Source organism: Dendropsophus ebraccatus, chromosome 14 (assembly GCF_027789765.1).
Source record: "Dendropsophus ebraccatus isolate aDenEbr1 chromosome 14, aDenEbr1.pat, whole genome shotgun sequence".
Taxonomy (NCBI): Eukaryota; Metazoa; Chordata; class Amphibia; order Anura; family Hylidae; genus Dendropsophus; species Dendropsophus ebraccatus.
The window spans coordinates 61,853,512-61,997,690 of NC_091467.1; the positions used below are offsets into that span (position 1 = coordinate 61,853,512).

Genomic DNA, 144,179 nt, shown 5'->3' on the forward strand with positions numbered 1-144,179 from the left:
GATCCAGCTGCGGCTAGTGTATCAGGAGAGTCTTCTAGATCTAAAAGACGTAGATCTTCGTCCCCAGAATCTGAACATGAGTCCGACCAGTTATCAGACTCTGTAATTATCTGTGAAGAGGAAGTTATCACAGAAGAACGTCCTAAGAGATATCTCTTTCCCACCGAGCGCACGAGACCATTTATTGAAGCGGTTAGACAGGCCCTCGGTATGGAGGTTGTACAGGAGGACATTAATCCCAAGGACAAATTGTTTGCGGGACTCAGAGCAAGGGAAAAGACTGTGTTTCCCATTCATGAAACCCTTCAATCTTTGGTCCTAGATGAGTGGAAGGAACCGGAGAGAAGATTTGTTATTCCAGGGGAAATCAGGAAAAGACTTCCTTTTAAGGATGAAGATATAGTAAAGTGGGATGAAGCACCAAAGATTGATGCACAATTAGCCAAAGTGTCTAAAAAGATGGTGCTCTCCTTTGAGGACTCTTCACAACTAAAAGATCCCATGGATCGCAAGGCATAAAGTTTACTGAAGAAGTCCTGGGATATAAGCTCCTTCTCCATTAATAATAATATCGCAGCTACAAGCGTGGCCCGCGCTATGCAGGTGTGGTTGGAACAGCTGGATGAAAATATTAAAAGGAATGATAAGGAAGATATCTCAAATTCTATTACACTTCTAAAAGATGCGGCAGCTTTCTTAGCTGATTCTTCCGCTGAATCAGTAAGAGCAGCGGCCAGAGATGGGGCTCTTACTACCGCTGCACGTCGTGCATTATGGTTGAAGGACTGGTCGGGGGATAATATATCTAAATCCAAATTATGTGGCATCCCTTTCGAGGGTAACTTTGTATTTGAAACAGGTCTGGATAAAGTTTGCGAAAAAACTGAAGGCCTTACCGGAAGTTAAGCCTTCAAAAAAGAAAGAACCTTATAAGAGGCCTAGGTACCAGGATCAGACTATAAATAAGGGGAAAACTGGAGGTCGTTGGAGCTATCAAAAAGGGGGAAAAAATAAAAATATTTTTTACCCCGCCAAGGCCTCTCAAGATAAATAATGACCAGGGCCCAGTTGGGGGGAGACTGGCCAGGTATGGAGAGACCTGGAGTCAAGTAACTCAAAATCCTTGGATTTTGGACATTGTTCATCAAGGCTACAAGATAGAATTTTCCCAGCCTCCTCCCAAGAGATTTCTAATCTCCCGCCAATCCTCTCCTCACTTACAATCGGAACTTATAAACAGCGTAAGAAAACTTATTCTTTCAGAAGTAGTAACGCCTGTCCCAGTGACGGAACTGAGGGAAGGACACTACTCCAGCCTGTTTCTGGTGAAGAAACCAAACGGGTCCTACAGACTAATCATAAATTTGAAGCCTTTAAACAAAGGCAGTGACATACAAAAGATTCAAGATGGAATCTATAAAGACCACCACTCCTCTGATATCAAGAGACGCGGTGATGGCTTCGATCGACCTTACAGATGCGTACTACCACATTCCTATTCACGCATCATCTCATCGCTACCTAAGATTTGGACGGTAGGGTTCAACATTTTCAATTCAGAGCCCTTCCATTTGGGATCTCTTCAGCTCCCAGAATTTTTACAAGTGTCATGGGGGAGGTAGCCTCTTATTTACACTTAAAGGGTATAAGCATTGTCTGTTATCTGGACCTTCTAAGAAATCTGGGATGGCTTCTAAACGAGCAAAAATCAGACTTAATCCCAAGCACACAAAAGGTATTTCTGGGGATCCTTTTGGATTCTTCCAAACAGATGTCTTTTCTCCCCACAGATAAGAAGTCTTTTTTAATAGACAAAGTTAATGACTTCAGACAGAAAAGATCCTGTAAAATTAGAGGCCATGTCATTGATGGGATCATTCACAGCCTGCATCCCAGCTGTGCCCTGGTGCCAGGCACATTCCAGAGTCCTACAGAGTCAAATTCTGTCCTCCTGGAATCATTATAAGTCAGGTCTGGATAAACTAATGATTATCTCTCCACAGGTACTCAGGTCCCTCAACTGGTGGCAACACCCAGAAAATCTATCAAAGGGTGTCCACTGGAATCCAGCTCCCAAAATAACGATGACCACGGGATGGGGAGCACAAGTACAGGGACGTCTCCTTCAGGGACTATGGTCTCCAGAGGAAAAACGATGATCATCAAATTACAGGGAATTGTTGGCAGTCCTGATGTCCTTGAAACAGGCAGAAGACAAGTTAAAACATTGTCATATACACATCCTCTCGGACAATGTAACAACAGTCGCACATCTTCGACACCAGGGCAGTGCGAAGAGAAATGCTCTACAGAACATCTCTGCCAAGATATTTCTGTGGGCAGAGGGAAACATTCTTTCCCTCAGTGCCACTCATCTCCGAGGCTCAGAAAACGTCGGGGCAGATTATCTGTGCAGGCACATAGTCCATCCAGGGGAGTGGTGCTTCAAAAACAAGACATTCCTACAGTTGACCAACAGATGGTGTCAACCCCAGATAGATCTTTTTGCCACGGCTCAGAACAGGAAGACGCAAGACGACTTCTCTCTAGATCCCAGAGATGGGGCACTGGGAATAGATGCACTAGCTCATCCTTGGAACTACAATCTGGCGTATGCCTTCCCTCCTATTCCTCTGATACCGAGTCCTACAGAAGATCTTGGGGGATCAGGCGTCAGTAATCTTGATTGTACCTTACTGGCCGAGGAGGTCTTGGTTCGGCCTACTTCAAAACCTCGCAGCAGAACCTCCGATCCAACTACCGCAGGAGCCAGACCTTCTATTTCAGGGCCCTCTTCTCCATCCAGATCCCGGGTCACTGAAGCTGTCAGCATGGATCCTGAGAGGTGCATGCTCAGGAGTAAAGGTCTGTCGGAAGAGGTAATAACTACCATTCAGAAAAGTCGCAAACCTGTTACAAACAAGATCTACTTAAAAATATGGAAGGTGTTTTTATCTTGGTGCCCAACTAAACCATCCTTTCCAGCTGACCCGAATATTACACAAATTCTAGAGTTTCTCCAAGCAGGTCTCCTTAAAGGTCTAAAACCAGCTACTCTAAGGGTCCAGGTTGCGGCTTTGTCAGCCATCTACGATTATCCCATCGCTGAACATGGATGGGTTAAAAGATTCCTTAGAAGCGCTCAGAGACAATCTCCTTCTATAAGAAATCTTCATCCACCCTGGGACCTCAACTCAGTTCTCGAAGGCCTTACCCGAGCACCCTTTGAACCCCTGGAAGAGGCCGATATAGTTCAAATTTTCTCACCGAAATTTCTTCTTTCCATGAGTCCCGAGGCAGCACACAAAGGGGTTATCAGTTTCCTCTTTTCCTACTAGGACAGAAGAAAAAACAAAACACCTGATTGAATAATCAGCAGAGACCAATCCACCACAAGCACCTCCTCTAGAAAACCACTATAAGAAGGAGAGAGAGACCACATAACACTGTGTTTGTATGCAGCAATAAGGTATTTAATGGGAGGGTATATTGTGCTGCCTCGGGACTCATGGAAAGAAGAAATTTCGGTGAGAAAATTTGAACTTTCCATTTCGTCCCATCGGCAGCACACAAAGGGATTTAAACAGCAGTGAACAATATAGGGCGGGAAGACATCACCCAGTCGCCAATTCAAGCACCCTTCTGCCGAAGGTCGCCGCCTGGGAAGCTAGCACATCCACACGGTAGTGTTTCATAAAGGTGCATGGGCTTGACCACGTCGCCGCACGACATATCTCATCCAAGGATACCTGAGCCAACTCCGCCCACGATGTTGAGGTGGATCTTGTAGAATGGGGCCTGAAACCTTCTGGAGGAAGAAGGTCAGCTGAGGAGTAACTTGAAGCTACTGCACTGCGTATCCATCTTGCCAATGAAGCTTTCGTTGCAGGTTTACCCTTATTCGGGCCCTGAAATTGCACAAACAACACATCCGATCTTCTAAAGGCGTTGGTTCTGTCCAGGTATACTAATACTGCACGTTTTACATCCAGCAGATGCCATTTCTGTTGTTCTGAGTCAACTGGATCAGGGAAGAAAGAAGGTAGGTATACTTCTTGATTCACATTTTCTGTTGAAGGAACCTTGGGCAGAAAACCTTTGCGAGTTCTCAGAATGAGGTGATCTTGGGAGAAACGGAGGTAAGGTTCTTTGGCTGAAAAGAATTGAATTTCTCCCACCCTTTTCGCAGTGGTAATCGCCACCAGGAACAAGGTTTTCCATGACAAAAAATTTTCTGCCACTTCCGTCAATGGTTCAAAAGGAGGTTTAGTCATGGAGTCCAGTACTAAGGGAAGATCCCACGAAGGAACTGGTTCCCGAATTTGAGGGCGCAATAATCTAGTGGCCCTGAAAAATCTCCTCACTAGTGAATTGTTAGAGAGGATACCTTGAAGAGAGGCATTAATGGCTGAAAAATGTACTTTTAGTGTATTTGTCTTCAGCCCCTTCTGAAATCCTTCTTGAAGAAACTTCAGCACACTGGAGACGGAGGCCGAAGAAACCTCTTTGACTAAACACCAGGCATGGAATTTTCGAAGTATTCTATTATATACCTTGATGGTCGAAGGTCTCCTAGACGCCATCAATACCTCCACAACTTCGTCCGCTAAACCAAGATTCTTCAGATTGTCCCTTTCAGACTCCAGACCGCAAGCTGGAATTTGCCTGGAGCCGGATGGTACAGGCCGTTCTGCAGGAGAAGATCCGGGCGAAGAGGGATTTCCCAACAGCGACCGCTCGAGAGCTTGCACGCGAGAGGAAACCAGGCCCTTCTTGGCCAAAAGGGGAGGATCGCGATGACGGTAGCCTGATCCTCCAGGACCTTGCTGAGTACTTTCGGAATCAGGGGAAAAGGGGGAAAGATATATATTAGCATCCCCTTCCAGGAGATTGAGAGGCCGTCCAGCCCCTCTGCCTGATCCTTCTTGTAAATTGAGCAGAACCTCTCCACTTGTCTGTTCTGCCTGGTCGCCATGACGTCCATATCTGGGTGTCCCAGAAAAGACGTAATCTGCCTGAAGACTTCTGGATTCAAACTCCATTCTGCTGGATTCACCTGATTTCTGCTCAACCAATCCGCTCTGGAGTTCAGACTGCCTCTGATGTGAACTGCACGTAATTCTTGAAGATGGTCTTCCGCCCAGGTCATCAAGAGGCGACACTCTTCCTCCAAGTGTGGAGACCTCGTCCCTCCCTGCTTGTTGATGTAAAACACTGCAGGGAGGTTGTCGGACTGGATCAAGACCCTGTGATGTAGGACAAGCGGGGAAAAAGACATTAAGGCCAAACGTACTGCCCGTAATTCTCTCCTGTTGGACGAAAACTGAGCCTCTGTTCGAGACCAAGCCTTCTGGACCCAATGATTGCCCAGATGAGCCCCCCAGGCCCAACTGGATGCATCTGTGGTTAGGACCAACTGTGATGACATTAGAAGGGATTTGCCTTCCACCAGCCGCCCTGGATGCAACCACCAAAGTAGGTTCCTCCTGGTTGAGTGAGAAAGAACCATCTTGTTGTCGAGACCCCACGGACGCCTGTTTCATTGAGCAAGAATGTCCTTCTGGAGAGGCCTCATGTGTGCTCTGGACCATGGTACCGCGTCCAAGGATGAGGTCATGAGACCCAGAATTGACATGGCCGCCCTGATCGAGGTTCTCCGCACAGACATCAAGGAGGTGACCTGGGACTTCAACTTTGCTACTCGATCTTCCGACAGACATACTGTCATCCGCGCTGAATCCAGAATGAAACCCAGGAATTGACACGTCTGAGAGGGAACAAGGCAGGATTTTTTGAGGTTTATTATAAACCCATGCTCTTGCAGAAGGTTGATTGTTCTTGACAGATGATGTCTCAGTAGATCTCGTGATGGAGCTTTCAGCATGCAATCGTCGAGATAAGGAATGAAAAAAATGCCCTCGAGTCTTAGGAGGGCTGCTAGGACCACCAGGACTTTGGTAAAAACACGTGGGGCCGAAGATAGGCCGAAGGGAAGGCATGTGAATTGGTAATGCCTTTGATGATGTCCCACTCGAATCGCTATGCGTAGATATTTCCGATGTGCTGGTAAGATCGGGATATGGAGGTACGCATCTTTTAAATCCACGGTGGCCATGAAATCTCCTCCTTGCAGCATGGAAATGACGGACCTTATCGTTTCCATCTTGAACCTTCTCTTTACAATGTAACGGTTCAAAAAGGTAAGATCTACGACGAGCCTCCATAGACCTTCTTTTTTGGGGACCGCAAAAATGCGGGAGTACACCCCTTTTCCGCGTTGATGCCATGGTACTCTTTCCAACGCCCCTTTTTCGATGAAATCCTGAATAAGGGCCATTAGATGAGGTTTCCCTGGATTTATGAAACATGTATCTGGGGGAGTCTGAGCAAGCTCTAGAGAGTAGCCCCTTAGGACCAAAGATCTCACCCAAGAATCGGAAACAGTTCTTTGCCAAACCGATGAAAAACGAGCCAATCTGGCACCCACGGTCGGACTCTTTCCTCTGGCGTCATTGGTTGGAAGACTTGTCTCCGAAAGACTTCCTCTTGAAGTCCGTCGTGGAGTCTTTGGAATTCTTGGGGCGTGACTGCTTGTTGCGTTGCCCAAAATGCCTGTTGCGTAGCGGAGACCTCCTTGATTGTGTCCTGTAGGGGCGAAAACGAGGTTTTTTACGATTTTGGGGAAACGCTACTCCTTTCTTGGAATTCAAGGATTCCAGGATGGATGTTAATTGTGGTCCAAACAGACTGTCTGGTTGGAACGGCAGACTGCAGAAATGGTTCTTCGAGGAGACATCTCCGGACCATTCTTTAAGCCAGAGGGCTCTTCTTGCCACAGTATTGAGGACTAAATTTTTTGAGTTTAGTCTGAGCATATCCAGGGGATAGACTGCCAAAAATTCCACTGCTAACTTGAAATCTGGAATAGATTGAAGAATCTTGTCCCTGGAGGCTCCCTCCTCCAAATCCTGGGATAAACGACTGAGCCAAATTCGTAATGCTCTAGCCACTGGCACTGTGGCTAAAGATGCTTTGCAGGCTGCAGCAGAAGCCGAATAGGCTTTTTTCAGGGCAGCCTCTGCCTTCCTGTCCATTGCGTCTTTCAGAAGGGATGATTCTTCTGACGGGTAATAGGATCTGTGAGACAGCTTGACTACCGGAATATCCACCTTTGGAGGGGATTCCCAAGATGACGAGCATGAGGGCTCGAGACTATACACTGAGTTAAATCTCGAACCTACATAATATTTCTTTTCAGGCTTAGGCCAGTCTGCCTGCATCAGGTTCTGCAAGAGTGGCTGCGAAGGGAGAGAACGATGAGAATTGGCAGGGAAATGATAGAGAGCCCTCCGGGTGGATGTCCCTTGAGCTGCTGTGCCAGACTCCACTGTCTTCTTTACCACTCGGATAAGATGGGGTGCTTGCTCCTTATCAAACAGATAATAGTCCTCTGGAGTCTTGGAGTCTTCATATTCTGACTCTATCTCCCCTTCAGACCTGGAATCTGACCGCACTGACTGCGAAGGGGAAGGTGATACCCGGTCAGCACGTTTGGGCCTCTTAGCCTGAGAAGACTGGAGTCCCTGAAAAGTCTCAGAGAGCTGAGACTTCATCCATGAGAAAAAATCCTTGGCTTCCTCCTGGAATGAAGATTCCGCCCCAGATGCAGAGCAAATACGGCAAACATCACCCCGAAGATCATCAGGGACAGGCTGGCCACAGTGAGTACAGGACCTGTGCCTATCTTTTCTCCTTCTCTTGCTAGTATGACGTTCCATCTGAGTAACAAATAACAACAAGCAACCTAACATCAGTACATAAACCCGGAAGAAATCAGGCTGACAGGTTTACCAGATAGAAATCTTACCGCAACCGCTTCCTGGCAGCGTTACCCGGCAGAGTGCTAGCAGCCAAATGCTCTGAGAGCTGGATATATGCTCCAGATAGCGCGCGCTAACGGAACAGCCTTCCCCCACCTGAACAAAATAATGCTTAGAGGGATATCACAGCAGAGCAACCAGGCCCCCGCCCGGAAATAGGAGGGGCCTACAAGCCGGCCCGGGGCTCGCCCCGGACTTCGGTAACTTACCAGGAAAGAAACCTTGCGGGAGCCAAGGAGGTACCGTCACACCACCGATTATCCCCGCGTCAGGACCTGCCGGAGCCCTTAGCAAGGAGAGGCCAGGTAAACAACGGCCGGGAACTCCGGTAACTCACCAACCCGGAAGTGATTGTAGGCACATCCGCCCGTCTTACGTCCCGGCATGCCGATACTTCCTCCTCAGCGAGGGGAGCCGGCTTTTCCTCCCCGCCGTTGCTGAACATGGTAACCAACATCCCAGCGAGACATGGTGAGTAGTGTTCGGCAATAGAAAAAACGATCCTCAGCGAGGTGTTTTTGCAAACATTCGGGGAGACTAGAGCTTGGTAAGGGATCTGCTTACTCAAGCTAATAGATAGACCCCCACATATTTATGTTAATAGATCCGGGGGGGGGGCGGCTGAGCCAGGAAGAACCTGGTATGCCAGGCCAACATAAAAAAAAAAAAAAAAAAAAAGTCCTAGGAGGACAGAAGAAAAGAAACAGTGTTATGTGGTCTCTCTCTCCTTCTTATAGTGGTTTTCTAGAGGAGGTGCTTGTGGTGGATTGGTCTCTGCTGATTATTCAATCAGGTGTTTTGTTTTTTCTTCTGTCCTAGTAGGAAAAGAGGAAACTGATAACCCCTTTGTGTGCTGCCGATGGGACGAAATGGAATAAGCTACTTTCATACAAGACCGCATTTTTAGTAGCCATAGTGTCTGCTAGACGAGTAAGTGAACTACAGGCTCTTACTTTCCGGGAGCCTTATTTCCTGATACAGGATGATAGGATTACGTTAAGAACAGATCCCAACTTCCTACCGAAGGTAGTATCATCCTTCCATCAGTCCCAGGATATAATCCTTCCGTCATTTTGTTCCTCTCCTAAAAATGACTTAGAACGTAAATTTCATACATTGGATGTAAGACGATCAATCTTACAATACCTAGATGTATGCAGCACTTGGAGGAAAGAACAATCCTTGTTTATTCAGTTTCAAGGGAAAAATAAAGGCAAAAAGGTCTCAAAAAGCGTTTTAGCAAGATGGATCAGAAACGCTATAGAACAGTCCTACATTCTTCAGAATCTCACTTCTCCACTGAAAATAAGAGCCCATTCCACCAGAGCAGTATCCACCACCTGGGCAGAAAGGGCTTCAGCTTCGATTGATCAGATTTGCCGGGCAGCCACTTGGTCCTCTCCGCACACCTTCACGAAGCATTATAGACTGCAGCTTCAAAGGAATGAAGACCTCACCTTCGGGAGAAAGGTTCTTCAGGCTGTGGTCCCACCCTAAGGTAAATGGTTGGCATTCTCCTGTGGTGCCGTCGTGAAGATGAGGAGAGAAAAAGGTATTAGTCTTACCGGTAAGACTGTTTCTCCGAAATCTTCACGACGGCACCAACACCCCACCCTATACTGTGTATAAATTATATATATATAGTACTCACGTGGTGCCAAAGGTTGTTATAATACACTGGTGATTGTGGGAAGGGGCTTTTAACCTCTCGTGTTTGTGCTTTTTCCTGTCCCTAGGGGGTAGAGTTAACTCCTGTGGTGCCGTCGTGAAGATTTCGGAAAAACAGTCTTACCGGTAAGACTAATACCTTTTTTCATATGTTGCTGCCCATAGTGAGACTAACAATTCATTCCATATGTGTTATTATCAATTCAGTTTCCTTTTCCCAGTTCTGAGCTGCTGCTTTCTGCTGATGACACAAAAAACCTGTGTGTAAGCCTTTCTCTCTGTCTCCTCCTCCTCCCTTCAAAGACGGCTGATGTAAACAAGTCTCTGGCAGGCTTTATCTGCAACATTGTAGCTTCTTTGTAATGCTGGGAGGGTTATTCTGAGGTCAAGTTGCTGATAAACTCACTGTGATTAATGCTCCTAGCATTACAACGTTGCGGCTAGGGACTTGTTTACATCAGTCATCTCAGAAGGGAGGGGGGAGGCAGAAAGAAAGGCTCACACACAGCTTTGTGTGTCTTCATCAGAAAGCAGCAGCTTAGAACTGGGGGAAGGAGACTAAATAGATAATAAGTATGGAAAGAATTGTTAGTCTCATCATGGGCAGCAATATTTGAAAAGTTATGTTTGAGTGGAATACCCCTTTAAAGTAAATGGAGCTGAATTGTAATACTGTACACAACCTGAGGACAGGGGTGGTGCTTTTCTTGATTCTGGTGTAACTGTTATTTAAATGTTACTTTGCAGAAATCTATAAGTATCAATAGTAAAGGCGATTTTAAGAGACTCTGTAATAGGCTTTATTAAGCAAGAGAGTTTTTTCTGTACTTATAAAGTTTTTTTCCTACCTCCCCCCTCACTTCAGAAGTAGTAGAATTTCTGTGTCCATTATGCTCTATGGAGGGGGGGAGGAGCCAAGCACAGAGAGGAGAAAAGGCAGCCCTGCACAGCACATCATCCTGCAATCTTATCTCACTAAGTTTCCCGACCAGCACTGAGCAGTCTGACCTGTGAATCCAGCATTTTATGTGCCCAGACACTCTCTAAACTGCAGGGCTGCTTGTCTGCTTACTCACCCCCTCCTCTTTCCATACGTTATAATAGACTCCGCAAACCCGTTTTCTCTGTAATGTAGACAACTTTTCCTGATAATGAACAGATAAGAAGTGAAGAGGGAGAGGGTGGGAAACCACTTTTTGAGTATGGAAAGAGGCTTTTTTTGCCTAAAAAAAAAAAAAACGTAGTTTCTTAAAATAACTTGTACTATTGATTTCTGCAAAAATGTTTTAAGGGTACAAACCCACTTGACGTATTTGCTGCGTGAATCAGTCTTAAAAATAAGCAGGCAAAACGCAGGTTGGCTTTATATGATTGTTCTGCGTTAAAATACGCAATTGCGTATTTTTGAAGCGTGAAGCTTGTTGTTAGCAAAGCATCAGTTGTTAACAACCTGTGCGAAAAACGCATGTAGCTTCATGCTTCAAAAATACGCAATTGCGTATTTTAACACAGAACAATTGTATAAAGCCAACCTGCGTTTTGCCTGCTTATTTTTAAGACTGATTCACGCAGCAAATACGTCAAGTGGGTTTGTACCCTAATACAGTTACACTGAGTAATATAGCCAGAATTTTGCCGCAGAATCCCATCTGCCTCAGTTTCACACAGTGTCTTCATGGGATGGGTTACACAACTCCGCTCAAAGAATTGACGTGTGAACATACCCCTTCTTCCTCCAGACACCTCTCTCCCCCGCTAGTCTCCAGTGTCCTCATCCTCCAACACCTCTCATTTCTCCCTCTAGGCTCCAGTCTCCCCATCCTCCAGAACCCTCTCTCCTCCATCATCTTAAGCTTCCATGTCCTTATCCTCCAGACCCCTCTCCCCCATCTAAGCTCCAGTGTCCTCATTCTCCAGACCCCTCTCTCCTCCCTCTAGGTTCCATTATCCTCATCCTCCAGATCCCTCTAGACTCCAGACCTCTCTCCTTGACCTAGGGGCCTATTCCACGGAGCGATAATCGACCGAATCGGGCCGATTATTGCTCAGTGGAATAAAGAAAACGATCAGCCGATGATGGTGTTATCGGCTGATCGTTTATTTAGGCCCAAACCTAAAATCATCGGTCATCCACCGCACATCACTGCGTGGAATAGTGATGCGCGGCAGGCGACCGACAATTCAAGCAGCATACATAACCTAGCAGGGCTTCTCCTCCGCTCCTTCTTCATCCCGGTCCCACGCCCCACAGCAGCAACAGCAGCTTCGGTGCCGCCTGACTGAGCTGTCAGAGCACTCAGCAAATCACAGGCCGGGACCGCAGCGACCAGTGATTGGCTGTGCGGTCTGACAGCTCAGTCAGGCCGCTCCGGAGTTGATGGTGCGAGCGGGATCGGGATGAAGACGGAGCGGAGGAGAAGCTAGGTAATGTTTGCTGCAAGGACATTAGTAACAACGCCCCTGCAGCCCTCACTAAAAGATCATCTGGCCGTGTAATAGGCCCAGTAAATGTTTACATTATTGATCCGCCCGTGGAATAGGGCCCCTAGGCTCCAGTGTACTCATCCTCCAGACCCCTCTCTCCCCCCCTCTAGGCTCCAGTGTCCTCATTCTCCAGCCCTCTCTCCCCTCACTCTAGGTTCCAGTGTCCTCTTCCAGGCTTTTCTACCTTGCCTCTTATCCTCCTCCCTTATGTCACCTCCAGCCTCCTCTATATTCCTGTATCTTTATCCAGACCCCTGTATCCTCCCCTTAAGCTGCACAGTAATCCCAACACCTCTCTATCCTCCTCCCTCCAGACCTGTCTTGTCTTAACTCCTTGGTTCATCCAGATTAATTGTCCTTCTCCCTGCTCCAGACTTCTGTTCTTCCTCATCTCTTTATTTACCTCTACCTTCCTCCTACCGGATTCCTCTATCCCCTTCCCTCTAGACCTTTCTGTACTGTACCTTGTCAGCTTTACTTTAGACACCCTCTCCATTTTCCTCCTCCTCCTTCTGTTATCTTTTAGACCAGTGCTTCTCAATTCCAGTCCTTAGGCCTCAGTAACAGGTCATGTTTTGAGGATTTCCTTAGTATTTCACAGGTGATATAATTATACTCAGGTATTAGCACAGGTGTCCTTTGTATGGGAAATCCTCAAAACATAACCTCTTGGTGAGGCCTAAGGACTGGAATTGAGAAGCACTGCTTTAGACTACTCTGTCCTCTTCTAGACATTTATATTCCATCAAGTCTTTCCCTATCTGGGGACCATATATTAAATGGTTTCTTAGAACAGGGAGATAGAAAAAGAGCTTGCTCTGTCCTCTCCAGGCATGGACCTGGTATTTCAGTGCTTCCAGGTTCAGTGCGCACACATGCAAAAAAAAATCCCTCAAACCTTAATTACATCCTCCAGCTCCAATCCAATTTCCAACAGATTCTTCTGTGCTCTCCTTGACTTCTCACCCCCCCAAGACTTCTCTTCCCCAGTCTCCAAAACCCTGGCCTAAAGGCGCAATAGAAGAGAACCTATTAACATGGGTTAGTTTTCTTGGCATGCTCTGTGACATATGCAGAGGTTATAATGAGAAAACAACTATAAAAGTAATCTGTACAGAACAGGTGTCAGCATGACATTTATAAGAAAGCGTCAACAGTCCAGGATTATTTTATAATATAGACTAGAAAACAAAAAGAAAATCACCAAAAATTCTTTGAAATATGTTTAACAAAAAAACAAAAACAAACAAACATGATTTGATCCACAGGTAATTTTTTTGATGACACATTCAGACCCCTTTGTTGTCCTTGTCGCACACATTGAACATTTCCTTTTATTTTACCTTCCTAAACTTGTCCCATAGCAGATGTATATAGGAGGTACTCCAATGTACCCGCCCTCCTGACCTCGGCTTAGAATGATTTACCAGACAGGAGGGCAACGAACTTGTATCATTTTACCAAACATACCATGAGAATTCATAAGGCACAAGAGCCGCCCGGTTACAGGTCACAGAGCAGCACACAACTGTCCAGCATAGCCGTTACATGGAGGGGAGTAAAAACAATAATAATAATAAAAGTGTCAGGAGACGTCCTGCTAATAAAGCTCCAGGACCTCGATGGAATAGCGCCCCCCTCTCTGCGACGTCTGCCGTAACTTCTGTAATTCTGATAAAGTTCCTTCTATCTTGTTCAACTCAGAGAAAAATTTCATCTGGAGAGGAATTAAAAAAAAAAAAAAAGATACTTTAGCCAGTCCTGTACAGTACTGTAATTCCTATAGACTACATCTTGCACACGACAATAGTCTGAGTGACCCCTGAACTAAAAAGAGTCACCAGTCTGATGTAGGTAAGTTCTACAACCCTCATATACTTGCCCTGTACTGACCTAATACTGCTCACAGCAGCTTCTATTGTATCACTTCAGCACTTACATAATATGTAATGTCTCTAGAGGTTATATCAGTACTGGAGCGTTATAAGAGGAGAGGCTGATATCACTCACATAGGTTGCAGTGAGAGTTATACTGACCTGGGACTTCACAAATTTCTGCAGGGTGCGGAGCAGAGGTTTTGCTTTCGGCAGCAGAACCAAGACTGTGAAGTTGGCATCAAGGATCAGATTCATCCAGTCTAAGACCTACGGAGTATTACAGAACAGAAGGATCAGTCCCAGCAGCCTGTAATGTAGTTACCAGCCTGGAGCACTCTGAGGACCGACTCTGAATAGAGAATGTCAGACGGCACTCTGGAAAAGGTGGTGGTGTTCGTAAAAGAAGCAAGTCCTGATAGCACAACTCAAAGTAAATCCCGGCAATTACCAGTAGATGCTTTCAAATTTAATAGGAGATTCACATATCCAATAACAAATCCAGGATGCCTTTCGGCAATAGCCTTTATCAGCTACCAGTTGATATTCGTATTGTCAAAACGCGTACTACATTATTTTGGATATGTGAATCTACAATAAAACTTCTGAGCATCTCTTGGTGCGTTTCGGGATTTACTTTGGATTGAGCACTGGCTTTGAACCCACCACATGTATCCCAGCAGGAGCACTACATAAACCAGCAAGGCCTCATCAGTCTGCAGGGAGAACACACTCAGGAACTTTCTTGTGCCATCTTCATCATGTGGACTCCCATCATCATCCTGTGTACATGGTGAGGGTTACCTGTGTGATGGACAGCTGCTCTTCTCCTGGGAGGCCTAGCGTAATATTATCGTTGCATTTCTGGTACAGGTAATGGAGGTAACCGAGGAAGAGCTGAGGAGAAAGGAAGATCTGTTAATACAAAATGATCATGGCACACGTGACAGAACACTGAGCCTGGGCCGAGACACTGACATACGTACCACGACTTGTTCAGAGGACAGGTCCTTCAGGTGAGGCAGGAGAAAGTTTGCGCTATACCGAGAGGTGAGGACTGTATTTCTGATCACATTAGGCATTAAGGAAAGAAGCAGATCATGCGCTGGAAACCATCAGCATGGGAAACTAACAAATCTGAAGATCTCACATAAATTGACTATGGCAGTAACACAACAAGATCAGTCAACAGCATGCTGAAGGCTTTCCTGAGAAACCTTCTGGAAATCAGTAAACCTGTGAGGAATAAAGGGTTAAGATCCCCATCACCCAGCAGAGAAGGATACAGGAGGACGGCACGCCTCAGGGTGACCGGGGGAGCCTGCTTCACCGATTTGGGAATCACCTTGTCCAACATCTGGACGTCACAGCTGTCCTCCTCCCCCACGGGGGAGCTGAAGCCGTTCTGTATGAGAGGAGCAGTGTCCATCGCCTCCTCTGCGCTCTCTTGGATGTATGACGCAGCAGACTTGGTGCTGATGGTCGCTTCATTGAGAATTTCTTCACTGACACTGAAGGATTAAAACACATTGGGGGACATTTATCAAACTAATTCCGCCTGTTTTTAGTCTAATATATCTAGTTTGCGCTCAAAATAAATCTAATATGAATCAAAAGTGCACCAGAATTCTTTTTTAGCTAAATTTATTAACTGCTCAATTTTTTTAAAAGTCGATACGCTACGTCTGCTCCGAACCAGGTGAATTTATTAGACTAATTAAAAGACCATTATTTTTAAGACACATTTACTATGCTATTAGACAATTTACATAAATTTGACTAAACACAGATTGGAAATTATGCCAAAACATCTTTGACAAAATTGTGTTTTTAGATTTGTAAGTAAATATCCCCCATAGTGTGTTTGGGGGGGTCAGATTAGAGTCAGGATTTCTGCTTGCTGTCAGTGAATAGAAACATTTAACACTAAACCTGTACAGACCTAGTAGATCTTACAGCTGAGGAGTGGTTACAATGTATCAGCATTGGTAGTAGGGTCCAGAACAGGAGAGATATGTAGCAGATACAATATAATAAACACTAGGCCATTCACCGACTGTAAACAGGGGTACTGCACACGCTGCACTCACCCGAGAAACATCTTCAAACAGGAGCAGAGCACATCTTCCGGGACGTCAACAAAGTGCTCCAGGCACATCTGCAATGCTTGCACGTCCTGCTTCTCCAGACACAAGGTCACCAACCCGGGACACAAGCTGCAATACACACACTATAGTGACGCAAAAAACATCACTGGTTCTAGTGCCCAATCCCCCACCATCTCCTATATAACACTTCAGAGCAGAGTTCAGAATTCTGACACCTCATATTTTTATACTAATCATGCTTTGTGAAGCACATAGCAGTAGATACAGTGATGACCTCCCAGCAGGGGAATCATGGGATGTATAAGAGATTCTGAAGGCAGCTGTGGACGTGACTGATCAGTATTTGTAGTTCCATGCAGACATGGCAGAGGGCAGCACTGGTACCTGTAGGATAACATCCCAGACTCGATGAGTTTGATGAGGGAGCTCTGTGGGTAGAAGGTGGCATCTTTCTGGCAGCGGCTCACCAGTCCCTGCGTTACGCTGCTGATGGCGACCTGGAAGTGCGGCAGATCTGTCGTCATCCAGACGCGCTGCACCAGGGAGGGCATCTGGCTTTCTGGGGCCGTCTGAAACGCAGAGAGATTAGTAAGATACGCCACTCAGGACAGACCACCTGCACCTGGAGAGAGGGGAGTGCGTCTACCTGGATATCAGACAGGATCTCTGAAGAGGAAGGTGTCTCCCTGATGCCGCTCTCAGACTTCTTTCCTCTAAGCTAGAAAGAAAAAAACCAAAAAACCCACAATGACGCCAAAGAATTGCAACCGCCCCTCCATCTGCTTTATCACCATGCTTCCCCCTTCAGAGTATATTGCCCCATCATCTATCTACAAGTAATCAAAAAAACATGGATGCTTTCTGGCAAAACAGCCCCACCTCTGCCCTATGTGTGGTAGAACAACTTGCCTCCACTTCAATGGAACTGAGCTGCAGTACCGCACACAACCTAAGGACAAGAGTGGAGCCGTTTTACGAAGGAGGACTTTTTTTTTTTTTTAAATTCTGGATTACCCCTTTAACCAATCTACAACGAAAAGTGCTGTAGTTATTTTAACGGAACGGACATTCCTGCGCGTTCAGAATAACTGGTTGCTGTCAATGTACAAAATCCCCCTATGGACTTATACATTGTAGCAAAGCCTCAGCTGTGTGGGGTAGGGTTGGTCAAGGTCTGCATACTTCTCACAGCTCTCATCCACACTAACACATTGGAACAAACCCACAGTTGTACACAGTCACTTTTTGGTAACTGCTTTATGTGCAGTGACAATATGGCTGAGGATATTTGCCTGTAATATAATCCTGTACAGGATGCACACAGGTGCAGAAAAGCATCATGGGACACAGCCTGGTAATATATTTGGAAATATTAATTGCACACTATATGACAATTTTCTTTCATTTTCTCATGCTCCTATTTTATTCCAGTGTGTATATATACAAAAAAGAAATGGCTCTAGAATTAGGCACATGCATTCTTTAGATCACAGATAATCCTTGTATTGTATACCATAACGGACGTTTCAGTCTAGAACGACCTTTCTCAACAGGTATACATTGGTGGTAGAAAAGAAAGAGTGCCATGTGCTTAGATGATGAAGACGCGGCCAGATCACCAAAATTGTCATATGGTGTGCAATTAATATTTCCAAATATTGTACTGACTTTCTAATTGCACCCAACGGTGTGCGTGGATATACTACTACTATGGGACACAGCCTGGTGTCATAAATCTTTATGCACTTACAGATCTCTTGAGTGCAGGCGGTTTGGATTGTTCAGTTTTCCCAGTCAGCACTTCCCAATTCACTATGGGTACGATTTGTGGGGCTGAGAGAAAGAACGAAAGAGGAGCAGACGTTATATACATGGGGAGAAAGAGAGGAGTGCAGAAGTCACATACAGGAGAGAGAGGAGTTAAGATGCCATATACAAGAGAGAAAGAGGGGTGCAGAAGTCATATACAGGAGTCAAGACGCCATATACAAGAGAGAGAGAGGGGTGCAGAAGTCATATACAGGAGTCAAGACGCCATATACAAGAGAGAGAGAGGGGTGCAGAAGTCATATACAGAAGAGAGAGGGGATGGAAGAGAGTAATCAGATCTCAGCAGTAGAGCAGCATCAGTCCTTCAGGATCTGTTCAGTATTTACCTGATCTGTGAGTTTTTTGGCCCTTGCCAAGTGAAGATGCCAGACTGGATGGCTGACAGGTGTAGCGCAGCACCAGCAGCGACTGTGCGTGTGGGATGTACAGCTTACCATCATGACACCAGAGCTGGAAGCAAAGTGTAAAAGATAAGAGAATGGACCATGGTACACATCTCTAACCCCCCCCAACCAGTCCAACCAATATTATGAACCAAGAGTTACTGAAACTAACCAGGGCCTGTATCTGCACTACTAGCCCAGGGAGGGGACAGGGCTGCTGCCTCACCACAAGTCATGTCCTTACCTGTGTCCACGTTTTCTGTGAAAATTCCTTGTTATCCTGTAAGGTCTGGAACGACGTGTTCCATACACACAGGCGATCTGTGAGAGGATAAATGGCAGAGGTCACCAACAATTCTGGAGGCTTAGGACCCTGCGGCCCCGCCGGTAGAAACCATATACCTATAACTGTTACCTTTCTGTCGTGCAGCGCAGGGTGTGAGTGTTGCTATGTAGGAGTTGTGGAGAATAATTAATGCTCCAGTGTCTGCAGGGTCCGGCAGCTGGAGGAGGGGGGACACAAGAAGCTGTGGCCCCTCCTCTTGGTCATGTGACGTAAGGGGGACCTCAGAACGGCGCACGTGTCCACTGGAGTCTGGAAGAAGGAAATGCTGAAGGTAATGCACTGAGTGATGTAACCCCACCACCTCCACAACAGCCCCCCAACTTACACAACATCATCAGAGAAATCATTCTGTTCTTTATGGTTGCTGCAAAATCCAGAATGGTGGAGCCGTCCGCAGCCAGTGGCAGCCTCCACCTCTGACAGGCACTGAACACAGGACGCCACGTGTACACAAACCTATCTGCATCCTACAGAGAGTGACAAGCAATGGATACATAAAGGCGCGACTCACAGCAGACGCAACAATCACCGGATTCGGAAACTGAGTGAAGATTCACATCTTACCTTCTCAGTAACATATATTACTACAGGCTGCTCGTCATCTGTGAAAGCCTGCGACCAGCTAAGAGAGAGAAACAAGTGAGAGTCCATTACTGCACTACAACTCCCAGGCTTCCCTGCCGGCTGTGCCCTCACTACAACTGCCAGGCTTCCCCGACGGCTGTGCCCTCACTATAACTGCCAGGCTTCCCAGCCGGCTGTGCCACCCCTACAACTCCCAGGCTTCCCTGCCGGCTGTGCCCTTTACTACAACTGCCAGGCTTCCCCGACGGCTGTGCCCTTTACTACAACTGCCAGACTTCCCCGACGGCTGTGCCCTCACTACAACTGCCAGGCTTCCCTGTCGGCCTGCACTCCTCAAGTATCACTATAACTCCACATCTAGGTAAGGGACCGTGCCCCCTCCCCCCCAAACCCCCCCCTCCCCCCTCAGCGACCTACGTGATTTTCTCATCTTCCGTTAGAATCGTCTCGATATCTTGTTGCGGCTCGGCCAGCAAAATGTCCAAAAAACGAATGGCTCCTCCGCGAAACAAGACAAGCAGCTCTGTGTCCGGGAGACTGTGGAGCCGATAGGCGTCAGCACAAAGCTGTGGTGCGAGGAAGAAACATACGAGAAATGTGAACAGATCCTAAACAGACTCCACCACGTCCCATGGTATTCTCCCGACATAAGACGTACCGTCGCTTTAAACACTTTATCGAGGCTGAGGTCATTATCCCGCCACACCCTGAGAACCTGAGGAGAGAAGAGACAAGGAACCAGTCAGGATACAGCGCTGGGAGCCACATGACATGGCGGATCGCGATATTTACCTTCTCATCATGTACCACCACGTACTCCCCGCTGCTGTGATTGTAAACTGCCGGGCAGGTGATGTGCTGCCCCTGCTTGACTGCCCAGCTGCCCAGCGGCTTCTGGTCCGACACCTGGACAAAGAGAAGCCATTATTGGTGTGATATCATGAGCCCCTCCAAGAGACAGCCACACCCCCTGACAAAACACCACACCCACAAGACATGTCACCTAGCAACCCTTCCCTATGCCAGACACATAACACCACCACCACCACCACCATCATCAATAACTCCACCACCATCATCATCATCATCATCAATAACTCCACCACCATCATCATCATCATCAATAACTCCACCACCACCATCATCAACACCAGGCACGTTAAACAGGACCCCACCCCCCACCCAAATACCAGGCACATGACATGAGACTCCCCCAAATACCAGCCACATGACACGTAACCCCCCCCCCCCCCAAGTACCAGCCACAGGACCCCCCCAATACCAGGCATGTGACACAGGACCCCCACCCACAATAGCAGGAACGTGACACGGGACGCCCCCAAGTACCTGAATCAGGACACGTAGACCCCCCCCTCAAAAGTACCAGGGACGTGACACAAGACCCCCAAACACTCAACATGGGCTCCCCCCAATAGCAGGCACGTGACACGGACATCTCCTTCCCAAATAACTGGCACATGACGCCGACGCCCCCTCCCCCCTCCTAATACCAGGCCCGTGACACATGACCCCCCCCCCCTTATACTAGGCATTGGGGGGGGGGGCATAGACCGGGCACGTGAACAGACCCCCCCCCCCCCATAACAGGCACGTGACACGACCACCCCAACAAATACTAGGCACATGACCCCTTACGAATAGCCGGCACGTGACACGAGAGCCCTCACCAGTACCAGACACACACACACGGCCCGGGCTCCACACCTTATACAGGGTCACTGTCCTGCCGCCCTCCGTCACCAGCACCGTGTCCCGCTTTCCGGCCTCCTCCACCCCCTGCAGCCCGTCCCGCTGCCGCCTCCGCTCAGCCCCGGATAGCAGCCCGCACAGCGTGAACTCCTCACACAACGCTGCCATGTTGGGAGTGACGTCACCACCAAGCGCACGAGCTGTGCCTGAGAGACAGAGTCATAGAGAGGACAGCGGCCCCTGGCGGTGGGAGGAGGCGGGGCATCCCACCGGTCACACTGAGCGGGACACTCCCTCTGACCAATCAGGATGCAGCTTTCTTTTACCAGATAGAGAGTAAGAGCCGAAATATGATTGGTTGTTATGGGCCCCTTCGTAAACCAAAGACATGATATCTGACTAAACTAGAAGCTAATTGGGTGCTGTAGAACGTTAGGAAGTATCTGGTTGTGTGGTAGTGTTATGTTCAGAGAGCACAAGGTGTGGCAGTATTCTACATAGGGGCAAACATTGTATCAGTGTTTTATTTAAAGAGTACAGCGTGTGGCAATATTCTATATATAGGGGCATGGCATATGGCAGTATAATATTCAGGGTGCAGTGTGTGGCGGTATTATATTTAGGGGCTGTACGTGGCAGTATTATATTTAGGGGCAGCACGTGGCAGTATTATATTTAGGGGCAGTGTGTGGCGGTATTATATTTAGGGGCAGTATGTGGCAGTGTTATATTTAGGGGCAGTACGTGGCAGTATTATATTTAGGGGCAGTATGTGGCAGTATTATATTTAGGGGCAGTGTGTGGCGGTATTATATTTAGGGGCAGTGTGTGGAGGTATTATATTTAGGAGCAGTGTGTGGCAGTATTATATTTAGGGGCAGTACGTGGCAGTATTATATTTAGGGGCAGTATGTGGCAGCATTATATTTAGGAGCAGTCTGTGGAGGTATTATATTTAGGGGCAGTGTGTGGCAGTATTATATTTAGGGGCAGTACGTGGCAGTATTATATTTAGGGGCAGTATGTGGCAGCATTATATTTAGGAGCAGTCTGTGGAGGTATTATATTTAGGGGCAGTGTGTGGCGGTATTATATTTAGGGGCAGTGTGTGGCGGTATTATATTTAGGGGCAGTGTGTGGCAGTATTATATTTAGGGGCAGTGTGTGGCAGTATATTTAGGAGCAGTGTGTGGCAGTATTATATTAAGGGGCAGTATGTGGTAGTATATTTAGGAGCAGTGTGTGGCAGTATTATATTTAGGGGCAATATGTGGTGGTATTATATTTAGGGGCAGTATGTGGCAGTATTATATTTAGGGGCAGTATTATATTTAGGAGCAGTATGGGCCAGTATATTTAGGGGCCGTATGGGGCAGTATTATATTTAGGGGCAGTATGTGGCAGTATTATATTTAGGAGCAGTATGGGGTGGTATTATATTTAGGAGCAGTGTAAGGCAGTATTATATTTAGGGGCAGTGTGTGGCAGTATTATATTTAGGGGCAGTATGTGTCAGTATTATATTTAGGGGCAGTATATATTTAGGGGCAGTAAGTGGCAGTATTATATTTAGGAGCAGTGTGTGGCAGTATTATATTTAGGGGAAGTGTGTGGCGGTATTATATTTAGGGGCAGTTTGTGGCGGTATTATATTTAGGAGCAGTATGTGGCAGTATTATATTTAAGGGCAGTATGTGGCGGCATATATAGGGGCAGGGTGTGGTAATATTATATTTAGGGGCAGTATGTGGTAGTATTATATTTAGGAGCAGTGTGTGGCAATATTATATTTAGGGGCAGTGTGTGGCGGTATTATATTTAGGGGCAGTATGTGGCAGTATTATATTTAGGGGCAGTGTGTGGTGGTATTATATTTAGGGGCAGTATGTGGCAGTATTATATTTAGGGGCAGTGTGTGACGGTATTATATTTAGGGGCAGTATGTGGCAGTATTATATTTAGGGGCAGTATGTGGCAGTATTATATTTAGGGGCAGTGTGTGGCAGTATTATATTTAGGGGCAGTATGTGGCAGTATTATATTTGGGAGCAGTGTGTGGCGGTATATTTAGGTGCAGTATGTGGCAGTATTATATTTAGGGGCAGAGTGTGGCAGTATTATATTTAGGGGCAGTATGTGGTAGTATTATATTTAGGAGCAGTGTGTGGCAATATTTTATTTAGGGGCAGTGTGTGACGGTATTATATTTAGGGGCAGTATGTGGCAGTATTATATTTAGGGGCAGTGTGTGGCGGTATTATATTTAGGGGCAGTATCTGGCAGTATTATATTTAGGGGCAGTGTGTGGCGGTATTATGTTTAGGGGCAGTGTGTGGCGGTATTATATTTAGGGGCAGTATGTGGCAGTATTATATTTAGGGGCAGTGTGTGTCAGTATTATATTTAGGGGCAGTATGTGGTAGTATTATATTTAGGAGCAGTGTGGCAATATTTTATTTAGGGGCAGTGTGTGGCGGTATTATATTTAGGGGCAGTATGTGGCAGTATTATATTTAGGGGCAGTGTGTGGCGGTATTATATTTAGGGGCAGTATGTGGCAGTATTATATTTATGGGCAGTGTGTGGCAGTATTATATTTAGGAGCAGTGTGTGGCAATATTATATTGAGGGGCAGTGTGTGGCTGTATTATATTTAGGGGCAGTATGTGGCAGTATATAGGGGCAGTATGTGGCAATATTACATTTAGGGGCAGTATGTGGCAGTATTATATTTAGGGGCAGTATGTGGTAGTATATTTAGGAGCAGTGTGTGGCAATATTATATTTAGGGGCAGTGTGTGGCAATATTATATTAAGGGGCAGTGTGTGACAGTATTATATTTAGGGGCAGTATTTGGTAGTATTATATTTAGGGGCAGTATGTGGCAGTATTATATTTAGGGGCAGTATTTGGTAGTATTATATTTAGGGGCAGTATGTGGCAATATTACATTTAGGGGCAGTATGTGGCAGTATTATATTTAGGGGCAGTATGTGGTAGTATATTTAGGAGCAGTGTGTGGCAATATTATATTTAGGGGCAGTGTGTGGCAATATTATATTAAGGGGCAGTGTGTGACAGTATTATATTTAGGGGCAGTATTTGGTAGTATTATATTTAGGGGCAGTATGTGGCAGTATTATATTTAGGGGCAGTATGTGGCAGTATTATATTTAGGGGCAGTGTGTGGCGGTATTATATTTAGGGGCAGTGTTTGGCGGTATTATGTTTAGGGGCAGTATGTGGCGGTATTATATTTAGGGGCAGTATGTGGCAGTTTTATATTCAGGGGCATTATGTGGTAGTATTATATTTAGGGGCAGTGTGTGGCGGTATTATATTTAGGGCAGTGTGTGGCGGTATTATGTTTAGGGGCAGTGTGTGGCGGTATTATATTTAGGGGCAGTATGTGGCAGTTTTATATTCAGGGGCAGTATGTGGTAGTATTATATTTAGGGGCAGTGTGTGATGGTATTATATTTAGGGACAGTGTGTGACGGTATTCAGAGATATAGCAAGTCCCCTCTCAGGACCAGAGAGAGAGTTCTAAGGCTGCCTTTACACAGAGAGATTTATCTGACTGATTTTTTTAAGCCAAAGCCAGGAACAGGCTATAAATAGGAAGTGGGCATAAAGGAAATTTCTCTTCCTTTCAAATCCATTCCTGGCTTTGGCTTCAAAAATCTGTCAGATAAATATCTCTGTGTAAAGGCACCATTTGACTTCTGTTGCCTGGAGAAGTTAAACGCCGCCCTAGGACTGCCAGGAAAACATGGATACAGCCAGGGGCGTAGTTAAAGGGGTTGTCGAGCGAAAATCTTTTTCTTTCAAATCGACGGGTGTCAGAAAGTTATATAGATTTGTGATTTACTTCTATTTAAAAATCTCATGTCTACCCGTACTCAGCTGCTGTATGTCCTGCAGGAAGTGGTGTATTCTTTCCATTCTGACACTGTGCTCTATGCTACCACCTCTGTCCATGTCAGGAACTGTCCAGAGCAGGAGAACAAGTCTTGACATGGACAGAGGTGGCAGCAGAGAGCACTGCGTCAGACTTGAGACAATACACCACTTCCTGCGGGACATACAATAGCTGATAAGTACTGGAAGACTTGATATTTTTAAACAGAAGTAATTTACAAATCTGTATAACTTTCTGATACCAGTTACATTTTCTCAGGAGTACCCCTTTAATATTATTGCCAGCATAATAATGAAGTAAAATTAAAGGGGAATTCCACACCTATCCTCCGACCGGTCAAAATCTGGGCTTTCTTACACACCCCTTCCTCAGAATACCCATTCCAATAATGGTTGATTATTTATGGTTCTTACAGGTATGATTATATATGGTTGATATATACTGTATGATATCGGGACCATCATTATTGATAAGTGGTGTTATATTAGGTGCTATTTGTCACTGTGTTTATTTCACTTTTAGTTTTGTTTTGTGGTGTTTTTAGGTTTATCATTGGCACATTTTCCTTATGGGTCTTTTTACATCTTAATTTTTTATGTGATATTTTTTACATACAATTTTTTTTCACATTTGACACGGTTTATTCTTTTGTACATTCTTTTTTTCATAGATATTTTCATACAAATCTTTTTCGTTCACTCTCACTCTCAGCACTTGATCATCACTTTCACATGCACTTTGTAATCATAATTTATAGATTTTTTATCTTTACACACTCATTTCATTTGTCCCATTATCATCAATTGTACACCCATACTCAGTATATATTGGCATACATAACAGCACATGGTACTCATACACAACCAGTAGTACCCTGTTATGTGAGAAAGAATATGACTGGATGGAGCATGAAGATAAAGAGGAAAAAAGAAGGGCAGAAAAAGAAGAGAGAAACAAAGCAGAAAAAGTTGGGAAGAATAGATAAAGAGAGATAACAGAACTAGAGGAAACAAAGTAACATACTGTATACTTACCACTCTCCTGGTGAGGTGGAAAAGCAGGGGAGTAGCTACCATAGGGGCAGGGAAGGCAGTTGCTAGGGGGCCCAGGGATGCACAGGGAAGATAAGAGCCTCTTGTGTCCTTCTGCTTAACCCCTTATGTACTGCAGTGTGTATGTGACCCAGTCTCTAACATAACTCTGAGCATAACTGTGCTCAGCCAAACGCGGCTGAGCAGCTGATGACGCGGCAGAGGGCGGCCAGCACAAGGGACGGTCGGAACGGTTCGGCCGGCCTCCCGAAGATGACATCATTGTCCCAAGATGGCGGACGGGGGTTGACACGAATCAGGTGATGTATTGTATAGTGTCTAGGGGAGGGGAGCCCCATACAGTTTTTTGCCATGAGGCCCCATGAATCCTAGTTACGTCCCTGTGGAAAAGATAACTTTTGTCCACTTTGGCAGAATACCGTGCAGTTTTTACCATATGGGACTACGAATTAGTAACCATGGTCTTATAGAGCGGGACTGAATATTAGGTTGGTGTATAGACTATGACCTTATAGCAGCACCACTAAGCACCATGTAAATCCAGTCGCCTGTCATACTTGTCATGTGACTCTCCAGCTATTTTTGTCAGGTCCTTCTTGTTTATATACATATAGTATATATATATTTTTTTCTGTAATAGTTTTTGTATTTGTTGCATCTTGGGAGGAGGGTGTGGCCTTGTCTGTCTGATCGCCCGTAGAAGATTCCATGTTTCCCCTGAAATAAGACAATGTCTTATATTAATTTTTGCTCCCAAAGATGCGCTTTGTCTTATTCTCAGGGGATGTCTTATTTTACCATGAAGAGGAATTCAACCTTATTGTTGAGAAAGTGAAAATGAACATTTATTATATATTTGTATAGTAATTGTCATCACAAACCAGCATAACCAGACAACCCACCCGCTGTATAGTCATACCATTTACCATGGGTTATCGCCCTTTATTTGCAGCAGTCTACGTATTCTGCATATTTGCCGTATTATTCCTATATACTTCATATATATGTTGTATTGTTGACTTTATATGAGTTGGGCATGCATACAGCACAAGCGGTAGCTCATTTGTTTGTATCCATATATATTTTTGTATCGCATTTAATTGGCATTGTGGTTTCATCTGACTAAACATACAAGTACTGGTAGAATGCTTAATATAGCGTGTGATAGGATTTTTACATTTAGGATATGATTGCACAGCACAAAATGAGTTCTTAAAGGGAACCTGTCACCCCCCCCCCCCCCATGCCGGGGTGAAGGCCGCCCGACCCTTTGTCAGAAGCCCGGCGTGCGCTGCATAGATTAGTCCAACGCCCATAGAGAATGAATAAATTCTCTATGGGCGTCGGACTTATCTCTGCAGCGCGCGCCGGGCTTCCAACAAGAATATCTCCGTCCCGAGACCGGCTCCAGGAGCGGGACTTGGCGAGATGGGGTAAGTATCCGGGGCTCTAGCGGGGGGTCGGGCGGCCTTCACCCCGGCACATTGGCCTAGTTCTTTACAGAGCAGGCCCTTTATTTGTGGCAGTCTACTCATTTTGCATATTCGCCGTATTATTCCTATATATATGTTCTACCACTGACTTTAGGTAAGTTGGGCATATATAAAGCGAAAGTGCATAATATAGTGGAGGACAGTAGCTCATTGGTCTGTATCCATATACAGTGGTGCCTTGGATTATGAGCATAATTCGTTCCGGGACGGCGCTTGTAATCCAAATCCACTCTTAAACCAAAGCACATTTTCCCATAAGAAATAGTAGAAATGCAGACAATTGGTTCCCCACCCCCAAAAATAATGATTTATTATTCAGAATAACATGTAAAACTAATGAAACAAACATTCAGAAACAGCAGAATCTGTGATATTATAAGTTACTGTACAGTAATGGAGAGGATGGGAAACACAAGGGCTGACAGACTGCAGGGAGCAGGAAGGAATGAGCAGGGCAGATGTGGGCACATACATGCAGCGCTCTCTGTCTGGGGAGAGAGGGGTTACAGCTATGAAGAGATTACCTCCACAGTCCTGTCCCCTGATGTAACCCCCAGCCTGAAGTGGATCTGCTATGATTTGGAAGGTGAGGGAGACTTCCTGGGTCAGAGTACAGGGCTGTAGACCCCGCTATGCAGACCATGCCCCTCCCCCACTCGGGCTCCCACCCAGTACAGGGAGCTCTTAAACCAAAGCAATGCTCTTAAACCAAGTCACAATTTTGAAAAACTGTGAGCTCTTAAACCAAAACGCTCTTAAACCAAGGTACCACTGTATATCTTTGTATTGTACTTCGGCCAACTCCGGCCAAAATGTATTTCTGTATTTGTAATTAGATAAGTAAAGTTAGACAGATTACTAATATACACTTATTATGGGAAATGCACATATAGTGCTATTTCCCTCAGTTTAGTAGATTCGGCAGGTCTATACCTGAAGCGTCCAGCAGAGGGCCCAGTATATGTAGAAACTACATGTTTTTCACCAAACTTTTTTCTGTATTTCAAATCAACTGGTCTCAGAGATTTGTAATTGACTTCTATTTAAATATCTCCAGTCTTCCAGAACTTATCAGCTGCTGTATGTTCTGCAGGAAGTGGTGTATATTTTACAGTCTGAAAAAAGTGCTCTCTGCTGCCACCTCTGTCCATGTCAGGAACTGTCCAGAGCAGTAGCAAATCCCCATAGAAAACCTCTCCTGCTCTCCAGACTGGAAAGAATACATCACCTTCTGCGGGACATACAGCAGCTGATAAGTACTGGAAGTTATTTACAAATCTGTATAACTTTCTGATACCAGTTGATTGAAAGGAGTGTTCATACTCACATCTGACATCTCCCTTCTTCAGCACCTGGCTCTGTGCCAGGCTCCTAAGGACAGCCCTGCAGCCTGTTATGTGGCTCAATATGGCTCCTCTGACAGTGTGCATCAAAGCCTGGTAAACTGTATGTAACATGTCCAACCACTTTCCCAGTGCAATGCCCCAATGCACGTGTGAATGGGGCCTTACGAGGCCTGCAGGTAAGGGAGCGCCAGCAAAGTGCAGGGACAGAGAAAAAAAGAGACAGCCGACTTGTAAACCCACAGATTTTCTTCATAGGTATTATCAATTTTCCCTTTCTGCAGCATGAAGCCTTAGGGTATGCCAAAGCTGATAGATGGGGTGACACCTACACTATTCCATAACTGCCATAGAAGTCAATGGGACTCAAAAAAAACTATGTAGAACATCCCACATGGCTGTAATCCCTTCCCCAGAAGACCCGCTGCATGTTCAGCTACACCTGCTTCCATCCTCGGGAGACCCACTGTATGTCCCACTACCCCTACTTCCATCCCCAGGAGACCTGCTACCTGTCCTGCTACTTCTGCTCCCATCCCCAGAAAAGCCGCTGTATGTCCCTTACCCCTACTTCCATGTCCGGGAGACCCACTGTATGTCCCACTACCCCTACTTCCATCCCCAGGAGACCTGCTACCTGTCCTGCTACTTCTGCTCTCATCCCCAGGAAAGCCGCTGTATGTCCCTTACCCCTACTTCCACGTCCGGGAGACCCACTGTATGTCCCACTACCCCTGCTTCCAGGGGCGGTCTTGGCATTTCTGGGGCCCCAAGCGAAGTTATGTCTGGGGCCCCCCCCTTGACACGCGTTCCAAAACAATAGACCGCTGTGTGTTGCCCCAGTAGTATATACCCCTTGTGCGCTACCGCCAGTAATATTTACTCCTTGTGTCCTGCCCCCAGTAGTATATACCCCTTGTTTGCTTCCCCCAGTAGTATATAGACCCCTGTGTGTTCCCCCAGTTATATATAGCCCCCCGTGTGCTCCCCCAGAAGTATATAGACCTCCTGTGTGCTGCCCCAGTTGTATATAGACCCCCTGTGTGCTGCCCCCAGTTGTATATACCCCCTGTGTGCTCCCCCACTGTATATAGGCCCCCTGTGTGCTCCCTCAGGGGTATTAAGCCCCACTGTGTGCTCCCCCACTTGGATATAGACCTCCTGTGTGCTCCCCCACTTGGATATAGACCCCTGTGTATTCCTCCAGTAGTATATAAACCCCCTATGTGGTTCCCCCAGTAGTATATAGACCCCCTGTGTGCCCCACCAGTATTATATAGACCCCTTGTGTGCTGCCCCAGTTGTATACAGACCCCTGTGTGCTCCCCCAGTTATATATAGACCACCTGTGGGCCTCACAAGTAGTATATAGACCCCCTGTATGTTCCCCCAGTAGTATATAGACCCCCTGTGTGCCCCACCGGTAGTATATAGACCACTGTGTGCTCCCCCAGTAGTATATAGCCCCCCCCCCTGTGTGCTCTCCCACTTGGATATAGACCTCCTGTGTGCTCTCCAAGTTGTATATAGACCCCATTCTGCTGCCCCAAGTAGTATATAGACCCCTCTGTAAAGCCCCAGTAGTCTATAGCCCCCCTGTGTGCTCCCCCTGTTATATAGCCCCCCTGTGTGCTCCCCCATTTATATAGACCCCCGATGTGCGCTCCCCCAGTTAAACAGACCCCTGTGTGCTCCCCCTCCCATATAGTATATAACACAATAAAACAAACACTTATACTCACCTGGGTCCGGTTGTCTCCTCTTCTCTTCACTCTTGTGGCCGCAGGAAGGGTTTTCCCTGCGATCACAAGAGGCTGCACTCCCCTTGTCCTGGCGCCGATCCAGTGATGTCACTGGAGCACCGGCACCACAAGGACAAAGCTGCCACTTCTGACCGCAGGGAAAACACTTCCTGCGGCCACAAGAGTGACTGACAGGAAGGGAGCCAATGTCTCCCGCTCTGTCAGTGCTGCTGCATGTAACTATGAGCGTTCATTACGAGTGCTCATAGTTACAGTTCAGATGGCAGCAGCGAGCGAGACAGCGGCCCTGTCCAGCGGTCTTGAGCACAAGAGCGGGGCGTGGGGGCCCCCCTGGACGTTGGGGGCCCCAAGCAATCGCTTGGGGTGCTTGGTGCCAAAGACCGCCACTGCCTGCTTCCACCCCCTGGAGATCTGCTACCTGTCCCGCTACCTGTGCTTCCATCCCTAGGAGCCCCGCTGCCTCTCCCACTACCCTTGCTCCCACCCCAGGAGACCCGCAGTATGTACTGCTACCCTTGCTCCCATCCCTGGGAGACCCGCTGTATGTCCCGCTAGCCCTGCTCCCATTCCTTGAAGTCCTGCTGTATGTTACGCTCCCATCAGTACAGTGGTGCAAACATTTGTTTCAGAGCTCCTGGCATCATGTATCATTATCCGTGTCTGTGATTCTGGTCTGTAGTACATCTGTGCATGGAATGTGTGAATGCCCCCTAAGGCTACGTGTACACTCAGTTATAGGGGACATCCGGGCCAAGGCTACGTGTACACTCAGTTATAGGGGACGCCCAGGCCAAGGCTACGTGTACACTCAATTATAGGGGACGTCTGGGCCAAGGCTACATGTACACTCAATTATAGGGGACGTCTGGGCCAAGGCTATGTGTACACTCAGTTATAGGGGACGTCAGGACCAAGACTACATGTACACTTAGTTATAGGGGACGCCTGGGCCAAGGCTATGTGTACACTCGGTTATAGAGGACGCCCGGGCCAAGGCTACGTGCACACTCAGTTATAGGGGACGCCTGGGCCAAGACTACATGTACACTTAGTTATAGGGGACGTCTGAGCCAAGGCTACGTGTACACTCAGTTGTAGAGGACGCCCGGGCCAAGGCTATGTGTACACTCAGTTATAGAGGACGCCCGGGCCAAGACTACATGTACACTTAGTTATAGGGGACGCCTGGGCCAAGGCTATGTGTACACTCGGTTATAGAGGACGCCCGGGCCAAGGCTACGTGCACACTCAGTTATAGGGGACGCCTGGGCCAAGACTACATGTACACTTAGTTATAGGGGACGTCTGAGCCAAGGCTACGTGTACACTCAGTTGTAGAGGACGCCCGGGCCAAGGCTATGTGTACACTCAGTTATAGAGGACGCCCGGGCCAAGACTACATGTACACTTAGTTATAGGGGACGTCTGAGCCAAGGCTACGTGTACACTCAGTTATAGAGGACGCCTGGGCCAAGGCTACATGTACACTCAGTTATAGGGGATGTCTGGGCCAAGGCTATGTGTACATTCAGTTATAGGGGACGCCTGGGCCAAGGCTAGGTGTACACTCAACTTTAGGGGACGTCTGGCCCAAGGCTACACACATACTCAGTTATAGGGGACGTCTGAACTAAGCTTATGTGTACACTTAATTATAGGGGACATCTGAAATAAGGCTACATGCACACTTGGTCCGGGCTAAGGCTACTTGCACACTCATAAGAGACGTACAGAATGTTCTCATGCACACCTCCATACACAGAAACATGATATTACCGCACTATATGTTGAAGTATGAAGAGAAATGTCACTGCTGTATTTAACTTTGGGGGAGGAGTCAGAGAATATATAGTAGTGTAAAGTAAAATGTGGTGAGTTTCATAGCATGTTAATAAGGGGGAGGAGTCAGGATATATAGTAAAGCTGGTGCTGCATGCAACATGTAAATAAGAGGGAGGAGTCAAAGGATTTATAGTAATAAGAAATATGATGTCATGAGTGGGAGGAGTCAGATTATATATAGTTAAGAGAAATATGGTGTCATATTATGTAAAAGTGGGGAAGGAGACTGGAATAAAAGACACTTGTAAAGTTTCTTGAAAGTTTATTTACAAGACGACATAAGGAGGATGAATAACTCGTCCTAATGAAACAGAACGACAATAAATAGGTAAAAAGTGAAGAAGCGGTAGTGCTGGAATTATCATGCGCTGGGTGTATGGTCTGCAGGCTCCGCCCCTTTCCTTATTACACCTATACGTATAACTTTGTCTGTAATTTGTACAGACTGTGGGACATGGAGACGGCTTGTAAATAAGACGTCCATCTCACAGGTGCCAGCCAATCCACTGACCACCAGGGGCGGAAAATTATAGCACTGGGTAAAACCAAAGCATACTTAAAGGGCAGGTATAGACTCTAATTTTCTATGGCGCCAACACCTCTTAAAATGTAATATAAGCAGCATTCACCGTCACCCAATACCAGCAGCTCAGGAAGTAGGTGTGGCCTGGTGGTTATAGCATGGTGATACTCATGTTAATGGGAGCACTACAAGCGGTTTCCTTAACGCCGGAGGTGGATTTTCGTACATTCACCATTACACTTCCCCGCATCACTTTAATAATGTGGTAAACAATAGCAATATATATAACAAAGGTAAACTAGGGCTGCGCCACAAAACGAACCCCCAAAATACTTTGTGGTCACATGATCCCTATTGGCCAATGGCAGAGATTTCTTAGATAGGGAACTTTTGGCGGGAGTTTTAGTGTGTGCAATGTGTCAGGTCCCCCAGTTCCCTTATAAAGCTACTGGTGACTGAGTACAGTCATCACAGGGTTAATGATTGTCAATTTTACTTAAAAAATACCACATAAATGGTAGAAAACTGCAGCTATCTTGTTTTTTTTTGTGGCACTTTTCCTCAGGAACTTTAGTGGTAGCCAGTTTCCTCTTCTATGTGTCTATAATGTTAAAACGCAGACAAAATGGCAGTCATTGCTACATCACAGCATAAACCTTACGCATACAATACAGACAAAATGGCGAGGTTGTCCATAGCAACCAAGCTTGAGAAGTAAAAGCAGTAATCTGATTGATTTCTAGGAAGGCGGGAGTGCCCAATGAGATTAAAGCTCTTATTCCAGTGCAGTCATCTGATTGGTCACTATGAGGTGTCTCCTGTTTCCTGAGAGACAAATCACATCACTACTTTAACCTGCAATAACTTTATTGACAACATTTTTCTCCAACAACACATAGATAGTCACGATGGCAGTCGTGACTATTTCCAACATGGAGGAGACCGGATTGTGAGGAAACATGGACACAAGTACTGGACATAAAGGAGGAGGAGCCCACAAAAGCCAATCATATCGCAGCCTGCACTGGAGGAATAAGAGCTGGAAGCGGATTGCTTGCTATGGGAAACGGCTCCATTTTACATTTTCCACATAGTTAATATTTTCTGTGATTTCAAGGGGTTTTGTCACCAGCCGAGACCCGTAATATCGGCTATGGTACTAGGAAGAGTTACGCAAATTGACTCTGTAAACAATTCTGATTGGCCATCAATTTACATAATTCACGCTACAAAAATGGTGCCTTGGAGGGATTTGGGGCTGTCTACTGGATGTAAGGCAGCTAAACCTGATATATAGCATAAGGCAGGGTGGAAGCAGGAGATTATATAGCTTCACCAGCATTGCGTACAGCGCTACAGAAGATTGTTTTACCGCTCACTGTTTTGTTACTGGCAACTATTTTGATTTTGAGGGAAGAAATCCAAATCCCCGAATAGGCAGATAAGTAAAGGGGAAGACAATGTGAGACGTTCTGTATTCATAGAAATTTCCTGTGATCCAGTTTCCACTGTAAGGGACCGGAATATGGTCTAGAGTATTGGACACTGGTATAAAAGTCTATAAAACCCACTATGTAACAGATGCCTCAGTTCTGGAGGACTCCAGGACCTTATGTAGTACATGGACGCCCATTCCTCTGAATCACCTGTACTGCCTTCAACGGGAACAATGTCAGGAACCAGATGATTGTCCCCCACGGCTGGATTGAAAGTCCCATTCATCCTGTATCATAAAAAGTTCTGCAATACCTCACATTTTACAGATATTTCCTTGCTGTCAGTGTATGGATACAAGGAGGCTGGTCACACACATATGGCCTCCTTCACACCACCATGATTTGTGGTTCCCATTGCGGACAGTATCAACCTTTTATTACTCTATGAGTCAGTGGTCATGACTATCGACTCCATAAGCCGAGTATTTGACTCAGCCTTTATGGTGTGTGAATGTGGGCCGTCCTCAGATCACATTGCTGTAAATAGGTCGTCCACATATTACGGATCCATGGGTTTAGGGACCGCAAAACCAATATGGCCGTGAGGATAAAAGCCTAAGATAGCAGCGGCCAAACCCTCATTCAGATGACAGTAATGTCTCCCATTTCTACTCACTGACAGAGGACATGAAAATGGTGTGAAACACAAAGAAACTCATATATCCAGCATTGTTTTCCCATCTTTGTCTCCTGTTTTGCGCCTAGTCTGCGCTGAATTGGACGTGGCTTGTGTGACACGCCTGTTTATTCGCAACTTTTTTTGCAGAACGCAGCTCAGTGAAGGAGCTAATGTGACATCATCCAGACTAATCTATTGATAACGCGGACGTTGTTCAAATTTTGATAAATTTGCTGCAAACTACAAAATACTCTAACAAGCAAATGCAAAGCATCTATAAAAACTTTCCTGATAAATGACCCCCTATGTAAGGTGCAGAACTCTCCATTATACAGCAATGATGCTACAGTTACATAGAATGCTAAATCCAGAATGTGGCAAATTCTGAAATTCCAATATTGTAATATATATCTATTTGTTATTATTGGTCCTGAAAAAAAAATTCACAGCCTGCTTTTAAAGGAAAGAAAAACCTTATACAACAACATCTGTCTGCTTGCCATTGGGTCATACATAAAAGACACGCCTTACGGGATCAGCAGGCGCAGAGAATGAACGCCACATCGCTTTTCACAGAACAATACTCCCTGAGCTAGTGTATTGGTGTGGGCCAAGAACATGGCAACTGCAGCCTCACACTCATCCTATGTACACGTGCAAATCTACATGAGGGCACAGGGGCGGAAATCAAGAGGGTAGGCAACATTATCAGATGGCGGGATCAGTTTAGACCCAAAATACAGTCATTCCTACTGTACCTTACCCAACACCGCCTCGGTATTCAGACTGTCCATGCATGACCAGACTCTACCAATCCAATAATCTTTGGAGAATAGGACTGTGTACAGGAAGACCACACACCTATCGGTGACATCAGTGGTGACCACTTTTGTGATGCCTTTTAGTGGTGGCTGAAGACTACCTGCAGATGCTAGTTACCAACTCCCATTCTGGGACACAGTCAGTGGCAGGTAACCCAAGGTGCATCCATAATAAAGTGACCTAACGTTATCAGGACTGAGAAGTAGGATCAACAACTCTTACAAAAGTTTAAAAGAGCCTATAACTGTACAACAATCTAAACATCTCAGGTTCTCCCAGTCTACAGGACACCTACCGACCAAAGAGTGCTGGATGCCCAAACATAGCAAAATAGAGGCAATTCTATCATCTGGAAAAGCCAGAGATGAGCAAACGCTAAAAAAAATCATTGAGGTGTCTAAACGCCTGACAAGTTGGTCTATGGCCACATCTAAAAGGGCTTTACCATAGATACAACCAATATGGCAGAACATCGATATATCTGTGGTGGAAAAACAATCCCCAAATATTGAGGAATTAGTTGCATCTGATTTTTTACCTGGTCCATCTTTTTTTTCAATCTTTCCATTATGTTATTGATTTGAAGGGAGGGCAGATCAGGTGATCGTGGTGAATTAGGTGATTAAGGTAAATCAGCTCCTCCCCACTTTTTTGTTCTTCTGGTCTTTTATTTTTTTTCCTTGCCAAAGACTATCCGCCCGCCAAACCTATTCCAACCGAATCATGTCTAGTCCACAAAATGAAGAACGTTATCAGCGTACGGTGGTCTTCTCAACAACACGTGTAAATACAATGTAACAGAAGTAACACACTAACAATGACATAAAACATCTAATATAGAGATAATATCCAGAAAAAAAACCTAAACATCTGTGGCAAGCCGCCTGACACCAGACTCCCTATTGTTGTCCCTACAGTTTAGACATGTAAGAAGTATAATTCACAACCTGCTCTTGCCGCGCCGCCATCTTATTCTTAAAAAAGAAAAAATTATTATATTTGTGCTAAAAATAATTGATAAGAACGTAATGGTCTTATCCAGAATGAGGAATATGTACAGATGACTCCTTATTAATATCTGCTGTTGTGTGGCTGTCCCGAGCCCGGCACAGTGTTGTCATGCTACATTTGTATGAAGTGTGTGCTTACCCGTTACTCTAGAATACAAGTATAATGTCTAACATGCACCCAAGCAGAGAGCTCCGCCCCGAGGAGCAGCAATTCACTGTTCTATTTCCAGGAATAGAAAAACATTTACATCCGCAATCAAAAAGGTTAAGAAATATTACCACTCGCTCAACTTCAACTTGGCTAGATGTAAACTACGCCGCCAATACGCTCAGCGGAAATCTAGCGGCTCAAAAATTGCAACTTGTCAACAACTGCAAATGGTCGTACTCCCCAGAATTCAATGGAAGCTGAAGCCATTGTGCAGTAGTAGTGCAACACTTCCACTGACTACTGCGGGAAACCAGAAAGTGGTGTTGTGCGAAAGTTGCATGGTGGTGCCAGGAATATGACAGTTGCAAGGGCATCCATAGTGGACAGGAAGCATTTCTCCTTGTGGGGGTTGCTGTCACTACACCGCTTCTCTATTGTAAGAAATTAGGGCAGGCTCGTCGTTGACAACCCCCCCCCCCCATATGGGACAAAGTTGCATTATTTTCACATCCCCATGATTGGTACATTGCCCAATGTCTGGCACTAGATCTTTCTCTATACTATGGACGCCCTTGGTTATGCAGCAAAATCTCATGACAGCATCCCACAAAGCACGGGTAGCTCTGTTCCCATCTTCTCAAAGACATGCAAATGGTTCCTATGCACCGTAAAGTGAACACAGTTCCACATCAGACCCTTAAAGAAGCCGATTTAGGGATGAGCAAAACCTGTCGGCGCTTATAGATTCCCTTTCTAATTCTGGATTAAAGCTTTCCATCTCTCATATCTACAGTTAAAAGCAGCAGTGATTGTAGCCTCAAATCCTTAAAAACTTAGAAGAATACATTATGCAAATGGTCAGACTGAGAAGTTGCAGTCTGTTCGTAGGATAACAAGCAATAGAATATATGAAGGAGGAAGCAGCGTGTTAGGAGCGTCCAGGCCAGAGAAGGTGTGAGGACATGGTTGTGAAACACGTTGGGCTCCTCTCTGGCTGCATCCTTGTCTTTATGAGTTGTAATCGGGGCTCTGACCAGTCACTTGGACTGGTTACTGGTAAACATGCTTTGTGCGTTAAGGGACGGATCTGGCAGCGTTAAAGTTTCTGGGGCTGACTTCTTCCTTGGCCGGTCTTTGGGGACGGTCAGAAACTCTGGAGCCTCGGTGGTCAGAGGGGTGGAAGGTGCGCTGGAGGGTCCACTGCGGGAACAGGAGGGCAGCGCAATGTCAGTGATTGATATGGCGGGTGGGAAGATCCCGATTTTCCTGTTAGTGGCTTCCTGAGTAGTCCGCTCATATTCCCGCACTTCGTCCATTGTCATGTCTATAAAAGACAAGAAAGAATAAGTCAATAACATGAGAATAAGGCTAAACCTGTTCCCAGTGACATCATTATCCAAGATGACATCACACTACATATTAAACACTATGTATAAACTGAGGGAGCTCCTGCTTGTGTGATACGCAGTAGCGGCACCTCAGCACTACATGTCATGTGACGGTATAAGCGATAATGGGCAGCCATTTTATATCTCAGTAGCTTTACCAGCTCCTGCCAGCTCCTTCCAACGCTGCAGATACATGGGACCATGGTGACGAAACCTATGGACATCACCACAACATGAGAACGTGGCTTGGCTTCACAATCAGACCTTGTCTCATGTCTGATAACATATCAGTATATTATATCACACACAATATACAGGCTTGTTGTGGGCAGTAATAGATGAATAGCGGTTCCGGTAGTATACGGTGTGTGGATCTCATGTCTGATCACATGCCATTATATTATATTAGTGATGTCATCCAGGGGGTGTGATTAGCTAGTACAGCTAAGTCATTTTCCATATTACCGACACCTCCAGGAATATAAACCCTATTACACACTTTTGTGTCATTAGACAAACCTTACCTACCAAACCTTCTCCTATGTCACTATCCTTACCTACCAAACCTTCTCCTATGTCACTATCCTTACCTACCAAACCTTCTCCTATGTCACTGACCTTACCTACCAAACCTTCTCCTATGTGACTATCCTTACCTTCCAAACCTCCTCCTATGTCACTAACCTTACCTACCAACCCATCTCCTATATTACTATCCTTACCTACCAAACCTTCTCCTATGTCACTATCCTTACCTACCAAACCTTCTCCTATGTCACTATCCTTACCTACCAAACCTTCTCCTATGTCACTATCCTTACCTTCCAAACCTTCTCCTATGTCACTATCCTTACCTACCAAACCTTCTCCTATGTCACTATCCTTACCTACCAATCCTTCTCCTATGTCACTATCCTTTCCTACCAATCTTTCTCCTATGTCACTATCCTTACCTTCCAAACCTCCTCCTATGTCACTAACCTTACCTACCAACCCATCTCCTATATTACTATCCTTACCTACCAAACCTTCTCCTATGTCACTATCCTTACCTACCAAACCTTCTCCTATGTCACTATCCTTACCTACCAAACCTTCTCCTATGTCACTATCCTTACCTTCCAAACCTTCTCCTATGTCACTATCCTTACCTACCAAACCTTCTCCTATGTCACTATCCTTACCTTCCAAACCTTCTCCTATGTCAATGTCCTTACCTAACAAGCCTTCCCCTATTTCACTAACCTTACCTACCAAATGTTCTCCTATATTACTATTCTTACTTACCAAACCTTCTCCTATGTCACTGACCTTACCTACCAAACCTTCTACTATATCACTTTCCTTACCTACCAACCCTTCTCCTATGTCACTATCCTCACCTACCAAACCTTCTCCTATGTCACTATCCTTACCTACCAAACCTTCTCCTATGTCACTATCCTTACCTACCAAACCTTCTCCTATGTCACTTACTTTACGTACCAAACCTTCTTCTATGTCACTGACCTTACCTAACAAGCCTTCTCCTATGTCACTATCCTTACTTACCAACCCTTCTCCTATGTCACTGACCTTACCTACCAAACCTTCTACCATATCACTATCCTTACCTACCAACCCTTCTCCTATGTCACTATCCTTACCTACCAAACCTTCACCTATGTCACTATCCTCACCTACCAAACCTTCTCCTATGTCACTATCCTTATCTACCAAACCTTCTCCTATGTCACTATCCTCACCTACCAAACCTTCTCCTATGTCACTATCCTTACCTACCAAACCTTCTCCTATGTCACTGTCCTTACCTATCAAACCTTCTCCTATGTCACTATCCTTACCTAACAAACCTTCTCCTATGTCACTGACCTTACCTACCAAACCTTCTTTTATGCCACTGACCTTACCTACCAAACCTTCTCCTATGTCACTGTCCTTACTTACCAAACCTTCTCCTATGTCACTGTCCTTACTTACCAAACCTTCTCCTATGTCACTGACCTTACCTACCAAACCTTCTACTATATCACTATCCTTACCTACCAACCCTTCTCCTATGTCACTATCCTTACCTACCAAACCTTCACCTATGTCACTATCCTCACCTACCAAACCTTCTCCTATGTCACTATCTTTATCTACCAAACCTTCTCCTATGTCACTATCCTCACCTACCAAACCTTCTCCTATGTCACTATCCTTACCTACCAAACCTCCTATGTCACTGTCCTTACCTATCAAACCTTCTCCTATGTCACTATCCTTACCTAACAAACCTTCTCCTATGTCACTGACCTTACCTACCAAACCTTCTTTTATGCCACTGACCTTACCTATCAAACCTTCTCCTATGTCACTATCCTTACTTACCAAACCTTCTCCTATGTCACTGACCTTACCTACCAAACCTTCTACTATATCACTATCCTTACCTACCAAACCTTCTCCTATGTCACTATCCTTACCTACCAAACCTTCTTCTATGTCACTATCCTTACCTAACAAACCTTCTTCTATGTCACTGACCTTACCTACCAAACCTTCTCCTATGTCACTGACCTTACCTAATAAGCCTTCTCCTATGTCACTTACAGACTGGATCGAAAACAGACCCCTGTGGCCACCACTTGTAACAAGGACCCCCATATGTTTTCTTTACCAACCACAAATACATTGAACTATTCAGGGATTAAGCCCAATTTTCAGAAACTTCTTTATCAGCTCTTCTCTACAGGGAACTGTATTAAAGGCTTTGCTGACGTCCAGATAGATGATATCCATGGAGCCACCTTTATTCAACACTTTGTGAAATAATCATAGAAATCAATGAGATTAGTTTTAGATTAGACACGATCAGTCAAACCATGCTGGTTTAGATCCATCAAGTTGTTGATAATTAGGTTAGGTTATCAATTATCTTCTTTTTTAGAAGAGTTTTAATTTACTACTACAGATGTCAGGTAACTGGTCTATAGTCACTGGCCTCTTCTTTGCAGATGTCAGGTTACTGGTCTGTAGTCACCGGCCTCTTCTTTGCAGATGTCAGGTAACTGGTCTGTAGTCACCAGCCTCTTCTTTATTACAGATGTCAGGTAACTGGTCTGTAGTCAACGGCCTCTTCTATGCAGATGTCAGGTAACTGATCTGTAGTCACCGGCCTCTTCTCTATTACAGATGTCAGGTAACTGGTCTGTAGTCACCAGCCTCTTCTCTATTTCAGATGTCAGGTAACTGGTCTGTAGTCACCAGCCTCTTCTCTATTACAGATGTCAGTTAACTGGTCTGAAGACACCAGCCTCTTCTCTATTACAGATGTCAGGTAACTGGTCTGTAGTCACTGGCCTCTTCTCTATTACAGATGTCAGGTAACTTGTCTGTAGTCAACGGCCTCTTCTCTATTACAGATGTCAGGTAACTGGGCTGTAATCACCGGGCTTCATTCTACTACAGATCTCAGATAACTGGCCTTTAGTTGCCGGCCTCCTCCCTACTACTCCTCTTGTGGATGGGCCATATAACACTGGCCATTCTCCAATCATCATGAGCATCTCCTTTTAGGACGGACTGATTATACAGATCTGTCAGGGGGGCAGCAATCATAGATCGTGCATACGAACCTGATGATAGTTCCCGGTAGCTCTCTACCTCCTCTATCCAGTGCTGCTCTTGTGATCCTTTTAAATCCCACTGGTTTTGAGAAATCTGATAAAATATGTAAATTAGCTGCTTTGGAGCACTGGGGGCGTTCCTCTGACCCCCAGTGCACTGTTTGGCCTGCCCGCCGCCTCTAATTTTCATGCCTACTTATGCATATGCAAGAATGCATAAGCAAGCTGGTCTTCCCACATACTGGAATATGCATCAGTAGGCGTGACTAAGGAGGCAGTGGGTGGGCTGAATGGTCCACTTGGGGTCCAAGGAACGCCCCCAAGGATCCAAAGGAGCTAATTCAAGAAACTTTACCAGTTCAAACTTCTCAAAACCTGTGGCACTTGCAGGATTGCAGGAGCAGTGCTCAATAGAGGAACCTGCTAATAGTTTTCCTGTCAGAACTCTGGACCCATCGCCTTATTTACCTCTAAATATCAGCCTCAAAAAACACTGGAGCTGAACCCATACAACTTTAGGCAATGCTATGTCCAAGATATTGTGATTGTGAACACCTCATCCTGCAAACACTGAGCAGAAGTAACTATTCAAATGGTCAGCATCATCTCATGTGTGATCACATGTCATTATATCAGTGATCTCATATAGGGGGCGGGGCTGTGACTACCTCTCACACATGATATACAGCAGTATTAGATAAATAGCTGTTCCTGTAGTATAAGGTCTGTGGATCTCATGTCTGCTCATATTTCCTTATATTATATCAGTGATGTCATACAGTGGACGGGGCTGTGACCACCTCTCGGCAGTGGGAGACTGAATAGGATGATATACCAGCACGTACACTTTCTTTGGCCTCGCTGCCTATCTCCTCTTGTGTTGGAGAGTGCTCGCTGCACACTTTTATGTTGGTTTTGCATTGCATGTTTTTCTCGAATTGTCGGACGTCCTCCATTGTCATATCTGCAAAGAGTCCAAATTGACATTCGGTGTCATCGGATAACGGGGAGGAGGGGAGCAGACATCTGGTGTAGGATAGGCAGATAGAAGGGAGGAGTAAAGCGCAGACGTGGCTAGCTTTATTGAGCGTGTCTCTCATAAAGTTAGTGTGAATCAGCTTGGAAGAGGATTAGGCAGCGGTGATACAGGAGGAGCAGGAAGGAGATCAGCAGCTACGAGGATATAACGGGCGGCTACAGGAGATACAGGGTGACATGGCAGCCAGGGATCTCTTGGAAAAGGATTCAAGAGATCACAATGTAAGGAAGAGAAGATCTGGAGATTTCTACTTACCTGGGAAGAAGGTGAAGAAAAAACAGCAAAAAACAATCAGCAATGTCATACTGAAGACTGCGGCCTAGCATACACTAGGAACCAGTGACATCATCAAGGTGCTACAACTGATTGCTCATGTCTGCTCTGTATGATTGGCCATGCCTGATCTGTGTGCCTAGGCTATATAGATTAATTGGCCATGCCAAATCTGTATGCCTCTAGGATATATGGATTGATAGGAATGTCTGATCATTGTGATAATGAATATGATTTGCAAACTTACTGTCCTGGTGCACAGCTAGCATGTTTAGGACAGTCATACTGGTTATCCTGCATTGGCAAGCATGTTTGGTGTGGACGGAAGATATACATCGCTCTGTATAGAGATGTCCCATTTAGACTAAACAGTCTAAATAGTCTAAACAGAGCAGACATGAATAATCGATCCTGCAAGATTTTCATCCTAACATGGAATACCCTTTGCATGTTATATAAGATATCATCAGACTGAATTAAGGGATGTTTTATAAGGGAATGTGGTTCACTAAAGTGCTCTATGGTTGAGCCTATAAATGAACGAATCAGATTTGTTTTGCTTCGTACGAAGCAAGACTGTTCGGCTCTCATCTCCCTCAGGCAGCCAGCTCCGTGCAGAGGGAAGATACCGCCCGGGGACCACCTGAAAATAGGTCTCCAGGCGGTATCCTCCCTCTGCATGGACTCGGGAGCCTGAGGGAGATGGAGATAAGCGCAGAACAGTCTTGCTTCATACAAAGCAAAACAAATCTGATTCGCCCATCTCTAGTTGACACCCCTGACTGCAGTAATAATACTTAAAGATGAACAGCATTACAACAAGTGGAATATGAAGAGTTAATTATTATCTTCTATAAGTGACTGAACTTAGATTGAGTGGAGCGCCCCCTAAAGTCTGCAACACCCACCACTACAGGACAAATGTCTATATTTACAGGGGATGGTGTTTAGCCCTAAACCTATATAGGAATGTGGCTCCTCTATGGTTTGACTACCTGGGCGCCGCGGTATGTGTCAGCTCCAGAGGATCTGCGGCCCCTCCTGGTATGCAATTCTCAGGCATCTTTGAGTTAAGCCATTCCTCTGTTACTCCTTCTGGAAATGTATAAGTTGACAACTGATGCTACTGTGTCATGGACAGCTGTCTGTTCCTGCCCTAAAAAAATAGACCAGAAAAATTGCAAAACTACTGTTTTTATGCAATCCCGCAAAATAGCTACTAATAAAAAAAAATTGTTTTGTGCACCCTAAAATTCTACAGTTTAAAGTGTCCAACAAAAAACAAGCTCTCCTACACTAGACTGAGGTATAGATGAATGGAAAGACACCTGAAAATATGAACATAGCAACAGTGTCCACTGGTAACCCACCTGTGCTCATAATCCGATGATTTGTGATGTCCAGTAATGCTATATCCATTTGGCTCTTGTGGGCATGCTTTGTGTAAGTAGGGTATTGTGTCCTTATTGGAATACAGTGGGATATGTCATCTATACAGCCGCCCACTAGTATGGACCATAGTATACGCCATATCTGTATCTCCACTTTGGGCCTCTGCCAACCTGACAGGCAGTACTCTCCCCTCTGACCTCTGCCAACCTGACAGGCTATTATGGCATCCTTTAAGTATATAAGTTTGGATAGGCTATGCTAACCACCGTTATATAGAATACTCTTCTATGAGTTTATATGCCATTTTTTGTGTACTGTCGCTTGCCCTTATTTACTACCACCCAACATTTCCAGGAGGAATTACAGAGAAACAGCACAATGCAGACACATAAGAAAAGCATTTCCTTCAAATGGTAAACTATTGGCAATACGTTATGGAGGACAGAGACCACAGTGGCTCCCAAGCCGGACCTAGTCCACCCCCAGTGGCAGGAACTTATGTAAGAAGTTTATTATATTTTAAGTAGTAAATTTTCAGTCAGAATTTAGGATCAAGGGTCCGTCCTAGGCAAACAAAGCTCCTGCCTAGGGACTGACCACACCGATCTCCATGATTATTTGACTAATCCACAAGCTTCACCTACTACTGTTCTCCATAATCTGACCCTCTACAAGCCATACTGAATGCTGGTAACTCACCATACCACTCGTCCACCCACGCAAAGGCTTGTCGGTGTCCAATGAGCAAGATATCCCTCACCACCTGCATAGAAGAGGATGTGTTATTCCATCAGAGAGCTGGACCTGTCACCCATCACATGGAGTTTTACCTCTAGAGCACCCCTACGTACCTTGTGCACAAACTGCTCCACCCGTGTCTGCAGCCCCCAGACCTCAAACTTCACAGCGACCAACTTATAAGAGCACATAATGGGCTGGTGTGACTCCCTCCAGCCTTCCCTGAGAAGCCCCCGTCCCGTCTTCTCTGACTTGAAGGTCGTGGGGTCCTACAAAGAAAACCAGAACCTGATAAACGGATCTGTACAGATCAAGTGTGATGGTTGCTTGTCGGGTTGTCAGCAGTAGATGAATAGCTCTTCCTGTAGTATAAGCTGTGTGGATCTGATGATGGAGGATAATAATGGAGTTCACCTTTAAATAATAATGTATAAATGTTAAGGTGCAGTATTGCCGCCTCGCTGTGTGAGTACAATATAACTTTTGTATAATTATAGCAGACAGTAATCCTGGTGTCACTTGGCGCAGTGATGAGGACAGATAAGTCATTGTGGTGCTGGTGATTGCCGCACAGCAGAGAGAACTCATCTTGTCACCTCAGTCGTCCTCTTATTATTTCTCTTGGCTTTTTCACATTTCCCTTTCTTGTGTGAGCGGGGGTGGGTGGGGGGAGCTGTGGACGGTATAGAAGTTATCGGAGCGTTTCATGTGAATCTCCGAGACGCACAAAGACCGTTACTGATTCTATTCTCTGAGAAATGTGTTTAATCAAGACAGTGGTGCCGCGAGAGAACGGCCGATGTCAATGTGTGTGTGACGTCTACTGCGACCAGACAGAACAGGATGGGTGAATGTTGACTTGGGACAGGATCATGGGGCCAAAGAAAGGATGGTCAGTGAACAGGGACAGGGTCATGGGCCCAAAGAAGGATGGGTGAACTGGGACAGGATCATGGGGCCCAAAGAAGGATGGCAGAACAGGGACATGGTCATGATGGACAAGAAAGGATGGCAGAACAGGGACAGGGTCATGATGGACAAGAAAGTATGGCTGGTGACCAGGGACAGGCTAATGGGGCCCAAGGGCAGATGATTGGTGACTGAGAACCAGGTCATGAGGGTCAAGGAAGGTGACCAGGGACAGTAGATGTGTAGGAGGGTGTAGGCCCATCTCTTCCAAATACAAAGAACTGCTGTAGAGCAAACTACCTGTTAACAATGAGAGAAAGGAGTCGCATCACACAGGACATGGCAGCTTGCTGTGTATGGAGCTGCGTAAGACGGGCAAAGTCCATGTGGCCCCTCGATAGTGTTTACAATGAGGATAAGAACTGGAGCATGAGTAATGGAGGAAGGTGTCTGATGTGATGGGTCACATTCTCCATCACATCATTTACCTGTGGAAAAATTTGCACCAGGATGCGCTATGGGAAGAAGACAAGAAGGTGGGGGCATTGTGATGGTGTGTACAGTTGTTAGGTAGTGTCCAAGTGCCTCAGCCCCCCTCATGGCAGCGGTCTGCAGGATAATGCACCAGGGGCCACACTGCAGACATTGGTCAGGAATAAGGAACACAACAAAGAGATCAGAGCGATGCCTCAGCTTCTAGATTCCCCAGACCTCAATCCCATCGATCATCTGTGAGATCCATGGAGGCTGCAGCTGCCGCCATCTTTTCTTTTTATTCCACCGTACATGACCCCACATTACACAGATCTTCTGCTCCAGCGTCCACCGCTCAGGTGAGATTAGATGACAGGATCAGTCGGCTGAATGCCCTGCAGCATATATCTCCCCCATCCCCTGACGCTGTGTACTGTGGCAGGAGAGTGCGGCAGATGGAGGCACTTTGATGAGCTCAGTCACCGTTTACAATGAACATAATACAATTACCCGTGCAGTGATGCGTGACGATGTTACATAACACGTATGTGCCAGGAACGTGTGTGCTCTTCACACCTGGGGACGTCTCAGTAACTCTTTACCTCCCGTCACAGTCATGGACTCCAATACACTTCCTGCTTTCAGTTATACCGGGATACAAGCCAATATGGCCGCCATGACATCAGTTAGAGAGAGTGATACCAGACTGGGATTGGGTTCTACTTTTGGCATTTGACAGGTGTCACCAGTTACAAGTGAATGAATTCACATGACATCATCATTCGTGGCTGATAACCTTACCACTCTCCTAATATAATTATATATTATCTAGGTCACTTACTTCTGACTCCTTATAGTATCTCTCAGGAACCTCATCGCAAGCGATATCGATGAAGCAGACCTCGCGCTCCAGGTCCTTCAGCTCATTCTGAAATATCTGCAAGAAAAAATAATGCAAAAAACCCCAGTCATGTCCGACCACGTGTTTCATGTAATAATCCTGCCTGTGGTTTCTACAGGCAACTGCGTTCTGGAATTTTCGAGTTTCCGATCCAGAACCCCCCACCATAAGGGCGTTCTACTGTCCAATAATCCAGAACATCTGGCAATGTGAGCAGCTATTACCACTGCTGTACTTCCTGCACTCACCTCTAGATGGCAGCACAGTAATACATTCCCTCTAGCGACCGCCTCTATCACTGTGAATTCGCACCATATCCACAGCAATGGACAAATGGTTAAAAGCTGCAAATATTGCATATTTTCACTTCCCATCAACCTTTTAACTTTTAAAAGTCTCAGCATGGGATGTGAAGTAATAGTGTAGTCACATGAAACAGCACAGTACTGTCATACCGTGCCACCGCTCCCCATCAGGGTGAAAGGAAGTGATAATTTCTCGGGGACAATCTAAAGGGTTAACCACCATCTGCTTGAAATTTACATAACTAAAATTCAAAAGGTCCTGATACTCACGCTGTCGTTACTGCCCTTGTTGTCCTCATACTTTGTCTCTATGTGTATGGAGAACTTCGGAAGGAATGAACACTACGAAAAAAAACAACAACACATTGATCAGGAAACTATCCCAACCCCGCAATATGATGGCGGCCAGTGTGGTGTAATGTGATGGCGACCATTGCAGTGTGTTATACGATGGCAGCCAGTGTGGTGTAATACGATGGCGATCATTGCAGTGTGTTATACGATGGCGGCCAGTGTGGTGTAATACGATGGCGACCATTGCAGTGTGTTATACGATGGCAGCCAGTGTGGAGTAATACGATGGCGACCATTGCAGTGTGTTATACGATGGCGACCAGTGTAATATGATGGCGGTCTGTGTGGTGTAATACAGCTAGTGCGGTGTAATACAATGGTGGCCAGTATAACACAGTGGAGGCTAGTGCAACATAATACGATGGCGGTCAGTGTGGTGTAATACGATGGCGGCCAGTATAATACAGAGGCAGCTAGTGCAATGTAATACGATGGCGACCATTGCAGTGAGTTATACGATGGCGGCCAGTGTGGTGAAATATGATGGCGACCATTGCAGTGTGTTATACAATGGCGGCCAGTGTGGTGTAATACAATGGCGACCATTGCAGTGTGTTATACGATGGCGGCCAGTGTGGTGTAATACGATGGCGACCATTGCAGTGTGTAATACGATGGCGTCCAGTATAATACAGAGGAGGCTAGTGCAATGTAATACAATGACGGTCAGTGTGGTGTAATACGATGGCGACCATTCCAGTGTGTTATACGATATTGGCCAGTGTGGTGTAATACGATGGCGACCATTGCAGTGTGTTATATGATAGCGGCCAGTGTGGTGTAATATGATGACGAGCACTGCAGTGTGTTATATGATAGCGGCCAGTGTGGTGTAATACGATGACGACCATTGAAGTGTGTTATACAATGGCGGCCAGTGTGGTGTAATACGATGACGATCATTGCAGTGTGTTATATGATGGCGGCCAGTGTGGTATAATACGGTAACGGCTAGTGCAATGTAGTAAGATGGCAGTCAATGCAGTGTAATATGATGGCGGTCTGTGTGGTGCAATACGATGGCGGGCAGTGTGGTGTAATACGATGGCGGCCAGTATAATACAGAGGCAGCCAGTGCAATGTAATACGATGACGGTCAGTGTGGAGTAATACGATGACAGTCAATGCTATGTAATATGATGACGGCCAGAGCGTGTAATAGTGGTAGTGTAGTAACCCCAGCAGACTGCAATCCACAGTTATCTGGACACTAAACAAACAAAGAAGGATTTACAGGAAGGTGTGAGAGTCTCTGCCGTATCTGTAATTTTCATAGGTGGTGTATAAGCAGGAGTTACTCCGCCCCCGCAGAGCCAGAAACCAAGGGTTTGTCTTTTTCCCCATATTTAAAGGATTTTATGTGACTTTTGCTTTTAATGTATTGTCAGGACAGTGCATCATATCTGCTTGGTGGGGATCCTATTCCTGGCACTTTCAGAGCTGTCATACTTCTACAAGCAATAAGGCCTGTTTATTTCCTACCAGGCCTAGCTGAGCATACAATAGTGGCAGTAACGGGTATTACAGCTTCTCTGACTGATTTAATCTCCCATCAATCAGATATGGATGGCCTACCCATCAATATATAAGTCCCAGGTTTACCCAGTCACCCAATCACCTTGCTGAATCGGATCACCTGACCAACGAGGATAAAAATCAATTATCTCTCCAGACGGCTGCAGCGCACAACATTATACGGCCATGTGGTAAAATTTAGGGTCATTCACATTAATTATCTGTGCAGTTATTGCTTCCAGATGATTAGACGTGATTAACCCATTGAGGGACGGCTGAGCACACACAGGCAGGAAATATCCTGCATAAGACTGTGTCAGATTTTCATGTAGGGACTGATCTATATATGACAGCTACAGAAGGGGGAGAGGATCTGATTAACCATATCATTAGGGATGGCTTCTCGGGGGCGGTGTGATTACTTTAGCTATAGCGAGTAAAGATGTCTGATTATGATATCACTAGTAAGCATCTCAATAGTAAAGGGGTCTCATTATTATATTGCTAGATTGTCAACTCCTTAGGGGTATCTTTACTTTATGAATAAATTATAAGTGCCTCACGAGGGAGTGTCTTTACTGTATGAATAGAATATCAGATCCTTGGAGGCGGGGTATCTTTACTATATGAATAGATTAATAGCTCCTTAGAAGGGGTATCTTTACCATTTACCTGGGCAGGGTCTCTCTGCTATATCAATAGATCATCAGCTCCTCAGAGGATGAGTCTCTTTGCTATATCAATAGATCATCAGCTCCTCAAAGGAGGGGTCTCTTTGCTATATCAATAGATCATCAGCTCCTCAAAGGAGGGGTCTCTCTGCTATATGATTAGTTATAAGCTCCTCAGAAGCAGGGTTTCTTTACTATATGAATAGATTATAAGATCCTCAATGAGGGGTCTCTAATATATAAATAGAGTGTTAGCACCCTAGAGGAGGGGAATTTTTACTATATTAATAACTGTTCAGCTCCTCAGAGAAGGGGGGCTCTTTAATATACAAATAGATTATCAGTTCCTCAGAGAAGGGGTCTCATTATATGATTAGACTGTCAGCTCCTCAGAGGAGGGGGTCTCATTATTAGATGAATAGATTATCAGCTCCTCAGAGGAGGGGTCACATTATTAGATGGATAGATTATCAGCTCCTCAGAGGAGGAGTCTCATTATTAGATTAATAGATTATCAGCTCCTCAGAGGAGGGGTCTCATTATTAGATGAATAGATTATGAGCTCCTCAGAGCAGTGGTGTAATTATATGACTAGACTGTCAGCTCCTCAGAGGAGGGGTCTTATTATATGACTAGACTGTCAGCTCCTCAGAGGAGGGGTCTCATTATATGACTAGAATGTCAGCTCCTCAGAGGAGGGGTCTCATTATATGACTAGAATGTCAGCTCCTCAGAGGAGGGGTCTCATTATTAGATGAATAGGTTATCAGTTCCTCAGAGGAGGGGTCTCATTATAAGATGAATAGATTATCAGATCCTCAGAGGAGGAGTCTCATTATATGACTAGACTGTCAGCTCCTCAGAAGAGGGGTCTTATTAATATGCAAATAGATTATCAGCTCCTGAGAGGAAGGGTGTCATTATATGACTGGACTGTCAGGTCCTTCGAAAAGGGATCTTGTTACTATATGACTAGACGGTCACAGTTAGTGAAGTACAGATGCCATTTAGTCATATGTCAATTATATCTTTTATATAATAGAGATTTTTGTTCTCTAGATCAGCCCTTGCAGCCGCGTGCTCTGACTTACATTCAGCCATTATTCTGCCCCCCCTTCCCAACACTAAAGCCGCCAACGCTGTAAGAATTATATGAAATAAGTTTTCTCACTTCACGTTTCAGAAGCTGAAGGGTCACAAAAAAAAATTATTTTTAGGTCCTGGGAAGACGTCATGGCACAAGATATAAAAAGTATGATTTTTTTCCCCCTGTTGCTAGGCAACATCTTCAGATTTCTTTCTGATGGTTCCCTCGTTGGCCGATGTTTCACAGAGCGCCTCCACCTAAAATCACAGCTTGGACCCTCCTGAATCCTAAGTAGTCCTGCGGTATCCTCTGCCATACAATGTAATCCTATTCAACTTATCTCGATCTGGGAAAGCTGGGTAACAACCAATATGGCCGCCACCCAGTTGCCCTTTAACTGCAGCGACACCGGTAAAAGCAACATAAAGCCACTCCTGCCCTTCTGAGTTTGTCTTGGTGGAGTTCCCCTTCAAGCAGACAGAATATTGCGGCCATATTGTCTGTAAGGTCACTGTTTACTCTATGATGTCACCACATCCCTCACCGCACACACATCTTTACTCACTGTGTATTCTGTCACCAGCGGCCAATCACAGGGGAGAGAAACGGAGAGAAAGAAAATACAGATCAGTATCTGAGCATTACTGGGCTTCGACATAACATCTTAAACATGGCTGCACCAAGGCCCCCAACATGACATCACAAACATGGCTGCACCGTCTTACCCCTATGCACAACGGGAACTCAACGGATTAGCAAAGTGTGTATCTAAACTTATCATGTGTGATAGTGACTGCTGGGCTAGGTATCTAAGTCTATCACGTGTGATACTGACAGCTGAGGTAGGTATCTAACTATATCATGTGTGATTCAGACAGCTGCAGTAGGCATCTAACCATATCATGTGTGATACTGACTGCTGAGCTAGGTATCTAAGCCTATCATATGTAATGCTAACTGCTGACCTGGTTATCTAATCCTATCATGTGTGATACTGTCTGTTGAGCTGTGTATGTAAGCTTATGATGCAATGCTGTCTGCTGAACTATGTATCTAAGCCCACCATTTGCGATACTTTGGGCTGATAACACCTACCTGTGATTGTATATGGGTAGTAGTTCCAGGCTTTCTCTGTTACGTAGAAGATTTTCGGAACCACAGCTCGAGCCCAGCTGGGGAGCTTACTGCAAGAGAATGAGAGGGAAGTAGTACTAGGCACGGTCCATACAGAAGTGTTACTGTGCACTCTCCATACAGGAGAAGTGCTACTGTGCACTGTCCATACAGGAGAAGTGCTACTGTGCACTGTCCATACAGGAGAAGTGCTACTGTGCACTGTCCATACAGGAGAAGTGCTACTGTGCACTGTCCATACAGGAGAAGTGCTACTGTGCACTGTCCATACAGGAGAACTGCTACTGTGCACTGTCCATACAGGAGAACTGCTACTGTGCACTGTCCATACAGGAGAACTGCTACTGTGCACTGTCCATACAGGAGAACTGCTACTGTGCACTGTCCATACAGGAGGAGTGCTACTGTGCACTGTCCATACAGGAGAAGTGCTGCTGTGTGCTGTCCATACAGGAGAAGTGCTACTGTGCGCTGTCCATACAGGAACAGTGCTACCGTGCACTGTCCATACAGGAGGAGTGCTACTGTGCACTGTCCAAACAGGGGAAGTGCTACTGTGCACTGTCCATACAGAAGTGCTACCGTGCACTGTCCATACAGGAGGAGTGCTACCGTGCACTGTCCATACAGGAGAAGTGCTACTGTGCAGTATCCATACAGGAGGAGTGTTATCGTGCACTGTCCATACTGGAGGAGTGCTACCGTGCACTGTCCATACAGGAGGAGTGTTATCGTGCACTGTCCATACTGGAGGAGTGCTACTGTGCACTATCCATACAGGAGAAATGCTACTATGCACCATTCATACAGGCGGAGTGCTACCGTACACTGTCCATACAGGAGGAGTGCTACTGTGTACCATCCATACAGCAGGAGCGCTACTGTGCTTCATCCATACAAAAGGAGTGACGAGTTGGGGTAAAGGGGACCCTCAGCAAGAAGCCATAAGTAGTGCCTCTGCGACCACGACCCGGTGGTTATTAGGGGTTAAGACAGAATGTGAGGGGCCAGCATAGTGATAGGGAGAGAGAGGTCAGAGGTGAGGTTTCTTTAACCCCTTAAGGATGGGGCCCATTTTCGTTTTTGTGTTTTCGGTTTTTTCCTCCTTGTGTTTAAAAGGCCATAGCAGTTGCATTTTTCCACCAAGAAACCCACATGAGCCCTTATTTTTTGCGTCACTAATTGTACTTTGCAATGACAGGCTGAATTTTTGCATTAAGTACACTACGAAACCAGAAAAAAATTCAAAGTGTGGTGAAATTGAAAAAAAAACAAACGCATTTCTTTTATTTGGGGGAACTGTGTTTTTACGCCATTCGCCCTGGGGTAAAACTGACTTGTTATATATGTTCCTCAAGTCGTTACGATTAAAACGATATATAACGAGGGGGCGTGGCCTGGCTATGGAGGGGTGAAGACACGTTCTCTGTAGGCTCCGCTGACAGGGCGCCAAACAGCCTCCATTTACACCCCTAATCGGCACCTAGACACCCTCAAATGGTGGGTGGCCGACGCAAGACAAGAGCCAGCACCAGTTCTGCCCGTTCCCGGCCCGCCCGCGGCAGTCTAGAGCGGTATTTCCCCGCCGCGAACCGCGGCCTAGCAGATAGGCCTGGAGCCTCCACACTCCCCGGCTCTCGCGTGACTAGAGCGTCCGCTGCCGCCGCGCGTACCTGCCCGGATAGACGCTCCTTCAGCCCGGAAGACGGTCAGCTACCGGCAACGGAGGAGGTACGTGCTCCGGTCCCGGAGCCCCCCGCACTTGTGACACCGGGTCCTCACTGCCCCATCCGAGTGGGACCTGCTGCGGCTCCCTGCCAGCTCTCTGACGCTGCCCCCGCTGACTCTCTCTCTACACGGCCACCGCTGACTTCCCGGCCGTCTGTCTCCCTTGGGGCTGAGACGCTGGAGCGGGAGATCACGGATACCCGGTCTGTGGAGGCTGAGGAAGCCTGCCTGCCGCAGACACAATATTATCTGGGCTGCAATATGTCCTCCCTCTCTCCTGCTGCACCACCATTCTCCTCCACTAGGGGCAGCGCAAAGGACAGTGCTGGCTCTGCTACACCAATTAACCCCGGGAGCTCTGTTTTCACCAGTGATCCCCTGTGTGCTGCCTCATCTGGCAACTCTATGAACACTGCTGCCTCCATTAACCCTGCGTGTGCTACCTCACTCAGCACTAATGTGAACACTGTGCCTCCCATTAACCCTGTGACCTCCACTGCACCACTTAACCCCGTGCCTGCCAGCATGGAATGGGACTGGAAAGAATACATGAAGTTGCTCCCTACACGCTCGGATATGGAAAAGTTTGTGGAGCGCTTGGAAACTTCCTACAAGCAGGAATTGAATTCTCTTAAATCTGAGGTCCATACGTTGGAGGCGAAAATTTCTGATGTCGCAGCTGACCACAACTCCTTGGTCTCCACTGTAGATAATGTTCAGGCTACGCTTGCTACTCAGGAGAGCCAGATCCGGCACCTCTACAGACTCCATGATGATGCTGAAAATCGGAGTCGCCGGAATAACATCCGTATCCGAGGGTTACCGGAAGCAACTAGAGCAAACGATCTCATCCCATCCCTCCAAGATTTATTCGCTTCCATCCTCAAACGTCCACCAGGCGCGGAGTTTGAAATTGACAGAGCTCATCGTACATTGGGCCCGGTCTCTCATGATGTAAATAGGCCTCGTGACGTGATCTGTAGGCTCCATCATTACAGAATAAAAGATGAGCTCATGAAAGCGGTGCGCAACATGGACTTTGTTGACTTCGATGGGGCCCAATTGATTTTTCTTCAGGATCTGTCCAGAGCTACGCTGTCCCAACGACGTTCTCTCAAGCCTCTACTGGAGCTGCTCCGTGAGCGTGATATACCATACTCCTGGGGCTTTCCATTCCAACTGGTGGTTCGCAGACATGGCAAGCGGGTTGAGCTTCACACTCCAGAGGATTTACCGGCTTTTCTGGCGGCATTGGATCTCCCTCATATAACTTTGCCGGATTGGGATCCGCTGCTGCCACTTCCTACTGGTAGACCTGTTCGCCCATCTGGAGCTGCTGCCCCGGATGATTGAGGACGCTATGCGGAGCCGGCATCGGCATGCCTCACGTAGCCTTCCATGCCGAGGATGTATCTTTTTCTTTCTTTTTTGTTGTTGGCTAACATATGTTGCTATTTTATCTTGCTGATTTGTTTATGTTCAGTGTAGTTAATATGTACTTACTCTAGATATTATGTTCACAACATCGAGTGCTCTCCAAGCGGGGAGGGGAATCGCGGCCTTACCTGACCGCCTACCAAGAGTGGTTCTGTTATGCTTATGTTTTTCTTTTTTTTTTTCTCTTTGCCTGCATTTCTGAAAGGTGTATAGTTTCTTAGAGTTTTTCATTTTTGGTGCCCTGTCGCGGACTCGCAGACCTTCCTCTGTTAGTCCGTCTCTCAGTAGTTTAAGACGCTTTTGGCGTTCTTGTACCCATTTGGGTTTTCTCCCGGTAGTGTAGCTACTACCTGGATACGGAGGTTTTCCTCTTCTAGGAACCTTCTATTTCCGACTGCAGGTTCAGTCCTCTGCTCTGTGTCTTTGATTTTCCTTTTATTTCTTTCTCTCTATTTTTCTTTTTCTTATTCTACTTTCTTTTTTTCCTTTTCTCCCCTCTTTGGGTCTTCTCCTGAGGTGGGGGGATGGCTGGGATGGACATTAAGCTGGCATCTCTCAATGTCAGAGGACTGAATGTCCCGCAGAAGCGGGCTCAAATTATCTACTCTATGCATAGACAAAAAGTGCATATCTTACTATTGCAGGAAACGCATTTTAAGACCTCACAGACTCCGCGCTTGCGTCTCAATTACTACAATGTCTGGTCCCACAGCACTAATCCTACTGCCAAATCCAAAGGTGTCTCCATTGCTTTGCATAAGTCTCTGCCACATAAATTGCTAGATACTCTGGTTTGTCCTCAGGGACGTTATGTTTTCCTCAAAATCGAGATACAAAACCGGGTGTACACTGTTGGAAATATATACCTTCCCAACTCCAATCAGGGTAGTACGTTGCGTGCTATACTTAGGACTGCCTCCACCTTTATTGACGGTTTGTTGATTCTGGGTGGGGACTTTAACCTAGTTATGGATCCTTCCCTGGATACCTCCTCTGGCAGGACCGCTGTGCCGCGCTCTGAGTGTGCGTTGGCGCGGTCGACCCTTAGTCTACATAAACTGGTTGATGTTTGGAGAGTCCTTCATCCTCAGGATAGGGATTTTACCCATTATTCTGATGCACATCGCACATATGGGAGGCTGGACATGTTCTTTGTGGCGCAGTTTGCGTTGACTCTGAGCCCTGCGGCCAGCATAGGCACTGCCCTGTGGTCGGATCATTCTCCTATCTTTTTGTCCTTACAACTGCCGGGGTTGGTACCCAGGGAATGGTCGTGGAGGCTGAATGAGGCGCTTCTTCGGGATGTGGCATGCAAAGCGGCTGTGTCGCAGACAATACAGGACTTCGTGCGAGATCATGCTTCTGATGACACCCCCCTGCCTTTACAATGGGAGGCTCTTAAATGTGTTGTTAGGGGGACTCTGATTCAGCATGGGGCTCGGCTTAAGAGAGAGAGAGGCGCAAAAATTGTAGCGTTGCTGGGTCGGGTTGAGGCACTTTCCACAGCCCATAAACGGAATGCCACTGATGAGAACTGGACCGCACTGACCCTGGCTAGGGAACAACTAAAAGATACTCTTGCTCAGTCCTCCTCCTCTCAGCAGGAACGGTACCGTAGCTTTCTCTATGAACATGCCAATAAGAGCGGCAGAGCTTTGGCCCGCTTGATTCATCCGAGAACGCAAGTTACGCACATCCCTAGTCTCCTTGATCACCAGGGCAAGGCAGTACATAATCCCAAAGAAATCACAGCTCTTTTTCGCTCCTATTTCTCCTCTCTCTATAATACTAAGGGCCGTTTCTCGGAGCTGCCAGTGGAGGAACTGGAGACTAGGGTATCCGCGTATCTGCTAGACACGGCATTACCTACCGTCCCTGCGGAGTCGGCTGAGGAACTGGAAGCTCCCCTCACGGAGGATGAGTTTCGGGCAGCCATTACTAACACTAAAGGGGGTAAGAGTCCGGGGCCTGATGGCTTTACGGCCGGGTTTTTCAAAACATTTAAGGAATTGTTAGTCCCGTTTATGACTGAGTGCTTTAATGACGTTTCTGCTTCCTGTCCCTTCCCTCGCCAGTCCTTGGAGGCGCATGTGGTGGTCCTGCCCAAACCTGGTAGGGATCCTAAATACTGCAAAAACTACCGCCCTATTTCCCTCATTAACTGTGATCTCAAACTCTACGCTAAGGTACTGGCAACTCGCCTGAGTCTCCTTATCCCCCAAATCATCCATGTCGACCAGGTTGGTTTCGTACCGGGCAGGGAGGCGAGGGACAATACCCTTCGGACGCTTTCGCTGCTGTCGTGGGCTGGCCGTTCGGGATCCCCTCTGTGCTTACTCTCAGTTGACGCTGAAAAGGCTTTCGATAGAGTGCATTGGGGATTCCTGCGGTCGGTTCTGGCAGGGGTGGGACTTGGACCGCAATTTGTAGATAAGATCATGGCGTTGTACTCCTGCCCGTCGGCTCGTGTTCGGGCCAATGGCATACTCTCTAGCTCATTTACGATTCACAATGGTACACGCCAGGGTTGTCCCTTGTCTCCCACGCTTTATATTCTCACAATGGAACACCTGGCTGTGGCCCTACGGCGAAATCCTACAATCCAGGGGGCAGTATTTGGACAGGACCACCACAAATTGGCACTCTATGCGGACGACCTGCTTCTATATATATCCTCTCCTATCACTTCCCTTCCCTCCATTCTCCAGGAATTTCAGCGGTTTGGTGACCTTAGTAATTTTAAGGTCAACCTGTCTAAAACTGAGGGTCTCAACGTCTCAATCCCACAAGAGATATTTGGTGTGGTCAGGGCCTCCTTTCCTTTTCAGTGGCATGCGGACTCTATTGTGTATCTTGGTGTTAGAGTCCCCTCCGCTCTTAGCTCTCTCTTTGCCTTGAATTACACTCCCCTGCTGAATAAGGTCTTGTCGGAAATGACCTCCTACTTCTTAAAACCAGCTTCCTGGTTTGGGCGGATGGCTATTGTAAAAATGGATGTCCTTCCAAAACTGCTGTACATCTTCCAGACTGTACCCATTGTCGTGCCGGTGGCCTTTTTCAGGACCCTGCGCCGTGCCATCTCCAAATTTATCTGGGGCAAGAGCAGGCCACGGATCAAATACTCCACTCTCACGCAGTCTAGATCCCTGGGTGGCATGGGTCTCCCTGATTTACGCTCTTATCATGAGGCAGCGGTTCTGCGTGGGGTCCTGGACTGGGTACACGGCAGAGGTCTGAAGAGATGGGTGGACCTGATGTTTTCCCTGTGCCCGGTTGACCCCTCTGTCCTTCCCTGGATACTTCCTGAAGACCGTCAGGTTTTCTCCGGTCTCCCTTTTCTGATGTCTCATACACTTTGTGTCTGGGATAGATGGGTCGCTAAGTGGGGGTTATCTGTTACCCCTGGACCGCTCTCCCCTATTCTCCAGAATCCGAAATTCCAGCCCGGATGGCAGACACACACGTTCCTGTTATGGGACCGATCTGTCAGTCCTAGAATACGTGACTGCATGACGGGCAGGACAGTTTCTTCTTTGGCTTCTCTCCAAGCCCAGTCTGCGAGAGGTCGGCTGTCCTGGCTGGAACATAATCAGTTGGTCTCCTTCATTCAGACCCTCTTCCCACGGGACACTTACAACCCGGCACTCACTGACTTCGATAACCTAGTGGTCTCCACATCTGCCATTCCGCATTGCATCTCAGTTATTTACCAGATCTTGATCGGTACCGCTAACCCTGACAGAGCTTCTTTCTTTGATAAATGGGAAGCCGACCTCAACACCTCTTTTGATTCACAGTCTGTCCAGAAGATTTGCGAACTAACCCACGGCGTTTCCATGGCTGCTAAAGCTAAGGAAAAGAACTACAAAATTATCTCGAGGTGGTATTACTGCCCGGTCACCTTGCATAGAATGTTCCCTGAGGCTTCGGATCGCTGCTGGCGGTGCCTAACGGAGGCTGGTGATATGTTGCACATTTGGTGGGCTTGCCCGGGGATCCGTGACTTCTGGGACAAAGTCTTGGGAATCTACAATGCGTACTCTGGACAGACTGTTGTCAACTCTCCTCAACTGACTTTATTATCTAAACTACCGGGTTCGCTCTCTAAGTCCAAAAAGGGACTCCTGCGACACTTTCTGACTGCTGCTCGCATGGTTATCCCCCGGCACTGGAAGACTCCCCTTGTACCTACCCTGGCAGAATGGATGAGTGAGCTTAGAGACCTTGGCAGAATGGAAGAGTTAGTGGCTGAGGCCCATGACCGATCTGACAAATTTGAGAAAATATGGTTTCCTTGGCGCTTGTTCATGGATTCAGAGGAGTTTCTTGTTCTTACCCGCTAAATCCTGACACCCGGAGACTCTGTGGTTCTGGGATTGGCGAATCTCACTGACCGTAGTGGTCATCCTCCTCCCCCTGCCATCCCCCTCCCTTCCTCTGCTCTTCTTTGCATCTTTGTTTTCCCTTTGTCTTTCTTTTCCCTTCCCTTTTTCTTTTTTCCTACATGCCTATTCATCAATGTTACTTTTTGCTGACTGTTGGTTCTGTTTGGTGCCATGTGCACCTCTAGCAGCATTATGCTATAATTGATAGCTGCTTCTATTTGTATTCTTTTACAATATTAGAAAACCTGACACCATGCGACTTGCAGGTCGCAGTTTATTGCGTGTGATTTAATGTGTATCTGTTCTTTTGCATGGTTGCCAATAAAATCAGATTATACATAAAACGATATATAACATGTATAACTTTTATTGTATCTGATGGCCTATAAAAAATTCAAACCATTGTTAACAAATATACGTTCCTTAAAATCGCTCCATTCCCAGGCTTATATCGCTTTTATCCTTTGGTCTATGGGGCTGTGTCAGGTGTCATTTTTTGCGCCATGATGTGATCTTTCTATCGGTACCTTGATTGCGCATATACAACTTTTTGATCGCTATTTATTACATTTTTTCTGGATTTGATGCGACCAAAAATGCGCAATTTTGCACTTTGGTTTTTTTTGCGCTGACGCCGTTTACCGTACGAGATCAGGAATGTGATTAATTAATAGTTCAGGCGATTACGCACGCGGCGATAGCAAACATGTTTGTTTATTTATTTATTTGTTTACTTTTATTTAAAACCTGGGAAAAGGGGGGTGATTCAGACTTTTATTGGGGGAGGGGGCTTTTTACTATAAACAAAACTTTTTTTTTTTTTACACTTATACTAGAAGCCCCCCTGGGGGACTTCTAGTATATATACTTTGATCTCTCATTGAGATCTCTGCAGCATAGATATGCTGCAGAGATCAATGAGATAGGCACTCGTTTACTTCCGGCTGCTGCAGCCGGAAGTAAACGAGTGCCGAGCCGGGGACGGCGCCATCTTGGATGAGTCCCCGGCCGGCATCAGTAACGGAGATCGCTCCTCCGGGACAACGTCCCGGAGGAGCGATCTCCCCCACTAGACACCAGGGAAAGGTTGCCTCCGGTAATCGGAGGCAGCTGCCTCCGATTAGCTAATTAGCGGGCACGGCGATCAGACCGTGCCCGCTAATAGCGGCGGTTCCGGGCTACACGCGGCACCCGGGACCGCGGCGCTTCAAAGCGGGGCCGCCGCGCGGCCCCGCTTTGAAGTGCTAATGAGGACATATGACGTATCGGTACGTCATATGTCCTTAAGAGGTTAAGTAAAATGACTGCTGAGGGAGAGATAGGCAAAAAAGGGGTCAGTGGAGCCTCAGTTGCGAGCCTCTAAACATGGGAATATCCTGGAGAGATATCTGGCTTTTCCTGTTTTGAGACTCGCAACTGAGGCTCCCTTTTTTTGCATATTTAAATTTATAGGGGGCAGTATATCAATGGAGACTATTGAGTTAGTACTTCATTGGACTTTTTTCACTGATCTCCCTGAGCTCAATGATTCTGTTTTGTTGGCCTACTTTTCATTGCCCCCATTAGCCAGAATTCTACTCCACACTGACGAGGGGCAAATAACCTGAAACAGCTGTCGGTGGATGGATGCCTGGCTTTGGTAATCCCTTGTTATGTTGCAATACTCGCCACAGAGTTAGACTTTGACACAAAAGGGGCCACCCTGGTATTTCCCTATTTATGTTCCAATACTCACAACCGAGTGGGACTGAAGGGGCTACATATCAGGGTGGTTTGGTGATCTCCTCAATGGAAGGCACCCCTTGGCAACAGGTTTTCTTTCCCTGGAGTACTATACAGAAGGAGGAGGAGAAGCCATAAGTAGTGTAGCAGTAACCTCTGTCCTCAATGTGGTGTTTTCTGTCTGGGAGAAGATTGAGGGATTTTCTTCAGTGTGCTTCGGCTGAAGCAGGCTGTGTGTGTGTGTGTGTGTGCGCGCGTGCTATGGATGCAGCAGGATGGTGAGTATTTAGTTAGAAACAGAGAAAATTGTCAGCAAAAAAAGACCACCTGCTTCATCTAGCCTAGTTGTGAGTTGTTCAGGACATAAAGGCTGGAGACTGGCTGCATCCACTGCACACACACTGCTTTATATTTTTCCCTATTTTTCCTTATCAGAAGTCGCCCCAGGACATTAGGGAGAAGCTGCTGAGCCAGATATACTTTACACCAGTGTGATAAATAACTCCCATGGTGGCCATATATGAAGAAGTCGGAGTCGGAAGTCCCTGATAAAAGATCTCAATGTACCCACCGATCAGGGTACTTAAGTCACAGAGTCCTCAGAGTGTACTGTCCACCCTCTATACTCATCTTCTCTAGGAGACCATGGCTGACAACCCTCTGCCAAAGTGAGACAAGTGGGCACAATCTCTATCAGCACTTGATAATAAGAATTAGGAGGAGATTATGGAATCACATTTACATGTCTCCCCGGCCACTAATAATAAATTGATCCAGTTGCATATTATCCACCAATCCTACATGACTCCGCTGAGATTATTTCGCATGCACCACAATGTCTGCGATGACGAAAAACGGACACTGATTTCGTTCATTGAATGTGGTCCTGCCCGCTAGTTTACTCCTTTTGGAAGGAGGTCACCGACTTTTTAACGTCCCTACTGGGAATTCCAGTCCGGTTGAGTTTGGAGATATGCCTGCTTGTAGAGGAACACTGGCAGCCACACACACGTATATTCTTAAGGGAAACACTATTCTTGGCATGCAAAACTATAGTTTAGAAATAGATGGCTGATGATCTACCCACACTGGTGATGTGGAAACGGTTGGTCAATGCTGCTGCACCTTTTGAATAGGTGATATATCAAAATAGAGGTTGCCCCCAAAAAATCTCTAAAATTTTGAATATCTGGAATGTTTCTCACCATGCCCTATAAAGGAATTGTTACAAGACGGATACTGAGGCCCCTGGGATGAGTTGATGCATTATTTGTAACTGTGTACCAACCTTTTTAGCTTTATTTGTTTTCTCTATTTGACTGATAACTGTTATTTATGCAACTTAAAGTGTCACTGTTGTCATAACTTTCAAAATCTAAACCAACAGTAGATGTGATATACAGCAAAACTGCAATTTACATTCTTTTTTTTTTTTTTAGTTATCATGAAAAAACCTGCACTTCCTGTTTTTGACATTAAAAAAAAAAAAAAAACATGAAACAGTCAGAAAACAGGAAGTCCAGTGTTTCCCAGGCCATCTGAGAGCTCACAGAGAGAAGCAGTCATGTGATTGATGGACACATTGAGCTGTGACTCTCTGTACTGACCAGAATTCCTGTGTTTAGTCTGTCTTTTTCAACGAGCACAAGTCAGAAAATTTGCCTTCAGGAGACTGGACCTGGATTTCTGGTAAGTTCAGCTTTGTTTTACTGCATAACAACAAAAACAATAATGAATGTAAATTGCAAACTTGCTTTATTTCACATCTACTGTTGATTTAGATTTAGAAAGTTATAACGAAGAAGAAGAGTCCATGAAATGTAATGAAAATAGGTCCACATTCTGCTAACTCAGAAGACAGTTTTTTAATGTGTACCTGATTAAAAAACTGTCTTCTGAGTTAGCAGAATGTGGACCTATTTTCATTACATTTCATGGACTCTTCTTCGCAAGTGTTTGTTTTCTTGCAACAGTTGTCCATAAAGCAAGTTAAAAAAGAATGTTGTTTGTGTTTATTTGGGTTTGCATTTGGATTGGAGTTGAGTTATTCTGGGAGTGGAATTAGCAGGTTCCCCCATATGAGAGCAGAGCACTGTCCATACACTGGACGAGGGACCAGCAGCCTCAGAGCAGTTCCCTAAAGAAATTCTACTCACGGCAAGCAAAATTATGGCCTCCAACGATGATAGTGGTGGTGGTGTTAAAGTGTGGGCAGGTGTGCCTGGTAGTGGTGTTACAGTGTAAAGGGCTGGTTTGTATTGTGGGGTTACTGTGTATGGGGCAGGTGTGTCTAGTGGTGGTGGTGTTACAGAGTACAGGGCAGGTGAGTCTAGTGGTGGTGGTGTTACAGTGTACAGAGCAGGTGTGTCTAGTGGTGGTGGTGTTGTTACAGAGTACAGGGCAGGTGTGTCTAGTGGTGGTGGTGTTACAGTGTACAGGGCAGGTGTGTCTAGTGGTGGTGGTGTTACAATGTACAGGGCAGGTGTGTCTAGTGGTGGTGGTGTTACAGTGTACAGGGCAGGTGTGTCTAGTGGTGATGGTGTTACAGTGTACAGGGCAGGTGTGTCTAGTGGTGGTGGTGTTACAGTGTACAGGGCAGGTGTGTCTAGTGGTGGTGGTGTTACAGTGTACAGGGCAGGTGTGTCTAGTGGTGGTGGTGTTACAGTGTACAGGGCAGGTGTGTCTAGTGGTGATGGTGTTACAGTGTACAGGGCAGGTGTGTCTAGTGGTGGTGGTGTTACAGTGTACAGGGCAGGTGTGTCTAGTAGTGGTGGTGTTACAGTGTACAGGGCTGGTTTGTATTGTGGGGGTGGTGTTACAATGTACGGAGCAGGTGTGTCTAGTGGTGGTGTTAAGGCCCTATTACACCAAACGATTTCTGACAGATTATCTTATAGATTTTTTAAGCCAAAGCCAGGAATGGATTTGTAAAGAGGAGAAATCTCAGTCTTATCTTTACGACCTGTTTTCTGTTTGTAGCTCCGTAGTCAGATAATCTGTCAGACATCTTTTGATGTAATAGGGCCCTTACAGCATACAGGGCAGGTGTGTCTACTGGTGGTGTTACAGTGTACAGGGCAGGTGTGTCTACTGGTGGTGTTACAGTGTACAGGGCAGGTGTGTCTAGAGGTGATGGTGTTACAGTGTACAGGGCAGGTGTGTCTAGTGGTGGTGGTGTTACAGTGTACAGGGCAGGTGTGTCTAGTGGTGGTGGTGTTACAGTGTACAGGGCAGGTGTGTCTAGTGGTGGTGGTGTTACAGTGTATAGGGCAGGTGTGTCTAGTGGTGGTGTTACAATGTACAGAGCAGGTGTGTCTAGTGGTGGTGGTGTTACAGTGTACAGGGCAGGTGTGTCTAGTGGTGATGGTGTTACAGTGTACAGGGCAGGTGTGTCTAGTGGTGGTGGTGTTACAGTGTACAGGGCAGGTGTGTCTAGTGGTGGTGGTGTTACAGTGTGCAGGGCAGGTGTGTCTAGAGGTGATGGTGTTACAGTGTACAGGGCAGGTGTGTCTAGTGGTGGTGGTGTTACAGTGTACAGGGCAGGTGTGTCTAGTGGTGGTGGTGTTACAGTGTACAGGGCAGGTGTGTCTAGTGGTGATGGTGTTACAGTGTACAGGGCAGGTGTGTCTAGTGGTGGTGGTGTTACAGTGTACAGGGCAGGTGTGTCTAGTGGTGGTGGTGTTACAGTGTACAGGGCAGGTGTGTCTAGTGGTGGTGGTGTTACAGTGTACAGGGCAGGTGTGTCTAGTGGTGGTGGTGTTACAGTGTACAGGGCTGGTTTGTATTGTGGGGGTGGTGTTACAATGTACGGAGCAGGTGTGTCTAGTGGTGATGTTAAGGCCCTATTACACCAAACGATTTCTGACAGATTATCTTATAGATTTTTTAAGCCAAAGCCAGGAATGGATTTGTAAAAAGGAGAAATCTCAGTCTTATCTTTACGACCTGTTTTCTGTTTGTAGCTCCGTAGTCAGATAATCTGTCAGACATCTTTTGATGTAATAGGGCCCTTACAGCATACAAAGCAGGTGTGTCTCGTGGTGGTGTTACAGTGTACAGGGCAGGTGTGTCTAGTGGTGGTGGTTTTACAGTGTAAAGGGCAGGTGTGTCTAGTGGTGGTAGTGTACCCTGTACCCCAGAACCTTAATGACCTGAGGGCCACCCCTCAAAACTCAAAAACTGGCTACTTTTCCATAAAGCCCAGCTCAATGGAGTGTTCGGCTTATAGTGGAGGTATGGACAGAATCTAGAGTCTCTGCTTTATGGAGTGTGAAGGTGATTGTGGTCGTATGGACACATCCCCCAGTCTCTGCTTTATGGAGTGTATAGGTTATTGTGGTTGTATGGACAGATACTCCAGTCTCTGCTTTATGAAGTGTATTGGTTATTGTGGTCATATGGAGAGATACTCCAGTCTGTGCTTTATGAAGTGTGAAGGTTATTGTGGTTGTATGGACATATCCCCCAGTCTCTGCTTTATGGAGTGTATAGGTTATTGTGGTTGTATGGACATATCCCCCAGTCTCTGCTTTATGGAGTGTATAGGTTATTGTGGTTGTATGGACATATCCCCCAGTCTCTGCTTTATGGAGTGTATAGGTTATTGTGGTTGTATGGACAGATACTCCAGTCTCTACTTTATGAAGTGTGAAGGTTATTGTGGTCATATGGACATATCCCCCAGTCTCTGCTTTATGAAGTGTATTGGTTATTGTGGTTGTATGAAGAAATACTCCAGTCTGTGCTTTATGAAGTGTACAGGTTATTGTGGAGGTATGGACATATCCCCCAGTCTCTGCTTTATGAAGTGTACAGGTTATTGTGGAGGTATGGACAGATCCCCCAGTCTCTGCTTATGGATTGTATAGGTTATTGCAGTTGTATGGACAGATCCCCCAGTCTCTGCTTATGGATTGTATAGGTTATTGCAGTTGTATGGACATATCCACCATTCTCTGCTTATGGATTGTATAGGTTATTGTGGTTGCATGGACAGATACTCCAGTCTCTGCTTGGGAACTCTGCAGCTCCTTTAGGGTTACTTTTGGTCTCTGTGCAGCCTCTCTCCAATTAATGCCCTCCTCAACCAATCTGAGAGTTTTGGTGGGTGCCCCCTCTTGGCAGATTTGTTGTGGTACCATGTTTTTTCCACATGATAATAAAAGATCAGACTGTGCTCTGGGGGATCATCAGAGATTTGGATTTTTTTTTATAACGCAACCTTGATTTGTACTTCTCAACAACTTTGTCCCTGACTTGTTTGGAGATCTCCTTGATCTTCATGTGTGGTTTAGTTTGTAGTGTCTATTGCTTAGTGGTGTTGCAGCCTCTAGGGCCTTGCAGGAAAGGTATATAGTATATACTAACAGACCATGCAACACCTAGATTGCACACAGGAGGATTTCTTTTCACGTGTGCACACCATGATATACTATCTCTGGAGCCGGGACTTTATACCTTTTTGCATAAATCTTACCCGCAAGACAAATATCCCAAACTTTGGGATATTTGTATATACTGTGTGTGTGTGTTTGTATGTATGTATACATATATGTATAGTAGGGTAACATCCCTTGCTGGATATTGATGTTTGTTGGGGTTCTTACAAGGAGCGGGGTACAGACTCTTATGACACATGAGTTATCTGTATACTCTTCTCCATACAGAGGGGTTTATACAACATTTGCAGGAAGTTTGAGGATGGTGGCAGATGGAGATGCAGCTGGTTCTCTGTATCTCAGATGTAAACACGCGGCTCCGCAGTTAGCTGTGCTGTAATATTTCGCTGTGCTCGGTCACAAAGAGTTGGATGCAGATTTAATGTGAGGCGACATATGTGCAGCGGTCGCAGTCTAGAGATCATAGAAGCCCCCCATACCCCACCATTCTAGAAGATGTAATGATTCCAGAACCTTGGACTCAGCGATTCTACTTCTTAGAAGAAAACGTAGAGGGACAAGTGCGACCCCCAGGGAATGGTTCTGAGTATCCTTATATCCATCATCTCCCTGGACCTGTCATGTGCGACACCCCTGAGGGTCACCCCCATACCCCCGTTAATAGCACAGCTCTGCTGTATCAGCACCACGGTGTCCACAATGCCAAGCTGCAGCTAATTACAGAGGGGGTGGAATGCTCTGCAGATGCTTACAGAGGGAGTGCAATGCCCTGCAGCACTCACATCTCCCCCAGCTGCTAAAGCAAAGGTCACCCTGAACCATGAGGGTCTGGTACAGTGTATACAGGCTGGACAGTCCTCTGGGGACCCCAGAACATATTACTTGTACTGAACAACCAAGGGTAATCTAGGACAAACAGCTGAGACAGCTCTCTCTAGGACTCTCACAGCTGAGAGTTTGTTGCACTGTAACAGTATAAACAAACCTCTGGGGCCTAAACTCAGTCTCCAGTATTGAGGGTTTGTTACAGTGTATCAGGCTCATTATTAGAGGTGGATTCAATTATACAGGACTGTTATAATATAACAGATATGACTGTGTCCAGTCACATCACAAGAACGTTTCACTTTTATTGAAACCTGATGCTGAACATGTCTGGTGTTGTCATTGTTGCAGGCTATTGCTCTCTGTTATCATTGCTGCATGCTATTGCTCTCTGTTGTCACACACTCTGGGCTCTGTACATGTCCGGTGTTGTCATTGTTGCAGGCTATTGCTCTCTGTTATCATTGCTGCATGCTTTTGCTCTCTGTTGTCACACACTCTGGGCTCTGTACATGTTCGGTGTTGTCATTGTTGCAGGCTATTGCTCTCTGTTATCATTGCTGCATACTTTTGCTCTCTGTTGTCACACACTCTGGGCTCTGTACATGTCCGGTGTTGTCATTGTTGCAGGCTATTGCTCTCTGTTATCATTGCTGCATGCTATTGCTCTCTGTTGTCACACACTCTGGGCTCTGTACATGTCCGGTGCTGTCATTGTTGCAGGCTATTGCTCTCTGTTATCATTGCTGCATGCTATTGCTCTCTGTTGTCACACACTCTGGGCTCTGTACATGTCCGGTGCTGTCATTTTTGCATACTATTGCTCTCTGTTGTCACACACTCTGTACATGTCTGGTGCTGTCACTGCTGCTTGCTGTTGCTCTCTATCATTGCTGAAGGCTATTGCTCTCTGTTATCACACACTCTAGACTCTGTACCTGTTCAGATACACTCTCTTCTCGGTGAGCTGGCCGGGGCCGTGCACCGGGTCCTCGTAGGGCTCGTTCTGCACGACTTCCACACCTTCTCCGCGGTCGCTCTGCTCGTGGCTGTGCTTGCTGATCATGTAGAGTTGTCCGATTCTGTACTGTAAGAGGGGAGAAAAGGATTCAGACATTGAGGGAGGAGGAGCAGGGTCTCCCTAATACCCCAACATACCACCATTACTGGATTTAGGGGTGTGGGGCCACCTACAGATTATTCTTACATCTCCCAACAGTTGTAGTGAACTTGATATAGAGGGGGACAGGCAATGCTCAGGGGGCTGTGGTGCCCACTGTAATGTCAAATAAGGGAAACTTCTTATACCGTTCTATGTCCCTGTTAATTGTTACTCCCACATCACTCCCATCAACAACCACAGCCCTTACCATTACACGGCTGTATTCCACATCATGGGGCATTTAATGGTGCGTTTACACAGAAAGATTATCTGACAGATTATCTGCCAAAGATTTGAAGCCAAAGCCAGGAACGGACTATAAACAAATATCAGGTCAATAGGAAAGCCTGAGATTTCTCCTCTTTTCAAATCCACTCCTGGATTTGGCTTTAAATCTTTGGCAGATAATCTGTCAGATAATCTTTCTGTGTAAACGCACCATAAGCTCTGTCCTGGGACCACCCCCAAGGAGTGATCCAAACTCCTTCCCTGCTGGCACTAAAGTAGCTTACAAGCAGATCCTATGGTGCCTGGGTGGTCCAGTCATCAGGCACTACATTGAATGGGCAAGAATATTGGATAAAAGTCAATGGCCGCCTCCCCTAAGTATTAGCCCTGGCACCGAACATGTCTGTCCAGTATCTCATTAAAAGGGGGTCAAATTAGATGGAAAGTAGAGCAGTCATCAGTCAGATGCTTCTAAAGCTTCATGAATACACTTGTTCTGGAAGAAAGCGCCATCCCCTGTTATTCTGGTGGAAGGGGAAGGGTGACTGGGGTAATTGGGCACACACCATCCAGACCTCTCAGGCCTCATGGAGCTCTGCTTCTATGATGATGAATAGCGCAGAGCGAGCATGGCTGACTCGTGACTCCATTCATCACACAAACCTGGGCCCTGAGGCATCTGCTCTGCCTCATGTGCTTATACACAGAAGACTCATTTTACTATAGTTATTATAGGTGAAGTCGACTCTATCAGAGGACTCAGTATAATGTCTATAAACCTCTACTGTCCAGACACAAAAACACATGCAGACCAAAGGGGCAGATGACATGGGCTCCAGAGAACGCAGCATACACCAACCATTCTGCTCCTCCATATCTCTATAGCACACCCTTTAGAAGAGAGGATCTTTAAGCCCCTATTCCACGGCCCGACTCTGAGGAGCAAACGAGCACTGTCAGAGCTCGTTTGCTCCTCGTTCCCCGCTCGCTGCCGCCGCTATTACACGCGGCTGCAGCGAGCGGGTGAGTCCGGGGAGGGCTGAGGGTGATTGTCCGTGCAGCCCATAGGATATAGCGGTGGTCTGTTGCCGCCGCTCCTACTCCACGGAGCGGCGGCAGCAAATCGTTGCTATATAAGTTGTTTGTCTTTCAACATGTTGAAAAATAAAAGACTAAACGACTTCAATGATCAGCCGACATGAACGATGTCAGCTGATCGTTGCCTCCTATTCCATGGGATGATAATTATCAGCGGTAACGGACCTCTTTATCTCTATAGCACACCCTCAGAAGAAAGGATCCTGCTCCCAAATATCTTTATAGCACACCCTCAGAAGAGGAGATCCTGCCCCCTATATCTCTAAAGCACACCCTCAGAAGAGAGGATCCTGCTCCCCTATATCTCTATCGCACACCCTCAGAAGAGAGGATTCTGCTCCCTATATCTCGATAACACACTCTCAAAAGGGAGGATCCTGCTCTCTACATCCCTATACACACCCTTACAAGAGAGGATCCTGCTCCCCTATATCTCTATAGCATACCCTCAGAAAAGAGGATACTGCTCCCCTATATCTCTATAGCACACCCTCAGAAGAGAGGATACTGCTCCCCTATATCTCTATAGCATACCCTCAGAAGAGGAGATCCTGCTCCCTATATCTCTATCGCACACCCTCAGAAGAGAGGATCCTGCTATATATCTATGGCACACCCTCAGAAGAGAGGATTCTGCTCCCCTATATCTCTATAGCACACCATCAGAAGAGGAGATCCCGCTCCCCTATATCTCTATAGCATACCCTCAGAAGAGGAGATCCTGCTCCCTATATCTCTATCGCACACCCTCAGAAGAGAGGATCCTGCTATATATCTATGGCACACCCTCAGAAGAGAGGATTCTGCTCCCCTATATCTCTATAGCACACCATCAGAAGAGGAGATCCCGCTCCCCTATATCTCTATAGCACACCCTCAGAAGAGGAGATCCTGCTCCCCTATATCTCTATAGCACACCCTCAGAAGAGAGGATCCTGCTCCTCTATATCTCTGAAGCACACGCTCAGAAGAGAGGATCCTGCTCCCCTATATCTCTATAGCACACCCTCAGAAGAGAGGATCCTGCTCCCCTATATCTCTAAAGCACATGCTCAGAAGAGAGGATACTGCTCCCCTATATCTCTATAGCACACCCTTTAGAAGAGAGGATCCTGATCCCTATATCTCTATAGCATACCCTCAGAAGAGGAGATCCTGCTCCCCTATATCTCTATAGCACACCATCAGAAGAGAGGATCCTGATCCCTATATCTCTATCGCACACCCTCAGAAGAGAGGATACTGCTCCCCTATATCTCTATAGCATACCCTCAGAAGAGAGGATCCTGCTCCCCTATATCTCTATCGCACACCCTCAGAAGAGAGGATCCTGCCCCCTATATCTCTATAGCACACGCTCAGAAGAGAGGATCCTGCTCCCCTATATCTCTATTGCACACCCTCAGAAGAGAGGATACTGCCCCCCTATATCTCTATAGCATACCCTCAGAAGAGAGGATACTGCTCCCCTATATCTCTATAGCATACCCTCAGAAGAGAGGATCCTGCTCCCCTATATCTCTATAGCATACCCTCAGAAGAGGGGATACTGCTCCCCTATATCTCTATAGCATACCCTCAGAAGAGAGGATTCTGCTCCCCTATATCTCTATAGCACACGCTCAGAAGAGAGGATCCTGCTCCCCTATATCTCTATCGCACACCCTCAGAAGAGAGGATACTGCTCCCCTATATCTCTATAGCACACGCTCAGAATAGAGGATCCTGTTCCCCTATATCTCTATAGCATACCCTCAGAAGAGAGGATTCTGCTCCCCTATATCTCTATAGCATACCCTCAGAAGAGAGAGGATACTGCTCCCCTATATCTCTATAGATGGTCTTGTATTGTGGAGGAGACGGCACTTCTGTGGTGGTGGTGCTCGTGGCGGGATGGCGTCCCAGACGTAGTGAATAAGTAGATCCCGGCACTCACCTAGTGAAGTTATGCTAGTTTTATTATGTGCAAAACATCATCAAGTACAGGAGGACGCATTTTGGCATATAGCCTTCATCAGGCGATGAAGGCTATATGCCGAAATGCGTCCTCCTGTATTCACTATATCTCTATAGCACACTATATCTCTATAGCACACTCTCAGAAGCAGTACTTATTATATTTGATTACTCATTATTATAGAGTATTCGTGAGAAATGTTACAGGATAGGTTTGGTGTCTCCGTCTAATGTTACTGCACAGTAACGTCTGAGTGGTAATGGCAGCCATACTGGTTTTCACTCAGCTTTCCCAGGAACAGATGAAAATCTACTAGACTTGCCGTGCAGAGATATTTTCAGCATTTAAAGAGTTAACCCATCAGAATGCTTATCGGACAGCACTTAATAAAAGCGTGTAACACCGTGCTGTCCACCCCTGGAATTGCGGCCATATCTCAGGTGTGACACGCGGCAGTCACATATCGATCTTTTTGCCTCCTGTGATCTGGAAATCTATAAGAATGCAGATGGCGGGCTGACAGGATAAGAATGATGGGAAGCCCTGTCCTGAGTCAGCTGAAAATGGCGCTATGAATCAGGACGGCAGAGGACGGTGGGGGGTGGGGTGACATATTACCACCTCCATATACAGGAGGGCTTCCATTATAGGGACATACAGATACATTACCTACAGATGCTGCAATCCTCTGATGACCTTGTGTCGCTAGGCAACGGGTCGACAATCAGTAGTACAGAGTATCTTCTATATAAGACCGGCTTTCAAACTCAACCACAGTATATACACAACATAAGCACGATGGACAAAGCCAGGAGTTACTGAGGTCCCATAAACGTGAATGGCAAATCGCCTTCCTGCGGAATGTCACATTTACCATGTAGTTCTATGGCGGAGAACCTTGAGGCATCCTGACTGCAAGGAAACACTCCCTACACCAGAGGATGGCCTTAATCCCTACACAAAGGAGGATGGCCTCACTCCCTACACCAGAGGATGGCCTCACTCCCTACACCAGAGGATGGCCTCACTCCCTACACCAGAGGATGGCCTCACTCCCTACACCAGAGGATGGCCTCACTCCCTATACACAGGAGGATGGCCTCACTCTCTACACCGGAAGATGGCCATATCACTCCACCAGAGGATGGCCTCACTCCCTACACACAGGAGGATGGCCTCACTCTCTACACCGGAAGATGACCATATCTCTACACCAGAGGATGGCCTCACTCTCTACACCAGAGGATGGCCTTACTCCCTACACACAGGAGGATGGCCTCACTCTCTACACCAGAAGATGGTCATATCTCTACACCAGAGGATGGCCTCACTCGCTACACCAGAGGATGGCCTTACTCCCTACACACAGGAGGATGGCCTCACTCTCTACACCAGAGGATGGCCTTACTCCCTACACACAGGAGGATGGCCTCACTCTCTACACCAGAGGATGGCCTCAATCCCTACACCAGAGGATGGCCTCATTCTCTACACCAGAGGATGGCCTCATTCTCTACACCAGAGGATGGCCTCATTCTCTACACCAGAGGATGGCCTCACTCCCTACACCAGAGGATGGCCTCATTCTCTAAACCAAAGGATGGCCTCATTCTCTACACCAGAGGATGGCCTCATTCTCTACACCAGAGGATGGCCTCATTCTCTACACCAGAGGATGGCCTCACTCCCTACACCAGAGGATGGCCTCACTCCCTACACCAGAGGATGGCCTCACTTCCTACACCAGAGGATGGCCTCATTCTCTACACCAGAGGATGGCCTCACTCCCTACACCAGAGGATGGCCTCACTCCCTACACCAGAGGATGGCCTCACTTCCTACACCAGAGGATGGCCTCACTCCTTACACCAGAGGATGGCCTCATTCTCTACACCAGAGGATGGCCTCATTCTCTACACTGAAGGATGGCCTTGCTCCCTACACCAGAGGATGGCCTCAATCCCTACACCGGAGGATGGCTTCACTCCGTACACCGGAGGATGGCCTAAACTGGAGGATGGCCTCGCTCCCTACACCAGAGGACAACAGTCTAATCTCTATACACCAGAGGACAGTTTTGCTTCCTACAACCAAGGACGGCCTTGTTTCCTGCCCTGAAGATGGCCTCACTCTCTAGAACTGAGGACAACCTTGTTCCCTACCCTGAGGACGGATTCACTTTCTAGAACTGAGGACGACCTTGTTCCATACATTGGAAGACAGCCTTGCTCCCTAGAACTGAGGATGGCCTCGTTCCATACACTGGAGAACACCTTGTTCTCTACATGAGAGGACGGCCTGTCTTCTTACACTGGAGAACAGCCACGCTACATACACCAGAGAACAGCCCACACTCCATACACCAGAGCACTGATTTGCTCCCTACAACCAAGAACAGCCTCACATCCTACAACTAGACAGCCTTGCCCTGTACCACTTAGGGCGGCCTCGCTCACTACACTGGAAGATGGCCTCGCTCCACACATCGAAAAATTTTGGCTCGGTCCCTACACCAGAAGAGGGCCTCACTCCCTACTGCGGGGTGGGGGGGAGGCAGCCATGCTCTCTACACTGGAGGATGGCATTACTCCCTACAATGGAGGACAGCCTCGCTCTCTACACCCGTGATAGATATTACTCCCTACACAGCAGGACAGCTATGTTCCCTACACTAAAGCACATCTTTGCTCCCTACATCGGTGGACGGTGTTGCTCTTATGTAAGTTATGTACTTATGTAAAACAATAATGAGGGAATTGACCCTAAAATGAAAGCTCAGCATCTCGCAGGGAAAGTCCTGTCTGAGGAACTGGGTGAAGGTGGTCAAATGAGCTATTACATCACAATAGTGACGGAAAGTGACACTGTGCTGAGACACACGAAGATGTCAGAGACGCCGTATCACACATGATATACAGGCTGGTTGTCAGCAGTAATGGATGAATAGCTGTGCCTGTACTATAAGGTTTGTGGATCTCATGTCTGATCACATGTCATTATATCAGTGATGTCATACAGGGGGCGGGGCTGTGACTACCTCTCACACATGACATACAGACTGGTTGTCAGCAGAATTAGATAAATAGCCCTCTCTATATATATAGTTTTCAGAGTCCAGAGCAAATGTTTCAAATTTCCACTTCCACTGACTTTAGAACCTCACTGTGATATCTATTGCACAACGACAGGAATCACATGACCGCCCCCATATCATGTGACGAAGCGAGCTGAAAACTTGTGCAGATGTTATCTGCAAGAATCTTTCCATGTCAGCTGGAGCCTAAACTTTTCCGAGTTCGCATGTCAGTGTGTGTACAGCGCCCACAGCCCAGAGACCTAACCATCCAAACACTAAACAGAACTGTAAGAAAGGTCAAAGTACCCAGAGAACCCAGACAGCACGACTGCTCAACACAACCTCATGTGTGCAGTACAGAAGTATTGTTAATTCTTATATACGGAGCTGTATTACAGTAGTTATATTCTTGTATATAGGAGCAGTATTATAGTAGTTATATTCTTGTATATAGGAGCAGTACAGAAGTATTGTCAATTCTTATATAGGGAGCTGTATTACAGTAGTTATATTCTTGTATATAGGAGCAGTATTATAGTAGTTATAGTCTTGTATATACTGTAGGAGGCAGTATTATAGTAGTTATATTCTTGTATATAGGAGCAGTATTACAGTAGTTATATTCTTGTATATAGGAGCAGTATTATAGTAGTTATATTCTTGTATATATAAGAAGAATTATAGTAGTTATATTATTGTATATATAAGAAGAATTATAGTAGTTATATTCTTGTATATAGGAGTAGTATTATAGTAGTTATAGTCTTGTATATAGGAGCAGTATTATAGTAGTTATATTCTTGTATGTAGGAGCAGTATTATAGTAGTTATATTCTTGTATATAGGAGCTGTATTATAGTAGTTATATTCTTGTATATAGGGGCAGTATTCTAGTAGTTATATTCCTGTATATAGGAGCAGTATTGTAGTAGTTATATTCTTGTATATAGGGAGCAGTATTATAGTAGTTATATTCTTGTATATAGGGGCAGTATTATAGTAGTTATATTCCTGTATATAGGGGCAGTATTATAGTAGTTATATTCTTGTATATAGGAGCAGTATTATAGTAGTTATATTCTTGTATATAGGAGCAGTATTATAGTAGTTATATTCATGTATATAGGAGTATTATTATAGTAGTTATATTCTTGTATATAGGAGCAGTATTATAGTAGTTATCCAACAAAGGAGGCAAAGAAGCTTGCACTCACCAGAAAACCGCTGCGGTATATGTCCGTTTATTTCGTCTTGATAGACGGGAGTGGGGAGGGGAAGTGAAAGCATTTGCACCCCTATGCTGCACACCGTTAGCCTAATATCCTCACCGTACAAGTCCTAGCTCGTGGGTACACAAGACACGATATTAGACTTTGGTGCAAACTCAGATCTTCTCCTCCAGTTGGATTATAGTAGTTATATTCTTGTATATAGGAGCAGTATTATAGTAGTTATATTCTTGTATATAGGGGGCAGTATTATAGTAGTTATATTCTTGTATATAGGAGCAGTATTATAGTAGTTATATTCTTGTACATAGGAGCAGTATTATAGTAGTTATATTCTTGTACATAGGAGCAGTATTACAGTAGTTATATTCTTGTATATAGGAGCAGTAGTATAGCAGTTATATTCTTGTATATAGGAAGAGTATTAGGTTATGTTCACAGTACGTAAAATAACGGCCATTGTTTTCACCGGCCGGACTTTTTTTATTTTATTTAATTTTGATTCCTAGCATGATTATAAACGGGATGAAACAGGTCATTTACTTTAAATACTGCGCCCAGCCCGAGAAACCACAATTTTTTACATCAAAATCAAGTTTAATTCGGCAGATATAAGCTTTACGTTCGCGGCCGCATTGAAATCCACGGACGTTGTTGCAGTATTACCAGCCGGAAATAATTGACATGTTCATTTTTCACGGGGCCATATAGACAACGGCCGTTATCTGATACGTAGTGTGAATTCAACGGCCGTAGTTACATTGCATTGCAGTCATTATAGCGAACCTCAAAACAACGGCCGTAGTTTTGCGGCGCGGACAACGGCTGTTAGTTTACGTAGTGTGAACATAGCGTCATAGTAGTTATATTCTTGTATATAGGGGGCAGTATTACCGTAGTTATATTCTTGTATATAGGAGCAGTATTATAGTAGTTATATTCTTGTATATAGGAGCAGTATTATAGTAGTTATATTCCTGTATATAGGAGCAGTATTATAGTAGTTATATTCTTGTATATAGGGAGCAGTATTATAGTAGTTATATTCTTGTATATAGGAGCAGTATTATAGTAGTTATATTCTTGTATATAGGGGGCAGTATTACCGTAGTTATATTCTGGCATATAGGAGCAGTATTATAGTAGTAATATTCTTGTAGACAGGAGGCAGTATTATAGTAGTTATTGAGTTTATTCCATTCGCTGCACTGCGTGGTGCGGTTCCATGCAGCGGCCATTTTTGCGATGGTGTTCTTTGGGTGTCCTTTGGGGGGGGGGCCCAGGGGGGCTATGTCTAGCAGTATTGGGGCTGCTGGGTTACTCCGCCCTCTGGCACTGTTGCTGTTGCGATGGTGGTCGCTGCATTGGGCTGCGCCTTTTTTAAGTTTGTGACTCATGCGAATCAGGAACCTTGAAGTGGTGTGTGGACTTATGCCTTTGATCACATTGTAACTAGCTCCTGATGTTAATAGAATATAGTGCTGAGAAGCAGACGCATCAGTGATAAGTATATGGATGTGCAGTCATGTCTATTTTTCTCTTCAGGGAATTATAGTAGTTATATACTTGTGAGCAGCAGCATAGTAACTATATTCTTGTACATAGGCGTCAGTATTAAATTCTGGTACATAGGGGGTAGTATTATAGAAAGTCTATTATAATAGGGGGGACCGAATTCTTATTGGGGACGGCAGAGAAAAAGATTAATATTATGTTGTAATTTATTGTCACAGTGTGTTTTCCACGTTTCGTAGTAACCAGCGGGTTTCCTGTCAGTGTTTCCTGTCAGTTTTACTCAGAGGTTCACATTCTTGAAATCCATGATGAAGTTAGATGTCTGGAGATTACTGCTAGGAGTTTAGGAATGACAGGAATTTAGAAAACGTCCCATTTATGCCCTAAAAATACTAAGTTTTCCATAGTCTGTATCTCACAGGGACAGGGAGGGATGGCGTTCCACTAGCTAAGCCTTCAGTGATCCAGGTGGAAACAAAAGCTGCTCCATCTGTTGTCAGGGAGTGGAGGCAGTGAGGAAGCTCTGCAGTGATTAGTGCTGGGATATATGAGGCGGTGATTGTTACCATGTGGCGTTAAGTCATTAACACATCGCCAGTGCAGGGATGAGCCAATGGGACAACTGGCGGGATACACACAGCAAGATGTATTAAAAGGCTGGAGCCAGATGGAGACTCCTGAAACGCCTTGAAACATTGAGCCCAGATGAATGAATGTGTTACAGAATCTTATGGTGTGATGGTTGCTATACATAAAATTCAGGCATAAAGAGAAATGATGTAACTCATGCGACCAAAGTCTTGTCAAGTGAATTGTACCACCTAAGCTGTGGTTTTAGACATAACCTGTTTTAGTGACTCTGGGTGGGAAGTTAGAGGGCTTATTCAGCGTTGGAAAATAATGGCCACTTTCTTCTAGAGACAGCATGACTCTTGTTTACAGTTTGAGTGGGGTTTTGCAAGTCAGTTCCATTGAAGTGAATGGAGCTTAAAGTGACTGTACCACCAGGCCCAGGCTGAAGCACTGGAGGCGGGCCGACCCACCCTTAGTGGGAGGAAACCACCGCCCTTCTATGATAGGGTTCCATTGATTCTAATGGAGTCATGTCATGGAGGGGCTGGGGTTTCTTCCCACTAAGGTTGGGTCGGCCCGCCTCCAGTGCTTCAGCCTGGGCTTGGTGGTACAGTCACTTTAAATACAAACCACAACTGAACTGGAGAGAGTTTTTTCTAAAGCTGGATAACCCCTTTAAGTCTACAATAAAAAGATTTAGGAGGCAATCAGGTTCAAGATCTGAGGGGTCTCAATGACCGGGTCCACGACTAAACCAAAGAGGGTCACATGGAAGTATAGAGGTTCTAGCAAGACCTAAGGGGGGCCTTAAAGAGTAAATCCAGAACCAAATCCAAGAAGGTCATATAAGAGCAAAGATCTCTACTAAGACCCGAGGAGGTGTGGGTTTAGGGCCAAACCAAAGAAGTTAACATAGTAGTACAGAGGTTCTACCAAGACTACAGGGGTCTCAATTAGCAGGTCCCGGACCAAACCCAAGGTTAAATAGTAGCAAATAGGTTCTACCAAGACCTCAGGTGGTCTCAATGAGCAGACTCAGGATCAAACCAAAGAGGGGAAACTTATGAGCAAATAGTCTGAACCAATACCAGAAGAGGGCCCAATGAGTGGGTCCAGGACCTAATCCAAAAAGGCCACATAAGCATAAAGGTGTTACCATCAAAAATTAGGTCAGCATCCGCCGAGAGAAAATCCCATATTGTTGTGCACAAATAGCACAAGGGTGGGGGTGAGAGCGCGATGGTGGGGGGTTGCGCAGTTTTGACTGGTCCAAAGCCAAGCCCAAAAAGGCAGCATAAGCATAAAGAGGTACCAGCATAATGAAGACCAGAAGGCATGTCAATGAGCGTGTCTCAACACAAGAGGTTTATATGATAAAAGATATTGTACCTAGACCTAAGGGTGTGTTGACAAGTGTGTCCAGAACAGAACACAAGAAGGCCAAGTAAGAATAAAGAGGTCCTAGCAAGACCAGAGAGGGTCTCTAAGTAAGTCTAGAACCAAACCCAAGAAGGTCAAATAGGAGTAAAGGGATTCTTCCAAGATCAGAGTGGAGGGGACTCAATGAGTGGCTCCAGAAGTATACATAAGGAGGCCACATAGAAGTAAAGGGGTTTTGCCAAACTAGAGGTGTTACCAGTATTTAGGACCATAATGAACCCAACAAAGCCACCTATGAGATGTAAAAAAAAAGTCTGGTTTAGTAGGTCCCAGCTGAACTCCTTATAGTTACATTAGGATGTAGTCCTTATGGGCTTCTCTTCTCTCCTCTATGTGCTCTGGGTCACCAGTGAATAGCTGACATCCTCAGGTGGCCCTCTCATTCCTGTTGTCACAACCCCCTAGAGGACACATGAGTAGGAAAAGTCCACAAGAGAAATAACAAAAGGTGTGAAGACAATGTTGAAATCTTCTTGCACCATCAGTATCAGGAAAGCAGTCATGTGGCATGTTTCCAGTCTACTTGCATGGAAGTTGGCATTGTAGAGCATCTTCCATCTCATCATCTGACCACCCGATAAGTGTCTGTATTACATAACAGAAGTGGTGCTTATAGACCTTTATATTCTCATCTGCCTGCAGCTTTACCCTGTAAATAATATGTCAGTCTATGCAAATCTTTTCATGAAAGGGCCACTATGATCGATGTGGTCACTTGATAGAGACCCCCGTGTGTACTTGTTCCTCACTCTCAACCTCTTCCAGTATGAGATGTAACATAGTCAAGCAGCTCTTCAGCATTTTCACAAATGCCTAAGAATAATGAGTTTCCTTGCAGTGCGCTGGTAGACGTGGCTGTGTCCTATGGATGAGCAGAGGAGGAGAGCTGACAGCGCAGATGTATACAGGGTACTGTAGACGTGACACTGGTCTCCCCTCCACTGGCCTCCCCTCAGCCTCATTTTCCTATTTACATCTGTGCAAGAGACAAGAAATCCCATAAGGCGACATCCCCTACTGTGGGGGAATTTCTGCGCAGTATTCAGCTTGTCTCCCTCTGTGGGTGTTGGCGGATGTGATTTAGGGTCAGTTCGGGGTAAGGCTGCCTGTGTGAGTGAGGCATCTGCTGACCTTCAGAGGAAAGCCTCCTGACATTTATATACATGGTAACAGAGGTGGCAGCCCATCGGCACAAGAACAGTCACGCTGCTTATTAGCGAGAAACCCATCTGCAAGACCATGTGTTTCTTCTTCACACAGTGGAAGTTACTGTCATCATTACACATCATATGTCTTTTCTCCTTACCCTTCATATTACACGAGACTCCTCTGCACCCTTCATATTACCTGAGATTCCTCTGCACTCTTCATATTACCTGAGACTCCTACGAATCTTTCATAATATCCGAGAATCTTCTGAACCTTTTATATTACCTGAGACTCTTCTGAACTCTTCATATTACCTGAGACTTCTCTGAACCCTTCAAATGACCCAAGACTCCTCCTTCCCTTCATATTACCCAAGACTCTTCTCCTCCTCTTTATATTACCCAAGGCTCCTCCCAACCCTTCATATTACCTGAGACTCTTCTCATCCCCTTCATATTACCCGAGGCTCCTCCTCATGCTTCATATTATTAACTTAAACTCTCCTCCTTACCCTTCATATTAACCAATACCCTCAGCACCCTTCATATTACCTTAGACTCTCCTTCGCACCCTCCATATCATCCGAGATTCCTCACTCTTCATGTTATTTACCAAGACTCTCCTTCATATTAAACAAGACTCTCTTCGCACCCTTCATATTAACCAAGACTCTCCTCCCCACCCTTCATATTAACCGAGACTCTCCTCCCCACCCTTTATATTAACCAAGACTCTCCTCCTCACCCTTCATATTAACCGAGACTCTCCTCCCCACCCTTTATATTAACCAAGACTCTCCTCCTCACCCTTCATATTAACCAAGACTCTTCTCCCCACTTGGGATGGTCCGAAACTGCCGAGGTTCAGGTTCGTATGAACCCGAACGCTCGGCGTCAGATTCACGCTGTCTGCCCGCTCCGTGTAGTGGGTGGATACAGCGGGAGGACCGCCTGGAAAACTGGGATACAGCCTATGGCTATGGCTGTATCCCAGTTTTCCAGGCGGTCCTCAGGCTGTATCCACCCTCTCCACGGAGAGGGCAGACAGCGGGAATCATTGCCGGGAGTTCGGGTTCGTATGAACCCGAACCGAACTCGGTTCGGACCAACCCTACTCCCCACCCTTTATATTAACCAAGACTCTCCTCCGCACCCTTCATAATAATCAAGACTCTCCTCCGCACCCTTCATAATAACCAAGACTCTCCTCCGCACCCTTCATTATTACCTGAGACTCCTCCTTACCCTTCATATTATTAATTAGACTCTTTTCCTTACCCTTTATATTAAATGAGACTCTCCTCCTTAGGGTGTGTTTACACAGAAATTTTTGGAAGCCAAAGCCAGGAATGGATTTGAAAAGAGGATAGATCCCAGTCTTTCCTTTATGACCTGATCCCTGTTTATAGTCTGTTCCTGGTTTTGGCTTCAAAGATCTGGCAGATAAATCTGTCTGTGTAAACGCACCATTACCTTTTTATAAGATAATCCTTTAATAGTCCCACCACGGGGAAATTCAGTGTGTTACAGCAGCATAGGTATTACACATACTAAAAGGTAAAGTAAAGGCATTACGATTAAGGTAGACAAAGAGAAGAAAAGGTAAAAAAGATACAAACCCCCCCCCCCCCAAAAAAAATTAGACTATTTAAGTTCTTTTTATGGAGTGATCTCTGCATGGGCCGGTGTTGGTTGTACAGCCTAACCGCTGCAGGAAGGAAGGACTTCCGATATCGCTCCTTCGTGCACTTTGGGTGAATTAAATGGTCACTGATAGTACTGCCTAGTGCTATCACCCAAAACTCTCCTCCGCACCCTTCATATTGCCATAGTCTCTCCTCCATTGATCCTTCTTATTGACTCTTTTTCTCGTCTGGTTTTTTTTTCCAAATTTCTCTTCCCCCACCATTCATACTGAACTTGGCCAACAGTCGCCGGGAGAGTGAGACCCCACACAGGTTCTTTTCATCTAAAAGGAAAGTGTGATAGAGCCAACCAGTGGGCTGTCACCACCTCAGACATTTTTGATATCATATAAGTTATGTTTGGCTATATGTGTATTATAGTCCACACCTTCCCATCCATAATTATTATTTCTAAGAATAAAAAATAAATAAATTCCCATAATTCCACCATCTACTGTACTTTCTGTTTATTTTTGGAAAAATCAAGACTTTTTAATGCTGAGGGAAATGAGGATGGTAATTATCAGCCTCCAAACTGCTTATCTACACCCAAGAAGTATGGCTCGGGCCACCGCCGTCTACACATGGCTCACAGATGGCAAAGATGCCTTTATATAACTGCATCAAAAGGAAGGGAGGGGAGCGTTCCCACTTCAAAGGCAGCCGCAGCCCCCGCTGCTTCATCGTCTCATCAGTCGCTGTCTCATCTATGGAAGATAAACACAGGTGGCTACTGGGTTCAGACCAAAATATCCCTCCTATTATCTACTAATCACAACAAGAGAACCAGGGTAGGGGTAGGGGGGGTCACTATGTGCAGGTGTCTCTGTATACAGCCAACATGCTAGAGCAAGAGGAGTTCTACTCTGCGCTGCCTATGTGCACCAAATAAGAGGAATGCTACTGTGCACTGTCCATATACACCGGATAAGAGAAGTGCTACTGTGCATTATCCATATATAAAAAATAAGAGAAGTGGTACTGTGCACTGTACGTGTACACGGAATATGAGATGTGGTACTGTGCATCGTATATATATATATATATATATATATATACAGTATATATATATATATATATATATATATATATATATATATATAAAGAATAAGAGAAGTGGTACTGTGCATCGTCTATATATCGGGGCTGTGGAGTCGGTAAGCCGCAGCTCCGACTCCAACTCCGACTCCTGAATTTTATCAGGACCGACTCCGACTCCTGCTCCTTCATAAATGGCCGGTCATATACCAGGGGAGTTATTTATCACACTGGCTCAGCAGCTTCTCCCTAATGTCCTACATGATCCTGGCGCGACTTCTGAGGGAATAAGGAAACATATAAAGCAGTTTCTCCTGTGTGTGCAGTGGATGCAGCCAGTCTCCAGCCTCCATGTCCTGAACAACTCAGAACTAGACTAGATGGAGCAGGTGATCTTTTCCTGCTGACAGTCTTCTATGTTTCTAACTAAATATTCACCATACCATACAGAAACACTGCTAACAATGCCAGATACCTGTAATATAGAGGTCAGCCATAGTGATATAGAGGGGGTCACACATAGTGATATAGAGAGGGGTCACACATAGCAATATAGAAGGTCACTGTGGGGGCACGCAATAGCATGCAAGCGCACACACACACAGCCTGCTGCAGCCATAGCATACACCCGCACCCACACAGCCTGCTGCAGCTATAGCGCACACACACAGCCTGCTGCAGCCATAGCACACACACAGCCTGCTGCAGCCATAGCATACACCCACACCCACACAGCCTGCTGCAGCTATAGTGCACACACACACACAGCTTGCTGCAGCCATAGCACACATACAGTCTACTGCAGCCATAGCACACACACCCTGCTGTAGTCATAGCACACACACGGTCTACTGCAGCCATAGCGCACACACACACACACAGCTGCAGCCATTGAACACTGAAGAAAAACACACAATCCTCTTCCAGAGAGAAAACACCACACTGAGGACAGAGGTTACTGCTATACTACTTATGTCTTCTCCTCCTCCTCCTCTATATTACACAGGATATCTTCATACCGACAACTTTTCCATGACCACCCTTATGTAATAGGGCCAGTGTCCTTTTACTGATATATTCCCGACCACCCTTATGTAATAGGGCCAGTGTCCTATTAGAATGTTGCTTATAATATATATTCATGAGCAAAACTTGTAAAATCCATATCAAAATTCAATTCTACATTTTTTAAAGATTTTTTTAAAGCTGGAGTCGGACTCGGTACATTTTTTTTCCGACTCAGACTCCAGCCAAAGCTAGCTCCGACTCAAACTCCGAATCCGACTCCAGCCAAAACTAGCTCCGACTCAGACTCCACGACTCCGACTTCACAGCCCTGGTCTATAAATAAAGAATAAGAGAAATGGTACTGTGCGCATACACAGAATAAGAGAAGTGGTACTGTGCACTGTGTGTATATATATATATATATATATATATATATATATATACAGAAAGAGAAATGGTACTGTGCGCATACACAGAATAAGAGAAGTGGTACTGTGCACTGTATATATATATATATATATATATATATATATATATATATACAGAAAGAGAAATGGTACTGTGCATCGTCACTGTTCCCTCCTCTGTACAGCTTGTATCCCTCCCAGACTGTCACCGGCTGTTGGGTAACAGAGTTGGTTGTTGGTTGGGCCCCAGACTGAGGGCCGCTGGTTTGGGCTCTGAGTGACGCACACGTTACAGGGCGTTCAGAGCACTTAGCTGAGATCCTCTGATAGATCTGACGTCAGCTACCAGGCCCGAGAATACACATCTATAAATGGATGAAAAGTTTTGCAGCTTTTCTACAGAGTTTAAGGGGATTCCTCTACAACAAATGTCGCTAATGTTTGTGCCAGCTGCATTAGGTGTAAGTTATTACTAAAATCTACCCAAGGTGGTAGCTGTACCTGCTCTGCCACACTGTAACAAACCCTCAGGAAAGGAGAGAGATATGTGCTGCACATGTTTAGATGGCACTGGATTCTTAGGACTGGATACAGATGTAACAAACCCTCTGCTGTGAGAAGCATTCGGGCCCATTCACACTACGGAAAACTGGCGGAAATTAAGAGCGGAAGCCCTGCCTGCGGACTCCGCTCGGAATCCTGCATGCTATCTGTTTCAGTGGGATGCCCACACACCTCTGCTATCCTCGCCTCTCCACTCAAAGAATTGACATGTCAATTCTTTGAGCGGAGGTGCACAATGGGGTTACAAAGGGTACAATGGGAATAGGGGACAGGAGTATAGGGTGGTAAGGGCTCTCTGTGAGCGCTCTGTGAAGTAGTTTAGACAAATAAGAAAAAGCTGTCAGAAGCCCTACCACAAAAGGTGGTAGGGGTACCCTGGAGAAGTGAAGGTACTAGAATTGTGTGAGGGGGCACAATTAGGAGAAGGGCATGGGGGGGCAGAGGCACGTGGCAAGGCCAGAAGGTCTAAGGTGCCAGAAGCTCTGTAAGGGGAGCCAGAACATGAACGACAAAAGGCAGGGTATGAGGGGGGTGCTCTGTTGGTATCGGTGGCTTAGAAGGTGAGATGGGCTCTGTTAGTGGAAGGAAGCATGAAACATGGTAAAGGTATTGTGGGGGAAAGTGGAAACAAGAAAACCGGGCTGGGGTCGGGGAGGTTTGGGAAGGGAAAAGTAGAAAGGAGGGGCAAGAGGTTTGTTAGGTCAAGGGGGAAAAAAAGATGGCAGGCACCAGATACTAAAATACTAGCTGTCCAGTCGTTCAGGGGCCCACCATTATGGGTGGTTAGCCTGAGCCTTGTTTTCCGTCACAATCTTCAAAATGTTAAAGCACTAGAAAACTACATTGCGTTATAAAGGGCATGACACTTTATGCTGGGGTACAAGATCTAATAGAGATGTAATGGTGGGGTATCTGAATCCACTTAAAACCCACCCCGAAGTACTGTTCTCAGTAAAATATGTGCCCCCCCTCTCCATGTGGTGTTTCCACCACAGACCTGCAGTTACTAAGCCATCAGCTCATTTGGAGACACAATGGTTACTAAATATTTCAAGAGGGGATTATGAGGATCCTGGGTCATTTCTGTATAATCAGTTTCTTTGAAACGCGTTGGTTACAATGTTATCAATGTATTACCAGCCACTCGGGGTGAGGCCCTTATTGATAGACGTCCTGTCTGTTGGGGGTGATTGTCCTGCTTTCCTCTCTGAGGGTCGACGGCTGACACAGTTCACCGGCTGTCAGGACGATCATCCCCTCTAATATTCCTGATCCTCCATATCCAGAACTGAGCACATAATCTGCTATTAAGGAGCTTTATGGCGAAGGCCTCGGTATAATGTCCATATGTCACGAAGAGATGAAATAACTGGATCTTCACAAGACCCATAATAACAAATAACATCAGTCCTGTAAATCTTGTAAAGTTGCGGAACTTTTCGTTTTTGTTGTACTAAAAGGGTAAATTCGTCAAGTTTTTCTGAATTTGTAAATGAAGAATAAATATTTAAAGTAAGCACTCTACAAGAGAGGATATCACCAGAGGTGAGCAGCCATGACACTCATGAGAGCATACCACAAAAGATGAGCCACCATGGAGCCCAAGAGAGCATACCACCAGATATGTTTCACCATGAAACACAAGAGAGCATACACCAAAGATGAGTTGTCATGCAACACATGTAAGTATACTAGCAGAGAACCATTATACACAAATACAACAGCTGAGACCAGCTGCTATAAAATATAACAGAGCACACCACCAGAGATGAGCCATGGAACCCAAGAGAGCATACCACCAGATATATTTCACCATGAAACCCAAGAAAGCATACCACTAGATATGTTTCTTCCTGGAATACAAGAAAGCATGCCACCTGAGGTGAGCAGCCATGAAACGTAAAAAAGAATATCACCAGAGATAAGCCGCTATGAAGAGAGCATATCATCAAAGATGAGTTGTCATGGGACAAAGTAAGTATATTAGCAGACACCAAACTCAAAATACACAAATATGACAGCTAAGATCAACCACCATAAACCATAAACAGAGTACACCACCGGAGATAAACCACCATGAAATGCAAAGGAACAAGGAAGAAGAGATAAGTCGCCATAAAATATAAGCTCGATTCTACACGATGAATCATAAGAGTGCATGCTACAAGGGATAACCGGCATGAAATGCAAGAGAGCATAGGTGGAGGTGAAACAATGAAAAACACAAGAGATCACAATCAGCAGAGTTAGGCCGCCAAAAATACAAGAGAGCTAGAGGATATAGGCCGCCATGACAAAAAAAAACAAGGGAGCGAATCAGAAGAGATGAGCTGCAATGAAATACAAGCAAGATGCCACCAAAGTTGTTCTGCCCGAAATCACTATGAAACCCAAGTATGAAACAAGTAAGTACGCCAAAAGAGATGAAACACAAGCTAGCACTTTGTTACAGATGATCCACTGTGAAACACAAGACACAGTGGTACTAGAAATGAGTGGTCATAATACTCAAGTAAAATGCTGAGCCACCATGATATTATATAAAAACATACCAGAGATGAGCTGCCACAAAAAGGAAGAAAGCACTGTACCAGAGATGAGCAACCATGGAACACAAGAGAGCATACCACCATGGATGTGATGTCATATAAAGCAAGCAAGCACTGTACAAGAGATGAGCTGCCATGGAACACAAGAGGGCATACCATCAGAGATGAGATGCCTTGTAATACAACTGAGCACTCTACTGAAGATGAGCAGCCATGGAACAGAAGTGAGCATACCACCAAAGATGAACTGCAATTTAAAGAAAGCAAGCACTGTCCCAGAGATGAGCAACCATGGAACACAAGAGAGAGAGAGATAAGCTGCTATGCAAAGCAAGCGAGCACTGTAGCAGAGATGAGCTGCCATAAAACAGATAAGCCTATAGCACCAAACATGAGCTGCCATGTAATAGAATTGAGCACTCTACTGGAGATGAGCAGCCATGGAACACAAGAGAGCATACTACCAGCTAGGTAAAGCAGGCAAATGACTCCACAAAAGAGTCAGCATGGGACACAACAGAGAGTGCTAGAGAAGATGAGCGACCATGAAACACAAGGATGCTAAATAACCCATATAAAATACAAAGAAGCACGCAAGAAGAAAGGATATACTATGAAACACAAAAGCGCACACTAGAGAAGGTAGGTCGACATGTAATATGAGAGCGAGCTAGAACAGATGAAACACAGTGAAACAAGAGAGTGTGTGCTACCACAGATAAGCTGGCGTAAAACACAACTAAAAGAGGTACTAGAACTGAGCTCCATTAAAAGCAAGCAAGCGTACCCAGAGAGATAAGCCTCACAAAACACAAGAGAGGAGATGAGCACCCAAAAACATGATAGATGAGCCACCATGAAGCACAACAGCACGCTGGATGAGATGAGCAACCATGAAGCACAACAGCACGCTAGATGAGATGAGCCACCATGAAACACAACAGCACGCTGGAAGAGATGAGCCACCATGAAACACAGCAGCACGCTGGATGAGATGAGCCACCATGAAACACAGCAGCACGCTGGAAGAGATGAGCCACCATGTATGACAGCAGCACGCTGGATGAGATGAGCCACCATGAAACACAACAGCACGCTGGAAGAGATGAGCCACCATGAAGCACAGCAGCACGCTGGATGAGATGAGCCACCATGAAGCACAATAGCAATCTAGATGAGATGAGCCACCATGTATGACAGCAGCACGCTGGATGAGATGAGCCACCATGAAGCACAATAGCACTCTGGATGAGATGAGCCACCATGTATGACAGCAGCACGCTGGTTGAGATGAGCCACCATGAAGCACAATAGCACTCTGGATGAGATGAGCTGCCAAAAAGCACAGAAGCACACTAGATCAGCCACCCTGTATAACAGCAGCAGTCTAAAGGAAATGAGCTGCCATGAAGCACAGCAGCAGGCTAGATGAGGTGAGCCGCCATGTATCACAGCAGCGCGCTAGATAAGTGGGCCATCATGAAACACAACAGCACACTAGGTGAGCCGCCATGTACCACAATAGCCAGCGATGTATTACAGCAACACGCTAGATGAAATAGGGCGCCATGAAGCACAATAGCACGCTACATGAGGAGAGCCGCCATGTATTACAGCACAGGGCTAGATAAGATGAGCCTCAAAGTATCGCAGCAGCAGCACGCTAGGTGAGATGGGCCGCCATGAAGCACAGCAGCACACTAGATGAGTCACCATGTACCACAGCATCGTGCTAGATAGATAACCCACCATGAAGCACAATAGCACACTAGATGAGCCGCCATGAAGCTCAGCAGGGTGCTAGAAGAGTACAAGTGCCAGAGATACAAATGCGACCTTGTGACTTAGGACCACTTTAATACAAGCCTCCTGGTACATGGAGGTATCATGGCCCCTTTAAAGGCTGACTGTGATTAATGAGGTGACTGGATGAAGATTATGGACTGAGTCACCAGGATGAGAGGATGAGTCAGCTCCAGCCCTAATCCCAAAACCAACAAAATGAAATATTGCGTCAGTCCATGTAACGGGATGATTATACCAGGCGTAATCACACACAGCGTAATAATAAGAGCCCATCATACCGAAAGCGTAATCACACAAGGTGTAACACTAAGAGCACAAATAGACAAAAATTATCCAGGAAAAACTTGTAGAAAATAGGAAAGGTTTTGTATTGTGAGGGTCAGAAGCATTGTGTAGCGAGCGCTGGGTTTATGGTGAAGCTGGAATGTGGCTGCTTGTGAGTTCTCAATGTTCTGGCTGCCGTCAAACTTCAGGAAGAAGAGAAAGTTCTGGAACATCTGTTCACGATTCTCCAGAATTCATCAAAGCAATTTACTAAATCAGCTAATTTAGGTAAATGAAGGCTTGTTCTCTCCGGCGCTGTTAGACACATTTACCGCTGTTCACAGGCAGCAAAGTGATATGATCTTTGTGGGGCAGGTAAAGGTGTGAGGAGCAGAGGTTTGGATGTTATGGGGCAAGTACAGGTGTGAGAAGCAGGGATCAAGTCATTGTGGGGCAGGTACACAAGTACAGGTGTGCAGAGCGGGGGCTGGACCTTATTGGCCAGGTACAGATGTGAGGAGTGAGGGCCCGTTCATCACAAGGCAGGTACAGGTGTGAGGAGTGAGGGTCCGTTCATCACAAGGCAGGTACAGGTGTGAAAAGTGGGGTCCGGTCATTGAGGGGCAGGTACAGGTGTGAGGAACTGGTGCCCAGTCATCTTTGGGCAAGTACAGGTATGAGAAGTGGGGTATCTGATGTGGGGCAGGTACAAGTCTGAGGAGCGTGGCTGCGGCTGCAGTTTGAGGAGCAGGATAAAGTCATTGTGTGGCCAGTATAGGTGTGAGGAGCAAGGGGTCTAGATGTTATGAGGCAGGTACAGGTGTTAAAAGTGGGGTCCGGTTGTTGTGGGACAGGAACAGGTGTGAAAAGTGGGGTTTGGTCATCGTAGGGCCGTTACAGGTGTGAGGGGTGGGATATGGTCATTGTGTGAGAGGGAACAGGTGTGAGGAGCAAGGGTCTGGTCATTGGGGGGCAGATACAGGTGTGAGGAGTGGGGGTCCAGATGTTATGGGGCAGGTACAGGTGTTAGAAGCGGGGGTATGGTCAACCTGGGTCAGGTACAGGTGTGAGGAGTTGGGTTCCGTTCATTGTGGGGCAGGTACAGGTGTGAGGGGCGGGGTATCCTGTGGGGGGCATCAGATGATTACATCATATGGTACAGGCCTGCAAGACCCATATACTCAATACATAAGATGAGGCCTAGCACACACCTACCCCTGCATCACCCCCAATCAAACATGAGGCAATGCAGAAGGGACTAATTTTGTGCAAAATTTGAATTTTCTGAATTTAGCTAGCGATTGCCTTACCAATGCTCTTGCAATGTCACTAATTCTAATCCTCGTCAAGGGGACGAGAGTCCGGAAAATCCCGCCCCTGAGGAACCTATAGAGATAAGGTGTAATGCCTCAGGCTGAAGAGCGTCCTTTTCTGTGGCCATGTGATCTGCATTTGAGGTGAAAAAGCTTGAGGGAGCTAAGGTGCAATATTATGCAATATGCTAAAATACAAAGATATACACTAAATGATAAACCTGAATGACAGAAAAATAAACAATACAAAGTTTAAATAAAATAAATACAGAAAAGTCTAAATTTCTTAAAAGACCTATGAAATAAGAAGTTATATCTAAAACAGTAGCTTATACATAATAATTAAATAATTATAATTAATAATAATAAATAATTATTAAGGAACTATAAAAATGGCTTAATAATAATAATAATAATAATAATAATAATAATAATAATAATAAAGTTTAAAAAATTAATAATGAAGCAGATTATAAATACATAAGTTCTGAAAATGATAAGAAAATATAAGAACTATTCATTAAAGAATTATGAAAAAAAAAATTAAATAAAAGATCAATATATGAGAAATGTAAAGAAAAAAAAATATTTGAAAAGTAAAAAATATTAAAATGAAATAAAAAAAAGTATATCCTCTCCGAAAGAACAGAAAAATTACAATAGAAACTAAAATAATCCATAAAATAAGTTTGTCTTCCGGGCCTAATAACAGGGAAGGTAAATAAATAATTAAATAATATATTAAAAAGAAATTACAAAAATGTTTATTGAAAAAATATAAGAAATACATTTTTAAAAAGCAACTAAAGTGGATTTAAATAAATCTCTTCTAGCCTGCAGTATTACGTTTTATTACGGTATTCTGGGTTGCTGCCATTCCAGGTTGGAATAATGACCCCATTTTCACTGTCAATTTAAAGCCTGCCGTCGATGTCAGGGAATCAGGGGGAGGTGACAGTTATAATGAAATCCAAGAGATTATAGCAGCAATATGGCCGCCTCGATGAGTGCCAGGGTTAATGGCTTCTCTCCGCTTCAGTGGGATCAGATGACGGAGCGAGGTCAGTGGCAGAATCAGGAGCCCCCCTGAACTCCCCATCATCCGCAGTCCCATCAGGGGCAAAGAGTTTTATAACATTGCAGAATTGTATAATTAGAAGATTCTTTCATCCACTGTGTGTCAGGAGTATGAGGCACCAAGGTACAAGATACTGAAGTATAAGAGAGGTACTAAAATACAAGATACTGAGATATGTGACACTGAGGTGCAAGATACTGAAGTATAAGCGAGGTACTAAAATACAAGATACTAAGATACGAGACACTGAGGTACAAGATACTGAAGTATAAGGAAATGACGTACATGATACTAAGGTATAGTACTGAGGAATGAGACTCAGAGGTATAAGACACTAAGGTATGAGGCAATGAGGTACATGATACTGAGATATTAGACACAGGTATGAGGCACTGAGGTGCAAAATACTGAGGTACGAGGCACTGAGCTACAAAATACTGAGATACAAGTCACAGTTACAAGGTAATGAGGTACAAAATACTGAGGTATGAAGTACTGAGGTACAAGACACTGAGGTACAAGATACTGAGATACATGACACAGGTACGAGGTACAAGATACTGAAGTATGAGTGAGGTACTAACATACATGATACTGAGGTACAAGATACTTTGGTGTGAGGCATTGAGCTACATGATACTGAGGTGCAAGGCACTGAGGTACAAGATACAGAGGTATGAGGCACTAAGGTACAAGATACTGAGGTATGAGTCACTGAGGTACAAGATACTGAGGTATGAGGTACAAGATACTGAGGTATGAGGCACTGAGGTACAAGATACTGAGGTTCAAGATAATGAGGTATGAGGCACGGAGGTACAAGATACTGAGGTATGAGGCACTGAGGTACAAGATACTGAGGTATGAGGCAGTGAGGTACAAGATACTGAGGTATGAGGCACTGAGGTACAAGATACGGAGGTAAGAGGTAAATGACATTAAGGTACATGATACTGGTGTACAAGACACTTGGTGCCTCATACTATTGTTAGAGACTGTAGGACCGTGGTGGCAAACCTATGGCATGTGCACCATTGATCTCTTACTAGGGCTATGTTCACACTACGGAATACGCCTGGAGACTAAGGTACTAGGGTACAAGATACTGAGGTATGAGTCACTGAGGTACAAGATACTGAGGTATGAGGTACAAGATACTGAGGTATGAGGCACTGAGGTACAAGATACTGAGGTATGAGGTACAAGATACTGAGGTATGAGGCACTGAGGTACAAGATACTGAGGTATGAGGTACAAGATACTGAGGTATGAGGCACTGAGGTACATGATATTGAGGTTCAAGATAATGAGGTATGAGGCACTGAGGCAGTGAGGTACAAGATACTGAGGTATGAGGCACTGAGGTACAAGATACTGAGGTATGAGGCACTGAGGTACAAGATACTGAGGTATGAGGCACTGAGGTACAAGATACTGAGGTATGAGGCACTGAGGTACAAGATACGGAGGTAAGAGGTAAATGACATTGAGGTACATGATACTGGTGTACAAGACACTTGGTGCCTCATACTATTGTTAAAGACTGTAGGACTGTGGTGGCAAACCTATGGCATGTGCACCATTGATCTCTTACTAGGGCTATGTTCACACTACAGAATACGCCTGGAGACTTCAAGCGAATTCCGCCATGCAACCTCCGCTTGAAGTCCTGCCTGTCCCAAAGACTTATGTAATAATATTCACCAGCGAATTCCATCGTCCGCCCAAAGAATTGACATGTCAATTCTTTGAGCGGATGGAAGAATTCACCAGCGAATGTGTAGGTTTATGTGTTTTCCACCACATACCTAAGGAAGGAGGCTGCCTAGCATCCTGGGGCCGTGCAGCACACAGTGGTGCACAGAGCACATAGCTGCCTGGACCTCTCTCATAATGACAGGAGTGCCTGCTCTGTACAGTGTTAAGGTTAGATTGCCATGTTGGCACTTTGCGATAAATCAGTGGTTTTTTGGTTGCAGTTGCAGTTGCAGTTTGGGCACTCGGTCGCTAAAATGTACCAATCACTGGTATAGAAAGTCACACGGCAGGGGGCTGTATTTGCGGCCTATATTTACTCCACTGATGTTTCCGTCTTTTCGTTCTTCACACTTTCAGTGAATTGTTAAAATCCAAGAAAGTAAAATCTCGCAAGCAGTAAATTGTCGCCTACGGCATGTGAGAGTGTTGCCACACGAGAGCATCACCTTTTCCATGTGAAATGAGGGGGAAGAGCCTTAGGGCCCTATTCCACCGGACGATTATCGTTCGCATAATCGTTAACGATTAACGATCTCAAATGACCGCTATTGCGAAAGACCTGAAAACGTTCACTAATTTCCATGGAACGATAATCTTTACTTATGATCGTATTTGCGATCGTTTTTTCTTCGCTATTTCTTTGCTATTGCGTTCATATCTACTGCGAACAAAGTCTTATTCAATGCGAACGATTTGCGAACGAGCAACGATAAAAATAGGTCCAGGTCTTATAAAGCGATCAACGATTTCTCGTTCGGTGGTTAATCGTTAACTGCATTTCAACCGAACGATTATCGTTTAGATTCGAACGATTTAACGATAATCTGAACGATAATCGTCCGGTGGAATAGGGCCCTTAGTGTAGACTAGTGTATACAGAAAGATGACGGCTGAGGCTGTATGTATATGTGGGGAGTAGTCAGAGTGGGTTAAACAGAGGCCGGCATATGCTGTACCCAGAGATCTGCTGTGGCATCGGCCCAACACTCACCAGATTGAGCGGCATCAGTGCCCCATGTGTTCTGAGGGGAGAGCCAGGACCGCCAATGTGTGCAAATCCCTGCAGCACCTGCCCCATCCCCTCACTGTCTATATGAATGACATTACCTCCAGAGCATCTGCCAGCATCCCCCGCTGGTTCAGTGTCTGCACACCAGGTTTTGCATAGTAATGTCAGCTGGGGAATAGTGAGTGCAGCTCTGGAGTATAAACACTTAGTAACACTTCTCTGTTCTTTTCCTGGTGATGGGGTCTCCTGGACGGCAGTGAATGGATTATATTGGCTGGGGGTGCGGGGGATGTTGCGGGGAGCTCTCTGTCCTGGAACACTCCATCCTCTCACACAATGGTCCTGCCCTGAACCTCGGCCAAGGTCGCCCTGTGCTGTGAGATCTACAGAAAGACAATGAGGGTCCCAGGGGACTCAGGTGCCTGGAGGCTTCCCCCAGAATCCTAATGTGTCTCTAATAACACTGATCACTCTTAAAGGGCAGGTTCCTAATATCATTGTATCGTGACAAGTTCTAATGGACTCTGGATACGGCTCCTGTGCTGATAGCTTGTTACAGTGTATCAGTGTGAAGTCCAGACTATTCATATAGAAGTGTATAGACTGGATACAACGCTGACAACTCCTAAGCTGTGAGACATTTCGAGCCCAAACACATTCTCAGCCTCAGTGTTTTACTTTCTCAATACGTCAAGGTCTCCGCTTGCTGTAAATGAGTGGAAACCTCGGTTGTGGAGCTGATATTTGGTACAGCTGGGGTTTTGTTAGTTACATCCAGTCTACACAATCCTCAGGAGTCCAGACTGACACACTGTAACAAACCCTCAAAGCAGGAGGGAGAACTGTGCTGCATTTTAGGCTGACACATTGTAACGAACCCTCACCATAACTGTTGTATAATCGGCAAATTCCAAAATTTCCGTCGTTCCAACCCTGAGACGTCAACGGTGGGAATTCCTCCGGATTGTATGGAAAGAACATAGCGACACTTCTGGCCCGGAACCTGAGAGGCCACAGGGGGGGGCACCTGTTAAAGTGTCATTCCAGTAATGGGGGTCTCTGGTTTCATTGGGTGGCCCGGGGACCCACCCAGGGCATATGACCAACATCGCCATGGTGACCTGCAAACAATGGCAGGGGACGGGTGTGTGTAAACTTATTAATAGCCCCTGTGGGGGATGGAAATAGCGGCTGTAATCTGCAGGTATTTTCTACTACTGTATAGCGTTACCTTACTTAAGGGCGCCACCTGACCCCTGAACTCACTGCTGCCACCCAGCTTTCCCAGAGTCCTGAGCTGGAGATAAGACTGCTCCTCTGACATTCAGGATCCCGGGAAAGGTGGGTGTACCACTGAATAAGTAATCCGGGAAAGCTGGGTGACAACCTAGGAATGCTGGGAAAATTGGGTGACAACCATGTAAAACGGAAACCTATATGAGATGAGCTATTTGGTATAATAGAAAAGTTGGGTGACAATCTCTATAAGGGGTTATCCAGTGAATAAAACAACTTTTATTTCAAATAAAGTGGTGCCAGAGATTTGTATTTTACTTCTGTTTAAAAACTCCAGTCTTCCAGTACTTATCAGCTGCTGTATGACCTGCAGAAAGTGGTGTATTCTTTCCAGACCGGAGAGCAGGAAAGGTTTACTATGGGGATTTGCTACTGCTCTAGACAGTTCCTGACATGGACAGAGGTGGCAGCAGAGAGCACTGTGTCAGACTGCAAAGAATACACCACTTCCTGCAGGACATACAGCAGCTGATAATATATTTTTTTTTTAATTGAGATTTTTAAATAGAAGCAAATTACAAATCTCTGGCACTTCCTGACACCAGTTGATCTGAAAGTTGTTTTTCTTTTGCTTTTGAGTTCTCCTTTAACACAATAAAGCCCCTATTACACGGGGCGACTGTGAGGAGCAAACAAGCGCTGTCAGCGCTCGTTTGCTCCTCGTTCCCCGCTCGCTACAGGCGCTATTACCGTGGGTTAGTGCAGGGGAGGCCGCGCAGAGGTGCGGGCGGGCTGCCCAGGTGATCGCTAGATCGTCCGGGCAGCCCATAGCAGATAGCAGCGGTCTGCTGCCGCCGTTCCTATTCCACGGAGTGACGGCAGCAGATCGCTGCTATCACAGTCATTTGTCTTTCAACATGTTGAAAGACAAACGACAGCAACGATCAGCTGACATCGTTCATGTCGGCTGATCATTGCCTTCTATTACACGGCCGAAAACAGCCGATAATTGTTGCGTGTAATAGGGCCTTAAGGCAGGGGTGAGGGATCGACCAGGCTGATATGCTATTTGGGAATCTGGGAAGGCTGGGTGGTCATTGTTACAGCAGAATTCCTAAGAATTCCTAAGAATTCCAAGACATGGCATTCAGGAATCTGGGAAAGTGTGGTGACAATCAATATGAGCATTATTACAGCAGGACAGGGGTGAGATCTGTGCTGCTGGTGCATTATCTGTGCAGACTGATACATTGTAACAAACCCTCAGCTGTGTGAGCAGGACTAGGTCGGCCCCTGTTTGCTGTCAGTGAATGGGAACATGGTAATGATTGATGCAGTTATATCTGTCCGCAGTCCGGGATCACATCAGGTCGATAGAACTATAAATACAAGTCCCCCTCTGTGACCTGGCTGGCAGCGAGGGCGGAAATGCGTGGGCACAGGAATGAGAGCGTGAACCTTCTGTGCCCAGACAGATGTGGGGCGGCGGGGTCACCACCTATTCCTGGAAACCATATACCAGGTGGCACAAGATGCCAGGAGCCGTGTAATACACAGATCTCACCCCATAACCAGGGCCACTGAGATTACTGATTCTTGTTCTGTTCCTCTCATTTACCCCCTGCCATCCCTGTTTACCCACTCCCCCCTCCTGATCTCTTCCTCATTGCCCCCTGTACCCTCTGCCATCCCTGTGTACCCACTCCCCCTCCTGATCTCTTCCTCATTGCCCCCTGTACCCTCTCTGCCATTCCTGTGTACCCACTCCTCCCTCCTGATCTCTTCCTCATTGCCCCCTGTACCCTCTCTGCCATTCCTGTGTACCCACTCCTCCCTCCTGATCTCTTCCTCATTGCCCACTGTACCCTCTCTGCCATTCCTGTGTACCCACTCCTCCCTGCCCCCTCCTGATCCCTTCCTCATTGCCCCCTGTACCCTCTCTGCCATTCCTGTGTACCCACTCCTCCCTCCTGATCTCTTCCTCATTGCCCCCTGTACCCTCTCTGCCATTCCTGTGTACCCACTCCTCCCTCCTGATCTCTTCCTCATTTCCCCCTGTACCCTCTCTGCCATTCCTGTGTACCCACTCCTCCCTCCTGATCTCTTCCTCATTGCCCCCTGTACCCTCTCTGCCATTCCTGTGTACCCACTCCCCCCTCCTGATCTCTTCCTCATTGCCCCCTGTACCCTCTCTGCCATTCCTGTGTACCCACTCCCCCCTCCTGATCTCTTCCTCATTGCCCCCTGTACCCTCTCTGCCATTCCTGTGTACCCACTCCCCCCTCCTGATCTCTTCCTCATTGCCCCCTGTACCCTCTCTGCCATTCCTGTGTACCCACTCCTCCCTGCCCCCTCCTGATCCCTTCCTCATTGCCCCCTGTACCCTCTCTGCCATTCCTGTGTACCCATTCCTCCCTGGCCCCTCCTGATCTCTTCCTCATTGCCCCCTGTACCTTCTCTGCCATTCCTGTGTACCCACTCCTCCCTGCCCCCTCCTGATCTCTTCCTCATTGCCCCCTGTACCCTCTCTGCCATTCCTGTGTACCCACTCTTCCCTGCCCCCTCCTGATCTCTTACTTATTGCCCCATGTACCCGCTCTCTCATCCCTTTGTACCCACTCCTCCCTGCCCCCTCCTGATCTCTTCCCCATTGTTACTCCTCCTTCCTGCCTCCTCTTCATATCTGCCCCCTCCCCGATCTTTTTCCCACTGCCACCTTGTTCCCTCATTTCCCTTTATACTTGTTGCCTCCCATTGCCCCCTCCCTTCCTGATATATTCCCGTTTCTCCATCTTCACCCATGTAACCCCCTGTTCCCTCCCTCTATTTGCCCCCTGTCCCCCCCCCCTCTATTTGCCCCCTGTTCCCTCCCTCTATTTGCCCCCATAGCCTTTCTCTCTCTTTCATAACCTTAATTCAGGCCATTTGCTAATCTCAGTTGATCTTAAAAAGACAGATGTTTCTTAAGAAGATAAAACACTTACGGGAGATGCAGCGCCCCCTCCTCCACCATGATCCTTCTCTCCTCTATCATCATTCTCCTTCCCCCTCCATGATTCCCCTTTTCATCCTCCTCCTCTCCTCTATCATCCTTCTCCTCTCCTCTATCATCAGCCTCCCTCCTCCTCCATGATCCCCCTCCTCATCATCCTCCTCTTCTGCATAATCCCTCTATCCCCTTCTTCTCCATCTATCATCCTCCACCTCCATCACCCCTTCTTCCCTCCCCATCATTCTTACCATCCCCTCCTTCATCATTCCCCTCCTCCTTCATTGTCCTCCATCTTTTGCCAGGCCCCTATGCGGTACATAGGCTCCTACCACTGTACTACACTGCAAGTTGGTTGGTCCCAGTCATGTATGAATACGTCTGCTCCAACTGTGTCCTACTATTCTCTTCATGACCCAGGAAGTTCAGGAGAAAGTGGAAGAGTACAGTCTCTGGCATGGACATCCATCACCCTGGTCAAAGGAAGTGTTACACTGACATTTACAAGTCATCGGAAGGGTTATTTCTGGTGGGAGCACAGGGCGGCGGTTTCCTCTTTCTCATACACTGGTTAGTGCCGTCCTGCAACTTTGTATTGTGAAACTACTGTATTTTGATCATTCAGCATGACGACAACGTATTAGTACCAAGAAAAATACAGAGGAAACTCATCCCGATCTGAGGAGAAGGGGCCACAGGCATCTTCCAAGGAGGCACCCAACTCTACACAATATTACTTCTCCTGTCCTATAGACTTTGAACACTACCACTTATCTTACATGTATATAAAAGCGCAGTAAAACTTCTTATCCTATATGTATAGACACTGCACAGTACTGCTTTTTATACATATAGCACAGTAGCACCTCTATAGTGGATGTATGCATATGGCACAGTAGCACTTCTATAGTGGATGTATGCATATGGCACAGTAGCACTTCTATAGTGGATGTATGCATATGGCACAGTACCACTTCTATGGTAGATGTATGCACATAGCACAGTACTACTTCTGTAGTCAGATATCTGCAGACTCTCTGCACCATTAGTTGACTTGTTCAGTTATGGGGCCTTGGGGCGTAGATCCGTCTCTGGCTGTCAGATGAGGTTAGTCAGGGAGGCGGGGAGGATGGCAGCGGTGGTGGGCGCAGGTTGTCAGTCGGCTCCTGCAGAGCCCGGGGGCTCTGGTCACAGCATTGAGGACAGGTCGCCAGACACAGTGACAATAGGCAAGAAGACTGTGGGGGAGGGGAAAGTGCAGTCCATAATGAGAACTCCCATCACATTAACCATCAACTGCTGAGCAGGCGACATGGCGAATAGGATACAAACATATAGTCATGGCCAAAAGTTTTGAGAATGATACAAATATTAATTTTTACAAAGTCTACGGCTTCAGTTTTTAAAAATGGCAATTTATATATACTCCAGAATGTTATAAACAGTGATCAGCTTAACAGCAATTACTTGCAAAGTCAATATTTGCCTAGAAAATGAACTTTATCCCCCCAAAACACATTTCGGGTGCCTTCACACCTACCGACTCGCAGCGTTAATAACGCTGCGAGTCGGCTAGGTCCTGGCAGATCACTGTCAGTACATACACGCAGAGGTCTGAACGACCGCTGCGTGTATGTAAATCTGCCGGCCGCTTAACCCCTTCTGATGCCGGCCGGCCGCCTCCCGCTCAGCTCTGTATACATTATCTCCTCGCTCCACGGGGTCCCGGCATCCTGCTCTCCCGCCCGGCCAATCAGTGGCTGTGGCAGGGCAACACACTGATTGGCTGGGCGGGAGAGCAGGACGCCGGGACCCCGAGGAGCGAGGAGGTATGTATACAAAGCGGAGCGGGAGGCGGCCGGCCGGCATCAGAAGGGGTTAAACGGCCGGCAGATTGACATACACGCAGCGGTCGTTCAGACCGCTGCGTGTATGTAGTGACAGTGATCTGCCAGGACCTAGCCGACTCGCAGCGTTATTAACGCTGCAAGTCGGTAGGTGTGAAGGCACCCTTCAACATCATTGCAGCCCTGCCTTAAAAGGACCAGCTTACATCGTTTCAGTGATTTCTCCATTAACACAGGTGTGGGTGTTGATGAGGACAGGGCTGGAGATCAATCTGTCATGATTAAGAATGACCCACTGGACACTTTAACCCCTTAAAGACAGAGCCAATTTAAATTTTTGCGTTTTCGTTTTTTCCTCCTTGTGCTTAAAAGGTCATAGCAGTTGCATTTTTCCACCTAGAGACCCACATGAGCCCTTATTTTTTGCATCACTAATTGTACTTTGCAATGACAGGCTGAATTTTTGCATAAAGTACACTGCGAAACCAGAAAAAAATTCAAAGTGTGGTGAAATTGAAAAAAAAACACGCATTTTGTTTATTTGGGGGAAATGTGTTTTTACGCCATTCGCCCTGGGGTAAAACTGACTTTTTATATATGTGCCTCAAGTCGTTACGATTACAACGATATGTAACATGTATAACCTTTCTTGTATCTGATGGCCGGTAAAAAATTCAAACCATTGTCAACAAATATATGTCACTTAAAATCGCTCCATTCCCAGGCTTATAGCGCTTTTATCCTTTGGTCTATGGGGCTGTGTGAGGTGTCATTTTTTGCGCCATGATGTGTTCTTTCTATCGGTACCTTGATTGCGCATATATGACTTTTTGATCGCTTTTTATTACAATTTTTCTGGATTTGATGCGACCAAAAATGCACAATTTAGCACTTTGGGATTTTTTTGCGCTGACGCAGTTTACTGTGCGAGATCAGGAATGTGATTAATTAATAGTTCGGGCGATTACGCACGCGGCGATAGCAAACATGTTTGTTTATTTATTTACTTTTATTTATAACCTGGGAAAAGGGGGGTGATTCTGACTTTTATTAGGGGAGGGGGCTTTTTATTAATAATGACACTTTTTTTTAAACTTTTACACTTATACTAGGAGCCCCCCTGGGGGACTTCTAGTATAATTGCACTGATCTCTCATAGAGATCTCTGCAGCATAGATATGCTGCAGAGATCCATGAGATAGGCACTCGTTTACTTCCGGCTGCTGCAGCCGGAAGTAAACGAGTGCCGAGCCGGGGACAGCGCCATCTTGGAGAGGTCCCCGGCCGGCTTCAGAAACGGCGATCGCTCCTCCGGGATAACATCCCGGAGGAGCGATCTCCTCCACTAGACTCCAGGGATAAGCTGAATCCGGTAATCGGATGCAGCTGTCATGTTTGACAGCTGCATCTGATTACTGTATTAGCGGGCACAGCGATCGGACCGTGCCCGCTAATACCTGCGGTCCCGGGCTACAAGCGGCGCACAGCGATCGGACCGTGCCCGCTAATACCTGCAGTCCCGGGCTTCAAGCGACCGCCACGGTCTGAACTCCCTTACCGGCAATAGGGCGTAAATATACACCCTTTGTCGTTAAGGGGTTAAAAGGAGGCTGGTGCTTGGCATTATTGTTTCTCTTCTGTTAACCATGGTTATCTCTAAATTAACACGTGCAGTCATCATTGCACTGCACAAAAATGGCCTAACAGGGAAGAGTATCGTAGCTAGAAAGATTGCACAACAATCTATCGCATCATCAAGAACTTCAAGGAGAGAGGTTCCATTGTTGCCAAAAAGGCTCCAGGGCGCCTAAGAAAGACCAGCAAGCGCCAGGACCATCTCTTAAAAGTGTTCCAGCTGCGGGATCCGGCTACCAGCAGTGCAGAGCTTGCTCAGGAATGGCAGCAGGCAGGTGTGAGTGCATCCACACTGTGCACTGTAAGGCTGGGTTCACACTACGTATATTTCAGTCAGTATATTTCAGTCAGTATTGCAACCAAAACCAGGAGTGGATTAGAAACACAGAAAGGATCTGTTCACACAATGGTGAAATTGAGTGGATGGCCGCCATATAACAGTAAATAACGCCCATTATTTCAATATAACAGCCATTGTTCTAAAATAACAGCAAATATTTGCCATTAAATGGCGGCCATCCACTCAATTTCAACATTGTGTGAACAGAGCCTTTCTGTGTTTTTAATCCACTCCTGGTTTTGGTTGCAATACTGACTGAAATATACTGACTGAAATATACGTAGTGTGAACGCAGCCTGAGAATGCGGAGACTCTTGGAGCAAGGCCTGGTCTCAAGGAGGGCAGCAAAGAAGCCACTTCTCTCCAGAAAAAACATCAGGGACAGACTGATATTCTGCAAAAGGTACAGGGAGTGGACTGCTGAGGACTGGGGTAAAGTCATTTTCTCTGATGAATCCCCTTTCCGATTGTTTGGGACATCTGGAAAACAGCTTATTCGGAGAAGACGAGGTAAGCGCTACCACCAGTCTTGTCTCATGCCAGCTGTAAAGCATCCTGAAATCATTCATGTCTGGGGTTGCTTATCAGCCTAGGGAATCGGCTCTCTCAGAGTCTTGCCTAAAAACACAGCCATGAATAAAGAATTGTACCAGAATGTCCTCCAAGAGCAACTTCTCCCAACGTCCAAGAGCAGTTTGGCCATCAACAATGCCTTTTCCAGCATGATGGAGCACCTTGCCATAAAGCAAAGGTGATAACTAAATGGCTCAGGGAACAAAACATAGAGATTTTGGGTCCATGGCCTGAAAACTCCCCAGATCTTAATCCCATTGAGAACTTGTGGTCAATCATCAAGAGACGGGTGGACAAACAAAAACCAACAAATTCTGACAAAATGCAAGCATTGATTGTGCAAGAATGGACTTCTATCAGTCAGGATTTGGTCCAGAAGTTAATTGAGAGCAGCCAGGGAGAATTGCAGAGGTCCTGAAGAAGAAGGGTCAACACTGCAAATATTGACTTGCTGCAGTAACTCATTCTAACTGTCAGTATAAGCTTTTGTTACTCATAATATAATTGCAATTATATTTCTGTATGTGATAAAAACATCTAACAAACACACATAATAAAGGGCAGCAGATCATGTGAAAATATAATATTTGTGTCATTCTCAAAACTTTTGGCTATGACTGTACAGACACGCTAAGACATTGACTGGCGCAAATAATAGAGAGGTCTGATACCAACAAATATGTCATCCAATTATATCATGTATAAAACAGTATATGGCCCTTTAAATGGTTACTGACCCTCATCCTGCAGAAAGTTACCTTTCCAAACCCTCATCCTGCAAAATGTTACCAGTACTGACCCTGATCCAGTGGGAAGTTACCACTCCTGATCCTGCAGGGAATTACTGACCCTTATCCTGCAGCAAGTTACTGCTCCTGACCCTGCAGGAAGTTACCACTCCTGACCCTGATCCAGTGGGAAGTTACTGCTCCTCATTCTGATGCTGCAGGAAATTGTTGTCCTGACCATGATCCTGCAGGAAGGTACCACTCCTGGCCACGATCCTGCAGGAAGTTACTGCTCCTGACCACGATCCTGCAGGAAGTTACTGCTCCTGACCACGATCCTGCAGGAAGTTACTGCTCCTGACCACGATCCTGCAGGAAGTTACTGCTCCTGACCACGATCCTGCAGGAAGTTACTGTTCCTAACCATGATCCTGCAGGAAGTTACTCCTCCTGACTATGATCCTGCAGGAAGTTACTGCTCTTGACCCTAATCCTGCAGGAAGTTACTGCTCCTGACCCTAATCCTGCAGGAAGTTACTGCTCCTGACCCTTATTCTGCAGGAAGTTACTGCTCCCGACCCTGTTTCTGCAGGAAGTTTCTGCTCCTGATCATGATCCTGCAGGAAGATACTGCTTCTAACTTTGATGCTATATAAGGTTACTGCTCCCGAACCTGATCCTGCCAGAAGTTACTACGTCTGAACCTCATCCTGCACAACATTATTCCTCCTGAAAATACAGCACCTGATCCTGATGCTGCAGGAGGATTAGGCTTTGTTCACACTGTGTAGTTTTGAACCGGCTACTGCCTGGATTTGTTGGTTATATGAACATATTTAAATTTTAGCAATTCAAAGCCAAAGTGGTATTGTGCAACTACTAAAGGAAAAGAGGTGTTATAGTACTCTGCTCATTAATCCAGGAGAATAGCAGTAGGAAGGACTGTGTCTACAGCCATGCACACATAAAAACAGCGGTAAGTCTGTACCTACAAAAAACAGAAGGTGGTACTATGCATTCGCCCAAGGGCAAGAGCAAGGCATCAGTCTGTACAGGGGAAGATCAGTAAGTAGTACTGTGTATCTTGCCATACATTCACAACAGCACTAAGTAGTACTGTGCATTTGCCCCTACAGAATAGTAGTAAGTGGTACTGTGCATCCTTCCATACACACAAGACATAACCAGTACATAGTATTGAATCACTCCTGAAATGTTCTTTATACAGAGCAGCAGAGATTCCTTATATAAAGGGTTAATAACGTTATGATTTCTGCTCTGGAGGAGGCGGCTTCACTACCGCTGCCTGGATGATTTTGTGAATGGTTTCTTCCATTAATATCTTCTGCCTAAGATTCCAGAATTGCTGAGTGGTGTCTGAATGAGCCAGCGGCCCCTGAGCTGTTCACATTCAGTGGCTGCACCTCATGTAGACCCCAAACACTATGCCCCCCCCCCCCCCAAGTCATCATACAAAGCAATAAGGTTATCTAAAGGCCAATAAGCCATAAATCCCCAGATGTGTTGAGACGCAATGTAATACAGGGCACCAGCAGTCAGCCAACAACATTCAGCACACTTAAAGGGGACTTCCCCCTGTCTGAGGTGGCTGATAACAGCCCCCCAATCTATGTTAAGATTCCAGCAGATTTGGTTACAATGTCTCAGGTTCAGAGTCTATGCTCTTGGTCCTGTAGCTGCTGCTGTGACTGTCCAGGGTACAGTGTGAGCAAGAAGAGCGCCATCCAGTGGCCACCCCGACAATAACAATGAAGCAATCAGCCAGGAAGTATTAATACAGCATGAAGATAAGAATGGATGTCAGATATAATGTACCAATCAGATGTAACGGCCATATACAGGGTAACAATCAGATACCCCCATGTCCCCCTTTCCTTATTGCTCCCTTGTATCTTAAAGAGTTAAACGTGCCACAATGGAGTTTTCATAGCAGACCAAGGGTTACCATGTCACTGACAGAAGGGGCTGAGAGGGTTAATCCCCCACTGACCTAGTGCTGAAAAAGTGACCCTGCTGATGCCCCAGCTCTGATGCCCTCATATCCCCCAAGCCCCTATATGATGCCCCCAGCCCCCCTCTGATGTCTTCTGTGTTGCCCCAGCTCCCCTTTGATGCCATCATATTGCCCCAGCCCTCCTCTGATGCCATCATATTGCCCCAGCCCTCCTCTGATGCCATCATATTGCCCCAGCTCCCCTCTTATGCCATCATATTGCCCCAGCTCCCCTTTGATGCCATCATATTGCCCCAGCCCTCCTCTGATGCCATCATATTGCCCCAGCTCCCCTCTTATGCCATCATATTGCCCCAGCTCCCCTTTGATGCCATCATATTGCCCCAGCTCCCCTCGTATGCCATCACATTGCCCCAGCTCCCCTCTTATGCCATCACATTGCCCCAGCCCTCCTCTGATGCCATCATATTGCCCCAGCTCCCCTCTGATGCCATCATATTGCCCCAGCCCTCCTCTGATGCCATCATATTGCCCCATCTCCCCTTTGATGCCATCATATTGCCCCAGCCCTCCTCTGATGCCATCATATTGCCCCAGCTCCCCTCTTATGCCATCATATTGCCCCAGCTCCCCTCGTATGCCATCACATTGCCCCAGCCCTCCTCTGATGCCATCATATTGCCCCAGCTCCCCTCTGATGCCATCATATTGCCCCAGCTCCCCTCTTATGCCATCATATTGCCCCAGCCCCCCTCTTATGCCATCATATTGCCCCAGCTCTCCTCTGATGCCTCCTCTGTTGCCCCAGCTCCCCTCTTATGCCATCATATTGCCCCAGCTCCCCTCTAAAGCCTCCTATGAGCTAAAAGCATCAGATTATCCATAAAGGCCACCAGAAGCCCCAGCACTGAAGGGGTTACTGCAGAGGATTGCAGACAGTATGGAGGGGGTTACTACAGAGGAATGAATACCCCACCCCCACCCCAGCAGCCAGGAAGGGGTTAACAGTCATAGGAATCCAGACACCGGCAATGAAGGGGTTAGGACAGAGAGACCCCCTCCTCCTTCTTACAGCAATAGGGTTACAGACAATCCCACCCCCCTTATTAACCCCTGGTGGCACCTACCTCCTCCACAGTCAGCGGCATGCAGATCCTGTACTCCTTCAGCAGCATGGTGAGACGGTGAGACGGGGGGCGGGGGGCTGACAGGAGACCCTCACACTGGAAGCATCACTGATCTGCAGCCATGGATCTCAGTCCCTGCAGCACCCCCGATCTCAGCTCCAGTCCCTGCAGCACCCCCGATCTCAGCTCCTGTCCCTGCAGCACCCCGATCTCAGCTCCTGTCCCTGCAGCACCCCGATCTCAGCTCCTGTCCCTGCAGCACCCCGATCTCAGCTCCTGTCCCTGCAGCACCCCGATCTCAGCTCCTGTCCCTGCAGCACCCCCGATCTCAGCTCCTGTCCCTGCAGCACCCCGATCTCAGCTCCTGTCCCTGCAGCACCCCGATCTCAGCTCCTGTCCCTGCAGCACCCCGATCTCAGCTCCTGTTTCTGCAGCACCCCCGATCTCAGCTCCCTGCCCCGCAGCACCCCCGATCTCAGCTCCTATCCCTGCAGCACCCCCGATCTCAGCTCCTATCCCTGCAGCACCCCCGATCTCAGCTCCTATCCCTGCAGCACCCCCGATCTCAACTCCTGTCCCTGCAGCACCCCGATCTCAGCTCCTGTCCCTGCAGCACCCCGATCTCAGCTCCAGTCCCTGCAGCACCCCCGATCTCAGCTCCAGTCCCTGCAGCACCCCCGATCTCAGCTCCTGTCCCTGCAGCACCCCCGATCTCAGCTCCAGTCCCTGCAGCACCCCCGATCTCAGCTCCAGTCCCTGCAGCACCCCCGATCTCAGCTCCCTGCCCCGCAGTCCGGCTCTGTGGCCCCAGCAGTAGCAGCAGATGATGCAGCCTCCTCAGTTCCTACATGAGTCTGGTAGTGACATCAGCAGAGGAAGGATGCACAGTGCCGGCCAATGGGAGATGCTGCGCGCTCACACTGCACGGGGAGGGGGGAGGCATCTGCTGCTGCTGCTGCCCGGGGTCAGCTGCGGGGACCCCCACCCCTATGTTACACTGTACCCTACCTGCACCTCCATATTACACCGCACCCCCATGTACAGTCCTCTATATTACACTGCACCCCATGTACACTCCTCTATATTATACTGCACCCCATGTACACTCCTCTATATTATACTGCACCCCCATGTACACTCCTCTATATTATACTGCACCCCATGTACACTCCTCTATATTATACTGCACCCCATGTACACTCCTCTATATTATACTGCACCCCATGTACACTCTTCTATATTACACTGCACCCCATGTACACTCCTCTATATTACACTGCACCCCATGTACACTCTTCTATATTATACTGCACCCCATGTACACTCCTCTATATTACACTGCACCCCATGTACACTCTTCTATATTATACTGCACCCCATGTACTCTCCTCTATATTACACTGCACCCCATGTACACTCTTCTATATTATACTGCACCCCATGTACACTCCTCTATATTACACTGCACCCCATGTACACTCTTCTATATTATACTGCACCCCATGTACACTCCTCTATATTACACTGCACCCCATGTACACTCTTCTATATTATACTGCACCCCATGTACACTCCTCTATATTACACTGCACCCCATGTACACTCTTCTATATTATACTGCACCCCATGTACACTCCTCTATATTACACTGCACCCCCATGTACACTCCTCTATATTACACTGCACCCCATGTACTCTCCTCTATATTACACTGCACCCCATGTACACTCCTCTATATTATACTGCACCCCATGTACACTCCTCTATATTACACTGCACCCCATGTACACTCCTCTATATTACACTGCACCCCATGTACACTCCTCTATATTATACTGCACCCCATGTACACTCCTCTATATTACACTGCACCCCATGTACACTCCTCTATATTACACTGCACCCCATGTACACTCCTCTATATTATACTGCACCCCATGTACACTCCTCTATATTACACTGCACCCCATGTACACTCCTCTATATTACACTGCACCCCCATGTACTCTCCTCTATATTACACTGCACCCCATGTACACTCCTCTATATTATACTGCACCCCAGGTACACTCCTCTATATTACACTGCACCCCATGTACACTCTTCTATATTACACTGCACCCCATGTACACTCCTCTATATTACACTGCACCCCATGTACACTCCTCTATATTACACTGCACCCCATGTACACTTCTCTATATTACACTGCACCCCATGTACACTCCTCTATATTACACTGCACCCCATGTACACTCTTCTATATTACACTGCACCCCATGTACACTCCTCTATATTACACTGCACCCCATGTACACTCTTCTATATTACACTGCACCCCATGTACACTCCTCTATATTACACTGCACCCCATGTACACTCTTCTATATTACACTGCACCCCATTTACACTCCTCTATATTACACTGCACCCCATGTACTCTCCTCTATATTACACTGCACCCCATGTACTCTCCTCTATATTACACTGCACCCCATGTACACTCCTCTATATTACACTGCACCCCATGTACACTCCTCTGTATTACACTGCACCCCATGTACACTCTTCTATATTATACTGCACCCCATGTACACTCCTCTATATTACACTGCACCCCATGTACACTCTTCTATATTACACTGCACCCCATGTACACTCCTCTATATTACACTGCACCCCATGTACACTCCTCTATATTACACTGCACCCCATGTACACTCCTCTATATTACACTGAACCCTTGTACACTCCTCTATATTACACTGCACCCCATGTACACTCCTCTATATTACACTGCACCCCCATGTACACTCCTCTATATTACACTGCACCCCCATGTACTCTCCTCTATATTACACTGCACCCCCATGTACACTTCTCTATATTACACTGCACCCCATGTACACTCCTCTATATTATACTGCACCCCAGGTACACTCCTCTATATTATACTGCACCCCATGTACACTCCTCTATATTACACTGCACCCCATGTACTCTCCTCTATATTACACCGCCACTCTATGTACACGCCTCTATATTACACTGCACCCCATGTACACTCCTCTATATTACACTGCACCCCATGTACACGCCTCTATATTACACTGCACCCCATGTACACTCCTCTATATTACACTGCACCCCATGTACACTCCTCTATATTACACTGCACCCCATGTACACTCCTCTATATTACACTGCACCCTATGTACTCTCCTCTATATTACACTGCACCCCCATGTACACTCCTCTATATTACACTGCACCCCCATGTACTCTCCTCTATATTACACTGCACCCCCATGTACACTCCTCTATATTACACTGCACCCCATGTACACTCCTCTATATTACACTGCACCCCATGTACACTCCTCTATATTACACTGCACCCCCATGTACACTCCTCTATATTACACTGCACCCCATGTACACTCCTCTATATTACACTGCAGCCCATGTACACTCCTCTATATTACACTGCACCCCATATACACTCCTCTATATTACACTGCACCCCATGTACACTCCTCTATATTACACTGCACCCCATGTACACTCCTCTATATTACACTGCAGCCCATGTACACTCCTCTATATTACACTGCAGCCCATGTACACTCCTCTATATTACACTGCACCCCATATACACTCCTCTATATTACACTGCACCCCATGTACACTCCTCTATATTACACTGCACCCCATGTACACTCCTCTGTATTACACTGCACCCCATGTACACTCCTCTATATTACACTGCACCCCATGTACACTCCTCTATATTACACTGCACCCCATGTACTCTCCTCTATATTACACTGCACCCCATGTACTCTCCTCTATATTACACTGCACCCCCATGTACACTCCTCTATATTACACTGCACCCCATGTACACTCCTCTATATTACACTGCACCCCATGTACACTCCTCTATATTACACTGCACCCCATGTACACTCCTCTATATTACACTGCACCCCATGTACACTCCTCTGTATTACACTGCACCCCATGTACACTCCTCTATATTACACTGCACCCCATGTACACTCCTCTATATTACACTGCACCCCATGTACACTCCTCTATATTACACTGCACCCCATGTACACTCCTCTATATTACACTGCAGCCCATGTAACTGGAGAGATAAAAAAAACACCAGGGGCGCACATAGTGTGTTACTGCAAATTGGACATTTGAATAGAAATGGCGGCTTTGGAGCCCCTCACCTGGGGTGGTCGTGCTATGAACCCGACACCGCCGATCGCATTATCAAATAATGAGCCTCTTGCAGCCAGTCCGCGGGCCGGGAGATCCTGGTGGAGAATCAAAGGAAGGTTATGCCAGCTGGAGGTACAACCGTGCAGGAAGATCCAGGACTTTTAGTGGCGCTGACGGCGAGATGCGAATCTGATGAAGAGGCTGTGTCTTGAAACACGTAATTCCTGCAATAAAACTTTAATTTTACATCAAGTTCTACTACTCCCATCATTGAAGGAGTGATGTCCATCTTATGCCGTCAGTGCCACTAAAAGTGCCGGATCTTCCTGCACGGTTGTACCTCCAGCTGGCATAACCTTCCTTTGACTGCACCCCATGTACACTCCTTTACATCACTCTTCTATCACATACAATGTATCACTCCAATCATCTCTGACCCCAGGAGCTCACTGATTGATTGATTACTTAGTTCCACCATTGGGTCCCATATGTCACCAGTCGCCCCACACTGTACATGACCCGCCAGACCCCAGTTTGATTATCTCTTTTTCCCTCTGTGACGCGGCTCCATTGATTATAATAGAGCCACGTCACAGAGCGGTGGGGGTTTCAACACACTGGGGGCCGGTGGGCCCCGCCCCCAGTGCTTCATGCCTGTCCGGTGCTCAGTAATAGACTGGTACCGTGCGCTGGAACCGGCAACAGTCTATTCAAGTGATACATTTGCTTTAAATTTGTTCTGTTCACTGTTTACTGCTATCCAATCACTAGTTCAAGTACCTCACACACAACCCACAAACTACACTTCCTTCCTCTCTTTACTCTAACACTTACTCCATAAATAGGAGGTTAGACCTGGTCAAGCCAATAAAAGGTTAGTTAGTTCCTGGTGGGAGGTCTTTTGTCTAGTGCAGCTTTTCCCAACCGGGGTGCCGCGGCACACTGGTGTGTCGGGAGAACCCGCCAGGGATGCCGCGGGATCCCGGTGGGAAATGTGCGCTGTCATTTTAAGCATCCCGAGAAGCTGCGGCCACGCAGCTTCTCGGGATGCACAGATCACTTTGATGTTCCGCCCGCACAGTGAGTGGGCGGAACATTAAAGTGAGCATACTGTAGGAGCAGGACCTGTCAGCGTCCTCCTCCTACATTAACTCCCATAGGCTGCCGGCACTTCATACCAGCAGCCTATGGGACGCCGCGACGTGACCTCTCCGGCAGGCGTGATCATGTGACGTCAACATGCCTGCCGGAGGTCCAGTCCCTGCAGCTTACAAGATGGAGCCAGAAGAGGAGGAGGAGAGCTTCTGCCTGCAGCCACAGCGCGGATTAGGTGAGTAGGATGTTTTGTTTTTTTTAGGAGCAGAGCAGTGGGCATTATTAGTTCATGGGGGGCACCTCTGGGGGCATTATTAGTATATGGGGGCACCTCTGGGGGCATTATTAGTATATGGGGCACCTCTGGGGGCATTATTAGTATATGGGGGCACCTCTGGGGGCATTATTAGTATATGGGGGCACCTCTGGGGGCATTATTAGCTCATGGGGGCACCTCTGGGGGCATTATTAGTTCATGGAGGCACCTCTGGGGGCTTTAGTAGTTCATGGGGGCACCTCTGGGGGCATTATTAGTTCATGGGGGCACCTCAGGGGGTATTATTAGCTCATGGGGCACCTCTGGGGGCATTATTAGCTCATGGGGGCCCCTCTGGGGGCATTATTAGTATATTGGGGCACCTCTGGGGGCATTATCAGTATATTGGGGCACCTCTGGGGGCATTATTAGCTCATGGGACACCTCTGGGGGCATTATTAGTTCATAAGGGCACCTCTGAGGGCATTATTAGTTCATGGGGGCATTATTAGTTCATGGGGGAACCTCTGGGGGCATTATTAGTTCATGGGGGCACCTCTGGGGGCATTATTAGTATATGGGGGCACCTCTGGGGGCATTATTAGCTCATGGGGGCACCTCTGTGGGTATTATTAGCTCATGGGGCACCTCTGGGGGCATTATTAGCTGATGGGGCACCTCTGGGGGCATTATTAGTATATTGGGGCACCTCTGGGGGCATTATTAGTATATTGGGGCACCTCTGGGGGCATTATTAGCTCATGGGGCACCTCTGAGGGCATTATTAGTTCATGGGGGCATTATTAGTTCATGGGGAAACCTCTGGGGGCATTATTAGTTCATGGGGGCACCTCGGAGGGCATTATTAGTTCATGGGGGAACCTCTGGGGGCATTATTAGTTCATGGGGGCACCTCTGGGGGTATTATTAGTTCATGGGGGCACCTCTGAGGGCATTATTAGTTCATGGGGGAACCTCTGGGGGCCTTATTAGTTCATGGGAAGCACCTCTGGGCGCATTATTAGTTCATGGGGGCACCTCAGGGGGCATTATTAGCTCATAGGGGCACAGCAGGGGATCCTACATACAGGGGGCATCCCACATTCCTACTCGCTTTACTGCACATAACACCAAACAGCGCAGTTACTTTGGGAGCCTACAGGAGGGAGAAAGGAAAGGAAGTTGCTAGAAATGTGCGGAGCCTAAATTGTTTGTCTCGCAGGTTCTGAGGGGATGAAACATATCTGGAAGAAATCATCATGAAGGACTGGACTGGATGGAGAGGAAAAGGAAAAGTGATGCCTCAGATCAAAGAAGACGTCACCCGTTTTCTTATTTTGTAGAACATTATTTAGTAGGGGTACCCCGAGGAAAAAAAAATTTCCAAGGGGTGCCCCAAGGTGGAAAAGGTTGGGAAGCACTGGTCTAGTGTATGGTGAAGAAAGTAAGACACAGACAGAGATATAGGTCTTTCAGAAGACTTATAAGTCCAGATGCACGGCTAAGCCCAAAGGTGGGGTAACTGTCACCTGAGTCAACCTTATACCTTGAATCCTTCTAACAAGTGAGGGCAGTCTGTAAAGTCAAGGGATTGATCCTTAGTAGGACAAAGGGCCTAAGCTGAAGTATCCTACTGGTAACTGCTCAACTTCCTTGGGTAATCTTGAGTGTTTAGCCTCGCCTAAATGTTCAAGCCTGGGACTCGTTCTAGTGAACCTGAAAGTCTCTGGGCTGGTTTAGCAAAAGGCGGTCTTCTACCTAGTTATCTCTAACTGTGAGTATGGTCCAACAATATGTCAGCGGCACCACCTCCAGATGATATGTCCTGAGTGCCAGCAGGAACGTACTTGACCAGGGTACAAAAATAGCTATTTCAACAAATTTCCCGCAGCACACTTTGTAGTGGAGATTTCAGTGGAGTTTATTTCATCTCAAACTAGAGAAAACATGAGTGCAGCACAGCAAAAAATTAAACAGGTACGATGCGACGTTTTGGTGACCTCCGTCACCCTTTTCAAGCTTGAAAAGGGTGACGGAGGTCACCGAAACGTCGCATCGTACCTGTTTAATTTTTTGCTGTGCTGCACTCATGTTTTCTCTAGTTTGAGATGAAATAAACTCCACTGAAATTTCCACTACAAAGTGTGCTGCGGGAAATTTGTTGAAATAACTGTGAGTATGAGGATTCTCTCTACAGTAACACTCCACACTATCCCAACAGAGTACACTTCTACCTAGGCAAGGTCCCCAAGACAGTCCCTATAACTCTCAAGAGTCAAGTACACTTCTTCTACCTTCTCTCTACAAGTCACTACCTCAAACACCACTGTTACCTGTATCTGCATCTAGTGAGCTGTTTGCCCCTGTTACCTGTATTGCACTGAAGTCTTTAAGTAAAAGTCACAGGCAGAGATGCGTGCGGCCGCGAGTGGAGGCGAGCTGCGGAATCTGCGGCGGGTGAACCGCCCGGGTTCCGTTGTGTGCACATTATCTTCTAATCTACAGTGTTACTACCTCTTCTCTGTGAGCTGTAATGGCAACCATATTGTTCACCCAGATTTTCCAGGGGCAGATAAGATATTGGTCATGTGACGTGTCAGGTGACACTCGTTGGTTTCCATTACCTTGTGTTACACATGTACATTATGGGCATAAATATAGCGCTATGTCCGCACTAATGCCGTCACTGTGTATACAGTGATGACTGATGGTGAATGGTGACAGTGTTGGCTCCATGGTTCCTCCTGATACTCCTCCTGTCACCAGGACATATAATCAACACTCTCCACAAGAGGACCAGCTAGTGTTGCCCATAGCAACCATTCACCAATCCCACCTCAGCTTTCATTTTATCTCCGCCATCACATGTGTATGATATTTCACTGATCAGGTGACCTCTGCCATCACATGTGTATGATATTTCACTGATCAGGTGACCTCCTCCACATCTGTATAATAATAGACTGATCAGGTGACCTCCTCCACCACATCTGTATAATAATAGAATGATCAGGTGACCTCCGCCATCACATCTGTATAATAATAGACAGATCAGGTGACCTCTGCCATCACATCTGTATAATAATAGAATGATCAGGTGACCTCCGCCATCACATCTGTATAATAATAGACAGATCAGGTGACCTCTGCCATCACATCTGTATAATAATAGAATGATCAGGTGACCTCCGCCATCACATCTGTATAGTGATAGACTGATCAGGTGACCTCCTCCACCACATCTGTATAATAATAGACTGATCAGGTGACCTCCTCCACCACATCTGTATAATAATAGAATGATCAGGTGACCTCCGCCATCACATCTGTATAATAATAGACAGATCAGGTGACCTCTGCCATCACATCTGTATAATAATAGACTGATCAGGTGACCTCTGCAATCACATCTGTATAATAATAGACAGATCAGGTGACCTCTGCCATCACATCTGTATAATAATAGACTAATCAGGTGACCTCCTCCACCACATTTGTATAATAATAGACTGATCAGGTGACCTCCGCCATCACATCTGTATAATAATAGGCTGATCAGGTGACCTCCTCCACCACATCTGTATAATAGACTGATCAGGTGACCTCTGCCATCACATCTGTATAATAATAGGCTGATCAGGTGACCTCCGCCATCACATCTGTATAGTGATAGACTGATCAGGTGACCTCTGCAATCACATCTGTATAATAATAGACTGATCATATGACCTCCTCCACCACATCTGTATAATAATAGACTGATCAGGTGACCTCCGCCATCACATCTGTATAATAACAAAGTTATCACTGATCAGGTGACCTCCGCCATCACGTCTGTATAATAATAGACTGATTACAGATCAGGTGACCTCCGCCATCACATCTGTACAATAACAAAGTTATCACTGATCAGATAACCTCTACCATTATATGTATATAATATTAGACTGATCACGGATCAGTTGACTTCTGCCATCACATCTGTATAATAATTCACTGATCAGTTCACCTCCTTGACCACATCTGTATAATAACAGACTGATCACTAATCAGGTAACCTCCATGATAACATCTGTATAATAATAGACTGATCACTGATCTGGTGACCTCCACCATTACATCTGTATACTAATAGACTGATCACTGATCATATGACCTCCCCATTACATATGTATGATAATAGACTGATCACTGATCATATGACCTCCCCATCCCATATGTATGATAATAGGCTGATCACTTATCATATGACCTCCCCATCCCATATGTATGATAATAGGCTGATCACTTATCATATGACCTCCCCATCCCATATGTATGATAATAGGCTGATCACTTATCATATGACCTCCCCATCCCATATGTATGATAATAGGCTGATCACTTATCATATGACCTCCCCATCCCATATGTATGATAATAGGCTGATTACTTATCATATGACCTCCCCATCCCATATGTATGATAATAGGCTGACCACTGATAATGTGACCTCCACCATCACATCTGTAGTATATTATATTAATATTTGAGTAATAGTAGAATGATCACTGATACCTGTCAGAGTGACAGACCTGTGAGCAAGACTCCGGGAGTGGTGGTGATCAGTCAGGAAGAATTAATATGTGACACACTGCCCCCACAGGACACATACAGGTACAGCACACAGCACATGAGACTGTGGTATACAACACTGCAATCACCGTACTGTCATGTAATAAGTGTACAGTGGTAACTTGGTTTAAGAGTAACTTGGTTTAAGAGCATTGCTTTGGTTCAAGAGCTCCCTGTACTGGGTGGGAGCGCGAGTGGAGGAGGGGCATGGTCTGCATAGCGGGGTCTACAGCCCTGTACTATGACCCAGGAAGTCTCCCTCACCTTCCAAATCACAGCAGATCCACTTCAGGATGGGGCTTGCATCAGGGGACAGAACTGTGGGGGTAATCTCTTCATAGCTGTAACCCCTCTCTCCCCGGACAGAGAGTGCTGCATGTATGTGCCCACATCTGTTCTGCTCATTCCTTCATACTCCCTGCAGTCTCTGTCCGCCCTTGTGTTTCCCATCCTCTCCATTACTGTACAGTAACTTATAATATCACAGATTCTGCTGTTTCTGAATGTTTGTTTCATTTGTTTCACATGTTATTCAAAATAATAAATCATTATTTTTGGGGTGTGGAACCAATTGTCTGCATATCAGAGATTCCTTATGGGAAATTTGCTTTGGTTTAAGAGTAGATTTAGATTACAAGCACAGTCCCGGAACAAATTATGCTCGTAATCCAAGGAACCACTGTATTATTATTATCAATAATATCCAGGGCGGGAGCTAGCTGTCCACACAGTACATGAATAACAGCCGAACATGTTGATATCTAAACGTGTGGCGGGCTTTACACATGTGCTGGAAAGCGGAAGACAGATAGGGCAACGTACTGATAGAAGAGTCTGGAAGGGGGTTAGAGATGTCTGGAGCTAACAGAAGAGTCTGGAGGGGAATAGAGGACTCTGTGACGATAGAGGAGTTCTGAGGTAACAGAAGAGTCTGGAGGGGAACACTGGAGTCTGAGACGATAGAGGAGTTCCAAGATAACAGAAGAGTCTGTAGAGGGATAGAGGACTCTGGGACAATAGAGGAGTTCTGAGGTAACATAGGAGTCTGGAGGGGGATACAGGAGTGTGGAGAAGAGAATTTGTTTGGAGGGGGAAAAGATGTCTAGAGTGGAGAAAGGAGTCTGCAGGGGGATAATGGAGTCTCGAGGTAACATGAGTCTAGAGGGGTACAAAGGAGTCTGGAGAGAACAGAAAAGGCAGGAGACGGAGGACAGAGTAATCTGGAGGAAACAAGAGAGTCAGGATGAGGAGGATAAAAACAGAGAATTCTGGAGGAGACAAAGGTGTCTTGAGGGGAGAGAAGACTCTGGAGAAGGCAACAGACGATTGTGGGGGATAGAAGTGTCTGGTGGAGGGGAGGACAGAAGTGCCTGAAAGGGTGAGAGGATTCTGGAGGAGGGGACAAAGGAGTCTTGAGTAAACAGAGGAGTAAGGGTACTATTTCACGGAGCGAGGATGGCCCGATCAACGATGTAAACGAGCGACGATCTGCTAGATCGCCGCTCATTTACTGGGCCTATTCCACGGCCCGATGATCGTTGAGCGAGGGCTGCAGGGACATCGTTACCGATGTCCTTGCAGCATACATTACCTGTCAGGTCTTCTGCTCCGCTCCGTCTTCCTCCCCGGGTCCCGCGCACTCTAGCTGAATGGCCTGTCAGCTGTACTCCAGGCGTTACAGTTCTCTCTATTTCACCGAGCGATAATCGGCCGAATCGGGCCGAATTGGGCCGATTCGGCCAATTATTGTTACTGTGGAATAGGGCCCTAAGGGTCCTATTACACAGAGTGATTTTTAACGATTAACGACTAACTATAAACGATCGCAAGCGAGTGTTTATTGTTAACCTGAAAACGTTCACCATATTACACAGAATGATGGTCGTTAGATACGATCGATATTACGATCGTTATTGTGATCAAAAGGAATAAACTATGGGCAATGTGCTATTACACTGAACGATTAGTGAAAAAATGTGGAACTTGAGCGAACGAACGTGGAATTACAGCGCACGATTAGCTAAATCAACGATCAACGACATACAAACGATTTTTCGATTGTTGCCTGCAATTACACAGAACGATTATCGTTTAAATTCGAATGATATAACGATTTTTCGCATGATAATCGTCCTGTGTAATAGGGCCCTTAGAAGGAGGACAAAGGAGTCTGGAGACAACAAAGAATTCTGGAGGAGAGGGAAAAAGGTGTCTGGAGGGAAGAGAAGATTCTGGAGGAGGCAACAGAGGAGTCTGGGGGGATAGAATAATATGTATATAACAGAAGTGTCTGGAGCCGGATAGTGGGGTCAGGGGGTAACATGAGCAGAGATTTGGAGGTGCAAATGTATTTTAAAAAAAAGTTTAATGGTGCGTTCACACCTACAGGATCTGCAGCAGATTTTCTGCAGCAGATTTCATTTAAATAACTGAACACAGCATCAAATCTGCTGCAGATCTGCTGCAGATCCTGTAGGTGTGAACGCACCCTTAAGGGAACCAATCTGCACGATTGTGCTGATATGTTCCCTCCAGCACCATATAGAGCTACTGTGCAGCTCATGGCAAATGCCGGCCGCAGTCAGACTTGTCATTGCTCTCTCCCTATCGGTGCGCAGTGCGGGGATGATTGACAGGGAGAGAGGCCACTAATGTAGCCTGTCAATCATCCCCGCACTGTGCGCTGATAAGGAGAGACGGTGACTAGTCACAGGCGACTTCCCACCCAGATGACTAGTTGACTCTCCTCTCCCTGCCCTCCCAGAATAGTTCTTATTCTGCTTATTTAGGCTATGTCCATGTAGTGTGGACATACCGTAAAGCTACTGCTGCAGCCGATGTCGTGAGCTACACGGTACCTCTATACGGTGCTGGAGGGAACCATATCGGCACAATCGTACTGATTGATCTCCTTTAATAGATTGTGCATTGCCGTAACTGTACCGACTGCAGAGCAAAGGTTACCATGTTGGCTAAACCACAAAGTAAACTGTGTAAAACCAAACCCCTCAAACTTCCTTCCTTTTTTTAATTTTTTTTTTTAATTTCAACCAAGAAATGGTTGCCGGCCACGTGCTAACAATGCATCCCACAAGAAACAAACCTCCTCATGAAAACACTAAAATAAAAAAAAATTACTTGTCACAAACTGTAACTTACATTGTTTCTTTGTCACTTTGTACAAGTTGTAATAAAGCTTAAACAAAAGAAAACAACAGCGTGGAGGAGGCCTGTGCACGTTGCGTCGTGACGTCACCGGGCTGTCCTGGATTCCGCCTGTTTGCAGTGATTCTCTATTGTCATCGGGGTCCTGAGCGTTGTAGGTGTCCGCAGCGGTGCCTGCCCCATTCTCCCCGGTGCTGTCAGGCTGCGGATCGCTCTGTGCTCCGGAGTTACCATGTCTGAGGATACGGAGCGCTCGGATGGCCGCATCGTGAAGATGGAGGTGGACTACAGCGCCACGGTGGACCAGCGGCTGCCGGAGTGCGAAAAGCTGGCTGCGGTGAGAGCCGGGGCTGAGTCACGCCGACCGGGGAGGCGGATGTGCGGTGTAGTGCGGGGCCCTTATATATGTGTGTGTGGTGTCAGGAGGCCAGAGCTGTGATGAGCTTAGAAGGAAACCAGGGAGAGAGGTGAGGGGCCCCCAGACTTACCAGATGTGAGGTAATGTAGGACGGGGCCCCAGCCTCTCAGGAGGGGCGAACACTGGATGTAATGAATGAATAGTTACATTCACTGACAGCAAGCAGAGGTCAGAATGGGGAGAATGTGAGCTGTCCTCCCCCCGCACAGTGTGATCGCTGCCGTTACCCCCGGTCACTGTCCTCCCCCCGCACAGTGTGATCATCACCGTTACCCCCGGTCACTGTCCTCCCCCCATACAGTGTGATCATAACCGTTACCCCCGGTCACTGTCCTCCCCCTGCACAGTGTGATCATCACCGTTACCCCCGGTCACTGCCCTCCCCCCGTACAGTGTGATCGCTGCCGTTACCCCCGGTCACTGCCCTCCCCCCGCACAGTGTGATCGCTGCCGTTACCCCCGGTCACTGTCCTCCCCCGCACAGTGTGATCATCACCGTTACCCCCGGTCACTGCCCTCCCCCCGTACAGTGTGATCGCTGCCGTTACCCCCGGTCACTGCCCTCCCCCCGCACAGTGTGATCGCTGCCGTTACCCCCGGTCACTGCCCTCCCCCTGCACAGTGTGATCATCACCGTTACCCCCGGTCACTGCCCTCCCCCCGTACAGTGTGATCATCACCGTTACCCCCGGTCACTGTCCTCCCCCCCGTACAGTGTGATCATCACCGTTACCCCCGGTCAGTGCCCTGTCCCCGCACAGTGTGATCATCACCGTTACCCCCGGTCACTGTCCTCCCCCTGCACAGTGTGATCATCACCGTTACCCCCCGTCAGTGCCCTCCCCCCGCACAGTGTGATCATCACCGTTACCCCCGGTCACTGCCCTCCCCCCGTACAGTGTGATCGCTGCCGTTACCCCCGGTCACTGCCCTCCCCCCGCACAGTGTGATCGCTGCCGTTACCCCCGGTCACTGCCCTCCCCCTGCACAGTGTGATCATCACCGTTACCCCCGGTCACTGCCCTCCCCCCGCACAGTGTGATCGCTGCCGTTACCCCCGGTCACTGTCCTCCCCCCGGACAGTGTGATCATCACCGTTACCCCCGGTCACTGTCCTCCCCCCCGCACAGTGTGATCATCACCGTTACCCCCGGTCACTGCCCTCCCCCCGCACAGTGTGATCGCTGCCGTTACCCCCGGTCACTGCCCTCCCCCCGCACAGTGTGATCGCTGCCGTTACCCCCGGTCACTGTCCTCCCCCCGCACAGTGTGATCGCTGCCGTTACCCCCGGTCACTGTCCTCCCCCCGCACAGTGTGATCGCTGCCGTTACCCCCGGTCACTGTCCTCCCCCCGCACAGTGTGATCGCTGCCGTTACCCCCGGTCACTGTCCTCCCCCCCGCACAGTGTGATCATCACCGTTACCCCCGGTCACTGTCCTCCCCCCCCCCCCCCCCCCCCCCCCCCCCCCCCGCACAGTGTGATCATCACCGTTACCCCCGGTCACTGCTTTCCCCACGCACAGTGTGATTGCTGCCGTTACCCCCGGTCACTGTCCTCCCCCCGCACAGTGTGATCATCACTGTTACCCCCGGTCACTGTCCTCCCCTTGCACAGTGTGATCATCACCGTTACCCCCGGTCACTGTCCTCCCCCCGCACAGTGTGATCATCGCCGTTACCCCTGGTCACTGTCCTCCCCCCGCACAGTGTGATCGCTGCCGTTACCCCCGGTCACTGTCCTCCCCCCGTACAGTGTGATCATCACCGTTACCCCCGGTCACTGCCCTCCCCCCGCACAGTGTGATTGCTGCAGTTACCCCCGGTCACTGTCCTCCCCCCGCATAGTGTGATCACCACCGTTACCCCCTGATCGCTGCCGTTACCCCCGGTCACTGTCCTCCCCCTGCGCAGTGTAATCGCTGCCATTACCCCCGGTCACTGTCCTTCCACCGCACAGTGTGATCATCACTATTACCCCCGGTCACTGTCCTCCCCCTGCACAGTGTGATCATCACTATTACCCCCGGTCACTGTCCTCCCCCTGCACAGTGTGATCATCACTATTACCCCCGGTCACTGTCCTCCCCCCGCACAGTGTGATCGCTGCCGTTACCCCCGGTCACTGTCCTCCCCCCGTACAGTGTGATCATCACCGTTACCCCCGGTCACTGTCCTCCCCCCGTACAGTGTGATCATCACCGTTACCCCCGGTCACTGTCCTCCCCCCGTACAGTGTGATCATCACCGTTACCCCTGGTCACTGTCCTCCCCCTGCACAGTGTGATCATCACCGTTACCCCCGGTCACTGCCCTCCCCCCCTTACAGTGTGATCATCACCGTTACCCCCGGTCACTGCCCTCCCCCCGCACAGTGTGATCATCACCGTTACCCCTGGTCACTGTCCTCCCCCTGCACAGTGTGATCGCTGCCGTTACCCCCGGTCACTGCCCTCCCCCCGCACAGTGTGATCATCACCATTACCCCCTGATCGCTGCCGTTACCCCCGGTCACTGTCCTCCCCCTGCACAGTGTGATCGCTGCCGTTCCCCCCCGGTCACTGCCCTCCCCCCGCACAGTGTGATCGCTGCAGTTACCCCCGGTCACTGTCCTCCCCCCGCACAGTGTGATCACCACCGTTACCCCCTGATCGCTGCCGTTACCCCCGGTCACTGTCCTCCCCCTGCGCAGTGTAATCGCTGCCATTACCCCCGGTCACTGTCCTTCCACCACACAGTGTGATCATCACTATTACCCCCGGGCACTGTCCTCCCCCTGCACAGTGTGATCATCACTATTACCCCCGGTCACTGTCCTTCCACCGCACAGTGTGATCATCACTATTACCCCCGGTCACTGTCCTCCCCCTGCACAGTGTGATCATCACTATTACCCCCGGTCACTGTCCTCCTTACCCCCCTTCCCCGCACAGTGTAGTCGCTGTCGTAACCTACAGTCACTGCCCTCCCCCCGCACAGTGTGATCGCTGCCGTTACCCCCGATCACTGTCCTACCCCCGCACAGTGTGATCGCTGCCGTTACCCCTGGTCACTGTCCTCCCCCCGCACAGTGTGATCGCTGCCGTTACCCCCTGGTCACTGTCCTCCCCCTTACAGTATGATTGCTGCCGTACTTCTGGTCACATTCCTCCCCCCACACCGTGTGATTGACGCCGTTACCCCCGGTCACATTCCTCCCCCTGCACCATGTTATCACCCATCTCCTCATCCTCCTCTCTGATGTTTTTTTGCAGTTTTATTGATATAATTTACTTTTTTTCAGGAGGGAAAACTGCAGGAAGTGATCGAGACGTTGCTGTCCCTGGAGAAACAGACCCGAACGGTGCGTCTGTGGAGGGCCCCATATACTACCTGGGGGAGGGGCCTGATATACCGCCTGAGGGATTGCGATATACTACTTGAGTGGAAGGGGCCTGATTTATTATTAGTGGCCGCCCATGGGATACTGATAGACATCTGGCTCCACAATGCTACAATGTAGCCATGGATCTGGGGTTCACCTATGCTACTCGTATGCTGGTCCTTTTAGTCTACCATCAGGTGCTCAGTATCGTTGCTGTGTCCTACAGGCATCTGACATGGTGTCCACATCTCGGATCCTGGTGGCGGTGGTGAAGATGTGCTACGAGGCCAAGGAGTGGGACCTGCTAAACGAGAACATCATGCTGCTGTCCAAGAGGCGGAGTCAGCTCAAACAGGTGACTGGGGACCAGATTTAAAGTTTTGTGTCATGTGACCAGTCCCAGCTTATTCCGGGGTCGTTCTCTCTGGTTGCTGGGGTCACCGTACATAGCAATGACCTCTCTCTCGTCGCAGGCGGTGGCTAAGATGGTGCAGCAGTGCTGTAAATACGTGGAGGAGATCACCGACCTACCCATCAAGCTGCGGCTGATCGACACGCTGCGGACCGTGACCGAGGGCAAGGTGAGGCAGCGGGCTAACATATAGCCCCTTTCATGCTTTATCCTGCAGCTCTGCTCTAATACGTAGGTTGATTTACATGGGATTGTATCTTTTTGTTGTCAGATCTATGTGGAGATAGAGAGGGCTCGTCTGACTAAGACGCTGGCTGCCATCAAGGAGCAGAGCGATGATGTGACAGAAGCAGCTTCCATCCTGCAGGAACTTCAGGTATGGCCAGACCCCAGGACTAAAGGGACCCTCCACCTGTGGGGTGATCTCAGGGTGACTGGATGATTGTCCCCATGACTATAGCGCCCCCTCTCTTTAATCTGCCGTGTGCCGTTTAGGTGGAGACTTACGGATCGATGGAGAAGAAGGAGAAGGTGGAGTTCATCCTGGAGCAGATGCGGCTGTGCCTGGCAGTGAAGGATTATATCCGAACCCAGATCATCAGCAAGAAGATCAACACCAAGTTCTTCCAGGATGAGAATACAGAGGTAAAGATGTCGTGAAGGAGCCACCTCTAAATACTGGCCTGTACACCGTAGTCCTCCCCTCTATATGCTATACACTAGAGCCCTCCCTCTATACACTATACAATGTCTGCATACAGCTTGCTGACTTTTTCCAGTAACCATTCAGGCTGTAATGTGGAGTGGATTTCCTGTGTATCTGGGGGGATTGGATTTGGCGCTCCTGTTTCTGGACCCCCGCTTGCCCATGATTGCGGAGGTGCAATGTTAACCCTTTCTTCACTTTCTTCCTGCAGCAGCTGAAGCTAAAATACTACAACCTGATGATCCAGGTGGACCAGCACGAGGGCTCCTACCTGTCCATATGTAAGCACTACCGAGCCATCTACGATACCCCCTGCATCCAGGCCGAGAGCGAGAAGTGGCAGCAGGTGAGTCCTGAGCTCCAACCCCTCAGGAACCCCCCCCCCCCCCCCCCCCCCCCTCCTATGGCAGCCTCCTCTTGATCATGGCGACTTCTCCCCTCAGGCTCTGAAGAGCGTCGTTCTCTATGTTATCCTGTCCCCGTATGACAACGAGCAGTCCGACCTGGTGCACAGGATCAGCTCGGACAAGAAGCTGGAGGACATCCCCAAGTACAAGTAAGGGAGGGACCTGAAGACCCATGTAACACCACAGATAAAACAGGGATAAATCTGAGCACATATAATGTAGTAGATGTGACCTGTAGTCCTATGTAACACACAGGGATCTCCTGAAGCTCTTCACCACAATGGAGCTGATGCGGTGGAGCGCCCTGGTGGAGGAGTATGGGAAGGAGCTGCGGGAAGGCTCCTTGGACAGCGTAGCCACCGACGTCTTCAGCTACACAGAACAGGGGGAGAAGCACTGGAAGGACCTGAAGAACAGAGTGGTAGAGCATGTACGTACTGCAGATATGGGTTCAGAGTTGGGGGGAGGCTCCTGTTAGTGGTCAGTGGGGGTCATTTAGTGTCTCTCATGTATTTACAGAATATAAGGATCATGGCGAAATATTACACGCGGATCACAATGAAGAGAATGGCACAGCTCCTGGATCTCTCTGTTGATGTAAGTAATCTGTACTTGATATGTTCTGTATAGTCATCCCGTCCCCTGCCATGCTGGATCCTGATTGGCTGTATCCTCAGAGGAAGCAGGGATCCCCCCCCCATTCTTCCCCCAATATAGCGTCAGATCTCTGCCTATCCTCTGCAGAATATCCCTCTTTCTGCTGTCTGTACGTGTTATAGTCCAGCGCCCCTGCAGTCTGTATGTGTTAAAAACCTGGCACCCTGGAGCCTCCTAGTCTCTGCCGCTCTACCTCACTTCCTTCTCTCTTTTCCCAAGAATCAAAGGAACTCCTCTCTTCTTTTGTCATCAATAAAGCCATTACCCTGTATGTGTTATAGGCCTGCGCCTCCTAGTCTGTAGTGCCCCATGCAGTCTGTCTGTATGTGTTATAGGCCTGTGTCCCTTGCTCCCTAGCACCTCTGATGTCTGTATATGTTATAGGCCTGTATCCCTTGGTCTCTGGCAGTCCCTGCAGTCTGTACGTGTTGTGCTCCTACTCCCCTGCTTTCTGGCTCCCCCTGCAGTCTGTAGGTGCTATGCGTCTACTCCCCTGACGTCTGTACATGTCATAGGTCTGCACCCCATGCTGCTTATCCTGACTTCCTTCTCTCTCTTCCTAGGAGTCGGAGGAATTCCTCTCCACTTTAGTCGTCAATAAAACCATCTACGCCAAGGTGGACCGCCTGGCCGGAATTATCAACTTCCAGAGGCCCAAGGACCCCAATGACCTCCTGAACGACTGGTCGCAGAAGCTGAACTCTCTGATGGCGCTGGTGAACAAGACAACGCACCTGATCGCCAAGGAGGAGATGATCCACAACCTGCAGTGAGGGAGCACTGCGCTGTATTATAGGATTTTTTTCTTTTTTTATGTATTGGGTTTTGCTTTTTGTTTTGTTTAAACTTAATAATAAAATCCCGGTGGACGATGACAAGGCTCACTTCCTGACTCTGCGCCGGTGACTTCATGTCACATGACCTGCGACAACCCTTTCCCCACAATGTAGGGGTTCTATCTGTATATCGTGATGTGTTGTCACATGATGTTATTACCTGACCTATAGGATGTAACATCACTGGTTATAATAGTGCAGGGCGGGGGGTAGTGGTGGTGATCAGGAACTTGAACCTTGCCCAGATTGCATACCAGGACCTTAGGCTTCTTGTGTTTCCTGTGGAGTACCCCTTTAACAGCTTTTCTTTTCCCCTCACAGCCAAAGGAGGCTACTTTGGGCATGATTTATCCTGCAGCTTAATGACCCCCTCCCCCCCACAACAGGACCTGAACCCCTCTCTTTGGGCAGTAGAGGTGTTAGTTTGCCCACATTACATCACTGTGTACATTCTGTGCCGCCTGTTGCCCTGTACACTGCATGTGGTGCTGACTGGCTACTGTTAATACCATCAGACATAGAGGGCAGTAGAGATTAGCAGCAGACCAGAGGGTCTTCCTTAGGGCCCTATTCCACCGTACGATTATCGTTTACATTATCGTTAAATCATTCGAATCTAAACGATAATCATTTGGTTGAAATGCAGTTAACGATTAACGACCGAACGAGAAATCGTTGATCGCTTTATAAGACCTGGACCTATTTTTATCTTTGCTTGTTCGCAAATCGTTCGCATTGAATAAGACATCGTTCGCAATAGATACGAACGCAATAGCGAAGAAAAAACGATCGCAATTACGATCATAAGTAACGATTATCGTTCCATGGAAATGAGTGAACGTCTTCAGATCTTTCGCAATAGCGGTCGTTTGAGATCGTTAATCGTTAACGATTATGCAAACGATAATCGTCCGGTGGAATAGGGCCCTTAGTCTTTCTATCTATCCCTCAGTCTGTGTGTCTTTCTTTCTATACCTGTCTTTTCCTCCCTCTCTTTTTCTCTCTCTGTCTTTGTCTTTTTCTCCATATACCTCAGTCTCTTTTCTTTCTCCTCTGTCTGTCTCTTCCTCTCTCTCGCTCAATCTGTGTCTCTCTTTCTGTACCTCAGTCTGTCTTTTCCTCCCTCTCTATTCCTTGGTCTGTCTCTTACCTCCTCCCACCTTTCCTGATTGGGACTGTATTGACAGCCACATGGATGTATCAGTACAGTCCCACAAAGATTTCGTTACTTTTTGTTCTCCTGGCATCATATTGATACATGATGTCGGGAGGTGTATTCCACTGCACAGCTTCATGTTCCATAGGGTCTGTGTATCAAGGAGCGTGCGAATGACTTCGAGTTCTCTCTCCTATTTTAGATGTACAGGTTAGAGTCCATTAAACCAGATATTCAATATGAGATTATATAGGCCATTAGACTGGGTATTCTAGGTGTATAGATTACGGAGTCCATTCTACTGGTTAGTCTAGATGTTTGGAGTACTGAGATTATTAGACTGATTATTCTAGATTTGTGGATTATTACATCTAGCGAGTCTAGATATTCTACCTGTGTGGATTACAGGGATCATAAAACTGGCAATTCTAGATAAATTACAGAGGCCATGTGGTAGGCTGCCTAATCTAGATGTATGGATTATGGAGGCCATTAGGCTACATACATAGACAAATCTCCACAGCGGGACTGGCATTAGGAGTGGGACTGCCAGGATGGGGTAAGTATGGGGGGGGGGGCTGTATCCAGGGGTAGAGTGGGTTCTAGGGGCTGGCTACTATATGAGACTACAGGGGAGGGCTGGCAACTATATGAGACTACTGGGGAGGGCTGGCTACTATATGAGACTACAGAGGAGTGCTGGCAACTATATGAGACTACAGAGGAGTGCTGGCAACTATATGAGACTACAGAGGAGTGCTGGCAACTATATGAGACTACTGGGGAGGGCTGGCTACTATATGAGACTACTGGGGAGGGCTGGCTACTATATGAGACTACTGGGGAGGGATGGCTACTATATCAGACTACAGGGGAGGGCTGGCTACTATATGAGACTACTGGGGAGTGCTGGCTACTATAGCAGACTACAGCGGAGTGCTGGCTACTATATGAGACTACTGGGGAGGGCTGGCTACTATATGAGACTGCTGGGGAGAGACGGCTACCATATGAGACTACAGGGGAGGGCTGGCTACTATATGAGACTACTGGGGAGGGCTGGCTATTATATGAGACTACTGGGGAGGGCTGGCTACTATATGAGACTACAGGGGAGGGCTGGCAACTATATGAGACTACTGGGGAGGGCTGGCTACTATATGAGACTACAGCGGAGTGCTGGCAACTATATGAGACTACTGGGGAGGGCTGGCTATTATTTGAGACTGCTGGGGAGAGACGGCTACCATATGAGACTACAGGGGAGGGCTGGCTACTATATGAGACTACTGGGGAGGGCTGGCTACTATATGAGACTACAGCGGAGTGCTGGCAACTATATGAGACTACTGGGGAGGGCTGGCTATTATTTGAGACTGCTGGGGAGAGACGGCTACCATATGAGACTACAGGGGAGGGCTGGCTACTATATGAGACTACTGGGGAGGGCTGGCTACTATATCAGACTACAGGGGAGGGCTGGCTACTATATGAGACTACTGGGGAGAGACGGCTACTATATGAGACCACTGGGGAGAGCTGGCTACTATGTAAGAGACTCGGGGAAGGCTGGCTACTATATGAGACTACATGGGAGAGACGGCTACTATATGAGACTACTGGGGAGGGCTGGCTACTATATGAGACTACTGGGGAGAGACGGCTACTATATGAGACCACTGGGGAGAGCTGGCTACTATGTAAGAGACTCGGGGAAGGCTGGCTACTATATGAGACTACATGGGAGAGACGGCTACTATATGAGACTACTGGGGAGAGCTGGCTACTATATGAGACTACAGGGGAGAGTTGGCTACTATATGAGACTACAGGGGAGGGATGCCTACTATAGGAGACTATGGGGAGGGCTGGCTACCATATGAGACTACAGGGGAGGGCTGGCTACTATTTGAGACTATGGGGGAGGGCTGGGTACTATATGAGACTATGGGAGAGGGCTGGCTACTATATGAGACTACGGGGGAGGGCTGGCTACTATATGAGACTACTGTGGAGAGCCGCTACCCTATGAGACTACAAGGGAGAGCTGGCTACTATATAAGACTATTGAGGAGGGCTGGGTACTATATGAGACTACAGGTGAGGGCTGGCTACTACATGGGGCAATATTGGGGGGTTGACTATTACATGGGGCACAATTATGGGATTACCTTCTGCTTGGGGGAAATAATGGGTGTGTGCAGTTGGGGGTCTTGTAAATAGATGGGTAGGGGACATTATAAAAGTGCTGTAATTTATCATGTCCTTTATCATAGTGCACAGCGCTGGGAGAGACACACCACTGCTCTTTAATAATTATCAAGGTTGGTTTGTTGTTTTTTTAATTTTGGCCCACTGTGTATTTGAGTTTGACAACCCTGTTCTAGATGTATGGATTATGGAGACCATTAGATTGACTATTCTAGATGTATAGAGAAGAGATCTTTTTAGGGACACTATTCTAAAAGGATGGATTACAGAGATCATTAGACTGTCTATTCTAGAGGTATGGATTACAGAGGCCAATAGATCAGCTATTCTAGATATATGGATTGCAAGGATCATTAGACCTGCTATTGTAGATGTATGGATTACAGAGGCAATTAGACCTGCTATTCTAGATGTATGTATTATGTATGGATTACATAGGTCATTAGACTGGATATTCTAGATGTACAGATTATGAAGGCCCTTACACTGGATATTCTAGATGCATAGATTACGGAGGCCATACAACTGGTTATTCTAAATGTATGGATTACAGAGGCCATTGGACCAGCTATTTTAGATGTATGGATTATGGAGACCATTAGATTGACTATTCTAGATGTACAGATTAGAGATCTTTTTAGAAACACTATTCTAAAAGGGTGGATATTCTAGATCTATGGATTATGGAGGCCATTACACTGGATATTCTAGATGCATGGATTACGGAGGCCATACAACTGGTTATTCTAGATGTACAGATTAAGGAGGCAATGAGACTGACCATTCTAGATGTATGGATTATTGAGGGCATTGGGCCAGTTATACTAGATGTATGGATTCCAGAGGCAATTAGATGGAGACCATTACACTGGCTTTTCTAGATGTATGGATTATGGAGGCCATTAGACCAACTATTCTAGATGTATGGATTATAGAGGCCATTAGATTGGCTGTTTTAGATATATGGATTACGTAGGCAATTAGACCAGCTGTTCTAGATGTATGGATTACAGAGACCATTACACAGTTTGTTTGGTTTTTTTTTTTCTAGATGTTTGGAGGCTGTTAGACTAGCCATTCTAGATGTATGTATTATGGGGGCCATTAGAACAACTATTCTAGATTAATGGATGACAAAACATTAGACTAGGTATTGTAGATGTATGCCTTGCTCTTCTAGATATTTAAATTACAGAGGCCATTAGCCTGGCAATTCTAAATGTATGGAATACAGACACCATTAGAAAGATTTTTCTAGATCATGGATGTCAAACCCAAATACACAGTGGGCCAAAATTTAAAAACTGGATAAAGTTGTCGGCCAACCTTAAAATCCTGGAAGTGTCAGAGCAGCGCGTAGCCCTTCAAGTAATGTCCCACTTAGTAGCCAGCTCCCGCAATAGTGCCCCATATAGTAGTCAGCCCCCCCAATAGTGACCCATATAGTAGTCAGCCCTCCTATTAGTGCTCCATATAATAGTCATTCCTTGTAATAGTGTCTCACATAGTATCCAGTCCTCCTAATAGTATCCCGCATAGTATCCAGCCCTACTAGTTGTGCACCACATAGCAGCCAGCCCTCACAATTGTATCTCACATAGTAGCCAACCCTAATAGTGCACCACATAGTAGCCAGCTCCCACAATAGTATCCCCTATAGTTGTTATTCAGTGCCCCCACCGGGAGACTGGGCTGGACTTACCTATCCTGGCTCCGCACTGCAACTTCCCCAGCTGCAGGAGGCGCCTGGCAGAGGATATGTTTGATGATGTCACCACGCTGCCTGTGCTGAGATGCCAATTACTCCTAGGATGTAGGCTTGAAACTGCCTGTGGCCTAGAAGATTATGAGTGATCCGAGTGGCCATCGGGACCGTTGAGTTGGGGGGGCCAACTCTAGAAAATCAACTGATTTTCTCAGCAGGCAAAAATAATGGCACTGCGGGTCAGAGTTTGACATGCCTGTCCCAGATGTATGGATTATGGAGGGAATTTAAGACAGTATTCCTGAGGTATGGATTACGGACCAGCTATTCTAGGTGTATGGATTACAAGGATCATTACACCTCCTGTTCTAGATGTTTAAATAACAGAGACTATTAGACCTGTTATTCTAGATGTATTGAATATGGAGACCATTAGACTCGTTCTTCTAAATGTATGGATTAGAGAACATTAGACCCGCTATTCTAGATGTATGAAATATGGAGACTATTAGGCGCTGTGATTGGATGCTATAGGCTACAAAAACTGTGATTGTTTTAGACAGTTTTTTTTTTTTTATTTCCCCCATTCGCCTCAACTATCAAAACTGTCTAAATAAAAAAAACACTCTTGTTGCCCATAACAACCTCTCATTCTCATTCTCTTCTTCTCTGTTGGTCTTTTCTATCCACAATTTTTCTTTAGGTCTCTTTCTCCCTCAGTCCATTCCTCTTTTTCAATCTCTTTATCTCTCTCAGTCTCTTCCTCCCTCAGTCTCCTTCTTTCTCTGTCAGACTATTCCTCTTTTTCTCAGTCTCCTTCTCTCCCTCAATCTCTTCCTCTATCTCAGTCTTTTTCTCTCTGTTGGACTCTTTCTGTATCTGTTGGTCTCATGCTCCCTCAGTCTCTTCCTCTCTCAGTCTCTTCCTTCCCTCAGTCGGTCTCTTCTTCTCTCTGCTTGTCTTCTTTCCTCCTTGTCTTTCTTAGGGCACTATTACACCAAACGATTACACTGGACTATATTTGAAAAAATAAAAATTTCTGCTGACCTAAATATTTTTGCTGATTTTACCCGAACGAAAGGTGCCGATTCCATATTTGAAGGCAAAAAATATGTGCCAAATTTTTTCACAAATGAGAAATGTTTGATTAACCGAGCCAATTTAAATTTTTGTGCTTTCATTGTGTCCTCCTTGTGTTTAAAAGGCCATAGCACTTGCATTTTTCTACACACAGACCCACATGAGCCCTTTTTTTTGCAACATCAATTATACTTTGCAATGACCAGACCTAATTTTTCCATAAAATATGCTGCAAAACCAGAAAAAAAAATTATTTGTGCAGTGAAATAAAAAAAAAAATTGCAATTCTTTTTAGAGGGGTTTTGTCCTTACGCTGTTTGCCCTATGGTATAACTGACATGTTATCTATGTTCCTCAAGTCAGTACGATTACAATAATATGCAACTTGTATAACTTTTAATTTATTTGATGGATTTTGAAAAATGTAAACTTTCTAAAAACACTAAAAGTTCTTCAAATTGCTCTATTCTGATCCCTACTGCGCTTTTTTTTTTTGGTCTATGGTGTAAATTTTTGCGCCATGATCTGTTCTTTCTATCAGTACCTTGCCTGCATATATGTAGCTTTTTGATCACTTTTTATTACAATTTTTCTGGATTTGATGTGACCAAAAATGCGCAATTTTGCACTTTGGCAGGTGTTTGCGCTTACACTGTTCATGTAAGATTAAGAATGTGAAAATGTAACCGTTCGGGCGTTTACACGCATTGTGATACTAAATATATTTGTTTATTTTTCTTTTTATAAAATTGGAAAAGAGGGGTGATTTAAACTTTTGCTAGGGCATGGGATTTTTTATTAATAACAAAATTAGTGCTGTGTTACACGGAGCGATTTTTAACGATTAACGATCGCGAACGAGATGGTTTATTGTTAACCCGAAATCGTTCACCATATTACACAGAACGATGGTCATTAATGTGATTATTTATTCCTTCTGATCCCAGCAAAACAATGTGCAATTACACTGAACGATTAGTGAAAAAAATGCAGAACGATTAACAATAATTTTAGGTTCAGATCTAAATCAGCGATCAACGACACACAAACGATTTTTCAATCGTTGCCTGCAATTACACAGGACGATTATTGTTTAAATTCGAACGATATAACGATTTTTCGCACAAGAATCGTCCCATGTAATAGGGCCCTTACTCTGGGCTGAGATGAAGGGATCTCCCCTCCACAATTCTTTGTTTTAAAGTGACTGTACCACCAGGCCCAGGCTGAAGCACTGGAGGCGGCCGACCCACCCTTAGTGGGAGGAAACCCCCGCCCCTCTATGATAGGGTTCCATTGATTCTAATGGAGTCACATCATGGAGGTGCTGGAGTTTCTTCCCACTAAGCATGGGTCGGCCCGCCTCCAGTGCTTCAGCCTGGGCCTGGTGGGACAGTCACTTTAAAGTGACACTGTCACCACCTTTTTGCATTCTGACATCTCTACACAGGTGTAAAGGGTAAATTTAGCGGTTTTCATAACTTATTTTATATCATACGTCATGGTGCTTGTTCAAGTAAAAAGTCATCTTTTATCAACTGCAAATTGTGTCAAGTGGGCGGGGCCTCGCGGCATTAGCGCCACTTAGCCCCGCCCACAACGCCACAGCTGGCCCCACCCCCTCGCCGGCCATTGGAACATGCTGGCCGAAAGGTCAAGACCCCACCCCCTTTACGCCGACTAACCAATGGGCGTCAAGGGGGCGGGGCCAATGGTGCCGTTGTGGGCAGGCTAGGTGTCGCTAATGTCGCAAGGCCACGCCCACTTAATACAATCTGCAGTTGATAAAAGGACACTTTTTACTTGAACAAGCACCATGACGTATGATATGAAATAAGGTATGAAAAACGCTAAATTTACCCTTTACACCTGTGTAGAGATGTCAGAATGCACAAAGGGGGGGGACAGTGTCACTTTAAGGCCCTGGAATAGTTCTGATCAGGGTTGTCACGCTTTAAACACCAGCAGTAGTCTGCCATCATGTTTGTGTTCCATCTGCTCTGATATCTGTGCTCTATGGTCTTGATGTCTTGGTGAAAGCATTCTCCTTGTTCTTCACTCATAACTCCCAGATTTGAAGGGAAGTAGTCCAGGTGGCTATATAGAAAATGCTATTCGACACTCACGTTTGTCGCGAGTCTTCGAAAAGCAATGAATTTAGGCCGAACAAGCTTTCTCTTCTATGGTTTTCATGATATTAAGGAATTTTTTTTCTTTGGTTAGTTTTATTTGCAGGCCATGAAATATGGCAGCTTTTAAGTATTCTTGGGAAAGAGCAGGAAATTTGGTACAGATGTACTTGAAGCACTCGCCATCTCGATCCAAAGCCCTAACCAACTGCTTCATGAGTCCCAATTTTATGTGTAGCGGAGGAAGCAACATTTTTTGAGGATTAATAAGAGGTTCATTCATGATATTGTTTTATCCAATCTTCTTGAATGTCTTTCTAGCAGGCCATTCTTTCCTTGTATAATGTCTCTCTCTCTCTCTCTATATCTTTATATAGCCACAAAATGCCGACGTCAGCAGTTTTAAACTACTTATCCAGTATTCTTACATATAGGTATACCTACTGCATATTCAGCATATATTTCTGCACTATTATCTTTTTCACACTCAGCATTTCAAAATAATATATTATATATCATGTTACGTTATATCTGCAAGAGTTTATGAGCACATCACTCTCTTGAATGGGCCACCTGGAGGCTCGCTTCCTCTTCTTTATCGTGCCATGTAAGGCACCGTGCACACGGAGCAAAAGTGGCGGAATGCCGCCAGCCTCCCTGTCATAAGGACAGTCTATGGGAGGCTTGAGCGCCTCCTCCCTCCGCGCTGAAGAATGAACATGTTAGTCTGTTCCTCCATCAGTCTCTTGCTCCTTCCTTTTCTTGCTTTCTCTTGGTCTCTTCCTCTCTTTGTCGGTCGATTCCACTTTCGCTCAATCTCTTCCTCTTTTTCTTTCTGTTGGTCTATTTCTGTCTCTGTTGGTCTCATGCTCTCTCAGTCTCTTCCTCTATCTTTTCCAAGTCGTTTTCTTCTCTCAGCTTGTCTTCTTACCTTAGTGTGTATACCACTGTATCTTCCTCTCTATGTCCCTCAATGCCTTCATTTCTCTGTTGATCTTTTCCTCTTTCTCAGTCTCTTCTTCTCTTTTGATCTCATCCTATCTCTCTTGGCCTCTTCCTCTCTCAGTCTTTTACTCTTTCTCATTCTCTTACTCCCTCGGTCGCTTCCTTTCTCCCAATCTCTTCCTCCCTCAGTCTATTCCTCTCTTTCAATCTTTACCTCTGCCTGTCTCTTCCTCTCTACCTTGGTTCCTTCCTCTCTTGGTCTCTTCCTCTCCCTCAATCTATTCCTCTTTGTTGGTCTATTTCTGTCTCTGTGGGTCTCATGCTCCCTCTCTCTTCCTCTTTCTCATTGTCCCTTCCTCTCTATCTCTCAGTTTCTTCCTCTCCTGTTGGTTTCTTCCTCCCTCAGCCAGTCTCTGATTCTGTCTGCTGGTCCTTTCCTCTTTTCAGAATCTTCTTCAATCAGTCTCTTCTTCTTACTTAGTCTCTTCCTCCATCTCTTTCTCTCTCTATGTTGGTCTACTCCTCTCTATGTCATTGTCTTCCTCTCCCTCAGTCACTTCCTCTCTCAGTCACTTCCTCTCTCTCCTTCGGTTTCTTGCTCCTAGTGTCTTCATCTTTCTCAGTCGCATTCTTTCTCTCTGTTGTCCTCTTACTCCCTCAGTCTCTTCCTCTCTCTCCATTTTTCTGCTTTCTCTCTGTCAGTCTCTTCCTTTCTCTTCCTCCTTCTGTCTCCCGCTCTTTCTCAGTCTCTTCCTTTGTCTGTCGATTTCTTCCTGTGAGAGTTTCTTCCTCTGTCAGTCTCTGCCTCTCTCAATCTCTTTCTCCTTCAGTCTCTTTCTCAGTCTCTTAGGAGCCTATTCCACAAGAGCGATAATCGGCCGAGAAATAGATCAGCCAATGATCGTGTCATCGGCTGATCGTCTATTTAGGCCCAGACCTTAAACCATAGGTCCCCCACCGCGCATCGCTACGGCGGAATAGCGGTGCGCGACGGGAGACCGACGATTAGAGAAGCAGCATACATTACCTGGCAGGACTTCTCCTCCGCTCCGTCTTCCTCCCCGGGTCCCTCGGCGCAGCATCAGCAGCTCCGGAGCGGCCTGACTGAGCTGTCAGACCACTCAGCCAATCACAGGCCAGGACCGCAGCGCCCAGTGATTGGCTGAGCGGTTCGACAGCTCAGACAGGCCGCACCGGAGTTGATGCTGTGGAGCGGGACCCAGGGAGGAAGATGGAGGAGAAGTCCTGCCAGGTAATGTAGGGTGCAAGGGCTGCCAAGGACATCGATAACGATGTCCCTGCAGCCTTCGCTCAACGATCATCGGGCCGTGGAATAGGCCCAGTAAACGAGTGCCTATCTAGCAGATTGGCGCTTGTTTACATCGTTGATCGGGCCCTGCTCGGCCCGTGGAATAGGACCATTACTCTTCGCTGGAATAGGAACCTTTTCTTCGCTTTCTCTCTGTTGGTCTTTTTCTCCATTAGCCAGTCTCCTCTTCTCTCTGCTGGTCTTTTCCTCTCGCTTTCAGAATCTTCTTCCCTCAGTCTCTTCCTGTCCCCCTGTTGGTCTATTCCGCTCTATGTCGGTGTCTTCCTCTCCCTCAGTCACTTACTCTTTCTCTGTTTCTTGCTCCCTCATCGTCTTAATCTCTCTCTGTCGGTTTCTTCCTCCCTCAGTTTGTTCCTCTTTCTCAGTCTTGTCCTCTCCCACTTTTTTCTTTTCTCTGTTGGTCTCTTCCTCTCCCTCAGTCTCTTTCTCTGTTGGTCTCTTCCTCTCCCTCAGTCTCTTCCTCTTTCTGTCGGTCTCTTCCTCTGTCAGTCTTTTCTTCTCTTTGTGAGTCTCTTCCACTCTGTCTGTCCCTTCCTCTCTGTCAGTCTCTTCCTCCTTTTGCTGGTCTCCTCTTCTCCCTGCTGGTCTTTTCCTCTCTCTCAGAATCTTCTTTCCTCCGTTTCTTCTTCTCTCTCAGTCTCTTTTTCTCTATGTTGGTCTCTTCTTTTCTTCCTTCAGTCTCTTCTCTCTCAGCCTCTTCCTCTGTCTTTTCGTCTCTCACTCTGTCAGTCTATTCCTCTCTATGTCAGTCTCTTCCTCTCTCAGTGTTTTCCTCTCTATGTTAGTCTCTTCCTCTCCTTCAGTTAATTCCTCTCTCTTGGTCTCTTGCTCCCTCAGTCTCTTCATCTCTGTCTGTCAGTTTCTTTCTCTCTGTCAGTCTCTTCCTCGCGCTCTCTGATATTCCTCTCTCTGTCAGCCTCTTCCTTTCTCTTCCTCCCTCAGTCTCCTCCTCTCTTTTAGTCTTTTCCTTTCTCTGTCAATTTCTTCCCCTCTCTATGTCGGTCTTTTTCTCCCTAAGTCTCTTCCTTGCTCTCTGTCAGTCTCTTCCTTTCTTTGTCGATTTCTTACTCTAAGTTTTTTTCTCTCTCAGTTTCTTCTCTCTGTGTCGGTCTCTTCTTCTGCCTCGGTCTCTACCTTTCTCACTTACTTCTTTGCTCTGTGCATCTCTTCTTCCTCAATCTCTTCCTCTCTGTTGGACACTTCCTCTCTGTCGGTCTCTTGCTCTCTACTCCTCTTCTGTCAGTCTCTCCCTCTGTCACTCCCCCCTCAATCTCTTCTTCTCTGTTTCAGTCTTTTTCTTCCTCATTTTCCTCTTCTCTCCATCCTTTCCTTTTTCTTTTTTTCCTCTTCCTCCCTTAGTTTCTCCCTCTCCCTCACTTCCTCTCTGTGTCAATCTCTTCCTTCCTCAGTCTCTTTCTCTCTGTTTTGGTCTCTTCTTCCCTCAGTCTTTTCCGCTCTCTCAGTCTCTTCCTCTCCCTGTTGGTCTCTTCCTCTATCTGTCCTTCTCTCCCTCTGTTTCAGTCTCTTCCGCTCTCTTAGACAGTTTCTTCCTCTATCTGTCCCTCTATCCACTGATTCGTCCTCCTTCTCTCTTTCAGTCTCTTCCTCAGTATTATTTTTTCTCTGTTGGTCTCTTTCTCCCTCAGTCCCTTCCGCTCTCTCAGTCTCTTCCTCTCCCTGTTGGTCTCTTCCTCTATCTGTCCTTCTCTCCCTCTGTTTCAGTCTCTTCCGCTCTCTTAGACAGTTTCTTCCTCTATCTGTCCCTCTATCCACTGATTCGTCCTCCTTCTCTCTTTCAGTCTCTTCCTCCCGCTGTTGGTCTCTTCCTTACTTTATTAGTCTCTTTCCTCCTCTCTTCCTCTTTATGTTGTTCTCTTCCGTCTCTTTTTTCTTTTGGTCTCTTCCTCCCTCAGTCTCTTTTTTTTTCTCTCTTTCAGTCTCTTCCTTTGTCAGTCTCTTTCTCGATCTGTCATTCTCTCCCTCTCAGTCTCTTCCTCTCTCTAAGGGATTTGTCCTCTCTCTGTTGATCTCCTTCTCTCTATCTCTTCCCTCTGTTGGTCTCTTCCTCACATTATTAGTCTCTCTCTCTTTCTCTTTATGTTGGTCTCTTCCTCTCTGTGTCAGTCTCTTCCTTTCCTTTGGTCTCTTTTTTTTGGTCTCTTCCTCTCTCAGTCTCTTTTTTCTCTCTTTCAGTCTCTTCCTTTGTCAGTCTTTTTCTCGATCTGTTCTTCTCTCCCTCTCAGTCTCTTCCTCTCTCTGCAGGATTTTTCCTCTCTCTGTTGATCTTCTCTCTATCTCTTCTTCCCTGTTGGTCTCTTCCTCACTTTATTAGTCTTTCTCGCTCTTCCTCTCAGTGTCAGTCTCTTCTTTCCTCTTTTGGTCTCTTCCTCCCATACACTCGTCCTCTCTCTTTCCCTCCCTTTCCTCTCCTCTCTCGTTCTGCCTCTTCCTCTCTCTCTGTCGGTCTCTTCCTCTCTGTCTCTTCTTCTCTGTGTCGGTCTCTTCCTCCCTCTCGTGGAGTCTCGTACATTTCCCGTCCTGCTTTGCGGCTCTTGACAAGTCGGATCCAAGATGGCGTAGAAAGTAATGACAGGTAAGTCCTGACCCCCCCGCCGTCCCCGGCTCTGAGCCCCCCCGGCCCCGGCACCTCCCCGGGCCCCGCTCCCTCTTCCGCCCACCCCCGGGGCCGGAACGAAGCGGCCAGCGCGCAGGAGGCAGCGGGGAGGCCTGTGGACCGCGGCCCGGCCGTCTGTTTACATTCCCGGCCTGCAGGACTAGGAGAGCGCCCGGCGCCGGGGAGGGAGCAGGCCGCGGAGCGGAGGAAGGGAGCGCGGTAATACCGGGGACCGGGGATGGTTACAATAGGGCGGTATAGGGGAGGGGGCGAATATATAAAGAGGGGTGTTATACTGAGGGCTGCAGACGGGACGCGGGGTCTGAGAGGCGGGGGGTGAATACTAATACACCGTGTTATAAGGGGGTGAATACTAATACAGTGCAGTATAAGGGAGTGAATACTAATACAGGGGGTCGAATACTAATACACCGTGTTATAAGGGGGTGAATACTTATATATTGCAGTCTAAGGGGGTGAAAGGTAATACACCGTGTTATAAGGGGGTGAATACTAATACATTGCAGTATAAGGGGGTGAAAACTTATACATTACAGTCTAGGGGGGTGAATGCTAATACATTGCAGTATAAGGGGGGTGAATGCTAATACATTGCAGTATAAGGGGGGTGAATACTAATACAGTGCAGTATAAGGGGGTGAATGCTAATACATTGCAGTCTAAGGGGGTGAAAGGTAATACACCGTGTTATAGGGGTGAATACTTATACATTGCAGTATAAGGGGGTGAATACTTATACATTGCAGTATAAGGGGGTGAATACTTATACATTGCAGTATAAGGGGGTGAATACTTATACATTGCAGTCTAGGGGGTGAAATGTAATGCACTGTGTCATAAGGGGGTGAATACTTATACATTGCAGTATAAGGGGGGTGAATGCTAATACATTGCAGTATAAGGGGGGTGAATACTAATACAGTGCAGTCTAAAGGGGGTGAATACTAATAAATTGCAGTATAAGGGGGTGAATGCTAATACATTGCAGTATAAGGGGGTGAATGCTAATACATTGCAGTATAAGGGGGTGAATGCTAATACTGTGTTGTAAGGGGTTGAATACTAGGACAGGGTGTTATAAGGAGGTGAATACTAATACAGTGCAGTATAAGGGGGTGAATACTAGGACAGGGTGTTATAAGGAGGTGAATACTAATACAGTGCAGTATAAGAGGGTGAATACTAGGACAGGGTGTTATAAGGAGGTGAATACTAATACAGTGCAGTATAAGAGGGTGAATACTTGGACAGGGTGTTATAAGGGGGTAAATACTAATACAGGGCATTACAAGGGGCTGAATACTAGGACAACATGTTATAAGGGGGGGGGGGTGAATACTAATACAGGGTGTTATACGGGCATGGAGAGAAACCTGCACGTGGTACATGAGGCAATATGGTTTGATCAAATTATATACCAACATCCTGGCGTTGGTTTCTAATGTAGCTGAGAGGCATTAGTGTCAGCCATAGGTGTGATTGTGCAGCGCTCCTTTCTCTCCATGTTCGTATAATACAGGGTGTTGTTAGGGGGTGCACAATACTAAGATACTGTGTTATAAGGGAGTGAATACTAATACAGTGCACACCAGCAGGGCCTTTACCAAGTGAACCATAGAAGTGTTGTATCAGCTTTTAAAAATAGTCCTGTAACTATTTAGCTGTCATTTATAAGGAAATAAGTGAGTGCTATGGTGTGGACAAAGCATGGATACAGTGAGAATACAGCAAGGATGCAATCTGGGTATTCTGACTGGTTACAGTGTGAGTACAGCTTGGTTACAGTAAGCACTGCAGAATCTGGTGCTATACAAATAAATATTAATATTACAGTTTAGTTACATTGTGGGTACAGTCTGGTTACAGTGTAGTTACTTTGTGGGTACAGTTTGGTTACAGTGTAGTTACCTTGTGGGTACAGTCTGGTTACAGTGTAGTTACACTGGGGGTACCATTTGGTTACAGTCTGGTTACAGTGTAGGTACATCGTTGGTGTAGACTGGTTACAGTGTAATTACATTCTTGGTACAGGCTGGCTCCTGTGTGGGTACAGTGTAGTTACCTTATGAGTACAGTTTGGTTACAGTGTAGTTACATTGTGTGTATAGTCTGGTTACAGTGTAGTTACATTGTGTGTATAGTCTGGTTACAGTGTAGTTACATTGTGTGTATAGTCTGGTTACAGTGTAGTTACCTTGTGGGTCCATTTTGGGTATAGTGTAGTTACATTGTGAGTATAGTCTGGTTACAGTGTAGTTGAATAGGGGGCACAGTC

At 46.5% G+C, this 144,179-nt stretch overlaps 4 protein-coding genes and 1 pseudogene across 4 annotated transcripts in view; 3 read left to right on the plus strand and 2 right to left on the minus strand.

The window, feature by feature from the left end:
- Positions 1-12,752: 12,752 nt before the first annotated feature.
- On the plus strand, positions 12,753-12,908 carry LOC138773692 (U2 spliceosomal RNA; annotated as a pseudogene).
- A 229-nt stretch (positions 12,909-13,137) lies between these two features.
- Positions 13,138-21,105, minus strand: NOL11 (nucleolar protein 11). The gene is made up of 18 exons (XM_069951559.1): positions 20,885-21,105; positions 19,952-20,065; positions 19,818-19,874; positions 19,577-19,725; positions 19,139-19,196; positions 18,900-19,041; positions 18,644-18,823; positions 18,473-18,549; positions 18,172-18,295; positions 17,766-17,848; positions 16,662-16,733; positions 16,400-16,584; positions 15,998-16,123; positions 15,194-15,418; positions 14,894-14,972; positions 14,712-14,804; positions 14,070-14,177; positions 13,138-13,749 (listed from the first exon to the last, which is right to left on the minus strand). Exons 1-18 carry the CDS (start codon positions 21,035-21,037, stop codon positions 13,633-13,635), a joined length of 2,142 nt encoding a protein of 713 aa, XP_069807660.1. The 5' UTR covers positions 21,038-21,105; the 3' UTR covers positions 13,138-13,632.
- Positions 21,106-32,562: 11,457 nt separating this feature from the next.
- Positions 32,563-108,991, minus strand: PITPNC1 (phosphatidylinositol transfer protein cytoplasmic 1). The gene is made up of 9 exons (XM_069952066.1): positions 108,549-108,991; positions 69,132-69,280; positions 52,659-52,747; positions 52,129-52,136; positions 48,207-48,278; positions 47,572-47,667; positions 45,461-45,616; positions 45,309-45,372; positions 32,563-38,230 (listed from the first exon to the last, which is right to left on the minus strand). The coding sequence occupies exons 1-9, from the start codon at positions 108,594-108,596 to the stop codon at positions 37,944-37,946; spliced, it is 969 nt and encodes a 322-aa protein (XP_069808167.1). The 5' UTR covers positions 108,597-108,991; the 3' UTR covers positions 32,563-37,943.
- A 13,049-nt stretch (positions 108,992-122,040) lies between these two features.
- On the plus strand, positions 122,041-128,755 carry PSMD12 (proteasome 26S subunit, non-ATPase 12). Its single transcript, XM_069951553.1, has 11 exons — positions 122,041-122,251; positions 125,615-125,674; positions 125,922-126,050; positions 126,169-126,276; positions 126,379-126,483; positions 126,603-126,752; positions 127,025-127,159; positions 127,257-127,369; positions 127,476-127,650; positions 127,740-127,817; positions 128,441-128,755. The coding sequence occupies exons 1-11, from the start codon at positions 122,147-122,149 to the stop codon at positions 128,648-128,650; spliced, it is 1,368 nt and encodes a 455-aa protein (XP_069807654.1). The 5' UTR covers positions 122,041-122,146; the 3' UTR covers positions 128,651-128,755.
- A 13,027-nt stretch (positions 128,756-141,782) lies between these two features.
- HELZ (helicase with zinc finger) overlaps positions 141,783-144,179 on the plus strand; it is a 36,011-nt gene continuing 33,614 nt past the window's right edge. Inside the window, exon 1 of the mRNA XM_069951896.1 lies at positions 141,783-141,862. The gene's annotated coding sequence lies outside the window, so the exon portion shown is untranslated. The remainder of the gene's footprint in view (positions 141,863-144,179) is intronic.

What these genes read in the sequence shown, in the direction of transcription:
- NOL11 (XM_069951559.1), bottom strand. Translation starts at nt 21,037, where the DNA reads ATGGCAGCGTTGTGTGAGGAGTTCACGCTGTGCGGGCTGCTATCCGGG. An exon ending in TAATATATGTTACTGAGAAG is followed by an intron (nt 19,042 to 19,138) that starts GTAAGATGTGAA and finishes CACTCTCTGTAG; the next exon opens with GATGCAGATAGGTTTGTGTA. An exon ending in CTGCGCTGCACGACAGAAAG is followed by an intron (nt 18,550 to 18,643) that starts GTAACAGTTATA and finishes ATCCTCTCACAG; the next exon opens with ATCGCCTGTGTGTATGGAAC.
- PITPNC1 (XM_069952066.1), bottom strand. Translation starts at nt 108,596, where the DNA reads ATGCTGCTGAAGGAGTACAGGATCTGCATGCCGCTGACTGTGGAGGAG. An exon ending in TGGAGCAGTTTGTGCACAAG is followed by an intron (nt 45,373 to 45,460) that starts GTACGTAGGGGT and finishes TCTTCTATGCAG; the next exon opens with GTGGTGAGGGATATCTTGCT. An exon ending in GTGGGTGGACGAGTGGTATG is followed by an intron (nt 38,231 to 45,308) that starts GTGAGTTACCAG and finishes TGTCTTTTATAG; the next exon opens with ACATGACAATGGACGAAGTG.
- PSMD12 (XM_069951553.1), top strand. Translation starts at nt 122,147, where the DNA reads ATGTCTGAGGATACGGAGCGCTCGGATGGCCGCATCGTGAAGATGGAG. An exon ending in AGAGCGAGAAGTGGCAGCAG is followed by an intron (nt 127,160 to 127,256) that starts GTGAGTCCTGAG and finishes TTCTCCCCTCAG; the next exon opens with GCTCTGAAGAGCGTCGTTCT. An exon ending in AGAACAGAGTGGTAGAGCAT is followed by an intron (nt 127,651 to 127,739) that starts GTACGTACTGCA and finishes ATGTATTTACAG; the next exon opens with AATATAAGGATCATGGCGAA.